At 49.5% G+C, this 144,179-nt stretch overlaps 1 protein-coding gene across 1 annotated transcript; it reads right to left on the bottom strand.

The window, feature by feature from the left end:
- Positions 1-60,136: 60,136 nt before the first annotated feature.
- Positions 60,137-135,251, bottom strand: STK33 (serine/threonine kinase 33). Its single transcript, XM_066583670.1, is given in 16 exon segments — positions 60,137-63,633; positions 65,712-65,795; positions 69,304-69,320; positions 69,323-69,454; positions 69,457-69,520; positions 69,780-69,844; positions 69,847-69,864; positions 77,488-77,600; positions 84,738-84,813; positions 86,954-87,041; positions 87,306-87,394; positions 124,566-124,704; positions 128,486-128,590; positions 128,716-128,829; positions 134,991-135,107; positions 135,202-135,251. Coding segments are annotated over 15 exon segments (1,413 nt in total). The 5' UTR covers positions 135,202-135,251; the 3' UTR covers positions 60,137-63,441.
- Positions 135,252-144,179: the final 8,928 nt, after the last annotated feature.

Below are 144,179 nucleotides of genomic sequence, written 5' to 3'. Positions count from 1 at the left end.
TCCCCTCCATAGAAGGAGTATATATATATATATATATATATATATATATATATACCTGAGAAGTGATAGAACACCTGTGGTTGTGGCAGGAACTAGATATAAAAGATCAGTTCCTACCACATTCAGAGGAAGGAAAGTTAGCTGCTAGCAAGAGAGGCTGTAGGAGTAGCCATCAGGAACTTGGAGCCTGAGGTCCGGTGTGGACCAGTTTGGGCCCATCACCCATCTGATAAAGGAGGATGGCCCGGTTGGGGGCTAGTGATGGTGACCCTGTGGGTTGTGAATCCTGGACTGTGTGATATGCTGTACACATTTCTGCGACGTAGAATAAAACTGGCAGGTGCCAGGTTTAAAGAAATCCAAGTTACTGGAGTGTCTCTACACGTGTGGTGCCCATTCCGGATGGAGAGGTCAGCAATCCAAGAGGCGAGTAATCCAAAATTGCCACAATATATATCTATATTGAGCCAAGGTAGTTCACAGAAAGGCCTGCAGATGGCATGAACGCAGGCCTTCTGTGTGCTAATCAGCAGGGACAGCTGTGTGGGTGTGTCTGGAGGAGTTCCTTGCTGAAAGCCAGAGAGGGAGGATGTGGTAGCAGCATCAAGAACTGGGAGCTTGAGGTCCGGAGCGGACCAGACTGGACCCTTCACGTGTCTGACAGGGGAGGACAATCCATAGACACCCCAGGTGGGAGATAGTAACAGGGACCCTGCCGCTTGGATACCCTGAAGTTATACTATGCTGCAGTGTGTGACGTAAATGTTTTGCTGTGTGAAATAAAGCTGGCAAAGCCAGAGTTTGAAGTGCAGAGAAGAAAAGTGGCGACCCCGTAAGCAAAAACCTCAGGTTGCCACAATTGGTGAAGAGTACGCTGGCGGGGAATGGCACACAAAGTCTGCTGCATTTAAAGGGTCAGGAGGCTGAAGGTGCAGTTGCCATGGAGCAACTAAGGTCCAAGCAGAGGTTGGGGCTCTGTGCATTGTGGATCAAAAGTGCAGTGGTTGCTATGGGAAACAACCAAAAAGAGCCATGTTAGGGTTTTCCACAAATAGACTATTGCATGCATGATTGCCCAGAGGCACAGTGGCCAGTCAAACCCCACTGGAGTGCAGGTGTAGTCCCGCGGTCTACTGTTCTGGACGGGGACCAAAGAGGTCTGTCAGTTTGTTCGGAGAAGCTACTATAGGAGGACAAGAGTCCACGGAAGCCATTCTAAAGGCTGTGGGTTCTGTGCGGTGCGGACTTTAAAGGACTGATAGATGCAAGAGGGCAAACGGTTATATTGCAAATGATAAGGTAAATATAACTAAATGTTGCATGATATGTTTGCTTTGTGGGACGGTGCAGTGAAGCTCCATACTGTGCACCAACATCTAAAGAACACGTCTGAAAACTGTATGGCTAAAATGTGTTGCTCAAAGAGTTTTCTATTGACACAGAAATCTCATGTAAAGAAGGATTGTGGAATGTTTGGTTTTGTCTGTGAAATGTCTAGAACTTGTAGAAGTATTCTCCAATCTACACAGATGATGGCAGAGTGTGAACAGGCTGTTACGGGGAGTTCAGCCACCACCCATGTGGGAGTTAGCTGAAATGTGCCCCTAGTGGTAGAGGGGAGAAATAATGAAACGAATGCATGTAGTACTAAAAGTGAAGACAAACTAGAGAGAGGTATTACCAGTGTAGTTTCCTGTGAAACTGAAGTAGTTGCTAGTAGCAACCAAATATCAGCTGGGACTACAGATAGTAAAAGTGCAAAGAAGAAAAAGAAGACTAGTTCTCTAATGACAGTAAATGTAGTCAGTGCGGACCTTGAGATCCAAGAAAGTGAACAGTTGCTGAGAGTTCAGGATCCGCTTGATCCACAAATCAAGCCACCTATAGGGATACATGGGCATCCGCAAATGAAATAAAGCATACAGATTGGATTTGTGAACCTTTTGGACTGGAAAAAAAAATCACAGCATACTCCATTTTAGTACGGATCCCGCACAGATGGCTTTCATTGATCTCAATGGAAACCGTCCAATCCGTGACCCGTCTGCAATTCAATTGCGAATGGGCCGCGGATTTCTTGGATAAGCAGAAGTTAAAGCAAAAAACTCCACTGCGCATGTGCGGTGGCGTGCTGGCCGGCACTTCCGCAGACATCCACAAGGCAAAAAATGAACATCCGGATGGGTAAGTAGAAGACCCGGAGTGTCCTCGGCCATGGGCAGGGTCAGATTCCACTGCGAGGACCTGCATGCAGAATCTGATCCGCCCGTCAACATGAGGCCTTAGGCTGTGGAAGTTAATATCCCAGATGTTGTGGGGGCTCCTGTGAGCCCCTTGTGTGTGCGGCCGAGCATTATCCTGCTGGAAGCCGCCATGAGATGAACACATGTGGCTGCAGGACGTCCTGAACATATCGCTGAGCTGTCATTGTCCCTCGTACCACTACTAGGGGAGATCGACTGTCATATGTGATGGCCCCCCGAACCATCACACCAGCAGGGAGATGGATTGTGGCGCTCACCCCGAGGTCCCCAGACAGGAATATGGCCATCGTCAGCGCCCAAACTAATCCTGAATTAATCGCTGAAGACAACCTGGTTGCTCTCCGTAGCATCCAGTTTCATCATTCACCACTGCAAACGGAGGCGACGATGGGTGTCAGAAGCCGTACATGTAATGGGGGCCGTGAGACCAAATGTCCTTCAGCCAAGTGCCTGGAAATGGTTCAGAAAGACACAGAGGTGTAACGATGGCGCCCCCTGTCTCTGGATGGCGGAAAACAAAACAGTCAGAGCTGCTGGTGCTTGTCGGACAATCAGACGCTCCTCTCTACTGGTGGTCTGTAGGGGGCGTCCTGAGCCCGGTCACCTTGTGTGCCCCCATCCACTGGTCCCAACACCCCCTAACAGTCTGGTGAGATGCTCCTCTCTACTGGTGGTCTGTAGGGGGCATCCTGAGCCCAGTCACCTTGTGTGCCCCCATCCACTGGTCCCAACACCTCCTAACAGTGTGGTCAGACGCTCCTCTCTACTGGTGGTCTGTAGGGGACGTCCTGAGCCCGGTCACCTTGTATACCCTCATCCACTAGTCCCAACACCCCCTAACAGTCTGGTCAGACACTCCTCTCTACTAGTGGTCTGTAGGGGGCATCCTGAGCCCAGTCACCTTGTGTGCCCCCATCCACTGGTCCCAACACCCCCTAACAGACTGGTCATAATGGCCCGGTGGCGAAAATTCATTGATACAACCCTCCAGATTCTCACATCCCAATAATGCACCCCATCTGGTAACGGGGTGAAATCTCTTCTCTGCGCCGTAGAGGCGTCTAGTGGTCAATAAGCTCTACAAGCGGAAGAAGAGGTCACTGCACACAAGGGGCCTCCGAGAGCCTCTTATAGGCCAAGGGGGGAACCACAAGACCGTCCATCTAATCACCACAACTCTCATCATCTACAGATCTGCCTGGGAAGGAACTGTATGCTGGGTACTGCAGCAAAAGGACAACTTCTTCTAGGGGCTGGAGGTGGCAATATAGTGGATGGCACAGGCAACAGCCACCATAATTACCACCAGGCTGGGAACAGGAGGGCGAGCTTCTGCCGCTCACAGTTTATTCACACCGAAAAATCTGAGGAGCTGACAGGACAAAACCAGGAATCAATTAAGATGACAAATGTCGACTACTTAGAATAATAGTTGATATTATCTTAATGTTCCCGAGTAAAAAGCGGCTGCAGATAGCGTCCGCCACCGTCGCCAGGGATGAGCACAATATATAAAGAGACACATCGACGCTCCCCATCTTATCTGACATCTCTGCAAATTCCAATTAAGACAACATGAACACGAAGACGGAGCATTACCAGACCGGACGGACTGACAGATCTGATGTGCAAGTCTGCGCAAAGTTCTACATCTCAGGTGTCACAGACGATCGGACGCATCTCCTGATCAGCTTCTTAGAGGCCGATAATAACACATGCAATGTTATCAAGGCCGAAATATAAGGAGGGGGCAAAAGGAGCAAATACCCCAGGGCTTCCACTATCTAGTGGCTTCCATTATATGACTTCTTCAGCAAGTGTGTGTGGGCCAGGTGGGTGTCTAGAGAGCTTGGTGGCCACGAGGTCAACAGTCCAATGGATCCTGAGTAGAGATGAGCGAACGCGTTCGTCCGAGCTTGATATTCGTGCGAATATTAGGGTGTTCGGGATGTTCGTTATTCGTGACGAACACCATGCGGTGTTCTGGTTACTTTCACTTCCTTCCCTGAGACGTTAGCGCGCTTTTCTGGCCAATTGAAAGACAGGGAAGGCATTACAACTTCCCCCTGCAACGTTTAAGCCCTATACCACCCCCCTGCTGTGAGTGGCTGGCGAGATCAGGTGTTCGCCTAATATAAAAGTCGGCCCCTCCCGCGGCTCGCCTCAGATGCGGTGTGAGTTAGATGAGGGACAGTGCTGTTTATACCGGAGCTGCTGTAGGGAAAGAATTGGTAGTTAGTGTAGGCTTCAAGACCCCCCAAAGGTCCTTATTAGGGCCACTGATAGCTGTGTGTTGGCTGCTGTTAGCAGTGGGATTTTTTTTTTCTCAAAATCGCCTCTGCAGACCGTTGCACCTGGCATTAGGGACAGAAGTGCTGCATAGGCAGGGAGAGTGTTAGGAGTGAGTGTAGCCTTCAAGAACCTCAACGGTCCTTTCTAGGGCCATATTTATCCGTGTGCAGTACTGTCCAGGCTGCTGTTGGCTGTGCTGCATTTTTTTTGGGCTTCTCAAAATCGCCTCTGCAGAGCATTGCACCCTCCATTGATACTGCAGGGAAAGAATTGTATAGGCAGGGCCACAACACAGTTATTATTCATAGAATATACGCAGTGCTGCCTGTTGGTGGGAAAAAACTGAAAACAAATCTATTTGTCCAGCCTCTGTCCGTCCTTACGGGCGGTGGAGACGTGTGAGCTGCGTGAAAAACATTGCTAAATCATACGCACCCAGCTACGCTTTACTGCTGGGTTCGCCATTTGCTTTCCTTAATTGGGAAAAAAAATACCTGCTCTCCAAGAGTTATAATAACTCTGCTACCCTCACGTTCTGTGACACATAAGCAGGGACACAGCACAGTTATTAAACTTCTCAGGTTCATTGAATATACGCAGTGCTGCCTGTTGGTGGGAAAAAACTGAAAAGAAATCTATTTGTCCAGCCTGTGTCCGTCCTTACGCCTGTGGAGACGTGTGAGCTGCGTGAAAAACATTGCTAAATCATACGCAGCCAGCTACGCTTTACTGCTGGCTTCGCCATTTGCTTTCCTTAATTGGGAAAAAAAATACCTGCTCTCCAAGAGTTATAATAACTCTGCTACCCTCACGTTCTGTGACACATAAGCAGGGACACAGCACAGTTATTAAACTTCTCATGTTCATAGAATATACGCAGTGCTGCCTGTTGGTGGGAAAAAACTGAAAACAAATCTATTTGTCCAGCCTCTGTCCGTCCTTACGCCTGTGGAGACGTGTGAGCTGCGTGAAAAACATTGCTAAATCATACGCAGCCAGCTACGCTTTACTGCTGGCTTCGCCATTTGCTTTCCTTAATTGGGAAAAAAAAATACCTGCTCTGCCACAGTTAATAACTCTGCTACCCTCACGTTCTGTGACACATAAGCAGGGACACAGCACAGTTATTAAACTTAGATAATTCATTCACTAGAGGCAGTGGGGCCTTTCGTTTTCCAAAAAGGGCAAAAATTATATTTGGCCTGCAGTCTTGCGCCAATTTATTTCCTGCCTGGGAAATCTAATCACTGGTAATACAGCATGCTGAGGGGTAGGGGTAAGCCTAGAGGACGTGGACGTGGACGTGGCCGAGGACGCGGAGGGCCAAGTGAGGGTGTGGGCACAGGCCAAGCTCCTGATCCAGGTGTGTCGCAGCTGTCTGCTGCGCGATTAGGAGAGAGGCACGTTTCTGGCGTCCCCACATTCATCGCCCAATTAATGGGTCCACGCGGGAGACGGTTATTAGAAAATGAGCAGTGTGAGCAGGTCCTGTCCTGGATGGCAGAAAGTGCTTCGAGCAACCTATCGTCTACCCGCAGTTCTGCGCCGTCCACTGCTGCCAATCCGAATCCTCTGTCTGCTGCTCCTCCTTCCTCCCAGCCTCCTCACTCCACTACAATGACACCTGCTCAGGAGCGGGAACACTCCCAGGAACTGTTCTCGGGCCCCTGCTTAGATTGGGCAGCAGCGGTTCCTCTCCCACCAGAGGAGTTTATCGTCACTGATGCCCAACCATTCGAAAGTTCCCGGGGTCCGGGGGAAGAGGCTGGGGACTTCCGCCAACTGTCTCAACAACTTTCTGTGGGTGAGGAGGACGATGACGATCAGACACAGTTGTCTTGCAGTGAGGTAGTAGTAAGGGCAGTAAGTCCCAGGGAGCAGCGCACAGAGGATTCGGAGGAAGAGCAGCAGGACGATGAGGTGACTGACCCCACCTGGTGTGCAACGCTTACTCAGGAGGACAGGTCTTCAGAGGGGGAGTCAAGGGCATCAGCAGGGCAGGTTGCAAGAGGCAGTGCAGTGGCCAGGGGTAGAGGCAGGGCCAGACCGAATAATCCACCAAGTGTTTCCCAAAGCGCCCCCTCGCGCCATGCCACCCTGCGGAGGCCGAGGTGCTCTAAGGTCTGGCAGTTTTTCACAGAGACGCCTGACGACCGACGAACAGTGGTGTGCAACCTTTGTCGCGCAAAGCTCAGCCGGGGAGCCACCACCACCAGCCTCACCACCACCAGCATGCGCAGACATATGATGGCCAAGCACCCCGCAAGGTGGGACAAAGGCCGTTCACCGCCTCCGGTTTGCACCCCTGCCTCTCCCCCTGTGCCCCAACCTGCCACTGAGATGCAACCCCCCTCTCAGGACACAGGCACTACCGCCTCATGGCCTGCACCCACACCCTCATCTCCGCTGTCCTCGGCCCCATCCAGCAGTGTAGTTCAGCGCACCGTTCAGCCGTCGCTTGCGCAAGTGTTCGAGCGCAAGCGCAAGTACGCCGCCACGCACCCGCACGCTCAAACGTTAACCGTCCGCATCGCAAAATTCATCAGCCTTGAGATGCTGCCGTATAGGGTTGTGGAAACGGAGTCCTTCAAAAGTATCATGGAGGCGGCGGCCCCGCGCTACTCAGTTCCCAGTCGCCACTACTTTTCCCGATGTGCCGTCCCAGCCCTGCACGACCACGTCTCCCGCAATATTGTACGCGCCCTCACCAACGCGGTTACTGCCACGGTCCACTTAACTACGGACACGTGGACAAGCACAGGCGGGCAGGGCCACTACATCTCCCTGACGGCACATTGGGTGAATTTAGTGGAGGCTGGGACAGAGTCAGAGCCTGGGACCGCTCACGTCCTACCCACCCCCAGAATTGCGGGCCCCAGCTCGGTGGTGGTATCTGCGGAGGTGTATGCTTCCTCCACTAAAGCACCCTCCTCCTCCTCCTCCTCCTCTGTCTCACAATCAAGATGTGTTAGCAGCAGCATGTCGCCAGCAGTCGGTGTCGCGCGGTGTGGCAGCACAGCGGTGGGCAAGCGTCAGCAGGCCGTGCTGAAACTACTCAGCTTAGGCGATAAGAGGCACACGGCCCACGAACTGCTGCAGGGTCTGACACAGCAGACCGACCGCTGGCTTGCGCCGCTGAGCCTCCAACCGGGCATGGTCGTGTGTGACAACGGCCGTAACCTGGTGGCGGCTCTGCAGCTCGGCAGCCTCACGCACGTGCCATGCCTGGCCCACGTCTTTAATTTGGTGGTTCAGCGCTTTCTGAAAAGCTACCCACGCTTGTCAGACCTGCTCGTAAAGGCGCGCCGGCTCTGCGCACATTTCCGCAAGTCCCACACGGACGCTGCCACCCTGCAACATCACTTTAAGCTGCCAGTGCACCGACTGCTGTGCGACGTGCCCACACGGTGGAACTCTACGCTCCACATGTTGGCCAGGCTCTATGAACAACGTAGAGCTATAGTCGAATACCAACTCCAACATGGGCGGCGCAGTGGGAGTCAGCCTCCTCAATTCCTTTCAGAAGAGTGGGCCTGGTTGGCAGACATCTGCCATGTCCTTGGTAATTTTGAGGAGTCTACCCAGGTGGTGAGCGGCGATGCTACAATCATTAGCGTCACCATTCCTCTGCTATGCATCTTGAGAAATTCCCTGCAAACCATAAAGGCAGCTGCTTTGCGCTCGGAAACGGGGGCGGGGGAAGACAGTATGCCGCTGGATAGTCAGGGCACCCTCCTGTCTATTTCTCAGCGCGTACAGGAGGAGGAGGAGGAGCATGAGGAGGATGAGGAGGAGGGGGAAGAGACAGCTTGGCCCGCTGCTGACGGTACACCGGCTGATTGCCTGTCATCCTTTCAGCGTGTATGGCCTGAGGAGGAGGAGGAGGAGGAGGATCCTGAAAGTGATCTTCCTAGTGAAGACAGCCATGTGTTGCGTACTGGTACCCTGGCACACATGGCTGACTTCATGTTAGGATGCCTTTCTCGTGACCCTCGCGTTGCACGCATTCTGGCCACTACGGATTACTGGGTGTACACACTGCTCGATCCACGGTATAAGGAGAACCTGCCCACTCTGATTCCCGAAGAGGAAAGGGGTTCGAGAGTGTTGCTATACCACAGGACCCTTGCGGACAAGCTGATGGTAAAATTCCCAGCCGACAGCGCTAGTGGCAGAAGGCGCAGTTCCGAGGGCCATGTTGCAGGGGATGTGCGTAGATCGAGCAGCATGTACATCCCAGGCAGTGCAACAGTCTTTAAGGGCCTGGCCAGCTTTATGGCTCCCCACCAAGACTGTGTCACCGCTCCCCAGTCACGGCTGAGTCGGCGGGAGCACTGCAAAAGGATGGTGAGGGAGTACGTAGCCGATCGCACGACCGTCCTTGGTGACGCCTCTGCCCCCTACAACTACTGGGTGTCGAAGCTGGACACGTGGCCTGAACTAGCCCTGTATGCCCTTGAGGTGCTTGCTTGTCCTGCGGCTAGCGTGTTGTCGGAGAGGGTGTTTAGTGCGGCTGGGGGAATCATCACCGATAAGCGTAGCCGCTTGTCAACCGACAGTGCCGACAGGCTAACACTCATCAAGATGAACAAAGGCTGGATTTCGCCAGACTTCTGTTCTCCACCAGCGGACAGCAGCGATACGTAAGCAATACGTAGGCTGCACCCGCGGATGGAAGCATCGTTCTCTCTCACCATCCAAAACGGGGACATTTGTGCTTCATCAATCTGTGTCTAATATTCCTCCTCCTCCTCCTGCTCCTCCTCCTGAAACCTCACGTAATCACGCTGAACGGGCAATTTTTCTTAGGGCCACAAGGCTCACTCAAATAATTTTTCAGAACAATTTTTATAAGTTTCAATTAGCTTAAAAGCGTTGGAACTTTAACTTGAACCAATTTTTCGTTACACTGGGCTGCCTCCAGGCCTAGTTACCACTTAAGCCACATTAACCAAAGCGATTAATGGGTTTCACCTGCCCTCTTGGCTGGCCATGGCCAATTTTTGGGATGTACATTAGTACTGTTGATACAGCAATTTTTGTGGGCCCTCGCCTACAGTGTAATCAAATTAATTTTTAGCCCACCTGCATTACAGCTGACGTTACCTCAGCTGTGTTGGGCAATGCAATGGGATATTTTTATGTACCGCCGGTGGGTTCCAGGGAGCCACCCATGCTGTAGGTGCACACTGAGTTTTTAATACATCTGTACACTTCTAAAGAACCCGTCTGACTGGGGCATGCAGTGTGGGCCGAAGCCCACCTGTATTACGCACGACATTACTACCTCAGCTGTGTTGGGCAATGCAATGGGATATTTCTATGTACCGCCGGTGGCTTCCTGGCACCCACCCAGGCAGTGGGTCCACAGGGAGTTAAACCTACATGTGTCCACTTGTAAAGAACCCCAGTCTGACTGGGGCATGCAGTGTGGGCCGAAACCCACCTGCATTAACCCTTTCCAGTCCACTGTGTGACCTGTGAAGACATTAGGGTTTAAGGCTGTACAGCTCCGTTGTTGGTAGACGTCCGTCGGGGTTCTCTTACTGTATATTGCCAGCCTCTCTGCTGTCGGAGCCTATCCTACGTGTCAGCTCATGCAGTACTGGCTTTAGCCAGCATATAGCGCCGTTGTATAACAGCAGAAAAAGAGTAAGCCCCCTAGGAAAACCATATACAAATTGGATTGGAAAGGGTTAAGCACAACATTACTACCTCAGCTGTGTTGGGCAATGCAATGGGATATTTCTATGTACCGCCGGTGGCTTCCTGGCACCCACCCATGCTGTAGGTGCACACGGAGTTTTTACTACATCTGTACACTTATAAAGAACCCCAGTCAGACTGGGGCATGCAGTGTGGGCCGAAGCCCACCTGCATTAAGCACGACATTACTACCTCAGCTGTGTTGGGCAATGCAATGGGATATTTCTGTGTACCGCCGGTGGGTTCCAGGGAGCCACCCATGCTGTGGGTCGACAGGGACTTCACAATAGGGAGTTGTACCTGCCTGTGTCTATGAATTAAAAAGCCCGGTCTGACTGGGGCATGCAGACACCTTGACAGAATGAATAGTGTGTGGCACATAGGTTCCCCATTGCTATGCCCACGTGTGCAGCTCCTGATGGCGGTGGCACAGGATTCTATTTCTCATTGCTTCTGTACAGCATTGTGGGCTATCGCTCCGCCACTTTTAAAGAGGGTCGCTGCCTAGCCGTGCCAACCCTCTGCAGTGTGTGCCTGCGGTCCCTCGTCATGGCAGACGCACTTCTAAATAGACATGAGGGTGGTGTGGCATGAGGGCAGCTGAAGGCTGCGCAGGGACAGTTTGGTGTGCGCTGTGGGGGGGAGGGGGGGCGGTTGGGCAGCATGTAACCCAGGAGAAGTGGCAGTGGAGTGTCATGCAGGCAGTGATTGTGCTTTGTTGGAGGTAGTGTGGTGCTTAGCAAAGGTATGCCATGCTAATGAGGGCTTTTCAGAAGTAAAAGTTGTTGGGAGGGGGGGGGCCCACTCTTGCCGGTATTGTGGCTTAATAGTGGGACCTGGGAACTTGAGATGCAGCCCAACATGTAGCCCCTCGCCTGCCCTATCCGTCACTGTGTCATTCCCATCACTTTCCTGAATTGCCCAGATTTTCACACATGAAAACCTTAGCGAGCATCGGCGAAATACAAAAATGTTCTGGTCGCCCATTGACTTCAATGGGGTTCGTTGTTCGAAACGAACCCTCGAGCATCACGGGAAGTTCGTTACGAATAACGAACACCCGAACATTTTGGTGTTCGCTCATCTCTAATCCTGAGCCCTCTTCACCCACTACAAGGGAAAAGTCCTGTAGGCCTAACCTTCCTAGAACTGACCACGGAAAGTAAATTACAATGAATCATGGGGAGTAAAGTCTAATGGGTCATAACCCTCCTAGACCCAGCAAGGGGGAAGGTCCAACCACAACAGGGAAAGTCTAATGGGTCACAATCCTTTTAGACCCAACCACAAAAAGAAAAGTCCAACTCTTCTAGGTCCAACCATAAGAGGAAAGGTCCAGTGGGTCACAACCATTGCAGGCCAAAGCGCAAGGGGGAAAGTCCAGTGGGTCATGATTTCAAAGACTCAACCACAAAAGAGAAAGCCCAATGTGACTATCCTTCTTAGAACTGATCACAAGGAGTAAATGTCATTGAATCACAAGGAGTAAATTCCACTGGGTCATAAGTCTTGTAGACTCAACCACAATCATTACCCACTGCAGCCAACAACAAGGTGGACATTCGGTGGTTCATGACTTCCTTAGATCTAACCACAAGGAGATGCCAGTGGGTCATGACCTTCTAGATCAGTGTTCCCCAACTCCAGTCCTCAGGGACCCCCAACAGGTCATGTCTTCAGGATTTCCTCAGTATTGCACAGGTCATGGAATTATTGTCGGGACCTCAGACATTGCCACAGATGTTCGTACTATAGGATATCCTGAAAACATGGCCTGTTGGTGATCCCTGAGGACTGGAGTTGAGAAACACTGTTCTAAACACAACCACAAGGAGGAAAGTCCAGTGAGTCATGAATCACCTAGACTCAACAAGGGGAAAAAAGTGTCAATAGGTTATGATCCCCCTAGACCCAAAACGGAATGTCAAATGAGTCTTGATTGACTATTTCCCAATATATGCAAAGTATTACAGAAGGTGATGAAAGAGCCAGTGAAGAGTTAAACACTAGTGGGAGGTGAAGGCAGAGAATCTGACTCTGCTGCATCTGCAGATAAATATGCTGTTCAGCTCTGCTGCGCGGTATAACCTGGGCTCTTGTACATCATGATATATACGCATCAGGCTGACAATGTGGTTGTGCTCCCTCCTCAGCGGTGCACAGGATGCACTCATACCTGCCCCATTTATTATGCAGCAACCAGCTGTTGTAATAGAAAATGTATGTTTAATTAGTTAATTATGGTAATGAGCGGCACTTGGTCTTGTCTTCTCCACTTCAGTGCTGCGGCTGCATTACTGGTGGGGAATCTTTCAGGGTTTCCTGCTCGTGACCCGCAGGATCAGATGATGGGGTCGTTACTGTCCTATAATCCGCACAGCCGACATATGGGGGCGGTGAAGACTCTTAGACGTTTCACCGTCCGCTCCCATCGCTGGCCAAGCTGGTTGAGAAGAGATGGGTGAAGAAGAATGGAAGTGTGCCATTCACAGTGATGGCAAGGCTTGGAATTACAATGGACACCCACCTAGTGCTGCTCACAGCTGAGGGTTTGTTACAATGTATCTAAACAATCCTCTGTGATATAAACGGCCTGGAGTCCAGACTGATACATCAAACGTTATTAAACACACATGAATATACAGACACACTTAAACAATATATAGAAACAATGTTTAGACAACAGGACCATAATAACGAGCGGCCTGTGCGCCTCCACCGCACCCCGAACATACAAGCTGCAAGAGCGACTCTAGATGAGCGATCAGGAAATGGGCTAATCATTAAATACAACCTGATGAGAGCAATGTAGTACTACAGGTACCAGACGAACCCTCCTTGGTATAACAGATATTACAACAAAAGTAATATGGTGTAGTACTACAGGTAGAATACAGGTAGTGCTGCTGGGGGGAGGGGGGGTATACAATCACATCTGCCCCCAAAACATACAACATGTGGAGAGAACATATCCCAAGTCAGGTCCAATCAGAAGGGAGGGGAGGGATGAAATGCCAAGAGTATCACCCGCTCCTGATCAATAGGCTTCCTTCATTCTTCCAAGGTTTGGGTCAGGCTTATGTCCTGGAGGTATAATGGCTCCATCATGTACAGAATCTTTAAAGAGCCCCCAGAGAAGTGCACAGCGCCCCCGCCAGGCCATCTGGTCTTTTTTATTTTACTGCATAAAAGGGGATATTATTACTGAGGGGTAGCATGCTTTGTCACCATTATTGAAGGGCAGCATACAGGGGCATTATTACTAAGAGGGGGCATGTGGGGGCACTATTACTGAGAGGGGCATGCAGAGACATTATTACTTAGGGCCTTGTGTGGCTCAGAGTGTTAAGGCAGTAGAATGCAGTCCTAAGCTCTTGCTCACAACCTGAAGGTTGTAAGTTCAGTCCCCCCATGGTTCAGGTAGCCAGCTCAAGCCTTCCATCCCTCTGAGGTTGTAAAATTAGTAAGGGATGAAAAATTACCCAAAAGAACTGCAGAATAAGTTGGCACTATACAAATATCACATCCCTTGCCCCTAAGGCCTCCTTAATATGAGCATGACTTTGATACAAAGTAGGCATGTCAAAAAGTCCTGCCTATTGGAACCAATGGTTTCCTACGATGATAAAATATAGGCGCCTTATTGTAATGCCAAAATTTCTATCGCATCAAAACGTTAAAGGCTCCATAGACTCCTATGGGGGTCTATGTGAGCCAGACAAAAAAGGGAGGGGGAGGGAGTTTAAACAGCAGCTAGCACTGTTAGACAATGACAGGTGCCTCTAGTGTGGCATTTAAAGTGATTAAAGTAGTTTTGTCGACGGAGCGGTTTGGGGGCCGCGGCGTCGGCTCACTGCAAACGCCGCAACCAGCCAAGAAAAATTGCGACTTGGTCATGGCTATTCTTCGTTCATGCGATCTTGAGCTCCGTTAGCTGCAATTTTTAGCGCGGCTCTCGGAGCGCCAAAATGATGCTTGAATGAAGGAGGCCTGAGGAGTAGCAGGCTTTGGCACCATTACTGGGGGGCGGCATACAGGGGCATACTAAGGGGCACTATTACTGTGAGGGGGCACAAAGGGCATGACGTAGCATAAAAGATGTGTGGCCTAATGTAACAGATATAATGCCACAGTGCGCTGAATGAGCTGCAAAAGTTGTGCCTGCTTTCATTGTTCAAAAGTTGGGAGGTCTGAATTGTGTTTCCAGGTGTGGTGACATCATCGGTCCCTCCTCAGGGGCCCGGGGCCCTCACAGTCCGCCGGAGCTCTGGAGTGTAACTTTTATTTTACAGAGTTTCCAGTAAAACTTTTGTCGCTCTGCAAGGCGTTCTGGCGAGCGGCGGTGAGTGAAGCCCTCCGCAGACAGACATGTATATTAATAGTTGGCACTTATTGAACTAAATATGAATATTCATCCTCATTTATATTTCACGGCTTCTGGCTCCTCCAGGACCGCGCTGCTTTTGACCAATTTTCATCCACATTAGAAAATGACAGCTCTCACTCCTGGGCCCTGACAGAGGTCTGCGCAATTCAGTGGAGGTCCCGGGATGAGGGAGCTCCCAGCTGTCCGCAAACACTCATTAAGACCGGCAAATATCCAGCCGAATCTCCGGGAGAATTGTTAATCACGCAACGACTCTGCTAATTAGGAAGCTGATGGGGCAGAGAGAGCACAAGGACAAACGCTGGAAACAAAGGACTGCAAACTTCAAGAAGCTCCTAATTACTTGGGCGCAGAGTTCACTCCTCAAACTTGGGAGCAAATTATATGAAGTGGCGGCCAGAATGAGAGAACGGCGCCGTCCCCGAAACTGACTGCTCGCTGCTGCAGATTTATCATTACGGGTGTCGGATGCATCAACCAGCGCACGAGGCAAAGCGGACCTGGTGCACCTGGGTATTGGTATATACGCAGCGAGCTGTAATACGGTACCAGACGCCTCCGGTACCGCTTCATACGGAGGAATGCTGGGTAACCTCCAGAGTACAGACCATAGGGATCTGCTGAAGGCCATCTTCATACATGGCGCCTCGCGGACGAGATTCCAGAAAGCTCCATCGGAGGGTTCAGAAAAAGTCCACGAAAAAACTGCAGCATTTTTGAAAAATGCAAATTGTAAATCTGCGGGTGAGCCTGCGCACGGGATGGAATACTCTGCAACGGCGCTGTGTCGTCCCTGAATTAGACACGGAATTCCAAGTGGCTAACTGTGGATTTTGCAGATTGCACCCCCACCTCTCCCCAACCCCCCCCCCCCCCCCCCCAGGCCCATGTGAGTGGACCCTTAGGTTTTGCATTTATAATCAGGAGGTCAGCTCGCTATTGGCTGTGTAAACGCGTCGCGCTCACACAGTGACATCTGTTACAGTTGGATCGGGTCCGTACAATGCGGTGCGAGGCGAGCCGTCCGCTCTTCCGGGAAGATATATTTTACCTGCATTGAGACATCGTAACAAATAGAGTTGAGCGAACGTACTCTGCTGAGCCTGATGCTCGTTCGAGTATTAGCGCACTCAATGGTGCTCATTACTCGAACGAGCACCAAGCCATGTTCAATCCCACCCCAGTTTTTTGGCACCTCCACGCCGCGACGCAGCGTGCGTCATTGGCAAATTTTTTGTCAAGAGAGAGAGAGGGGAAGAGAAGAAATAGGAGGAAGAAGAGAGAGGAGGAGAAGAGGGGGGGGAGAGAGAGAGAGAGAGAGGAGGAAGAAGAGGGGTAGAGATAGAGAGAGAGAGAGGAGAGAGGAGGAAGAAGAGAGAGGAGGAAGAAGAGGGGGAGAGAGAGAGAGAGGAGAGAGGAGGAAGAAGAGAGAGGAGGAAAAGAGGGGGAGAGAGGAGGAAGAAGAGGGGTAGAGAGAGAGAGAGAGGAGAGAGGAGGAAGAAGAGAGAGGAGGAAGAAGAGGGGGAGAGAGAGAGAGAGGAGGAAGAAGAGATAGGAGGAAGAAGAGAGAGGAGGAGAAGAGGGGGGGAGAGAGAGAGGAGAGAGGAGGAAGAAGAGAGAGGAGGAAAAGAGGGTGAGAGAGGAGAGAGAGGAGGAAGAAGAGGGGGAGAGAGAGAGAGAGAGAGAGAGAGGAGGAAGAAGAGAGAGGAGGAAAGGAGGGGGAGAGAGAGAGAGGAGAGAGGAGGAAGAAGAGAGGGGAGGAAGAAGAGGGGGAGAGAGAGAGAGAGAGAGGAGGAAGAAGAGAGAGGAGGAAAAGAGGGGGAGAGAGAGAGAGGAGGAAGAAGAGGGGGAGAGAGAGAGAGGAGGAAGAAGAGGGGGAGAGAGAGAGGAGGAAGAAGAGGGGGAGAGACCTAGGAAAAAAAAAATCTCGGCACCCGGCGTCCCACATACAAAAATGCAGGAGTCTCCCATTGTAGCAATGGGGTTCGTTACTCGAGTAGAGCTCTCAAATTTTATGAGAAGCTCGACCCGAATAACCCGGACCCGAGCATTTGGGTGCTCGCTCATCTCTAGTGACAAACTATCAGAATTGGGTCAATTTCTGTCAAGTGTAATAAATGTACAAATCCTGGCCCGACCCCCTGAATGTGCAGCCTCGCAGATCGGACTGCACTCTGTGTAGATTGGCTGCTGTAAAAGACTAGATACAACTGTAGCAAACCCTCAGCTGTGAGAAGAAATAGGTCAAGATGGCATTCTGTAATCTGGATGTAAATTAGAACGTTTCCATTCACTGACAGCAAGCAATGGTTTTGAAAATGGTGAGAAATTGAAACGCAAAGTCAGGTTGCAGGACTTTGCATTATATGTTACAGATGTAGCAAAGTTTAACTTGACTCTTAGCGCATTAACAGAACTTTCAGAGCCGCAGTTATGGCTTAACATAACTTGTCGCAGAACGTTATCACGGCCGAAGCGAACTTTGCTAAATCTGTACAACAAACATGGCCGCCGATGGGGTCATAAAGTGGCATCAATTACTATGCCAGCCACAAGCAGCAGGCAGTGTCATCAGTGGGGTGCGTTAGATGACATCAGCGGGTTGCACTAGGAGAACATACGCAAGCAGGGGCCGAGCGAGGGCAGCTATACAAGAGCTATATACCATATACCAGCCGGCCACCATCTTCATCATGGCTGAACTGAGAGAACAAGAGAAGTCTATTACGAGGCAACCCAACGCAGTCCGATAAAGATGGCGGCAGAGAATAAATCAGTGCACAGATCAGCAGACGAGCCGCAGCGGACGGACTTTTACGATTAGCGACATGGCGCTCATTTGTTACTTTGTGTTGTTATGAAGCTTCATGAATAAAAGAAACAATGCAGACAAAGCGCCAAATCCCAGATGTGGGGAGACGCGCGCAGCGCCAAAGCAGAAGGAGAGCGGCGCCGTAATCACGAGCGGACAGCCAGACTTTGTTAGCCGACACATTCCTTTTTTCTTCACTCCTTTTTTGGGAATGCCCGATAGACGGTGAAGATTTCCACGCCGGCGGACTGGTGACCTTTCCCTCTTCGCCGTTCCCTCATTTGTCATCTCCGTATAATTGAATCAATATATTTGCAGATCTAGCCAAAGACTGAATAAGGTCAGGGGCAGCCATGTGTGGCCGCGACAATCATCATGGCGCAGACGCCATCCAAGCTTCATGAGAACCAAATGAAATTCTATCAGAGTCTATTACACTTTACAATTATAGACGCGGCCAATATTAGCGGGCCAAACGAAGGCGTGCGAGAAAGCCCAGAGGTGATCGCTGCCGCGCCAATGCTTCACTTCAAGGAAAAAGCTTCATTCTCAGGTGAACGTCTTATCAACCTGAAGGAATCTTCTACTCTGCAAGGAGATGAAAGGAGAATCAAAAAGCTGATACCTGGTGGAAGAAGAGCGATGTGAGGGGGCGCGGCCACCAGCGACAGGGGGCGTGGCAGGGTGCCACATATATATATATATATATATATATATATATAGATAGGAGGGGAGAAGTGATACTGTGCAGTGAGTATGCATATACATACACCCATTGGCAGGAACATTACTCCCTAGTAAGCTCTAGTACCCTGTTGTACCGCCTCTAGCTTGGATACAAGATGTGATACAGGCAGGCATGGAGGCTCTAGTACCCTGTTGTACCGCCTCTAGCTTGGATACAAGATGTGATACAGGCAGGCATGGAGGCTCTAGTACCCTGTTGTACCGCCTCTAGCTTGGATACAAGATGTGATACGGGTGGGCATGGAGGCTCTAGTACCCTGTTGTACCGCCTCTAGCTTGGATACTAGATGTGATACAGGCAGGCATGGAGGCTCTAGTACCCTGCTGTATCATCTCTAGCTTGGATACAACATGTGATATTAACGGACATGAAGGCTCTAGTACCCTGTTGCGCCGCCTAAACTTGGATACAAGATGTGATATAGATGGGCATGAAGGCTCTAGTACCTTGTTGAGACACCTCTAGCTCCGATAAAAGATGTGATACAGGCAGGCATGGAGGCTCTAGAACCCTGCTGGGCCACCTGTAGCTTGGATACAAGATGTGATATGGGGACATGGATGCTCTAGTACTCTGTTGTACCACCTCTAGTTTGCATACAAGATGTTGTACATACAAGCATGGAGGCTCTAGTAACCTGTTGTACCGCCTCTAGCTTGGATACAAGATGTGATACGGATGGGTATGGAGGCTCTAGTACCCTGTTGGGCCATCTATAGCTTAGATACAGAGTAAAATCTCTTCTCTGCGTTGTAGAGGCGTCTAGTGGCCAACAAGCTCTACAAGCGGAAGAAGAGGTCACTACACACAAGGGGCCTCCGAGAGCCTCTTATAGGCCGAGGGGGGAATCACTTTTAGGGCCTCCGGTGACAAGACCGTCCATCTAATCACCACAACTCCCATCATCTACAGATCTGCCAGGGATGGAGCCGCAGGACGGGTTTTGTAACAAAAGGACAACTTCTGTTTTTTATCTATCTATACAGAGGATATACAGATTTGCTATCGATCCCTCCTATATGTCCTACATTTCTCCAACTTCTTCACCTCTGATCCACCTCCTGCTCAGCCGCGGCTGCATGAAGCATTGAGGAGCGGCAGCCTGAGAGATAATCTTGTCAGTCCGAGTTTTTCCTGATTCAGTAAGCCATTTTTAGTGAATTAGTTTTTCCGTAACAACAGCATGTCCCCAGTGAGGCGCACATCTTCCCCGTTCGCCCAAAGTTCCTGCCTCAATTTCTAGGCACAAATGGCGCTCACCGGGGAAATGAGTTCCCATTAAGCTTCTTGTTCCTCACGATAACATGGCTGCTATCTTGAACATTTAAGATGAAACGTGCTCCGGCGGCAGCTCCACCGCTCAGCCGCCTTATTGATTGTTGGCTTCTTCTTCAATGTCTCCTTGTAAGAAGAAAGAAGAAAAATCTGCAGTTCTGAGCAAAGTTTCAGGAGCTTCGAATGAAATTATTCTACATTTCTACTAAGTTGTCTGCAACTGGAGAGTGGGGGCAATTAATCTACTGCTAACGGGATCCACAGCGCAGCCTGCTAATGAGATCCCAGAGGAAGGAGCCAAGAGATCCGGAACAGTAGTAATCAGAAGTTCCAATCACAGTAAACTTACCTGAACAGGTCCATGTCCACACCCATAGGGGGCAGTATTATAGTAGTTATATTCTTGTACATAGGGGGCAGTATTATAGTAGTTATATTCTTGTACATAGGGGGCAGTATTATGGTAGTTATATTCTTGTACATAGGGGGCAGTATTATAGTAGTTATATTCTTGTACATAGGGGGCAGTATTATAGTAGTTATATTCTTGTACATAGGGGCAGTATTATAGTAGTTATATTCTTGTACATAGGAGGCAGTATTATAGTAGTTATATTATTGTACATAGGGGGCAGTATTATAGTAGTTATATTCTTGTATATAGGGGGCAGTATTATAGTAGTTATATTCTTGTACATAGGAGGCAGTATTATAGTAGTTATATTATTGTACATAGGGGGCAGTATTATAGTAGTTATATTCTTGTATATAGGGGGCAGTATTATAGTAGTTATATTCTTGTACATAGGGGGCAGTAGTATAGTAGTTATATTCTTGTACATAGGGGGCAGTATTATAGTAGTTATATTCTTGTACATAGGGGGTAGTAGTATAGTAGTTATATTCTTGTACATAGAGGGCAGTATTATAGTAGTTATATTCTTGTACATAGGAGGCAGTATTATAGTAGTTATATTCTTGTACATAGGGGGCAGTATTATAGTAGTTATATTCTTGTACATGGGGGCAGTATTATAGTAGGTATATGCTTGTACATAGGGGCAGTATTATAGTAGTTATATTCTTGTACATAGGGGGCAGTATTATAGTAGTTATATTCTTGTACATAGGGGGCAGTATTATAGTAGTTATATTCTTGTACACAGGGGGCAGTATTATAGTAGGTATATGCTTGTACATAGGGGCAGTATTATAGTAGTTATATTCTTGTACATAGGGGGCAGTATTATAGTAGTTATATTCTTGTACATAGGGGGCAGTATTATAGTAGTTATATCCTTGTACATAGGAGCAGTATTATAGTAGTTATATTCTTGTACATAGGGGGCAGTATTATAGTAGTTATATTCTTGTACATAGGGGGCAGTATTATAGTAGTTATATCCTTGTACATAGGAGGCAGTATTATAGTAGTTATATTCTTGTACATAGGAGGCAGTATTATAGTAGGTATATTCTTGTACATAGGGGGCAGTATTATAGTAGTTATATTCTTGTACATAGGAGCAGTATTATAGTAGTTATATTCTTGTACATAGGGGGCAGTATTATAGTAGTTATATTCTTGTACATAGGAGCAGTATTATAGTAGTTATATTCTTGTACATAGGGGGCAGTATTATAGTAGTTATATTCTTGTACATAGGGGCAGTATTATAGTAGTTATATTCTTGTACATAGGAGGCAGTATTATAGTAGTTATATTCTTGTACATAGGGGGCAGTATTATAGTAGTTATATTCTTGTACATAGGAGCAGTATTATAGTAGTTATATTCTTGTACATAGGGGGCAGTATTATAGTAGTTATATTCTTGTACATAGGAGCAGTATTATAGTAGTTATAGTCTTGTACATAGGAGCAGTATTATAATAGTTATATTCTTGTACATAGGAGCAGTATTATAGTAGGTATATTCTTGGACATAGGGGGCAGAATTATAGTAGTTATATTCTTGTACATAGGAGGTAGTATTATAGTAGTTATATTCTTGTACATAGGAGGCAGTATTATAGTAGTTATATTCTTGTACATTGGGGCAGGATTATAGTAGTTATATTCTTATACATAGGGGGCAGTATTATAGTAGTTATATTCTTGTACATTGGGGCAGGATTATAGTAGTTATATTCTTATACATAGGGGGCAGTATTATAGTAGTTATATTCTTGTACATAGGTGGCAATATTATAGTAGTTATATTCTTATACATAGGGGGCAGTATTATAGTAGTTATATTCTTGTACATGTTTGGCAGTATTATAGTAGTTATATTCTTATACATAGGGGGCAGTATTATAGTAGTTATATTCTTGTACATAGGGGTAGTATTATAGTAGTTATATTCTTGTACATGTTTGGCAGTATTATAGTAGTTATATTCTTATACATAGGGGGCAGTATTATAGTAGTTATATTCTTGTACATGTTTGGCAGTATTATAGTAGTTATATTCTTGTACATGTTTGGCAGTATTATAGTAGTTATATTCTTGTACATAGGGGGCAGTATTATAGTAGTTATATTCTTGTACATAGGGGGCAGTATTATAGTAGTTATATTCTTGTACATAGGGGCAGTATTATAGTAGTTATATTCTTGTACATAGGGGTAGTATTATAGTAGTTATATTCTTGTACATGTTTGGCAGTATTATAGTAGTTATATTCTTGTACATAGGGGGCAGTATTATAGTAGTTATATTCTTGTACATAGGTGGCAATATTATAGTAGTTATATTCTTATACATAGGGGGCAGTATTATAGTAGTTATATTCTTGTACATGTTTGGCAGTATTATAGTAGTTATATTCTTGTACATAGGGGTAGTATTATAGTAGTTATATTCTTGTACATAGGGGGCACTATTATAGTAGTTATACTCTTATACATAGGAGGCAGTATTATAGTAGTTATATTCTTGTACATAGGGGGCAGTATTATAGTAGTTATATTCTTGTACATAGGGGGCAGTATTATAGTAGTTATATTCTTGTACATAGGGGGCATTATTATAGTAGTTATATTCTTGTACATAGGGGGCATTATTATAGTAGGTATATTCCTGTACATAGGGGGCAGTATTATAGTAGTTATATTCCTGTACATAGGGGGCAGTATTATAGTAGTTATATTCTTGTACATAGGGGGCATTATTATAGTAGTTATATTCTTGTACATAGGGGGCATTATTATAGTAGGTATATTCTTGTACATAGGGGGCAGTATTATAGTAGTTATATTCTTGTACATAGGAGCAGTATAATAGTAGTTATATTCTTGTACATAGGGGGCAGTATTATAGTAGTTATATTCTTGTACATAGGGGGCAGTATTATAGTAGTTATATTCTTGTACATAGGGGGCAGTATTATAGTAGTTATATCCTTGTACATAGGGGGCAGTATTATAGTAGTTATATCCTTGTACATAGGGGGTAGTATTATAGTAGTTATACTCTTGTACAAAGGGGGCAGTAATATAGTAGTTATATTCTTGTACATAGGAGCAGTATTATAGTAGTTATATTCTTGTACATAGGAGCAGTATTATAGTAGTTATATTCTTGTACATAGGAGCAGTATTATAGTAGTTATATTCTTGTACATAGGGGGCAGTATCATAGTAGTTATATTCTTGTACATAGGAGCAGTATTATAGTAGTTATATTCTTGTACATAGGAGCAGTATTATAGTAGGTATATTCTGGTACATAGGAGGCAGTATTATAGTAGTTATATTCTTGTACATAGGGGGCAGTATCATAGTAGTTATATTCTTGTACATAGGAGCAGTATTATAGTAGTTATATTCTTGTACATAGGAGCAGTATTATAGTAGGTATATTCTGGTACATAGGAGGCAGTATTATAGTAGTTATATTCTTGTACATAGGGGGCAGTATTATTATAGTAGTTATATTCTTGTACATAGGAGCAGTATTATAGTAGTTATATTCTTGCACATAGGAGCAGTATTATAGTAGGTATATTCTGGTACATAGGAGGCAGTATTATAGTAGTTATATTCTTGTACATAGGGGGCAGTATTATAGTAGTTATATTCTTGTACATAGGAGCAGTATTATAGTAGTTATATTCTTGTACATAGGAGGCAGTATTATACTAGTTATATTCTTATACATAGGGGGCAGTATTATAGTAGTTATATTCTTGTACATAGGGGGCAGTATTATAGTAGTTATATTCTTGTACATAGGGGGCAGTATTATAGTAGTTATATTCTTGTACATAGGGGGCAGTAATATAGTAGTTATATTCTTGTACATAGGGGGCAGTATCATAGTAGTTATATTCTTGTACATAGGGAGCAGTATTATAGTAGTTATATTCTTGTACATAGGAGCAGTATTATAGTAGTTATATTCTTGTACATAGGAGCAGTATTATAGTAGTTATATTCTTGTACATAGGGGCAGTATTATAGTAGTTATATTCTTGTACATAGGGAGCAGTATTATAGTAGTTATATTCTTATACATAGGGGGCAGTATTATAGTAGTTATATTCTTGTACATAGGGAGCAGTATTATAGTAGTTATATTCTTGTACATAGGGGGCAGTATTTTAGTAGTTATATTCTTATACATAGGGGGCAGTATTATAGTAGTTATATTCTTGTACATAGGGAGCAGTATTATACTAGTTATATCCTTGTACATATGGGGCAGTATTATAGTAGTTATATTCTTATACATAGGGGGCAGTATTATAGTAGTTATATTCTTGTACATAGGAGCAGTATTATAGTAGTTATATTCTTATACATAGGGGGCAGTATTATAGTAGTTATATTCTTGTACATAGGAGCAGTATTATAGTAGTTATATCCTTGTACATAGGGGGCAGTATTATAGTAGTTCTATTCTTGTACATAGGGGGCAGTATTATAGTAGTTCTATTCTTGTACATAGGGGGCAGTATTTTAGTAGTTATATTATTGTACATAGGAGCAGTATTATAGTAGTTATATTCTTGTACATAGGAGCAGTATTATAGTAGTTATATTCTTGTACATAGGGAGCAGTATTATAGTAGTTATATTCTTATACATAGGGGGCAGTATTATAGTAGTTATATTCTTGTACATAGGGAGCAGTATTATAGTAGTTATATTCTTATACATAGGGGGCAGTATTATAGTAGTTATATTCTTGTACATAGGAGCAGTATTATAGTAGTTATATTCTTATACATAGGGGGCAGTATTATAGTAGTTATATTCTTGTACATAGGAGCAGTATTATAGTAGTTATATCCTTGTACATAGGGGGCAGTATTATAGTAGTTATATTCTTGTACATAGGGGGCAGTATTATAGTAGTTCTATTCTTGTACATAGGGGGCAGTATTTTAGTAGTTATATTATTGTACATAGGGGCAGTATTATAGTAGTTATATTCTTGTACATAGGGGGCAGTATTATAGTAGTTATATTCTTGTACATAGGGAGCAGTATTATAGTAGTTATATTCTTGTGCATAGGGAGCAGTATTATAGTAGTTATATTCTTGTACATAGGGGGCAGTATTATAGTAGTTATATTCTTGTACATAGGGGGCAGTATTATAGTAGTTATATTCTTGTACATAGGGGGCAGTATTATAGTAGTGATATTCTTGTACATAGGGGGCAGTATTATAGTAGTTATATTCTTGTACATAGGGGGCAGTATTATAGTAGTTATATTCTTGTACATAGGGGGCAGTATTATAGTAGTTATATTCTTGTACATAGGAGGCAGTATTATAGTAGTTATATTCTTGTACATAGGGGGCAGTATTATAGTAGTTATATTCCTGTACATAGGGGGCAGTATTATAGTAGTTATATTCTTGTACATAGGGGGCAGTATTATAGTAGTTATATCCTTGTACATAGGGGGCAGTATTATAGTATACTCTTGTACATAGGAGGCAGTATTATAGTAGTTATATTCTTATACATAGGGGGCAGTATTATAGTAGTTATATTCTTGTACATAGGAGGCAGTATTATAGTAGTTATATTCTTATACATAGGGGGCAGTATTATAGTAGTTATATTCTTGTACATAGGAGGCAGTATTATAGTAGTTATATTCTTATACATAGGGGGCAGTATTATAGTAGTTATATTCTTGTACATAGGGGGCAGTATTATAGTAGTTCTATTCTTGTACATAGGGAGCAGTATTATAGTAGTTATATTCTTGTACATAGGGGGCAGTATTATAGTAGTTATATTCCTGTACATAGGGGGCAGTATTATAGTAGTTATATTCTTGTACATAGGGGGCAGTATTATAGTAGTTATATCCTTGTACATAGGGGGCAGTATTATAGTATACTCTTGTACATAGGAGGCAGTATTATAGTAGTTATATTCTTGTACATAGGGGGCAGTATTATAGTAGTTATATTCTTGTACATAGGGAGCAGTATTATAGTAGTTATATTCTTGTACATAGGGGGCAGTATTATAGTAGTTATATTCTTGTACATAGGGGGCAGTATTATAGTAGTGATATTCTTGTACATAGGGGGCAGTATTATAGTAGTTATATTCCTGTACATAGGGGGCAGTATTATAGTAGTTATATTCTTGTACATAGGGGGCAGTATTATAGTAGTTATATTCTTGTACATAGTAGGCAGTATTATAGTAGTTATATTCTTGTACATAGGGAGCAGTATTATAGTAGTTATATTCTTGTACATAGGGGCAGTATTATAGTAGTTATATTCTTGTACATAGGGGGCAATATTATAGTAGTTATATTCTTGTACATAGGGGGCAGTATTATAGTAGTTATATTCTTGTACATAGGGGGCAGTATTATAGTAGTTATATTCTTGTACATAGGGGGCAGTATTATAGTAGTTATATTCTTGTACAAAGAGGGCGGTATTATAGTAGTTATATTCTTTTACATAGGTGGCAGTATTATATTAGTTATATTCTTGTACATAGGGGCAGTATTATACTAGTTATATCCTTGTACATATGGGGCAGTATTATAGTAGTTATATTCTTGTACATAGGAGGCAGTATTATAGTAGTTATATTCTTGTACATAGGAGGCAGTATTATAGTAGTTATATTCTTTTACATAGGGGGCAGTATTATAGTAGTTATATGTTTGTACATAGGGGCAATATTATAGTAGTTATATTCTTGTACATAGGAGGCAGTATTATAGTAGTTATATTCTTGTACATAGGGGGCAGTATTATAGTAGTTATATTCTTGTACATAGGGGGCAGTATTATAGTAGTTATATTCTTGTACATAGGAGGCAGTATTATAGTAGTTATATTCTTGTACATAGGGGGCAGTATTATAGTAGTTATACTCTTGTACATAGGGGGCAGTATTATAGTAGTTATATTCCTGTACATAGGGGGCAGTATTATAGTAGTTATATTCTTGTACATAGGGGGCAGTATTATAGTAGTTATATCCTTGTACATAGGGGGCAGTATTATAGTATACTCTTGTACATAGGAGGCAGTATTATAGTAGTTATATTCTTATACATAGGGGGCAGTATTATAGTAGTTATATTCTTGTACATAGGAGGCAGTATTATAGTAGTTATATTCTTATACATAGGGGGCAGTATTATAGTAGTTATATTCTTGTACATAGGAGGCAGTATTATAGTAGTTATATTCTTATACATAGGGGGCAGTATTATAGTAGTTATATTCTTGTACATAGGGGGCAGTATTATAGTAGTTCTATTCTTGTACATAGGGGGCAGTATTTTAGTAGTTATATTATTGTACATAGGGGCAGTATTATAGTAGTTATGTTCTTGTACATAGGGGGCAGTATTATAGTAGTTATATTCTTGTACATAGGGAGCAGTATTATAGTAGTTATATTCTTGTACATAGGGGGCAGTATTATAGTAGTTATATTCTTGTACATAGGGGGCAGTATTATAGTAGTGATATTCTTGTACATAGGGGGCAGTATTATAGTAGTTATATTCTTGTACATAGGGGGCAGTATTATAGTAGTTATATTCTTGTACATAGGGGGCAGTATTATAGTAGTTATATTCTTGTACATAGGAGGCAGTATTATAGTAGTTATATTCTTGTACATAGGGGGCAGTATTATAGTAGTTATATTCCTGTACATAGGGGGCAGTATTATAGTAGTTATATTCTTGTACATAGGGGGCAGTATTATAGTAGTTATATCCTTGTACATAGGGGGCAGTATTATAGTATACTCTTGTACATAGGAGGCAGTATTATAGTAGTTATATTCTTATACATAGGGGGCAGTATTATAGTAGTTATATTCTTGTACATAGGAGGCAGTATTATAGTAGTTATATTCTTATACATAGGGGGCAGTATTATAGTAGTTATATTCTTGTACATAGGAGGCAGTATTATAGTAGTTATATTCTTATACATAGGGGGCAGTATTATAGTAGTTATATTCTTGTACATAGGGGGCAGTATTATAGTAGTTATATTCTTGTACATAGGAGGCAGTATTATAGTAGTTATATTCTTATACATAGGGGGCAGTATTATAGTAGTTATATTCTTGTACATAGAGGGCAGTATTATAGTAGTTATATTCTTGTACATAGGGGGCAATATTATAGCAGTTATATTTTTGTACATAGGGGGCATTATTATAGTAGTTATATTCTTGTACATAGGGGGCAGTATTATAGTAGTTATATTCTTGTACATAGAGGGCAGTATTATAGTAGTTATATTCTTGTACATAGGAGCAGTATTATAGTAGTTATATTCTTATACATAGGGGGCAGTATTATAGTAGTTATATTCTTGCACATAGGGGGCAGTATTATAGTAGTTATATTCTTGCACATAGGGGGCAGTATTATAGTAGTGATATTCTTGTACATAGGGGCAGTATTATAGTAGTTATATTCTTGTACATAGGAGACAGTATTATAGTAGTTATATTCTTGTACATAGGGGGCAGTATTATAGTAGTTATATTCTTGTACACAGGGGCAGTATTATAGTAGTTATATTCTTGTACATAGTAGGCAGTATTATAGTAGTTATATTCTTGTACATAGGGAGCAGTATTATAGTAGTTATATTCTTGTACATAGGGGCAGTATTATAGTAGTTATATTCTTGTACATAGGGGGCAATATTATAGTAGTTATATTCTTGTACATAGGGGGCAGTATTATAGTAGTTATATTCTTGTACATAGGGGGCAGTATTATAGTAGTTATATTCTTGTACATAGGGGGCAGTATTATAGTAGTTATATTCTTGTACAAAGAGGGCGGTATTATAGTAGTTATATTCTTTTACATAGGTGGCAGTATTATATTAGTTATATTCTTGTACATAGGGGCAGTATTATACTAGTTATATCCTTGTACATATGGGGCAGTATTATAGTAGTTATATTCTTGTACATAGGAGGCAGTTTTATAGTAGTTATATTCTTGTACATAGGAGGCAGTATTATAGTAGTTATATTCTTTTACATAGGGGGCAGTATTATAGTAGTTATATTCTTGTACATTGGAGGCAGTATTATAGTAGTTATATTCTTGTACATAGGGGGCAGTATTATAGTAGTTATATTCTTGTACATAGGGGGCAGTATTATAGTAGTTATATTCTTGTACATAGGGGGCAGTATTATAGTAGTTATATTCTTGTACATAGGGGGCAGTATTATAGTAGTTATATTCTTGTACATAGGGGGCAGTATTATAGTAGTTATATACTTGTACATAGGAGGTAGTATTATAGTAGTTATATTCTTGTACATAGGGGGCAGTATTATAGTAGTTATATTCTTGTACATAGGAGGCAGTATTATAGTAGTTATATTCTTTTACATAGGGGGCAGTATTATAGTAGTTATATTCTTGTACATAGGGGGCAGTATTATAGTAGTTATACTCTTGTACATAGGGGGCAGTATTATAGTAGTTATATTCTTGTACATAGGGGGCAGTATTATAGTAGTTATATTCTTGTACATAGGGGGCAGTATTATAGTAGTTATATACTTGTACATAGGAGGTAGTATTATAGTAGTTATATTCTTGTACATAGGGGGCAGTATTATAGTAGTTATATTCTTGTACATAGGGGGCAGTATTATAGTAGTTATATTCTTGTACATAGGGGGCAGTATTATAGTAGTTATATTCTTGTACATAGGGGGCAGTATTATAGTAGTTATATTCTTGTACATAGGGGGCAGTATTATAGTAGTTATATTCTTGTACATAGGGGGCAGTATTATAGTAGTTATATTCTTGTACATAGGGGGCAGTATTATAGTAGTTATATTCTTGTACATAGGGGGCAGTATTATAGTAGTTATATTCTTGTACATAGGGGAGCAGTATTATAGTAGTTATATTCTTGTACATAGGGGCAGTATTATAGTAGTTATATTCTTGTACATAGGGGAGCAGTATTATAGTAGTTATATTCTTGTACATAGGGGAGCAGTATTATAGTAGTTATATTCTTGTACATAGGGGCAGTATTATAGTAGTTATTTTCTTGTACAGAGGGGGCAGTATTATAGTAGTTATATTCTTGTACATAGGGGGCAGTATTATAGTAGTTATATTCCTGTACATAGGGGACAGTATTATAGTAGTTATATTCTTGTACATAGGGGGCAGTATTATAGTAGTTATATTCTTGTACATAGGGGGCAGTATTATAGTAGTTATATTTTTAAATCAGGTTGTATTGTCTGTGTATAATATTTTATGCCATTAATCTGATTAAAGTGTATAGTCTTCAATCATATGCTCCATCTTGAATTGACCCCCTTTGGGTTTCCGCAGAGCAGATTACCTGCAGGTTTAATTACGTTCTGAATTGCCTCTTGTTTTTCATTGTTCTTAGTTTAATATTTTGCTTCTTAATTTGTGGTAAGTTGAATCTCATTGAAATGAAATTGTCCGTTTAATTAAGAGGGGTCTGTGGGGGTCCTGCTGGCTGATTACACTAAGGCCTGGAACTTCTCCAGAAGGTCACTTACTACATAGCTTTCTCTCCCCCCTCACTATTACCCACCTCAGGCTGCGATCCGCCTGGATCTCTCAGCACCCCGAGACGCCCCAGTGTTCGCTTCCCGGATGCATGAGTCCATTTCATCATGGTTGACACTTCCCTCCATAACATGAACGCTCTCCAGGTGGCTCAGGCAGAAAATAGCCATGAATTATAGGGGCTGGTTTGGCGGAGTGCCAGACTCAGAATTAATTGGACGCAGGAGGGTTAAATCCCGTCTTCCTGGGATGAACCTCTGCGCTGACCCAGGAAAACGCTTCTTCATTAAAAATCCCAAAATATCCTCTGAACCTGTGATGAAATCTTAAAGGGATTAATTATTATCCGCTGCCTCAGATATTGGTGGAGGTCTGATACTGTGTTCTGTGGCTAAAACAAACTTGGCAAGGAAATAAACTGATCCGGGCTGACATCATACAACAGTTCTAAGGTGCACTGATACAGCGAGAGCTGGTCGCACAGCAATAGGACGCTTTGCACCTCTGCATGTTCTCCTGTCACATTCACACAAAAATAGAACGTGTTGTAATTTTTCCCCCGTTTCGCAGCATGAGCGCTTGTTCACATGGGTGTGGAATTCTCTATTAATCTCAGTGTGGATGAAGGGATTTCCCAGTGTCGCGGATGGAGGGGTTCCCCTGCAGGGGAGATGGAGGGATTCCCCAACATCACGGATGTAGAGGTTCCCCTGCAGGGGAGATAGAGGGATTTCCTAGCAGCTCGAATGGAGGGGTTCCCCTGCAGGGGAGATAGAGGGATTCCCCACAGCGCAAATTCCTTCACTTGAATGAGCCCTCATTGTGAGAGGAAACAAAATACACACATTACAAGTAATTGGTTGTATTTTCTTGCGGCTCACCGCGCATGATTTTCTCGCTCCTGTGAACGCACCCTTTCTAGTTTTAGATCTACTTCACACAACTGTATGCACAATTGCGCACGACTCACCAGAACGGATTTGCGCAGTGAACGATGTTGGATGAGATAGATTTGTGTGCATATCGGCACGCAGTACTTTTTGCGCACGCAGGGCCAGTTCACAAGTGGTTTAAAAGCCTATTTAGCCTAATGAGGGCCGGATCTATTCTTTTCTCTGCCGTTTTGCACAACATAATGCGCATTTGCACACCCCTATAGGTAACGGAGGAGGGCACTGTGCCTGTCAGTGGTGACGGAGCAGGGCACTGTGGTTGTCGGCGGTGATGGAAGAGGGCACTGTGGTTGTCGGCGGTGATGGAAGAGGGCACTGTGGCTGTTGGCGGTGACGGAGCAGGGCACTGTGGTTGTCGGCGGTGACGGAGGAGGGCGCTGTGGTTGTCGGCGGTGATGGAAGAGGGCACTGTGGCTGTTGGCGGTGACGGAGGAGGGCACTGTGGCTATCGGCGGTGACGGAAGAGGGCACTGTGGTTGTCGGCGGTGACGGAAGAGGGCACTGTGGTTGTCGGCGGTGACGGAGGAGGGCACTGTGGCTGTCGGCGGTGACGGAGGAGGGCACTGTGGCTGTCGGCGGTGACGGAGGAGGGCACTGTGGCTGTCAGCGGTGACGGAGGAGGGCACTGTGGCTGTCAGCGGTGACGGAGGAGGGCACTGTGGCTGTCTGCGGTGACGGAGGAGGGCACTGTGGCTGTCAGCGGTGACGGAGGAGGGCACTGTGGCTGTTAGCGGTGACGGAGGAGGGCACTGTGGCTGTCAGCGGTGACGGAGGAGGGCACTGTGGCTGTCAGCGGTGATGGAGGAGGGCACTGTGGCTGTCCGCGGTGACGGAGGAGGGCACTGTGGTTGTCGGTGGTGACGGAGGAGGGCACTGTGGTTGTCGGTGGTGACGGAGGAGGGCACTGTGGTTGTCGGCGGTGACGGAGGAGGGCACTGTGGTTGTCGGCGGTGACGGAGGAGGGCACTGTGGCTGTCAGCGGTGACGGAGGAGGGCACTGTGGCTGTCCATTTTACTACCCTTGTCAGCTAAACCTCCTGCCTTACGTTCGCTGTGAATCAGTGACTGTTGTTAACGGTTATATGTCAGGAGATGCTGGAAAGACGGATATAACCGCTCTCCGGTAGATTGCATTTCACAACAGAGTTTTGGATGCAGCTTTGGCTGTGAATGGAGCATCACACATGCTGTAGCTGAAGATTGCTCTAAGTTTCTTATTGTTCTGTTTGTCATGTCCAAGTTTTCTTCTGCAGTTTTCCGGTGTCTTCTGGTGATAATTGCATAAAAGCTGACACGAGGATCATTAGTATTCGCCGCCGCTACCGCGGTTTTAGTGACCGAACTTTCAAACATTTCGTGTGTTCAGTTATCAAAATAGTGTCTCCCAGCCGTCCGCGGCCGTTCACCTTGTCACGCACCTTGGAATAAATGAGATCCGAAAAGGGAATTAATTGTCTTATGAAGGAGACGTGTCGGGGCCGCGGCGTTTGACCGGCATTAATGCCCTGATTTGAATTCCAGCAAAGGAAATCCAAGAGTTGTCTCCGAGCAAACAGAGTCGGGACCTCTGCTCCGTCCATCAATAATGGGATTTGCATCAGATATTGATTACAAGTCATTATAATCACAAAATGTTAATGAGACCAATTAATTTCTAATCTGCTGGGCCCCCAGCGTGTTTGCCTCCAGCGGGGGAGGTTACCGCCAGAATCCAGTGCAGCTTATTATCCATCAGACGGGACGCAATGTTGTCACAAATCTGATTTTATCTCTTCTTTATGTCTCATCTGCAAACTCTCCTTAGACACCTGTCTGGCCTTGTATGCAGCACCCCTGATCACAGCTGCACTAATGAGGTCCGAGGCTCGTTACTTCATGAAGAGGGGAGACAAGGGCAGGAAATGGGAGCGCCGAATAAAAACCCGCGTCCAACAATGGAGTCTATCAGCGCTGCATATTTTACAGAGTTACAAGATGTAGCAATGCAGGAAAAGCCTTAAAGATCTATAAATCCCAGTTCATTACAGAACTGTCCATACACCCCAGTTCCACTTCCTACAGGACCCTCTAAAGATCACAGATTGCTCCCACAGGAACCTCCTTAGATCCTAACGCCACCTCCCAAAGGACCCTATATAGATCCCAGTTCCCCCTCCTACAGGTTCCTCTAAAGATCCCAGACTGCTCCCAAAGGAACCTCCCTAGATCCCAACTCCACGTCCCATAGAACCCTGCACAGATCCCAAAGGACCCTCTGTAGATCCCAGACCACTCCCACAGCACACTTCAAAGATCCCAGCTCCACCTCCTACAGGACCCTCTAAAGATCACAGATTGCTCCCACAGGAACCTCCGTACATCCTAACACCACCTGTCATAGGACCCTTCATAGATCCCACAGGATCCTCTATAGATCCCAGACCACTCCCGCATGACCCTCCATAGATCCCAGCACCACCTCCTACAGGGCTCTCTATAGATCACAGACTGCTCCCACAGGAACCTCCCTAGATTTCAACTACACCTCCCATAGGACACTGCACAGATCCCAAAGGAGCTACTATAGATCACAGACCACTCCCACAGGACCCTCCATAGATCCCAGAACCACCTCCTACAGGACGCTTCATAGATCCCAACTCCACCTTCTACAGGACCCTTCATAGATCCCAGGGCCACCTTCTACAGAACCCTTCATAGATCCCAGGGCCACCTTCTACAGAACCCTTCATAGATCCCAGGGCCACCTTCTACAGAACCCTTCATAGATCCCAGCTCCACCTCCTACAGGACCCTTCATAGATCCCAGCTCCACCTCCTACAGGACCCTTCATATATCCCAGCTCCACCTCCTACAGGACCCTCTATAGATCCCAACTCCACCTCCTACAGGACCCTCTATAGATCCCAGCTCCACCTTCTACAGGACCCTCTATAGATTCCCAGCTCTACCTCCTACAGGACCCATCATAGATCCCGGCTCCTCCTCCAACAGGACCCTCTATAGATCCCAGCTTCACCTCCTACAGGACCCTCTATAGATCCTAGCTCCACTTTCTACAGGACCCTCTAAAGATCCCAGCTCCACCTTCTACAGGACCCTCTATAGATCCGAGCTACACCTCCTACAAAAACCCCCATAAATCCCAGCTACACCTCCTACAGGAGCCTCTATAGTTCACAGCCTGCTCCCACAGGTCCCTCTCTAGATCCCAGCTACAACTCCCATAGGACCCTTTATAGATCCCAGACCACTCCCCCATGACCCTCCATAGATCCCAGCTCCACCACCCACAGGAGCCTCTATAGATTACAGACACCTCCCATAATACCTTCAATGCAATCCCAGCTCAACATCCCATAGGAGCTTATATAGTTCGCAGACCCCTCCCATAGGACCCTTCATAAATCTCAGAACCACCTCCTACAAGACCCTCTATAGATCCCAGTCCCACCTCCTACAGGACTCTCTATAGATCACAGATTGCTCCCACAGGAACCTCCCTAGTTCCCAACTCCACCTCCCATAGGACCCTGCAAAGATTCCAAAGCAGCTACTATAGATCACAGACCACTCCCACAGGACCCTCCATAGATCCCAGAACCACGTCCTACAGGACCGTTCATAGATCCCAGGTCCACCTCCTACATGACCCTTCATAGATTCCAGGTCCACCTCCTACAGCACCCTTCACAGATCCCAGCTCCACCTCCAACAGGACCCTCTACAGATCCCAGCTCCTGCTCCTACAGGACCCTCTACAGATCCCAGCTCCTGCTCCTACAGGACCCTCTACAGATCCCAGCTCCTCCTCCTACAGGACCCTCTTTAGATCCCAGCTCCACCTCCTACAGGACCCTCTATAGATCCCAGCTCCACCTCCTACAGGGCCCTCTATAGATCCCAGCTCCACCTCCTACAGGACTCTCTATAGATCCCAACTCCACCTCCCATAGGACCTGGCACAGATCCCAAAGGAGCTACTATAGATCACTGACCACTCCCACAGGACCCTCTATGGATTCCAGAACCACCTCCTACAGGACCCTTCATAGATCCCAACTCCACCTTCTACAGGACCCTTCATAGATCCCAGGGCCACCTTCTACATGACCCTTCATAGATTCCAGGTCCACCTCCTACAGGACCCTCTACAGATCCCAGCTCCACCTCCAACAGGACCCTCTACAGATCCCAGCTCCACCTCCAACAGGATCCTCTACAGATCCCAGCTCCTGCTCCTACAGGACCCTCTACAGATCCCAGCTCCTCCTCCTACAGGACTCTCTTTAGATCCCAGCTCCACCTCCTACAGGACCCTCTATAGATCCCAGCTCCACCTCCTACAGGGCCCTCTATAGATCCCAGCTCCACCTCCTACAGGACTCTCTATAGATCCCAACTCCACCTCCCATAGGACCCGGCACAGATCCCAAAGGAGCTACTATAGATCACTGACCACTCCTGCAGGACCCTCTATGGATTCCAGAACCACCTCCTACAGGACCCTTCATAGATCCCAACTCCACCTTCTACAGGACCCTTCATAGATCCCAGGGCCACCTTCTACATGACCCTTCATAGATTCCAGGTCCACCTCCTACAGGACCTTCTACAGATCCCAGCTCCTCCTCCTACAGGACCCTCTTTAGATCCCAGCTCCACCTCCTACAGGACCCTCTATAGATCCCAGCTCCACCTCCTACAGGACCCTCTATAGATCCCAGCTCCACCTCCTACAGGACTCTCTATAGATTCCAACTCCACCTCCCATAGGGCTCGGCACACATCCCAAAGGAGCTACTATAGATCACTGACCACTCCCACAGGACCCTCCATGGATCCCAGAACCACCTCCTACAGGACCCTTCATAGATCCCAACTCCACCTTCTACAGCACCCTTCATAGATCCCAGGGCCACCTTCTACAGAACCCTTCATAGATCCCAGCTCCACCTCCTACAGGACCCTTCATATATCCCAGCTCCACCTCCTACAGGACCCTCTATAGATCCCAGCTCCACCTCCTACAGGACCCTCTATAGATCCCAGCTCCACCTTCTATAAGAGCCTCTATAGTTCACAGGCTGCTCCCACAGGTCCCTCCCTAGATCCCAGCTCTACCTCCCATAGGACCCTCTACAGATTCCAGTCCACTCCCACATGACCCTCCATAGACCCTAGCTCCACCACCCACAGGAGCCTCTATAGATTACAGATACCTCCCATAATACCTTCCATGCAATCCCAGCTCAACATCTCAAAGGAGCTTCTATAGATCGCAGACCCCTCCCATATGACCCTCCATGCAATTCCTGCTCAACATTCCAAAAGACCCTCTGTAGATCCACTCTCCACCACTCACAGGAGCCTCTATAGATCCTAGATCAGTCCTGCAGGACCCTCCAAAGATTTTAGCGCCACATCTCATAGGACCCTACATAGATGCCAGAATTTCCTCTCACAGGAGCCTCTATAGATTCCAGAACGTTCTGCAGGACCCTCGCTATCTCACAGTTCCTTCTCATACAGGAGCCTCTAAAGTTCCCAGACTGCTTCCGCAAGACCTTCCATGGATCCCAGCTCCATCTCTTACAGGGCCCTGCATAGATCCCAAACGAGCCTCTATAGATCACAGACTCCCTCCAACAGGACCCTCCATAGATCCAAGCTCGACCTTTCATATCACCCTGCATACATCCCATAAGAGCCTATATAGGTCACAGACCCCACCCATAGGACCCTCCATAGATCCTAGCTCCACCTCCCACAGAAGCCTCTATAGATCCCAGAATGCTCCAGCACGACCCTCTCTAGATCGCAGCTGTACCTCATACAGGAGCCTCTATAGATCACAGACACCTCCCACAAGACCCTCCATAGATACCAATTACACCTTTCATAGGACCCTTCATAGATCCAGAAGGAGCCTTTATAGATCACAGACTCCTCCCACAGGACCCTGCATAGATCCCAGCTCCAACTAGAACTTTGCATAGATCCTGCTGGAGCCTCTATAGATCCTAGACCAGTCCTGCAGGACCCTGCATAGATTCCAGCGCCACCTCCCACAGGGGCCTCTATAGATTCCAGAACGTCCTGCAGGACCCTCCGTAGATCACAGCTCCATCTCATACAGAAGCCTCTATTAATCTCAGACTGCTTCTGCAAGACCCTCCATGGATCCCAGCTCCATCTCTCATAGGACCCTGCATAGATCCCACAGGAGCCTCCATAGATCCCAGAATGTCCTGCAGGACCCTCCCTAGATTGCAGCCCCATCTCATACAGGAGGCTTTTTAGATCCCAGACTGCTTCCGCAAGACCCTACATGGATCCCAGCTCTATCTCTCATAGGACCCTGGATAAATCCCACAGGAGCCTTTATAGATCACAGATCCCTCCGCATAATCCCAGCCCCACTTCAGGTGACCAAGAAAGAAAGGCTACCTAATCTAAATATATATAAAATAGGATATATATATATGTGTGTGTATGCGCCACTATAACTCATGAATGCCTGGAGAAATTCCAACCAAACTTGGTACATAAATAACTCATCCCACGGGGACAAATTTGGTGGGGATAAGACAGCCGCACTACCCCTGGGGGGTGGGGGGGAATGCTGGAATTGCACTTGAGCAGATGGTTTTTATGTCACAGTCTTATCTAACCCAGATGACCTCCTCATCATACACTAATCTATTACACAGACCTCCTGCTCCTCAGATAATAATATTTTACACAGGCGACCTCCTCCTCTGCTCCAACTACCACAAAGCTTCCTACCAGAACTAAGCCACTATGTACCACACAGAAATGAGCCCAGCACCCACTCTTATGAAAGCTGTCCAAAAGGAAATCTGTGTTGCCCATAGTAACCAATCACAGCGCAGCTTTCATTTTATCTCAGTAGTATAACAAGTGACAGCGGAGCTGTGATTGGTTGCTATTGGCAACAAAAAATACGGGGGAAGTCAGTGAGTATTTGATTTTGAATTACACCAGTATTACACAGACCGCCTGCTCCTCAGATAATAATATCTTACACAGACCGCCTGCTCCTCAGATAATAATATCTTACACAGACAACCTCCTCCTCCTCGCCATACACCAATATATTATACAGACGACCTCCTCCTCATATACCAATATATTACACAGACGACCTCCTCCTCATATACCAATATATTACACAGACAACCTCCTCCTCCTCATATACCAATATTTTACACAGACGACCTTCTCTTCATATACTAATATATTACACAGACAACCTCCTCCTCATATACCAATATATTACACAGACAACCTCCTTCTTAAATACTAATATATTACACAGGTGACCTCCTCCTCATATACCAATATATCACACAGACGACCTCCTCCTTAAATACTAATATATTACACAGGTGACCTCCTCCTCATATACTAATATATTACACAGACGACCTCCTCCTCATATACTAATATATTACACAGACGACCTCCTCCTCATATACTAATATATTACACAGACGACCTCCTCCTCATATACTAATATATTACACAGACGACCTCCTCCTCATATACCAATATATTACATAGATGACCTCCTCCTCGTATACCAATATTTTACACAGACGACCTCCTCCTCATATACCAATATATTACACAGACAACCTCCTCCTCCTCATATACCAATATATTACACAGACAACCTCCTCCTCCTCATATACCAATATTTTACACAGACGACCTTCTCTTCATATACTAATATATTACACAGACGAACTCCTCCTCAGATAATAATATATTATACAGACGACCTCCTCCTCATATACCAATATATTACACAGTCGACCTCTTCCTCATATACTAATATATTACACAGTCGACCTCTTCCTCATATACTAATATATTACACAGTCGACCTCTTACTCATATACCAATATATTACACAGACGACCTCCTCCTCATATACCAATACAATACACAGACGACCTCCTCCTCATATACCAATACAATACACAGACGACCTCCTCCTCATATACCAATACAATACACAGTCGACCTCTTCCTCATATACTAATATATTACACAGACGACCTCCTCCTCATATACTAATATATTACACAGACGACCTCCTCCTCATATACCAATATATTACACAGTCGACCTCTTCCTCATATACTAATATATTACACAGTCGACCTCTTCCTCATATACTAATATATTACACAGTCGACCTCTTCCTCATATACTAATATATTACAGAGACGACCTCCTCCTCATATACCAATATATTACACAGTCGACCTCTTCCTCATATACCAATATATCACACAGACGACCTCCTCCTCATATACCAATATATTACACAGTCGACCTCTTCCTCATATACTAATATATCACACAGACGACCTCCTCCTCATATACCAATATATTACACAGTCGACCTCTTCCTCATATACTAATATATTACAGAGACGACCTCCTCCTCATATACCAATATATCACACAGACGACCTCCTCCTCATATACCAATATATTACACAGACGACCTCCTCCTCATATACTAATATATTACACAGACTACCTCCTCCTCATATACCAATATATCATATCAGTACACATTATATATATACATACACACATATATATATTAAAATTATTTTTGTGTCTAAACATAAAGTACTCGGGCAACACCGGGAATCAGCGAGTGGGTAATAAAGCATGACTAGGTGAGGAGAAAAACGGAAATCCAAGCAGTACAACAGTTTTGGAAGCTGGTGGTACCCAACTGTGGGATACCACGGGCCACAACTGAGCTGCAGTGATAACGGTCCTTCCTCTAAATTCTCTGCCCAACACCCAGACCTTCCGAAGGTGGCGCACCACATGTAATATTACAGTTCCTCCTGTCCATCTGGGCAGCAGATCTGCAGTAGTCACCGCCCAGGACGCAGATTTCTCCTCATTTCTTCTAATGATCTGACATTTTCCTTCCTTATTGGAATAAACTCTCCAATTACTTGGCATCGATCAGGACGGCGCCGTGTCAGAGGTGATTAGTGCCGTCACCGCTTATCATAAATATCAATGCTTTAGAATTCATCTCTTTATTACAGTCATCTGTTGAATGTGACGCGAAACCTGCAGTGGTGATATAATCTTCAGAGACATCATATGTATGATATCAGCCGCTCCTCTTATAACGCTCCAGTACTGATATAACCTCCAGAGACATCATATATGTGATATCAGCCGCTGCTCTTATAACGCTCCAGCAGTGATATTACCTCCAGAGACATCATATATGTGATATCAGCCGCTGCTCTTATAACGCTCCAGCAGTGATATTACCTCCAGAGACATCATATATGGGATATCAGCCCCTCCTTTTATAATGCTCCAGTACTGATATAACCTACAGAGACACCATATATGTGATATCAGCCCCTCCTTTTATAATGCTCCAGTACTGATATAACCCCCAGAGACATCATATATGTGATATCAGCCGCTCCTCTTATAACGCTCCAGTACTGATATAACCCCCAGAGACATCATATATGTGATATCAGCCCCTCCTCTTATAACGCTCCAGGAGTGATATTACCTCCAGAGACATCATATATGTGATATCAGCCCCTCCTTTTGTAATGCTCCAGTACTGATATAACCTACAGAGACACCATATATGTGATATCAGCCCCTCCTTTTATAATGCTCCAGTACTGATATAACCCCCAGAGACATCATATATGTGATATCAGCCCCTCCTCTTATAACGCTCCAGCAGTGATATTACCTCCAGAGACATCATATATGTGATATCAGCCCCTCCTTTTGTAATGCTCCAGTACTGATATAACCTACAGAGACACCATATATGTGATATCAGCCCATCCTTTTATAATGCTCCAGTACTGATATAACCTACAGAGACACCATATATGTGATATCAGCCGCTCCTCTTATAACGCTCCAGTACTGATATAACCCCCAGAGACATCATATATGTGATATCAGCCCCTCCTCTTATAACGCTCCAGCAGTGATATTACCTCCAGAGACATCATATATGTGATATCAGCCCCTCCTCTTATAACGCTCCAGCAGTGATATTACCTCCAGAGACATCATATATGTGATATCAGCCCCTCCTTTTGTAATGCTCCAGTACTGATATAACCTACAGAGACACTATATATGTGATATCAGCCGCTGCTCTTATAATGCTCCAGTACTGATATAACCTCCAGAGACATCATATATGTGATATCAGCAGCTCCTCTTATAACACTCCAGTACTGATATAACCTCCAGAGACATCATATATGTGATATCAGCCCCTCCTTTTATAATGCTCCAGTACTGATATAACCTACAGAGACACCATATATGTGATATCAGCCGCTCCTCTTATAACGCTCCAGTACTGATATAGCCCCCAGAGACATCATATATGTGATATCAGCCTCTCCTCTTATAACGCTCTAGTACTGATATAACCCCCAGAGACATCATATATGTGATATCAGCCCCTCCTCTTATAACGCTCCAGCAGTGATATTACCTCCAGAGACATCATATATGTGATATCAGCCCCTCCTTTTATAATACTCCAGTACTGATATAACCTACAGAGACACTATATATGTGATATCAGCCGCTGCTCTTATAATGCTCCAGTACTGATATAACCCCCAGAGACATCATATATGTGATATCAGCTGCCGCTCTTATAATGCTCCAGTACTGATATAACCCCCAGAGACATCATATATGTGATATCAGCTGCCGCTCTTATAATGCTCCAGTACTGATATAACCCCCAGAGACATCATATATGTGATATCAGCTGCCGCTCTTATAATGCTCCAGTACTGATATAACCTCCAGAGACATCATATATGTGATATCAGCCGCTGCTCTTATAATGCTCCAGTACTGATATAACCCCCAGAGACATCATATATGTGATATCAGCCGCTCCTCTTATAATGCTCCAGTACTGATATAACCCACAGACATCATACATGTGATATCAACCACTCCAGTACATATTTACTGGGACGGTTTATGTGTTTCAATTGTTCACCATTTTTAAGATCTCTGCTTGCTCTCAGTGATTAGGAACCCCACGCTTACATCCATAGTCTCAAAACCCATCCTGACCATATGCTTCTCACAGCTGAGGGTTTGTTACAGTTGTATCTAGTGATAACGATCCTCTGTGAGGTAAGCATCCCAGCAGCACAACTCTCTCTTCTGATGATTTGTTACAATGTATCGGCGCAGGCGGCCATGACGCTATTATTCCAATAGTCCTGTTACCCTTCCTATAGACTCCTCTGACAGTCACATTCATATTCCCGTCATTGACTCAGAAATCCCATTTTGGACTGAATTCGCTGTAGATTAATTTTATAGGAAGGCGGGCATCCATGTGTAAAGATTTAAATTGTGCGCCGGCATCAAGCTCGCTGCAGATGCGGAATAACTTATATTGTGACGGCCAATGCGGCCTCATAATGGGATATTGTCCTGACGGCCTGACATGACGCTGACACTAAGAACGGCTGATACTTCATATCACAAATAATAATACCCACCTGGACCGCCCGCAGCCGCCACATGGCAGGTGTCAGCCGCTATCAGGACAGGATCACCGCTGAACGGCAGCACCGAGCGGAACGGAAAATTCCCCCCGCCACGTTCCATCAAACTGCTGCAAAGTAAGCCGAAAGACTTAAAGGGAAATCCACTTCTCTCGTCTTTTCTAGAGCCTGTAGGATGAGGGTGGACTGCTAGGATGGCACGGCGGCGCTCCTCTTATAACGCTCCAGTGCTGATATAACCTCCTCCGTAAACAGGCGCAGGCTGACACAAGTACTGGGTCCCAACGCCCACTAGCATAACAGTCCTGAACAACAGGGCTGCAGGGCTACAGTCTCTTGATAACACATGGCAGCAGCGCACGGTCCCTTCCGAGGTCCTTCCTCCGGGGTCTCCCCCTGCAGCGCTGTGCATTGAGGCCCCACCTATTAGTGATGCACTAGTGCCTTCACCATGTGGGTGAAAATACCACCAGGCCTGCCAATGGGCAGCTAACTGCGTCACCTCCCACATCACAGCCAAGGCAGGGCTTCTTCCTGGCGGACCATACAGGGGGCGGGGCTAGCATCTGGAAGCATTGGCGCTACTCGGTTCTTTAGTGGAAGAGCAAGTGAGCTCCTCTCCCACCCTTAAAGCCTATTGCAATGCTTCATTTTTCCTGTTGGGGCGCTGTGGGTAAGTTGAACACTTACTGATAGACTTTCTTGCAGGTTAGATCCGATCTTATTTAACAAGATTGTCCAAAGTGGAAAACCTCTTTTCTAAAGAGCTGCCCTGTCCTGTCGCCGCCTCCAAAGGAGGGTGGTGTTGTGTATAGTAAACTTTACTAACAGGGCACAGTTGTCTTCGCCCAATAGGAGGGCACATTACACTTATATGCTGCATTAACACAAGACTTACCCATCATAACCATAAGTGGGTACATCGCCTCGATCAGGGTCGCACACAAGTAACAAATGACTAAAACATCTTCCCTGTACCCGGCTGGTTTGTGAGCAGCGGTCTTCTGCTTTATGTTCATCTCCATTTCCTAGTAGCAGGACTGCCAGTCTCTGGAAAGTCACTCCTAATGTGCGCGCCATATCAGCTTTTAATGAGACCAAACCTCACTTACATCCTGCTGCCACAGCCTTGTCTGATGTCCTCTAATGGCCCGATCCGCCACCTGCACAGGGCAACTCTGAACTTTCTCCCTTTCGCAATTCATCACATATTTGCCATCCCTTTGGTCCAGGGCCATCAGGACCCTTTCATCAGACTTCAGCCCCCAGGTTTTCAGGGCCCTTTGGTTGTTGCTTGTGTCACTTCCAAGCTTGGAGTCAGCACTGTCCAGGATGAACTCCATTAACAGCACCATCTGCTATGTCACCGGTCTGGCTGCTCCCTTGAGTTGCTGACCCCTTTATAAACACTGTGGCTGCCGCTCAGTCTGACTGTGTCGCCTCCTGCACCTCCGGCTTTGATGCAGCCCCTCAACCTTTTATATTAGGTACCTCTCTGCACCTAGAACAGTCCCCAATGTTCTGGCGATGAGTAGGGTCTAGCCCCCTCATTCTATCCTTACAGTGGTGCTGGAGCTTTGGCGCTGATGCATCATTCGTGTTGAATAGTCATTGCTGATCTCAGGAGGAGGAGCATCCTTCCTTACCCGGCTGTGGCAATGGCCCGCAGCGGGGTCTCTCATATAGCGCTACCCAGTATTAAACATCCCGACATTTGCAAACACCTGTCTGCTCCCCGTACCTGCTGTGTACCTGGTAAGGGGTGGGGCTAATAGTCACAGTATTATGTAAAGAGGGTGTGTGGTACCGCTCACCCCCCTTACACCCACCCACCACCAATTGTAGTAACACAAATCTGCTTGTGAGCAGAGATCTGATTGGTGATTGTGGAGAGGGGGGGGGGGGGGTCACAAACTTAGTTACTAGTGAATCTGATGGACTTCCTGATCAATAAACACAATATAAAATTCCCCACGCTTTTCTCCACTTTTGAGCTTTGGTTTTTTTTTTGTTGGGGGGGGGGGGGAATTATTGGGGGGATTATTTTCTTTTTGAATTGTAATTATTTCTTTATTTTTTATTTTTGCTCCTGTTCTGCAATGTGCTGCGGAGAGACTGACGGGCGACGAGCCGCGGACCTCGAATAATAAAGGAGCTAAACTAGAAGAGAAGATTATTCTCAGTGTGGCTGACTGTCACCGGCGCACAAATCATCTTTACAAATTAGCCGAGGAGCCGGCACTTTAAGGCGATGGAAGTGACATTTATAGATGTCTGGTGGCAGCGGGGGTCGGAGGCAGATGGTAAAGAAACACATTTTACCTACAAAGCCGCAGCTGGAAGTGAGTTGTAAAACAGCGCAAAAGATACAAATGGAACTTACTGCTAATTCATTAATTCACACGGAAAGTTTTCTGCGTCGCGTCACCAGCAGCGAAATATCAGACGTGTCGAAAGGTTAATGTAAAACAGCGGAGAAGAGTCTGAATACATCAGTGCGCAGGTCTAATACTGAGAGAGGAATATAGTGGAGTAAAAGTGCAGGGCCCCACAGAAATGAGGGCCCCTCAGCTTATATATGGTACACATCTAGATTTACCTACATAAACAGAAGAGTCGCTCTGTACATAAATCACTTATACTGTATTATACTCCAGCGCTGCACTCACTATTCTGCTGCTGGAGTCACTGTGTATATACATTACTTATCCTGTACTGATCCTGAGTTACATCCTGTATTATACTCCAGCGCTGCACTCACTATTCTGCTGCTGGAGTCACTGTGTATATACATTACTTATCCTGTACTGAGCCTGAGTTATATCCTGTATTATGCTCCAGAGCTGCACTCACTATTCTGCTGGTGGAGTCACTGTGTATATACATTACTTATCCTGTACTGATCCTGAGTTACATCCTGTATTATACTCCAGAGCTGCACTCACTATTCTGCTGCTGGTGGAGTCACTGTGTACATACATTACTTATCCTGTACTGATCCTGAGTTATATCCTGTATTATGCTCCAGAGCTGCACTCACTATTCTGCTGGTGGAGTCACTGTGTATATACATTACTTATCCTGTACTGATCCTGAGTTACATCCAGTATTATACTCCAGAGCTGCACTCACTATTCTGCTGGTGGAGTCACTGTGTACATACATTACTTATCCTGTACTGATCCTGAGTTACATCCAGTATTATACTCCAGAGCTGCACTCACTATTCTGCTGGTGGAGTCACTGTGTACATACATTACTTATCCTGTACTGATCCTGAGTTACATCCTGTATTATACCCCAGAGCTGCACTCACTATTCTGCTGGTGGAGTCACTGTGTACATGCATTACTTATCCTGTACTGATCCTGAGTTACATACTGTATTATACTCCAGAGCTGCACTGACTATTCTGCTGGTGGAGTCACTGTGTACATACATTACTTATCCTGTACTGATCCTGAGTTACATCCTGTATTATACCCCAGAGCTGCACTCACTATTCTGCTGGTGGAGTCACTGTGTACATACATTACTTATCCTGTACTGATCCTGAGTTACATCTTATATTATACTGCAGAGCTGCACTCATTATTCTGCTGGTGGAGTCACTGTGTACATACATTACTTATCCTGTACTGCTCCTGAGTTACATCCTGTATTATACTCCAGAGCTGCACTCACTATTCTGCTGGTGGAGTCACTGTGTATATACATTACTTATCCTGTACTGATCCTGAGTTACATCCAGTATTATACTCCAGAGCTGCACTCACTATTCTGCTGGTGGAGTCACTGTGTACATAGATTACTTATCCTGTACTGATCCTGAGTACATTCCTGTATTATACTCCAGAGCTGCACTCACTATTCTGCTGGTGGAGTCACTGTACACATACATTACTTATCCTGTACTGATCCTGAGTTACATCCTGTATTAGACTCCAGAGCTGCACTCACTATTCTGCTGGTGGAGTCACTGTATACATACATTACTTATCCTGTACTGATCCTGAGTACATTCATATATTATACTCCAGAGCTGCACTCGCTATTCTGCTGGTGGAGTCACTGTGTACATACATTACTTATCCTGTACTGATCCTGAGTTACATCCTGTATTATACTCCAGAGCTGCGCTCACTATTCTGCTGGTGGAGTCACTGTGTACATACATTACTTATCCTGTACTGCTCCTGAGTTACATCCTGTATTATACTCCAGAGCTGCACTCACTATTCTGCTGGTGGAGTCACTGTGTACACACATTACTTATCCTGTACTGACCCTGAGTTACATCCTGTATTATACCCCAGAGCTGCACTCACTATTCTGCTGGTGCAGTCACTGTGTACATACATTACTTATCCTGTACTGCTCCTGAGTTACATCCTGTATTATACCCCAGAGCTGCACTCACTATTCTGCTGGTGGAGTCACTGTGTACATACATTACTTATCCTATACTGATCCTGAGTTACATCCTGTATTATACCCCAGAGCTGCGCTCATAGTGTGTCTCTCTGGAATCCAGTGGAGATGAGTGATTTGTGTCTCCTGGTCGAGCACCTCTGTATACTTGGACAGCTGTGGGCCGTTTACACGGGACGATTATCACTCAATTCTCTGTAAACGCTCCTCACTGTGTTACACATAGAAGGTGAAGCCCCAAGTGAGAAGACCGCGATAAACGCTCTGCACCATAAGGAGGCGCCGCGGCAGATTGCGTGGCTTCGGTGCGCAGCTGCCGATGGCCTTAGATTGCATAGAAAATAGCAAAAATGACCGCTAAAATTAGATTTTTTTATTGTGCAACTCTAGACAGTCATGTTTGGGGTCGGCGACCCTTGTTCACGCTGAGTCGGCAGAGCGCAGGAGTATGTCTCCGGGTCCGCTGGGGGCTGCTGACCGGAAACATTGCATTTTCCGTAGTTGCACAATAAAAACGTTCTATTTTTTGCATCACTATTTGTGGGCGCTCCTTTTTTCTATTTCCTATATATCTACGTGTCACATGACCCACAGCATACAGAACGCCGCGCTCGCTGTACACTGCTCTCTGTTACCATATGGTGATTCGGAAACTATGGCGTCCGGTCTCCATTTTTAATTTTGGAATAATCCCAAACAAGAATTGCGCTAATTAACTGCAGACACCTCGAGGCCTGAACCGTTAAATAATGAAGGATCGGCCTAATTACGGGGAGAGACGGCGCCGCGGCTTTACTCTCATGATTAGCATAAATTAAATAGGAGATTAATTAAAGTTGTTCTCTGCCAACAAGGTGATGTCTGCGGCCCCCACCCCCACTGCAGGAAGGAGGGTACAACAGTGAACACCTGTAGAACTGTCAGTCCCATGTAACGTGTCATATCACACACCACCTGCAGGGGGCAGCCTGGAACAAAGGAATGCTGAGGATCTTAAAGACACAGTGCAGACGATCCCCGCCTTTCTTGTAATGAACAGTTTTCTCAGCACAGACATGGCGGCGTTTCGCTGGTTTATGGCGTCGGTCTGACCAGTGCAAGATGAGCGCGACCAACTAGAATACGCCGACCTCTGGGAGGACATGCTGGCCTGACGCTCCCAGCTGAGGACTCGCTATAATGTATCAGTGAAGACAATCATTTAAAAGCATTACTAATTTCTCCCAGTCCTGATAATCTGTTACAATGTATCAGTGCAGGTGCCATCTGTCAGCCTGGGTGTTACATGGGACTGCAGGTCACATCCACGACGCTGCCTGTACTTGGCGGGTTATCACTGCTATCTGTGGTGATACATAGGACTGACACGTGAAGTAACCAGTTGAGCTCTGCTACGTCTGCAGCGCTGTGATTTACAGAAGGTCCGTTTCTCTCGCACTCTGGTAGCGATGAAGCAGAGCCGGGCGGTTGGTAGAGCGCTGATACCTGCACTCACTGGAAATAGGGTGGCATATGGGCAGAGATGGTCGTGTCATAAACACAGTGGGCGCCGTATAATGAGGACGCGCTCAATCTGCAGCTCCGGCGATTGACAAATGAGAGAATCTCCTAACATCTGCGCAGAAGTAATGTCCAGGACTGGAGGGTGGCTGTACAGTGAGTGAGACGATAAACCCCAGCAATTGCTCATGTATAACACCCCCCAAAGTCCTCGGGGTCTCCAGGTCACTCTGGTCTAATGTCCAATAAATGGCTCTAGTGCCCACTATACTTCTGGTATTCCAGACTTGCTGCATCCAGGGCGGACCCCCTCCAAGGACGCTGCTAGTCAGCCTGTTGTTGGTCAGTATGCACCACCAGCTATGTATGTGGACATTTGTCAGGTGTCATCTATTGGGGTCCCCACACAGGGGTGCAGCTGTCTCACAACCAGGTACACACTGCCAGACTAAGTACTGCTGTATCCATAGCAACTGAGACTGCAGGGGTTTGTGGGGAAAAGAGGTGTGATGATGTCACCAGCATATGATCAGGGGGGCGGAGCCAAAAGCCGGTAACTGATTACATGATGGTGACATCATCACACATGCTGTAAGGCTCTGCATGTAACTCACACAGCACACACGGACTGACGGGCAAGTGGTTGTTAGCCTTTTGATATATACCGGGAGCTCCCCCTAGTGGTGGCTGTATATATCTATATGCAGTGAGCTCCCCCTAGTGGTGGCTGTATATATCTGTATAGTGAGCTTCCCCTAGTGGTGGCTGTATATAACTATATGCAGTGAGCTCCCCCTAGTGGTGGCTGTATATATCTGTATGCAGTGAGCTCCCCCTAGTGGTGGCTGTATATATCTGTATGCAGTGAGCTCCCCCTAGTGGTGGCTGTATATATCTCTATGCAGTCAGCTCCCCCTAGTGGTGGCTGTATATATCTCTATGCAGTGAACTCCCCCTAGTGGTGGCTGTATATATCTATATGCAGTGAGCTCCCCCTAGTGGTGGCTGTATATATCTCTATGCAGTCAGCTCCCCCTAGTGGTGGCTGTATATATCTGTATGCAGTGAACTCCCCCTAGTGGTGGCTATATATATCTATATGCAGTGAGCTCCCCCTAGTGGTGGCTGTATATATCTGTATGTAGTGAGCTCCCCCTAGTGGTGGCTATGTGTAGTAAGATTTCCTGTAATGCTATATTTATGCAGAGGATTTGGAGCTGTGTATCAGGAGGATCTGACCACTATACTAATATTAGAAATGTGATTTTTGATTAAATCTGGCAGGGAGATAGGCCGCACCTTGAGGAATGACATTGGCTACGTTTTATGCCGGAAATTTATACAGATTTCAAAAATCTATAGTACAGATTTGGGGATGCGCAGGCGCACCTCCACCCCACAGCCAGCACAGCGCCATGTGGCGAGGCAGAAGGGAAGGGGGTGCACATCTTAAGTTATGCCTGCACAAATGGGAAGACACCACTGCCGCACATTTAAGGGCAGCGGAGGGGAAGGGGTTGCACATCATAAGCTAGGCCTTCCCAAACAGGCAGACACGTGAGGGCGGACGTCATTGCTGCACGGATGCGATTATTGAGCTAGTGGGGAGATCCGGTATTGCCTGGGATTAAACCTTGAACCAAAGATACATTAACATGGATTGGGATGTTAAAGAAAATCTCAGTAAAACAGATTAGATAAAAAAAATACAAATTCCATACGGCCAACGTGGCGGGTAACGAGCGGGTCCCGAAATAGACTAGAGCAGACTTTGGGCTTACTCCTAGGTGTTGAATGTTGCAGTGATGAAGCCCTCTCCTCCCAGTGCAGTGGCACGCTTCACACACGAGGAGTATCCAGAATAACAAGTGTATCACCTGCAATATGACCGTTCTTCATCGATGCCCTCCTGAGGCCGCGGGTCAGCATGGGGGCGGGCGACTCCGGCTCTGTCACTACTTACAATGTTGTACTTTGTGTGAGGCCGACAAGAGGTTCTCCTCCCCCCTGAACAACCGGATTGGAAAGCAGTGACACATTGTGATACATTGTTCATACATCAGTGAGACGCAGGAGGTTGTGATACATTGTATACCTCTGCGGGAGCGGCAGAAAGTTGTGATACATTGTATACCTCTGCGGGGGCGGCAGAAAGTTGTGATACATTGTATACCTCTGCAGGAGCGGCAGAAAGTTGCGGTATGTTAGATATACAGATGTGACTGACAGCGACCGCACGCAGGACGCATCTCATAGTCATCTGGATAGTAAGGTGTGACCAGCACTGAGTGACATCACTAGAGCAGTTTATGATGTCATCAGTTACTACACATCACATCAGCCAGCAGATGCCATGTTGGTCACCGATGCACCTGGACAAGGGGGTGTTTTCCAGTATCTCGCCAGCTCTGCGTGGCATTCGGGCTCGCTGTATTCTCCCGTCAGTTCATACTGACACAATTTATATACAAGATTTCCATCACCCCGGGTGTCATCAAGGTCGGACATGTAATTATTTATCATATAGACGATCTCCAATCTCATCTAATTGTCTTCATTAGCATTCTCCGTTCGGCGCCCTGTAATCTCCATTTCTCTTACCGTCGCAGCAGCTGCCGTTTTTACACGTTGCGCAGAATATCCATAAGTTATATTTCTTATCTTTTGCATTATGCTGAACCACGAGCCGGAATCGCGCCATAATTTATGTAGATTCCTTTCTTATCCGACCCCTGCTCCCTTTAGGGCGTCCAGATGTGCAGGAATAAAACTAAGCACACAATCTGCATATATTTACATACATGCAAATCAGTGCTTATTACAAAGAACCTGCAAGCCCAACTTGGAAATGTGTCTGAGACGCAAATTGGAAGCGGAAATGTCACACAAACAACCAAAAAAGGCAGAAAACTGCGGCACGGACCGACCAAATATATAATGTATAATCAGCAGGGGATGGGGGAGGGGAGGGGGGCAGTATATACCTCACCATGCTACTGTTATGAAGGGGCCAATGATAGGAGAAAGTGGCATTTGTCATGTCTGACCACGTCATTATACCAGTGATGTCATCAGTAGGGGGCGGGGCTGTGACTACCTCTCAGACATGATATATAGGCTAGATGTCAGCAGTAATGGATGAAGTCAAAGTAGTATAAGGTGTCTGATCACATGTCTGATCACGTCATTATATCAGTGATGTCATCAGCAGGGGGCGGGGCTGTGACTACCTCTCAGACATTATATACAGGCTGGTTGTCAGCAGTAATACATGATGTCACTGTAGTATAAGGCAGGGGTCCCCAACTCCAGTCTTCAGGGACTGCCAACAGGTCGTGTTTCCAGGATTTCCTCAGTGTTGCACAGGTGATGTAATTATTGTCGGTGCCTCAGACATTGCCACAGGTGTTCTTACCATAGGATATCCTGAAAACATGGCCTGTTGGTGGTCCCTGAGGACTGGAGTTGGGGACCCCTGGTATAAGGTGTTGGATCTCGTGTCTGCTAACGTGTCATTATATCAGTGATGTCATCAGCAGGGGGTGGGGCTGTGACTACCTCATATCAATTATGTCATCAGCAGGGGGCGGGGCTGTGACTACCTCTCAGACATGATATACAGGCTGGTTGTCAGCAGTAATAGATGATTGGTATTATCTGTACTTTACATTTTGAGTTCCGGTATTCCTGATGCACGTGTGATTGATCGCTCTAATCTCTCTGTTGCCGTTTGACCACCACATTTGCGCGCCCGTGTTGCAGAATAGCCAGCGTTGTCGCTCCGTTACTTCATTCATCGACCTTTTGAAACACTTCAGGTCGTTTTTAGGAATATTGTGAGAAAAAAACTTAGAAACAAAGCAGTGCGCGGTATTAATTTAAGATAACGGCGTCTAAGCCCCCGCGCCCGGCGTCCATTATCCTGATACTACTAATCCTTTATTGTTCAAAAAAACCTCCTCCAGATTTGCAGCGCGCGGTATCGGGCAGGACGGCCGCGCCGCGCGTTTCATTTGAAGTCAATAATAACGGCTTTGCTGCATTGATTATACATAAGTCTTTGTCTCACCGTAATGAACTTTTGACGCCGCCGCTCCCCAAACTATTATTTCATCCTAATAAATAGCGGTTCTCGTCTTGCGCTCCGAGCGTCTGATTGAGGGAAGCGGGTCAGCGCTAATACCTTTTTGTTTACCCGCTCGCTCGTCATTTACGGTTTTCATCTGCTGCATTAAATCGACAAATTCTTTCAGCGGAGAATCTCCCTGGAGACTTATTATCTCCCATCCTGCACCGAAGGCTCTTTATTTCCTCGTTCACCTCTTTATAAATGACATTCCGCATTTACCGAAAATTAAAAGGAAATTTCTTAAATGGTTTCTGATAAATAAAGAAAAAAATAAAAGGAGAAAAATCTCTGGGGAACTTCACAACACAAAGAGAAGCCGCGGGAGGCACTTATAACGGCATCCACGATACATACAGTATAGCGGTTGTATGCGTCTACATAGGGGGCAGTATTATAGTAGTATTATTCATGTACATAGGAGCAGTATTATAGTAGTTATATTCTCGTACATAGGGGGCAGTATTATAGTAGTTATATTCTTGTACATAGGGGGCAGTATTATAGTAGTTATATTCTTGTACATAGGGGGCAGTATTATAGTAGTTATATTCTTGTACATAGGGGGCAGTATTATAGTAATTATATTCTTGTACATAGGAGGAGGTAGTATTATAGTAGTTATATTCTTGTACATAGGAGCAGTATTATAGTAGTTATATTCTTGTACATAGGAGCAGTATTATAGTAGTTATATTCTTGTACATAGGGGGCAGTATTATAGTGGTTATATTCTTGTACATAGGGGGCAGTATTATAGTAGTTATATTCTTGTACATAGGAGGCAGTATTATAGTAGTTATATTCTTGTACATAGGGGGCAGTATTATAGTAGTTATATTCTTGTACATAGGAGCAGTATTATAGTAGTTATAATCTTGTATATAGGGGGCAGTATTATAGTAGTTATATTCTTGTACATAGGAGGCAGTATTATAGTAGTTATATTCTAGTACATAGGAGGCAGTATTATAGTAGTTATATTCTTGTACATAGGGGCAGTATTATAGTAGTTATATTCTTGTACATAGGGGGCAGTATTATAGTAGTTATATTCTTGTACATAGAGGGCAGTATTATAGTAGTTATATTCTTGTACATAGGGGGCAGTATTATAGTAGTTATATTCTTGTATGTAGGAGGCAGTATTATAGTAGTTATATTCTTGTACATAGGGGGCAGTATTATAGTAGTTATATTCTTGTACATAGGGGGCAGTATTATAGTAGTTATATTCTTGTACATAGGGGGCAGTATTATAGTAGTTATATTCTTGTACATAGGGGACAGTATTATAGTAGTTATATTCTTGTACATAGGGGGCAGTATTATAGTAGTTATATTCTTGTACAGAGGGGGCAGTATTATAGTAGTTATATTCTTGGACATAGGGGGCAGTGTTATAGTAGTTAGATTCTTGTACATAGGAGCAGTATTATAGTAGTTATATTCTTGTACATAGGGGCAGTATTATAGTAGTTATATTCTTGTACATAGGGGGCAGTATTATAGTAGTTATATTCTTGTACATAGGGGACAGTATTATAGTAGTTATATTCCTGTACATAGGAGGCAGTATTATAGTAGTTATATTCTTGTACACAGGGGGCAGTATTATAGTAGTTATATTCTTGTACATAGGAGGCAGTATTATAGTAGTTATATTCTTGTACATAGGGGGCAGTATTATAGTAGTTATATTCTTGTACATAGGGGGCAGTATTATAGTAGTTATATTCTTGTACACAGGGGGCAGTGTTATAGTAGTTATATTCTTGTACATAGGAGGCAGTATTATAGTAGTTATATTCTTGTACATAGGGGGCAGTATTATAGTAGTTATATTCTTGTACATAGGGGGCAGTATTATAGTAGTTATATTCTTATACATAGGAGCAGTATTATAGTAGTTATATTCTTGTACATAGGGGGCAGCCTTATAGTAGTTATATTCTTGTACATAGGGGGCAGTATTATAGTAGTTATATTCTTGTTCATAGGAGGTAGTATTATAGTAGTTATATTCTTGTACATAGGGGGCAGTATTATAGTAGGTATATTCGTGTACATAGGGGGGCAGTATTATAGTAGTTATATTCTTATACATAGGGGGCAGTATTATAGTAGTTATATTCTTGTACATAGGGGGCAGTATTATAGTAGTTATATTCTTGTACATAGGGGGCAGTATTATAGTAGTTATATTCTTGTACATAGGAGGCAGTATTATAGTAGTTATATTCTTGTACATAGGGGGCAGTATTATAGTAGTTATGTTCTTGTACATAGGGGGCAGTATTATAGTAGTTATATTCTTGTACATAGGAGGCAGTATTATAGTAGTTATATTCTTGTATATAGGGGGCAGTATTATAGTAGTTATATTCTTGTACATAGAGGGCAGTATTATAGTAGTTATATTCTTGTACATAGGGGGCAGTATTATAGTAGTTATATTCTTGTACATAGGGGGCAGTATTATAGTAGTTATATTCTTGTACATAGGGAGCAGTATTATAGTAGTTATATTCTTGTACATAGAGGGCAGTATTATAGTAGTTATATTCTTGTACATAGGGGGCAGTATTCTAGTAGTTATATTCTTGTACATAGGGGGCAGTATTATAGTAGTTATATTCTTGTACATAGGGGGCAGTATTATAGTAGTTATATTCTTGTACATAGGGGGCAGTATTATAGTAGTTATATTCTTGTACATAGGGAGCAGTATTATAGTAGTTATATTCTTGTACATAGGGGGCAGTATTATAGTAGTTATATTCTTGTACATAGGGGGCAGTATTATAGTAGTTATATTCTTGTACATAGGGGGCAGTATTATAGTAGTTATATTCTTGTACATAGGGGGCAGTATTATAGTAGTTATATTCTTGTACATAGGGGGCAGTATTATAGTAGGTATATTCTTGTACATAGTGGGAAGTATTATAGTAGTTATATTCTTGTACATAGGGGGCAGTATTATAGTAGTTATACTCTTGTACATAGGGGGCAGTATTATAGTAGTTATACTCTTGTACATAGGGAGCAGTATTATAGTAGTTATATTCTTGTATATAGGGGGCAGTATTATAGTAGTTATATTCTTGTACATAGGGAGCAGTATTATAGTAGCTATATTCTTGTACATAGGGAGCAGTATTATAGTAGTTATATTCTTGTACATAGGGAGCAGTATTATAGCAGTTATATTCTTGTACATAGGAGGCAGTATTATAGTAGTTATATTCTTGTACATAGGGGGCAGTATTATAGTAGTTATATTCTTGTACATAGGGGGCAGTATTATAGTAGTTATATTCTTGTACATAGAAGGCAGTATTATAGCAGTTATATTCTTGTACATAGGGGGCAGTATTATAATAGTTATATTTTTGTACATAGGGAGCAGTATTATAGTAGTTATATTCTTGTATATAGGAGGCAGTATTCTAGTAGTTATATTCTTGCACATAGGAGGCAGTATTATAGTAGTTATATTCTTGTACATAGGGGCAGTATTATAGTAGTTATATTCTTGTACATAGGGGGCAGTATTATAGTAGTTATATTCTTGCACATAGGGGGCAGTATTATAGTAGTTATATTCTTGTACATAGGGGGCAGTATTATAGTAGTTATATTCTTGCACATAGGGGGCAGTATTATAGTAGTTATATTCTTGTACATAGGGGGCAGTATTATAGTAGTTATATTCTTGTACATAGGGGGCAGTATTATAGTAGTTATATTCTTGCACATAGGGAGCAGTATTATAGTAGTTATATTCTTGTACATAGGAGCAGTATTATAGTAGTTATATTCTTGTACATAGGAGGCAGTATTATAGTAGTTATATTCTTGTACATAAGGGGCAGTATTATAGTAGTTATATTCTTGTACATAGGGGGCAGTATTATAGTAGTTATATTCTTGCACATAGGGGGCAGTATTATAGTAGTTATATTCTTGTACATAGGGGGCAGTATTATAGTAGTTATATTCTTGTACATAGGGGCAGTATTATAGTAGTTATATTCTTGTACATAGGGGGCAGTATTATAGTAGTTATATTCTTGTACATAGGGGGCAGTATTATAGTAGTTATATTCTTGTACATAGGGGCAGTATTATAGTAGTTATATTCTTGTACATAGGAAGCAGTATTATAGTAGTTATATTCTTGTACATAGGGGGCAGTATTATAGTAGTTATATTCTTGTACATAGGGGGCAGTATTACAGTAGTTATATTCTAGTTATATTTTAGTATTCTCACTTTAGCTCCCTCCAGTGGTGGCTGCAGAGCGAATTTTGCTTTACAACCATGTACAATATGTTCTAGCTCTCACCCCTGTAGTTGTATAAGATGCACTTAGTTGTAGACGTATTCATCAGCAGATTTATAATATTGCGCTGTAGGATGTTCACAATAGAAGTTCCTGGAATTTTTGATCCTGACACATTAAGGTGAATAGCTGCGGCTTTCCGTCTGCGCAGCTTTGGCTCTGCTGTGTCTGGATGGGATGTTTATCTGTGTTGCTAATGGTTCTTGTCTTCTGGTTTACTGAGTTGTAATAAGTGAATGGACCCAGAGGGAGCGGAGGAGCTGCAGGTTTGCTTTGCTGCGGCTCCCACAAGCATTAGGTAACACCGAGTCCCGGATCCCCAGCGGAGGGCGGCTGCTCTGTCTACATGTTAAGCGTTTCCTCTCCCCGCAGGGTTCGGTCACAGTTGGCAGTTCCAGGGTCTGGGGTGTCCCCGGGGGCCGAATCCAGTGTTGCCCCATTAGCAGCTGTCGCCTGCGATTACTGCAGAGCTTGTTCCCCTCCAGGTAACCATGAAGTGCGAGCGGCGGCCGCTTGTTCCGTACAATTTACACCGTATTTAACCGTCTGTCTATCTCTGCCGCGACAATAAGGTGGAATCCGAGCTCCAAGTGCTTGTTGTCGCCCCGTGCCCGCTGCCACAACGGAATGAAAAAACGTGAAGAAACGCGTGCATTTTAAGAATTTGTTTTTGCTTTCCAACTATTGCGCGGTTTGCGGCCGCCACTGGAAATTCTTTTTTTACTTAGTAAAGTTTAATAGTTCAACACTTTTTTTTGTTTGATTAGGAAAAAACTGTATATACTGAGAGTGCGAGCCGCAGCCGCAGCGCACGGAGAGGGGCCACGGACTGCGATGTTAGGAACAAAACCAAAAACATGGCCGACCTCTCCATACTTACATTTTAGTTTTGGTACAAAAACTGTGGTATACTGCTCTTTTTAACCCCCCCCCCCCCCCGCATAAAAAACTTATTCCGCAGCGTTTTCATGTTTTTAAAAAGGGCGTGCGTTTCACGGATCAGCATAGGACAGCGTGCATGGGGCCTGATGACAGAGCTACATGGTGGTTACAGCCGTTCCCTGGACTGATACATTGTAGCGAACTATCAGGACGGGTTTATTCTGCGGATGCAATCGCAGTTCATTGTTTCAATTCACTGACTGCAAGCGCAGATGTTGCCGGTAATAGTAAGTAAACTCGGTGGCTGTTTTCCTATAGCGGCCGTCTGTAGGAGCGGATTTTGATGTGAAATTGCAAATGGCTAAATTCTGGCGCCAATTCCATCTGTATTTAGACCTGCGGAATATTGCGCCCGTGTGCCGGCGGCCTCGCTGTATTCGTTGCTGACTTTCCGCTAGGTGGCGCTCATCTTGCTGCGGGTTTCAGGCTTTGCTGTGAATTGTACCGTAAAAGCTGCGGAAATTCCACAGCAAACTCCGCCGCGGTTTACGTTCCGCCTGACGGCCGCCTTCACGCATCGCCAAAAAAACGTGCAATTACCCAGGTGGATTGTGTTGCAGAAACTCCCAACATTTACGGTAGAAACCAGAGAAACCGTGCGGGGGGCCGCAGCGCGGAGGAGAAGCTGTCTGTGAGGCAAGGGTTAAGATCCGCGACCAACACCCCCGCAGATGGGCGCTTCGGGACCCTCCGGATAGTTTCCGTTTTCAGCCTGAATTCCAGCTCTAAAAGCACAAACCTGCTGCCTTCCGGGGCGGAGCCGAAGCGGCGTTCACACCAGGCGCTTTTTCTTGCGCTTTTCCACAACTAACCCCATCGGACGCGGCGCGCATTTTGTTGATGTGGTTTTTAATTACAGGTAAAAGTTGCAAAAAATGCCAGATGTGAGAGCGGCCTCGGCGGGCAGAACCCTCTGGCGTACGCCGACCCCATCAGTGACAACGGGCGAGAGCCCCAAAAAAATGGCCACGCTGTGACTTTGTTTTCGCGCCGTACGCACCTGTGGATGGAGCCATTGGCGTCATAATTTAGCAATTTAGCGCAGCGCTGGGAGATGGCGCGATTTCATGGCCAGTGTGAAGGCGCCCCCAGAGTGCCGCATCCATGCCAAAAACCATGGCAGAAAGCTGCGGGCTTAACCGCAGTTTTTACAGTCTGAATTCGCATGGCCGCGCTCTCCGGCCGTAAACGCTGCACAATTATCACTCGCGGAATCGCAGTATTTGCCGTCGAAGCCTCAAATTCACGTGGGAAGTTTTATAATTGTTCCGTATTTCAAAATGTGGCCAAATCTGCACGATTTAGGGGCGAATTTGGCCATTGTGGAACCCCTGCGGTCTGCCGTTGCGACAGCGGCTGCGCCATGTGAGAAGGCGGCAGCTCATACAATCCGGATGCAAGGAGGACCGTCGTTCGCACCTTCCGGGCAGCGCGGCCCCTCCCTCTGGTAACGCAGCCCTGGGACTGCGGCGTACAGAACACAGCGATAAAGTCCAGCGTGCGGCGCCATTAACGAGCGGGTGGCAGCGTTGGCATGACGCAGGTGATCGCGGCTCCCCGTACGCAGCACATTAATATTGCAGCGCGTGGCGGCGATCGCTTTCTCATCCCTAATTGGCGCTCACGGGTTTCTTCCTCCTGGAGTCGCTGATTGATTTGAAGTTTAAATGAACTCATTTATTATAATTGCAAAAGTCCGGAATACAAAGTAGTTTACAACAAGGAGCGCCGGGCGAGATTGATGGCCGCCGCCAGAGAACCACCATCTGCCTCCGCCGACTCCACGGACGGCTTGTAGAATTGCCGAATGCATCAGGGGAGCAGGGCTTTATTTAGACGGCAGGGTGAAGACAAACCAGATATAACAAGATGGCGGCGGGGGCGGAGTCCTGCGATTGGATGATCGTTACCCCAGAACTCTACGGACCTTAATAAACCGCAGATGGCGGCGGCGGCGGCGGATTACCGTCACGTCCATTTCAATATTTGTGCAGAGTTTGCGGCGTTCAGACGGGCAGATCTTCGGTCTGCGTACGTCACCGTCAGCGCAGACCCAGAATCGCCTCTTACTCCGCTCACACGGCTGTTCTGTCAAAAACGGCGCTGCATGACTTGCTCAATTTTCACGGACAAGAGTGGGGCAGGTGACGAAGGCGCCCAGAAAAATCGGACGGCACTCGGGCGGCGTTCGTCTGCGGTCTTTTAATGTTTACATACAAGATTCTCGTATAACACACGGCGGTACGAAGGCGGATGAAGGGCTCATTCACCGGGCGACACCCCCTGTAGTCCGCAAAATAAGCAGCGTTTTCACTGTACGTATTTATGCCTATTCGGCGCACATGCCGGGGGGGGGGGGGAGGGGCATATACATTTACTGTTTTTTTCACGCACATTCATGGCGGCCCGACTGACGGCACGATAGTTTTTATCCACCGTCTCCAGCCCACATACGTAAAAACGCAGTGAATATTCAACCGCGTATCGGCTGCGTGTACACCTAGTCCCACAGACTTCAATGGGAGCTTTCGTCTGATTGCGGCCACGAGCGGACACACGAGCGGAAACGAGCGGACACACGAGCGGACACACGAGCGGACACACGAGCGGAAACGAGCGGACACACGAGCGGAAACGAGCGGACACACGAGGGGACACACACACACGAGCGGACACACGAGCGGACACGAGCGGACACACGAGCGGACACACGAGCGGCCACGAGCGGACACACGAGCGGGGACACGAGCGGACACACGAGCGGACACACGAGCGGACACACGAGCGGACACACGAGCGGACACACGAGCGGACACACGAGCGGACACATGAGCGGACACACGAGCGGACACACGGGCGGACACACGGGCGGACACACGAGCGGACACACGAGCGGACACACGAGCGGACACACGAGCGGACACACGAGCGGCCACGAGCGGACACACGAGCGGACACACGAGGGGACACACGAGCGGACACACGAGCGGACACACGAGCGGACACACGAGCGGGGACACGAGCGGACACACGAGCGGACACACGAGCGGACACACACACACGCGCGCTGCGGTTTTTCATTCGACTGAAAATCATGTGACAAATACTCGTCTGAACGCATCAACACGAACCGCTGGAGACGATTCTGTTCGTATGACGCGCGGGGAATATGTGTAACACAGGAGGTGAATGACCCCCAAGGGGGCGGCCGCCGGGGAACGTCCCGCAACTCTCTAAAGCAAGTTGGATCAGAGTCTGGAAAAGCTAAGAGAAATGTTTGGAGAGAACTGCGCCAAACTTATTAACGGACGGACGCTTCTCACTAAATGTGTTGTAAAGCCAGAAACCATCAGCTCTGCCCGCTGTAAATGTGCGCCAAAGTCTGCATTAATAACTGGCCACGCCCACTCCTGATAGGCCACACCCACTTTCCTAACTGGGGGCATTTGAGAAAAGTCAAATATGGCGTGCATAGTGACCTTTTTTAATCAAAAGCTTTGTTAAACTGCGCTTCAACTCATCGGTGTTTACAAGATCTCTGCTTGCTGTCAGTGGTTTGGAGCCTCATTAGATCTCTTCCTGACTTGGTCCTGCTCACAGCTGATGGCTTGTTACAATGTATCAGTGTAGGCAATCCACTGGGGGATCAAATGAAGCTGCTGGCTGTCCAGATGGTCGCTGAGGGTCCTGATTAAGGGCCTCCCCTCTAGTACAGATGGGTTTTATAAACCAAACCACCCCTTTAAGGAGGCCGTCTACCCAACATGCAGCTGGAGAGAAGGACAGACATGCTGACTGCGGCCATTGCAGCTTGTCTGACAGTCTGGCTGCTATGGATACAATGTAACAAGCACAGTGTGTTCTAGGGGTTGTCAGGCAGCGAGTCCCTAGCAACCAGTCTTCAGTTGGAGGCTGCGGGGGTGGGGCGACTCCCTCGGGAAACCTCCCATCTAAGGCCTCCCACCTGCTTAGGGATCACTAATCCCGGAGCCGCTCACACAAGAAATGACGCAGCGGCTGCGAGGACTCCATCATTTAATGGGAGGAAACAATCTGCAGAGTAACAACGCAAATCGGAATGTAGCGAGAGGGCGGGGGGGGGGGGGCGGACCGCCGATACAGCACGTTGGGGGCGCACCGCCAATAATTCCATATAACAAGAGGTCAGGGTGCACCCCTGCCACTAATTTCACGTAACGAGAGGGGGGGGGGGGGGCACCACCAGATACATGTAGTGAGGTGGGCGGGGGGCGGCGGGGGCACCACCGGATACATGTAGTGAGGTGGGCGGGGGGCGGCGGGGGCACCACCGGATACATGTAGTGAGGTGGGCAGGGGGGCACCACCGGATACATGTAGTGAGGTGGGCAGGGGGGCACCACCGGATACATGTAGTGAGGTGGGCAGGGGGGCACCACCGGATACATGTAGTGAGGTGGGCAGGGGGGCACCACCGGATACATGTAGTGAGGTGGGCAGGGGGGCACCACCGGATACATGTAGTGAGGTGGGCAGGGGGGCACCACCTGCAGCCCTTCTTGCGTTTTGTTTTTTTTTTAAACCACAGAGACTATGCGCATAAAAAGATACAAGAAGGACCAAATACGCCGTAAACACGTGAAAACGCTGCATATTTCACGGACTGAAACGGCATCCACCTGTGGGACGGACACGGCAGATTCCACCACTTCGCCCCCAACCCAGGACCGCCAGAGTGGGCAGCAGCGCCTGAAGCTCAGTAGCGCCGTCACATCCTGGACTTCCTGTCTCCTTTATGGCATTGGGCTCACGGACGGCCGACATCACCGCGTCCCGGAGATCTGCTCTTCAGGGGCCGGCGTGCGGCGGCAGGAGTCGTTTCCATTGATGCGCCACAATTTTTCGCAGTGTTCACACTTAGCGGAGAAGGAAGGAAGGCGCTCGGTCCGCTCCTCACTGTGGGGTCCCTATTATTTTGGCACAAGGACTTCCTGCGGTCCGACATTAATGTGTCTTTTTCACCCGGGAGCTGCTGGGGGGTCCGGGGGAGGCTCGCTGCCCGGCGCTGGCACTGGAGCCGATTCTTGCAGAGTCCGACTTCCCAGAGGTCCCTCTTATGGACTGGGACAGAGAATGGTCCTGACCGTCATGGGGCCGCCTTGGCTTGGACTTTGGAGAGGTCTTTCCTTCTGCGGTCTGAAGACATAAAGATACAAATACAAGAGAATATTCTCCATCCCCATGGTTACCGGCGCTAAAAAGCAACATGGACAAAAGCCAAACTAGCCGGACCAACGCTCCATCGTGTGACCACTCCTGCACTGACAGCCACGGCAGTCAAGTACAGCTTTGTTGGCTCTACACCTGGCGACACCCCACCGCCAGACCCCGTTGTCGGCTCTTCACCTGGCGACATCCCCCCACCAGACCCCGTTGGCAGCTCTACACCTGGCGACATCCCCCCACCAGACCCCGTTGGCAGCTCTACACCTGGCGACATCCCCCCACCAGACCCCGTTGGCAGCTCTACACCTGGTGACACCCCCCCCCCCCGCCAGACCCCGTTGGCAGCTCTACACCTGGCGACATCCCCCCACCAGACCCCGTTGGCAGCTCTACACCTGGCGACATCCCCCCACCAGACCCCGTTGGCGGCTCTACACCTGGCGACATCCCCCCCATCAGACCCCTTGTCAGCTCTACACCTGGTGACATCCCCCCGCGAGACCCCGTTGTCAGCTCTACACCTGGTGACATCCCCCCGCCAGACCCCGTTGGCAGCTCTACACCTGGCGACATCCCCCCACCAGACCCCGTTGGTCGGCTCTACACCTGGCGACATCCCCCCCCATCAGACCCCTTGTCAGCTCTACACCTGGTGACATCCCCCTGCCAGACCCCGTTGTCAGCTCTACACCTGGTAACATCCCCCCGCCAGATGCCGTTGTCAGCTCTACACCTGGCGACATCCCCCCACCAGACCCCGTTGGCAGCTCTACACCTGGCGACATCCCCCCACCAGACCCCGTTGGCGGCTCTACACCTGGCGACAACCCCCCACCAGACCCCGTTGTCGGCTCTTCACCTGGCGACACCCCCCCCCCCCCGCCAGACCCCGTTGGCAGCTCTACACCTGGCGACACCCCCCCCCCCCCACCAGACCCCGTTGGCAGCTCTACACCTGGCGACATCCCCCCACCAGACCCCGTTGGCGGCTCTACACCTGGCGACATCCCCCCCCCATCAGACCCCTTGTCAGCTCTACACCTGGTGACATCCCCCCACCAGACCCCGTTGTCAGCTCTACACCTGGTGACATCCCCCAGTCAGACCCCATTGTCAGCTCTACACCTGGTGACATTCCCCCACCAGACCCCGTTGTCAGCTCTACACCTGGTGACATCCCCCCATCAGACCCCGTTGTCAGCTCTACACCTGGTGACATCCCACCACCAGACCCCGTTGTCAGCTCTACACCCGGTGACATCCCCCCCACCAGACCCCGTTGTCAGCTCTACACCCGGTGACATCCCCCCACCAGACCCCGTTGTCAGCTCTACACCTGGTGACATCCCCCCACCAGACCCCGTTGTCAGCTCTACACCCGGTGACATCCCCCCACCAGACCCCATTGTCAGCTCTACACCCGGTGACATCCCCCCCCACCAGACCCCGTTGTCAGCTCTACACCTGGTGACATCCCCCCACCAGACCCCGTTGTCAGCTCTACACCTGGTGACATCCCCCCACCAGACCCCGTTGTCAGCTCTACACCTGGTGACATCCCCCCACCAGACCCCGTTGTCAGTTCTACACCCGGTGACATCCCCCCACCATCAGACCCCGTTGTTAGCTCTACACCCGGTGACATCCCCCCCCCACCAGACCCCGTTGTCAGCTCTACACCTGGTGACATCCCCCCCCACCAGACCCCGTTGTCAGCTCTACACCTGGTGACATCCCCCCCCACCAGACCCCGTTGTCAGCTCTACACCCGGTGACATCCCTCCACCAGACCCCGTTGTCGGCTCTACACCCGGTGACATCCCCCCCACCAGACCCCGTTGTCAGCTCTACACCCGGTGACATCCCCCCACCAGACCCCGTTGCCGGTTCTACACCTGGTGACATCTGATGGTTTCTGTACTGCCATCTGTGTGATCCTCTCCTTTATACCTGACGCTCCCACATCACCTGAGCGCACTGGCCTGCTGGGGGGCACATACTTCTATCACCACAGGGTACAGTTGCTGCCTTGTGTGTTTATTGCTTACAGCATTGGAAGGCTTGAGGCTCGTGTTCTTCTTCAGGACGGTTCCGTTTGGAAGAGAAGCCAACAGAAGTTTCTTCTTCCCGACCTAAAAGGATTGAAAAGATGTATGAGCAGCTGTAAGGGCAGAATAGGGGTGCGGTAGTGGCGGAGGACGCGATGGAAGGAGCAGACGGACGCGGGAGGAGGTGCAGCGGCTCTGTGTACCCTTATCAGGGGCTTGCAGTACAGTCAGTGATGGAGGAGAACACACAGCAGCCGCCATCGCTGCGGCCTGGACCTCTACAGAGGGGCTCCCACAGCGGTTTGACGGCCTCCGCCCGTCTGATGTGGATGAGGCTTTCATAGTGGAAATGGTGCTGATTGCACTGGCTGACTTGTCTACACCAGCTCCGCAGAGGCCGGCCGTAGGGATGACATATGAAAAAATCTCGTCCGCAGGGGCCGGAATTACTTCTGTACTGGAAACTGACCCACGATGTTTGCGCCCGGATGTCCACTTCTGTGATGGATTTCAAGCCTTTCAATGCCAAGCAGTGACGTCTGCAGCAGCTCACCCAGGAGCGCGCCGCAGCAAAGTCACGTGTGTGGGACACTATTATTGGCGCAGAGACGCCCTGCCAATGCGCAAAATGCGAGAGCTGATGGGTCACGTCTTGATGCAAAACTGCGATTTTCCACTTCTGAATTCCACATGTGGATTTTGACCACGGACCGGGCTAAATAAGCACGGATCTGCGCCAAAGACCACAACGGAAAGGCGCCGTTTATAGAAGCCGGGTTCACGCTGAGAATTGCGCAATGCATTGTGTGGTGTGAACACGACCTCCGGATCAGGCGGGGGTTACTGTGGATCCAACACAACGTCAGAATCCTGTTAGCGTCCCACGGAGTCCGCGCCATAGTTCACACAGCCGGATGTGCATGTGGATCGGCGGCATCTACAAAGGGCATCTTCCTAACATGTGCGGTGCGTGTGCAGCACACGTCAGGAGTCCCTACATACATGCCTGATACTGGACAACGGACACAGCTGGAAAGAACTGCGATCGCAGCTGTTAACCGTTTAAATGGCGCTGTCCGTTGTGACCGCAGCAGGTAAAATGTAGGGACTGGGACTCCCTGAAAGCCCCTCCCCCACCCCTCGACACTGTGATGAACGTTTAGGGTGCTGTGTGGATGTCATGGCAGTTGGGGCCCTCTGAAGGGCCCAAGAGCTATCATGACTGCCTAGAATAGGATACCTGTCAGAATACAGTGTGCTGCAATAGTAGAGTATTGCAGTATACTGTAAGGGCGGTCGAACTCAAAAAACTAAGTAAGATTAAAGATTTTTTTTAATTAGTACAAACATAAAATTAAAACGGTTTTAATCTTCCATATCCGCAGTCGTGGCGCCGTGCGCCTGCAGAAGGCCGCATTATTAGCAGGCAGCTGTCCACGGGCCCCGTCTCCACAAATACCGAGTGCGGCCGGATTTACACGGGCGAAATGTACAAAACATGCAGGAAAATAGACCCCATTATTAGCGAGTGGGCGGAGTTACAGGGCGATTCATCTCCGGAGCAACGCTTCAAGATACACAAACCGCAGCAGGTATATTTTTGGGGCCGTATACTCCATTATCGCCCATTTATCGCACATTCAGGTGTTTTTTTTCGCAGAATTCATCGCATCTGCAGGGAAAATAGCAAATCTGTAAATGCGATCCGAGTCTCTCAGACCGAATCCGCAAAATCATACGTACCAATAAAGACTACGGGCACAAAAGCCAGACCTCGCCCTGCGCAAGGGAGGGAGAAATAACGAGCTATGGGGGCCAAAGATGGCGGCAAATCAACCCCCCCCTCCCTCCACCCGTTTCGCTGCACCAGGTGTTTTTAAGGGTAGCAGTGAAACATGCAACTCGTCCTGCAGAAGCCAACCAGAAGCCCCCGCGGCACCGGAGATGGGGGTCACCGGGTTATGGAAGGGGAGAGAAGAAAACTAAATGGGCCGCAGCAGGAAGGGGTTAAAATGTAATACGGTGCGAAGGTGTGAGGTGGCAGCAGAACTCTCTGCCCCGATACACTGTAACGACCCTCAGCTGTGAGAAGGAGCTCTAAAAGGAAATTAAAGGTTTGCCCCGTTTTTCGTTCTGTAACAATTTGAAAAATCTTTATTTACAGAAAAACAGACAATTCGTCAGGATCCAGCACCACGAAGAACGGGGGGCACCGCAGCGGCATGGGGGCGGCGGCCAGAGCTTGTACATAATCAGAAATACATCATGGGGCCCTTCTTCCAAACACAGCGCCACCCCTGTCCGCAGCCCAAGTACGGTATCACAGTTCAGTCTCATTCACTCCAGTGGAGCTGTAATACCAGACACAACCCATGGACAGGGGTGGCGCTGTTCCTGGAGGAGCAGTCATGTGTTTGCGGTCCTGACATCCCCTTTATAGGTTCACATATTTCCTTCCTTTGGGTTACAATGTTATAAAATGAGTTTGTCCCCCCCCCCCCCCCACTAAAACACAGAAGCGCATTCGGAGAAGCCGCGGCTCCATTCTGCGTCCGTCGGCTGTAAGTCACAGGCTGACATTTACTGTCCAGTAAAACGGCCCTGAAGCCGTCGCTCAGATATACAAGGCAGAGGAGAAATATTCAATTCTTCAATAAACTGCAAATAACAATAAACCGCGGCTTTATGGGCCCATGAAGGGGAACGACTCATTAAAGGGATCTCGGCGCGGCTCTAACGCTCCAATATCTGTCAATGTTATCACGGGAAGACGGCGCCGGGCTGTAAATCAGAGGGAGGTTACTGCGGCGGACGCACCGAGGAGACGAGGAGGATGTGACGGGGATCCAGGGCATGGAGTAGAGGGTAGGGTCAGGGACCCCGGGGCACAGGGCAGGCGGTGGGATCAGGAAGCCAGGGCATGGAGTAGAGGGTAGGGTCAGGGACCCCGGGGCACAGGGCAGGCGGTGGGATCAGGAAGCCAGGGCATGGGGTAGAGGATAGGGTCAGGGACCCCGGGGCACAGGGTAGCCGGCAGGGTCAGGAAGCCAGGGCATGGGGTAGAGGGTAGGGTCAGGGACCCGGGGCACAGGGTAGGCGGCAGGGTCAGGAAGCCAGGGCATGGGGTAGAGGGTAGGGTCAGGGACCCCGGGGCACAGGGTAGGCGGCAGGGTCAGGAAGCCAGGGCATGGGGTAGAGGGTAGGGTCAGGGACCCCGGGGCACAGGGTAGGCGGCAGGGTCAGGAAGCCAGGGCATGGGGTAGAGGGTAGGGTCAGGGACCCCGGGGCACAGGGTAGGCGGCAGGGTCAGGAAGCCAGGGCATGGGGTAGAGGGTAGGGTCAGGGACCCCGGGGCACAGGGTAGGCGGCAGGGTCAGGAAGCCAGGGCATGGGGTAGAGGGTAGGGTCAGGGACCCTGGGGCACAGGGTAGGCAGGGGGAAGGATGGACAGCAGGATCAAGGAGTAGCGCAGGCGGTGGGCCCAGGACACAGTCGGGGTGGTGGGCCCAGTGTAGGCGGTGGGCTCAGGGGGCCAGGTGTGGCATACATGCTGGGGTCAGGGACCCCTCAGACAAGATGGGTAAATATATACCGGTTTGGTTGGCGTGGAGGTTTGCTGCTGCAGCTGTCTGTCTCAGACGTTCCTTGGCTGCTCGCTGGGCTGCTCCGGTCCTCGCCTGCGCCCACCATGGCAGCCCCACAGATGTAATTGGTATCTCCTTCCAGATGGTCCTCATTGTCCGGCTGTTCCTCCAGGTCTTCATCATCTCCAGCACGTTGGACGGCCTCTGGACGCTGCTGGTGTCGCCCTACCAAGACAGAAGGCATGAGATAAATAGCGCAGCGCTACGCCAACGAAGGGGCATGGAACTATCCAGGAGGCTCAATGATCTGCCATCTTCGGGACGGCGAGGTGTCGGATCACCAAATATTCCGTGACTCGGCATGTCCATAGGTGGCCCCCATGCTAGCGGGAGAACGCGCGGATTACAATGTCACGCTGTTCATATCACTCTGGAGCCGGAGGCGGATCTCTCATGTTATTGGGGATTGCAGAGGGCGACCTACTGTGATCCAGGGACTATCCAGCAGCTCGTTGGCCGTTATCCGGTCCGCGGGATCCACTCGCAGAGTTTCTGCAGGACGTCTTTGGCTGGAGGAAAAGTGGAGAAGAACAGGAAAATTTGGAGTCCTTGTAGGCTATAGAATAGAGGACAGGGAGCGGTGGCACCGAACCATGACCCGTGGGCAGAGCGTCCCGTGGGCATTGAACCAGGGGCCCCTCCATTGATAGTTCTGCTGTGTTCTCATGTGGCCCTCAGGCACCTGCAATCTCTGCCCCCGATCAGCTCCATTCAGGAACTGTGGCACAAAAATACAGCAACTGCTAAGAAAAACTTTTGAAGCATTTCCAAGATCTCTGCTTGCTGTCAGTGAATGAGTTTAACCCCATAAAAGACCTGCCTTTTTTTCATATTGTCGCATTATTCGGTTTTCGTTGATGTATGTATGATGGTATGAGGCTGGTGGTTAACCCCTTAGTGACTGCCCATATGTGTTTTTACATCTTGGGCTTCTGGGCTCTAATCCCCAGGGCTGTAAAAACACAGTCACCCTGGGGATTAAAGCCGGGGGTCTGCGTGTATAACAGCTCCCTGCCATCGGCTGCCAGAAGTAGCCAACAGCCTGGAGCCGTCCTCAGGGTCCGCGATATCCGAGCCCGGGTCACGCAATAGATAACGGCGATCGCATAAATGTAATGAAAAGGGAAATAAAGTTACATTTCCAGCTCTCTTCACGGAGCGGATCTATGGGAGGAGCGGACACTCCTCACCTCCGTCCTGCGATGACGCTCCTCACCTCCGTCCTGCGAGGACGCTCCTCACCTCCGTCCTGCGAGGACGCTCCTCACCTCCGTCCTGCGAGGACGCTCCCTCACCTCCGTCCTGCGAGGACGCTCCTCACCTCCGTCCTGCGAGGACGCTCCTCACCTCCGTCCTGCGAGGACGCTCCTCACCTCCGTCCTGCGAGGACGCTCCTCACCTCCGTCCTGCGAGGACGCTCCTCACCTCCGTCCTGCGAGGACGCTCCTCACCTCCGTCCTGCGAGGGACACTCCTCACCTCTGTCCTGTGATGACACTCCTCACCTCCGTCCTGTGAGGACACTCCTCACCTCCGTCCTGTGATGTCCTCACCTCCGTCCTGTGATGTCCTCACCTCTGTCCTGTGATGACACTCCTCACCTCCGTCCTGTGAGGACACTCCTCACCTCCGTCCTGTGAGGACACTCCTCACCTCCGTCCTGTGATGACACTCCTCATCTCTGTCCTGCGATGTCCTCACCTCTGTACTGCGATGTCCTCACCTCTGTACTGCGATGTCCTCACCTCTGTACTGCGATGTCCTCACCTCTGTACTGCGATGTCCTCACCTCTGTACTGCGATGTCCCCGCGCGGTCTGGTCCTTCCCCGACCGGACGCCGTTTTCTGTGCATGTGCGCCGGACGTAAAATGTTGGGCACGTGCAAAAGGCTGGAGAGCCCGGGAGATTTAAAATCTGCCTGCTCCCGGATAGCATGAGCTGTTGCCAGTCCCCAGTCACATGATCGCCGTTGTCCAATGGAGATGAAATTATGTACATACAGGCCCCTGGGTTTATCCACGGACCTTACACCGCCTTCTGTGCATGTGCCCGCTGCCAGAATGGTGGACGCACGCACAAACACCGCGGATTGCCGGGGTGATTTAAAATCTCCCTACTTCTGGCTACCAAACGTAACTGAAAGCCTGGAGATCTCATGGGGGGGGGGGGGGGTGAGCTCTTTATCCGTGGACCTTCTCCAGCTTTGGCATATGTGCCTGTCGGCAAAATGGCGAATGCAAGCGCAGAAGCTAGGGAGAGCCCGGGAAATTTACAGTCTCCTTACTACCGACTACCAACGGTCACCGAGAGCCTGGAGCAGTGACGGGTGGCCTGGTGGAGCGGTCCCCGGTCACATGATAAAGAGGTAGCGATCTACCTTAGGCCGGTCACACACGGCAGGATAGAAATTATGGATTCGGCATGCGTCTGATCCACGGAAATATGCGGATCCATTAACTGCATTGGATTACACAATTGCGCTGACATTAGCGGGTTGGAAGTACGTAATACACTCGCAGAAAAGAGAAAGCAGCAGGTTGTATTATACACCGGATATCCGCAAGGCAGAGCCTTGGTGACATCCCACCACCAGACCCCGTTGTCAGCTCTACACCTGGTGACATCCCCCGCCAGACCCCGTTGTCAGCTCTACACCTGGTGACATCCCCGCCAGACCCCGTTGTCAGCTCTACACCTGGTGACATCCCCCCCGCCAGACCCCGTTGTCAGCTCTACACCTGGTGACATCCCACCATCAGACCCCGTTGTCAGCTCTACACCTGATGACATCCCCCCCGCCAGACCCCGTTGTCAGCTCTACACCTGGTGACATCCCCCCGCCAGACCCCGTTGTCAGCTCTACACCTGGTGACATCCACCACCAGACCCCGTTGTCAGCTCTACACCTGGTGACATCCCCCCGCCAGACCCCGTTGTCAGCTCTACACCTGGTGACATCCCACCACCAGACCCCGTTGTCAGCTCTACACCTGGTGACATCCCCCCGCCAGACCCCGTTGTCAGCTCTACACCTGTGACATCCCCCGCCAGACCCCGTTGTCAGCTCTACACCTGGTGACATCCCCCCGCCAGACCCCGTTGTCAGCTCTACAACCTGGTGACATCCCACCATCAGACCCCGTTGTCAGCTCTACACCTGGTGACATCCCCCCCGCCAGACCCCGTTGTCAGCTCTACACCTGGTGACATCCCACCCGCCAGACCCCGTTGTCAGCTCTACACCTGGTGACATCCCACCCGCCAGACCCCGTTGTCACATCTACACCTGGTGACATCCCCCCAGACTCCGTTGTCAGCTCTACACCTGGTGACATCCCACCGCCAGACCCCGTTGTCGGCTCTACACCTGGTGACATCCCCCCGCCAGACCCCGCTGTCACATCTACACCTGGTGACATCCCCCGCCAGACCCCGTTGTTACATCTACACCTGGTGACATCCCCCCACCAGACCCCGTTGTCACATCTACACCTGGTGACATCCCCCCACCAGACCCCGTTGTCAGCTCTACACCTGGTGACATCCCCCCACCAGACCCCGTTGTCACATCTACACCTGGTGACATCCCCCCACCAGACCCCGTTGTCAAATCTACACCTGGTGACATCCCCCCACCAGACCCCGTTGTCACATCTACACCTGGTGACATCCCCCCGTCAGACCCCGCTGTCACATCTACACCTGGTGACATCCCCCGTCAGACCCCGTTGTCACATCTACACCTGGTGACATCCCCCCGTCAGACCCCGCTGTCACATCTACACCTGGTGACATCCCCCCCGCCAGACCCCGTTGTCACATCTACACCTGGTGACATCCCCCCGCCAGACCCCGTTGTCAGCTCTACACCTGGTGACATCCCCGTCAGACCCCGCTGTCACATCTACACCTGGTGACATCCCCCCGCCAGACCCGTTGTCACATCTACACCTGGTGACATCCCCCGCCAGACCCCGTTGTCACATCTACACCTGGTGACATCCCCCCGCCAGACCCCGTTGTCACATCTACACCTGGTGACATCCCCCCGCCAGACCCCGTTGTCACACCTACACCTGGTGACATCCCCCACCAGACCCCGTTGTCACACCTACACCTGGTGACATCCCCCACCAGACCCCGTTGTCACACCTACACCTGGTGACATCCCCCCACCAGACCCCGTTGTCACACCTACACCTGGTGACATCCCCCCACCAGACCCCGTTGTCACACCTACACCTGGTGACATCCCCCACCAGACCCCGTTGTCACACCTACACCTGGTGACATCCCCCCACCAGACCCCGTTGTCACACCTACACCTGGTGACATCCCCCCACCAGACCCCGTTGTCACATCTACACCTGGTGACATCCCGCCACCAGACCCCGTTGTTGGCTCTACACCTGCTGACATCCCCCCACCAGTCTCGCTGTCAGCTCTACACCTGGTGACATCCCACCACCAGACCCCGTTGTCACACCTACACCTGGTGACATCCCCCCACCAGACCCCGTTGTCACACCTACACCTGGTGACATCCCCCACCAGACCCCGTTGTCACACCTACAACCTGGTGACATCCCCCCACCAGACCCCGTTGTCACACCTACACCTGGTGACATCCCCCCACCAGACCCCGTTGTCACACCTACACCTGGTGACATCCCCCCACCAGACCCCGTTGTCACACCTACACCTGGTGACATCCCCCCACCAGACCCCGTTGTCACATCTACACCTGGTGACATCCCGCCACCAGACCCCGTTGTTGGCTCTACACCTGCTGACATCCCCCCACCAGTCTCGCTGTCAGCTCTACACCCTGGTGACATCCCACCACCAGACCCCGTTGTCACACCTACACCTGGTGACATCCCCCACCAGACCCCGTTGTCACACCTACACCTGGTGACATCCCCCCACCAGACCCCGTTGTCACACCTACACCTGGTGACATCCCCCCACCAGACCCCGTTGTCACACCTACACCTGGTGACATCCCCCCACCAGACCCCGTTGTCACACCTACACCTGGTGACATCCCCCACCAGACCCCGTTGTCACATCTACACCTGGTGACATCCCGCCACCAGACCCCGTTGTTGGCTCTACACCTGCTGACATCCCCCACCAGTCTCGCTGTCAGCTCTACACCTGGTGACATCCCACCACCAGACCCCGTTGTCACATCTACACCCGGTGACATCCCACCACCAGACCCCGTTGTCAGCTCTACACCTGGTGACATCCCCCCACCAGACCCCGTTGTCACATCTACACCTGGTGACATCCCACCATCAGACCCCGTTGTCAGCTCTACACCTGGTGACATCCCACCATCAGACCCCGTTGTCACATCTACACCTGGTGACATCCCACCATCAGACCCCGTTGTCAGCTCTACACCTGGTGACATCCCACCACCAGACCCCGTTGTCACATCTACACCTGGTGACATCCCCACGCCAGACCCCATTGGGTCCTGGAGTTTCATCAGTTGTGCCCTGAAATCCAACAGATGTTCCCCATTACAGGCCGAGCCGTGTGTCCTGTAAGTAGATTAGGGCCACAATGGGTATGTTTCTGAACACGGGAATGGGGGGATTCATTTTGGGGTGAACGTCTTCATTCCTATGTGTGCTGGACAAAAAGACACTGTTTTTAAAATGACACAATTGCTGAAAAACAGGAAAATCATAACTTTTCCTTCTGCTTTGTTAAGATTCATTCAAAAGCTGTGGGGTTAAAATCCTCCTGACGCCCCTAGAGGAGTGCGTTAAGGGGTCTCGTTTTCAAACTGTGGTCATTTGTGGGGGATCCATCATTCTGACACCCATGAGCCTTTATAATCTTGGCTGGGGCAGGAAAACAAAATGTTCCTCAAAATGTTAATAATTAAATTTGTATGTCTAAATGGTTAAAAAAAAAAAAAAAACTAAAGTTTTTCCAATCTGCTTCCAGAATAAAGTAAATGGATGGAAATATATATCTCATCACAAATGTATACAGTCTGTTTGCACATATTTCACATACTGCAGTTGAAAATGTGAAAAATGTTTGGTGAGGGGGGGGGGGGGGGGGGGGTCGCAGTGCAGTAAAACCCTGCGCTCCGGTTACAGCGACGCCAGATTTATAGAGCTTTATCGTAATCTTTCACATAACACGGCGCCGCGTTACACACTTTGGGCCATTTTTCTGACTTGTTTTGCACCATTTTTGGCTCCGTGACGTTTCTTGCTTTCAGGTTGGCGGGTTTGTTCCCAGCGTTCTCCTATTATTGTGTGACGGAAACGTGAGGTACGCAGGCTGCCTTTATCAGGCTCTCTGCTACCATCACAACTGACTGGCACCCTGCCACTGCACGGTGCCACTAGGGGTGATCGTACCACTGATGCCGCGGACACGAATAATCATTAAATCGGAGGGGGTGGAGCTACGAGCGTGGCGCTATGGCTGCCGCAGGAGGCGCCCAGCTGATGATACGCCATTTCACACTTGGGGCTCTCAGTATAACGGACAGAATAAACCGCGTTCAGGAGGAGCAGATTTTGTATATGACTTTCAGTCAGTAGTCGCGGTCCGCCACCGCAGGACCGAGGAAGGAGACGAGTGTGAAAAATAGGGCAGCCGGCTGCCCGCTACCAGCGTTAGGACGTGAGGCCCTTTTACACGGGACGATGTTCAACCCTCCGCACCGCCGATGATAGCAGGATAAGTGCATGCAGGGACTGACCGCTTACAGTGATTGGGGGTAGGGGGGGTGCGCCCCGGCTGCCCTGCCCCCATGCTGGTGCGCTCTGCGCGATACTCACCCCCGTGTAACAGCACAGAGCCTCACTGCCGGCCATCGCTGCTCCGTGTGAACGGACCCTTCGTTTATGGGGTTTTTCAGGCAGGTGACCAGTTCCCTTTAAAGTCTATGTGATTCTATAAGAGCGCAGCACGTGCGCCGCCACTCCTAGTCACTGCGAGCTCTACGCATGTAGCCGTGAGGCAGCGGCGCATCAATTGGGCCTTCTTAAGGGTGTTGAAGAAGAACAGTGAAAACGCATCAATACCAAATCCACGTGTGAAACGCTGCGGACTTCACGGACGGATAATGTGAATGAGCCCTTAGACGAGCCGCCATGACACGGGGGGGGGGGGGGGGGGTGGGGGGGTTAGATCCTGTTCATGGAGGTGAAGAGTCTGTTACAATGTATCTGTCCAGACGGCCCGCTACAGCTCAGTAGTATAATATAGACAGGATACAACTGGAACAAACCCTCAGCTGTGCAAACAACTACAGCAGGAAGGATGTATTTTAGATCTATTCACTGACAGCAAACATGGATATTGAAAACAATAAGAAATTTGAAAGACAAACTAAGGATTAAATAATAAAGGTTATTCTTTCTACAGTGGAAATTCCTACAATTTTCAAATTCACCCCATCAGCTCCTCACCATTTTCAAGATCTCTGCTTGCTGTCATTCAGTTTCTTCCAGTGGATGGATATCAGCCCTGATCTTGTGACAGACGCACACATCTCTGACAACGGTAAGTGGCCGACCCTGTGTGTCTGCACACGACCAGAAGGTTCCTACTGATTGACAGCAAGCAGAGATCCTGAACAATTAATGCAGCAGGTATATTAAGAAATTGTGTAAAGACCATTTGCTGAATCTGGAATATCCCTTTAAGTGTTATTTGTAAAGCCTGGCCATCCCCTTTAAGCAGGAGTTTCTTTGTCCTCATTCAGAGCAATAGATGGAGGCTCGGGGGCGCCGGCCGTTTTGGGCAGATCCCCTTGTTTGCACACATAATAGCGGCGGCCCCGGGTGGAGATGGAAGCGCGCGGCTCTCGCTACGGCCACTCTGACATTAGATAAGGCATAAACCGCGCCATTCTTCTAATGTAAGCGATCAATAGCTGAACCTTTCCTAAGTACACCTCCATGTCAGCCGAACAATGGCGCGCTCTGCCCCGGCGTGCCGCTGCTAAAAGGCCCTTTATTCGCCGCTCCCGCGCACGCTCTGGCCCGGGGCTTCTGGCGGCTATTAAAAGCCTTTTGTCGGCGGAGCACGCTGGTTCTGGCCTCGGAGTGGATGTAAACAAGCTCTTGGCATTCTGTGTGGGCACTTACCCGCCTCGCTCACCGACTGCCACACGGAAGACGAAAACTTCAATTCCCCTCGCTTTATGAGTTCAAAAAGTTTCTCTTCTGTGTTCCCCTTGAATGGCGGCCCCCCCGACAACCTGCCGGAAGAAGCAGACTCATGATCAGTCTGGGGATCCCTGGATCACCACAAGTCCACTGAGGCGAGGGGGGCAGCACGGACCCCCCAGTACCGGACCCCACAAAAATACGCACATAAGGCCTCTTTCACACGGCGACAGCGATTCCACCGCGAGAAAAACCGCAGCGACATTGCATCCATGTTCTGTGCGATATCACTGCGTTTTCTCGTGGCAATATTGCAATTTTGTGGCGGTCGACATAAGCCCTACTCCAAAAATAAGCCCTGGCTGCTTGAAAAAGAAAAAAAGTACAACACACAATACATCACCCAACAGGCGCTGTCCGCTCCGCCGCGCGTCTCCTCTGCAGCTCCGCCGGACTTGCTTGTAGTTTTCCCTCAGCGCTTCCCGGTCGGGGGTTCAAAATCATCACTTCCAGGAAGCACTGGCTCTGATTGGTTCTTGAGCACCGCAGCTCAGCCAATCACTGCAGCGCTTGATGAATGGCTGTGATTGGTTCATCGAATGCTGGCTCTGATTAGCTGAGCTGCAACGTTCAAGAACCAATCACAGCCAGCGCTTCCTTGAGGCGGGGTTTTGAACCTCCAAACCAGGAAGTGCTTGCTGCAAACCACAAGCAAGTCAGCCGGAGCTGCAGAGGAGACGCGGCGCCTCTCGGGTGATGAAATCCACAAAGGAGAAAAGAATCTCTGCGCTGGTTTTCTCAGGCAGTGGGGGGCGCCGGAGAGTTCACTTCCTGAAAAAATAAACAAACGCGGAGATCTGTTTCTCCTCTCTGGATTCGGTCTGTGTTCTATGCCCGATACTCTGGTCTCCTGCAGGTCCGTGCCGGATTATCAGACGCCTGCCTCTACAGGGCGGCCTGCGGGGGGCGCTGCGGCTCCGACCAGCTATACTGGCTCCCCTTTGGGGTCGTCAGTCACTCGGCGGCGGCGTGTCATCTCACAGCTGTCAGCGCCGGCGCCGTTACATAACGATCCTCATCAAAATGCAAATTCCTTTTATTTGTTTTGCAGACGAATAAAGATATTATAGACTGAATAATGAAAACCGCAATTAGTCACTTCAGGGAGCGGAGGATTGCGCCACGATTTATGCGTTGTTTTCACGCTACAATCCGGGTGTTAAAAATAATAATAATAACCAAATAAGAGCGATCCATCAGCGTGACAACGGCGAGACGGATCGCGGGGCGTAATTGGAATCGCAGGTCTGGATATAAAAGGACAGGACGCCGACTCCAAATGACACTCCACGGCGCGCAAATTATTCTTCACGCCAGGAAGTCCGACGTCCACCGTTACTGACGCCTGACAGATGAGCCTCCCGTCCGCATATTGATGTTTATGGGGTGCGGTCCGTATGGGCTGGAGGTGCGTGGCGGCTCAGCTGTCAATGATAATGCAGAACTCTATATGGGATGGATGACGCTCCATAGGAGGGGCGCAGCGCTCTACAGACAAGGGGGAGGAAACATTACCGCATGAAGAAGGGGAGGAGAAGCGCACAGCACTAGACGACAAGAGGGAGAGGAGAAGCGCGCAGCACTAGACCACAAGAGGAAAGGAGAAGCGCGCAGCACTAGACCACAAGAGGGAGAGGAGAAGCGCGCAGCACTAGACCACAAGAGGGAGAGGAGAAGCGCGCAGCACTAGACCACAAGAGGGAGAGGAGAAGCGCGCAGCACTAGACCACAAGAGGGAGAGGAGAAGCGCGCAGCACTAGACCACAAGAGGGAGAGGAGAAGCGCGCAGCACTAGACCACAAGAGGGAGAGGAGAAGCGCGCAGCACTAGACCACAAGAGGGAGAGGAGAAGCGCGCAGCACTAGACCACAAGAGGGAGAGGAGAAGCGCGCAGCACTAGACCACAAGAGGGAGAGGAGAAGCACGCAGCACTAGACGACAAGAGGGAGAAGAGAAGCGCGCAGCACTAGACCACAAGAGGAAAGGAGAAGCGCGCAGCACTAGACCACAAGAGGGAGAGGAGAAGCGCGCAGCACTAGACCACAAGAGGAAAGGAGAAGCGCGCAGCACTAGACCACAAAAGGTAAGGAGAAGCGCGCAGCACTAGACCACAAGAGGAAAGGAGAAGCACACAGCACTAGACCACAAGAGGGAGAGGAGAAGCGCACAGCACTAGACCACAAGAGGGAGAGGAGAAGCGCGCAGCACTAGACCACAAGTGGGAGAGGAGAAGCGCGCAGCACTAGACCACAAGAGGTGGAGGAGAAGCACACAGCACTAGACCACAAGAGGAAAGGAGAAGCGCGCAGCACTAGACCACAAGAGGAAAGGAGAAGCGCGCAGCACTAGACCACAAGAGGGAGAAGAGAAGCGCGCAGCACTAGACCACAAGAGGGAGAAGAAAAGCACGCAGCACTAGACCACAAGAGGGAGAAGAGAAGCGCGCAGCACTAGACCACAAGAGGGAGAAGAAAAGCACGCAGCACTAGACCACAAGAGGGAGAAGAAAAGCACGCAGCTCTAGACCACAAGAGGGAGAAGAAAAGCACGCAGCTCTAGACCACAAGAGGGAGAAGAAAAGCACGCAGCTCTAGACCACAAGAGGGAGAAGAGAAGCGCGCAGCACTAGACCACAAGAGGGGGAGGAGAAGCGCGCAGCACTAGACCACAAGAGGGAGAGGAGAAGCGCGCAGCACTAGACCACAAGAGGGAGAGGAGAAGCGCGCAGCACTAGACCACAAGAGGGAGAGGAGAAGCGCGCAGCACTAGACCACAAGAGGGAGAGGAGAAGCGCGCAGCACTAGACCACAAGAGGAAAGGAGAAGCGCGCAGCACTAGACCAGAAAAGGAAAGGAGAAGCGCGCAGCACTAGACCACAAGAGGAAAGGAGAAGCACACAGCACTAGACCACAAGAGGGAGAGGAGGAGCGCGCAGCACTAGACCACAAGAGGAAAGGAGAAGTGCACAGCACTAGACCACAAGAGGAAAGGAGAAGCGCGCAGCACTAGACCACAAGAGGAAAGGAGAAGCGCGCAGCACTAGACCACAAGAGGAAAGGAGAAGCGCGCAGCACTAGACCACAAGAGGGAGAAGAGAAGCGCGCAGCACTAGACCACAAGAGGGAGAAGAAAAGCACGCAGCACTAGACCACAAGAGGGAGAAGAAAAGCACGCAGCTCTAGACCACAAGAGGGAGAAGAAAAGCACGCAGCTCTAGACCACAAGAGGGAGAAGAGAAGCGCGCAGCACTAGACCACAAGAGGGGGAGGAGAAGCGCGCAGAACTAGACCACAAGAGGGGGAGGAGAAGCGTGCAGCACTAGACCACAATAGGGAGAAGAGAAGCGCGCAGCACTAGACCACAAGAGGGAGAGGAGAAGCGCGCAGCACTAGACCACAAGTGGGAGAGGAGAAGCGCGCAGCACTAGACCACAAGAGGTAGAGGAGAAGCACGCAGCACTAGACCACAAGAGGTAGAGGAGAAGCACGCAGCACTAGACCACAAGAGGGAGAGGAGAAGCGCGCAGCACTAGACCACAAGAGGTGGAGGAGAAGCGCGCAGCACTAGACCACAAGAGGTGGAGGAGAAGCGCGCAGCACTAGACCACAAGAGGGAGAGGAGAAGCGCGCAGCACTAGGCCACAAGAAAGGAAAAGCATGCAGCACTAGACCACAAGGGGGGAGGAGAAGAGAAGCACGCAGCACTAGACCACAAGACGAAAGGAGAAGCGCGCAGCACTAGACCACAAGAAAGGAAAAGCATGCAGCACTAGACCACAAGGGGGGAGGAGAAGAGAAGCACACAGCACTAGACCACAAGACGAAAGAAGAAGCGCGCAGCACTAGACCACAAGAGGGAGAGGAGAAGCGCGCAGCACTAGACCACAAGAGGGAGAGGAGAAGCGCGCAGCACTAGACCACAAGAGGGAGAGGAGAAGCGCGCAGCACTAGACCACAAGAGGGAGAGGAGAAGCGCGCAGCACTAGACCACAAGAGGGAGAGGAGAAGCGCGCAGCACTAGACCACAAGAGGGAGAGGAGAAGCGCGCAGCACTAGACCACAAGAGGGAGAGGAGAAGCGCGCAGCACTAGACCACAAGAGGGAGAGGAGAAGCGCGCAGCACTAGACCACAAGAGGAAAGGAGAAGCGCGCAGCACTAGACCACAAGAGGAAAGGAGAAGCGCGCAGCACTAGACCACAAGAGGAAAGGAGAAGCGCGCAGCACTAGACCACAAGAGGAAAGGAGAAGCACACAGCACTAGACCACAAGAGGGAGAGGAGAAGTGCACAGCACTAGACCACAAGAGGAGAGGAGAAGCGCGCAGCACTAGACCACAAGAGGAAAGGAGAAGCACAAAGCACTAGACCACAAGAGGGAGAGGAGAAGTGCACAGCACTAGACCACAAGAGGAGAGGAGAAGCGCGCAGCACTAGACCACAAGAGGAAAGGAGAAGTGCACAGCACTAGACCACAAGAGGGAGAGGAGAAGCGCGCAGCACTAGACTACAAGAGGGAGAGGAGAAGCGCGCAGCACTAGACCACAAGAGGAAAGGAGAAGCACACAGCACTAGACCACAAGAGGAAAGGAGAAGCGCGCAGCACTAGACCACAAGAGGAAAGGAGAAGCGCGCAGCACTAGACCACAAGAGGGAGAAGAGAAGCGCGCAGCACTAGACCACAAGAGGGAGAAGAAAAGCACGCAGCACTAGACCACAAGAGGGAGAAGAAAAGCACGCAGCTCTAGACCACAAGAGGGAGAAGAAAAGCACGCAGCTCTAGACCACAAGAGGGAGAAGAAAAGCACGCAGCTCTAGACCACAAGAGGGAGAAGAAAAGCACGCAGCTCTAGACCACAAGAGGGAGAAGAAAAGCACGCAGCTCTAGACCACAAGAGGGAGAAGAAAAGCACGCAGCTCTAGACCACAAGAGGGAGAAGAGAAGCGCGCAGCACTAGACCACAAGAGGGGGAGGAGAAGCGCGCAGCACTAGACCACAAGAGGGAGAGGAGAAGCGCGCAGCACTAGACCACAAGAGGGAGAGGAGAAGCGCGCAGCACTAGACCACAAGAGGAAAGGAGAAGCGCGCAGCACTAGACCACAAAAGGAAAGGAGAAGCGCGCAGCACTAGACCACAAGAGGAAAGGAGAAGCGCGCAGCACTAGACCACAAGAGGAAAGGAGAAGCACACAGCACTAGACCACAAGAGGGAGAGGAGAAGTGCACAGCACTAGACCACAAGAGGAGAGGAGAAGCGCGCAGCACTAGACCACAAGAGGAAAGGAGAAGTGCACAGCACTAGACCACAAGAGGGAGAGGAGAAGCGCGCAGCACTAGACTACAAGAGGGAGAGGAGAAGCGCGCAGCACTAGACCACAAGAGGAAAGGAGAAGCACACAGCACTAGACCACAAGAGGAAAGGAGAAGCGCGCAGCACTAGACCACAAGAGGAAAGGAGAAGCGCGCAGCACTAGACCACAAGAGGGAGAAGAGAAGCGCGCAGCACTAGACCACAAGAGGGAGAAGAAAAGCACGCAGCACTAGACCACAAGAGGGAGAAGAAAAGCACGCAGCTCTAGACCACAAGAGGGAGAAGAAAAGCACGCAGCTCTAGACCACAAGAGGGAGAAGAAAAGCACGCAGCTCTAGACCACAAGAGGGAGAAGAAAAGCACGCAGCTCTAGACCACAAGAGGGAGAAGAGAAGCGCGCAGCACTAGACCACAAGAGGGGGAGGAGAAGCGCGCAGCACTAGACCACAAGAGGGAGAGGAGAAGCGCGCAGCACTAGACCACAAGAGGGAGAGGAGAAGCGCGCAGCACTAGACCACAAGAGGGAGAGGAGAAGCGCGCAGCACTAGACCACAAGAGGAAAGGAGAAGCGCGCAGCACTAGACCACAAAAGGAAAGGAGAAGCGCGCAGCACTAGACCACAAGAGGAAAGGAGAAGCACGCAACACTAGACCACAAGAGGGAGAAGAAAAGCACGCAGCTCTAGACCACAAGAGGGAGAAGAAAAGCACGCAGCTCTAGACCACAAGAGGGAGAAGAGAAGCGCGCAGCACTAGACCACAAGAGGGGGAGGAGAAGCGCGCAGAACTAGACCACAAGAGGGAGAAGAGAAGCGCGCAGCACTAGACCACAAGAGGGAGAAGAGAAGCTCGCAGCACTAGACCACAAGAGGTAGAAGAGAAGCGTGCAGCACTAGACCACAATAGGGAGAAGAGAAGCGCGCAGCACTAGACCACAAGAGGGAGAGGAGAAGCGCGCAGCACTAGACCACAAGAGGGAGAGGAGAAGCGCGCAGCACTAGACCACAAGAGGGAGAGGAGAAGCGCGCAGCACTAGACCACAAGTGGGAGAGGAGAAGCGCGCAGCACTAGACCACAAGAGGTGGAGGAGAAGCACGCAGCACTAGACCACAAGAGGGAGAGGAGAAGCGCGCAGCACTAGACCACAAAAGGAAAGGAGAAGCGCGCAGCACTAGACCACAAGAGGGAGAGGAGAAGCGCGCAGCACTAGGCCACAAGAAAGGAAAAGCATGCAGCACTAGACCACAAGGGGGGAGGAGAAGAGAAGCATCCAGCAATTAACCATGAGAGGAGAAGTGCACATCCATTAACCACAAAAGGGGGAGATGAAGCGCACAGCACTTGACTGAAAAGCAGCGGGAGGGGGGAGAAGAGCACAGCTCTCAACCGAAAAAGAAGGGGGGAAAGAGACAAGCAAAGCTCCTGACAAAATAAAGAAGGGGAGCTGGCAGACCAGGGGGCACTCTCATCAAAAAATAGGTGAGAGGGTGAAGAGCACAGCTCTCAAATCCATAAAGGGGAAGAGGAGAGCGCAGCACTTGAGCAAAAAAGAGGAAAGAGGAGTGCTGCAATCAAGAGAAAGGGGAGAAAGAATGAGTGGCAGTCAAGAGAGAGTGCAGAGAAGTGCAGCAGTTGAGTGAAACAGGAGAGAGAAAGGCAGTAGAGTGCAGCAATGGGGAGAAAAGGGGCAATGAGAAGGTAGCAGTCGAGAAAGAAGGTGGAGTGGACACCGCACAGAAGTTTAGAGAAAGTTGGGAAGAGCAGCAGTCGAGTGAGAGGGCCTCTGTGCAGGGAGATCTGTAGGTGAGCAGCAGTCGAGTGAGAGGGCCTCTGTGCAGGGAGGTGAGCAGCCGGCTTACTTACAGCATGTACATGATAACCCCGATGCTCCAGATGTCGCACTGCTGACTGTAGTCGTGTGCGTTGATAACTTCGGGCGCTGCGGGTGAAGGAAAACACTAATATTAATAATACACAAATCACTTATAAATGCTTAAACACGCCGCCGCGCGCCAAACCCGCTGATGGGGTCTAATTTATTCCCCGATGAGCCCGGCAAGACAGCAGATGCTGAGATGAATTATGTACAGACTCGTTCAGGCCGCGTTTTCCCTCCCGCAGAAGTGATGACTGGAGGAATAGCGGATGATAGGTGTCTTTTTAATTGTTGGAAGTGACGGCACAGCAGCTGCGGCGCAGCAGAGAGGGGTGCAGAACAGCCTTAAATGTTTGATGCGGCGACTGCTGATACCGCACAACACATTAAGTGAGTGAACCAGGGCCAGCCGCAGCAACTGCATGGCATCACCGATGTCGGGGCGCTTCACAATACGGCAGGTCCGGAAACGCTTCACACTCTTCACATCCCTTACATGTCGTGGCCTCATGTTCCCATCATTCTGCACTCCGTACCCCATAATGACAAAGTGACAACAGAACGGGGGTAAGCTTTCTTAGAGGTGAAAACTCCCATTCTGCAGTCGCCCAAGTATTTACACCCTTGGCTATACTTGAACTTTGGGGCTCCCATTTCTCTTCATCATCTTTGAGATGTTTCTACACCTTGATTGAAAACACCTGTGGGAAATGAAGCTTATTGGACACAAAAGACCCCCGTCTATAGAAGGTCTCACCGCTCACAATGCAAATCAGAGCCAAAACCAAGCCCTGAGGAGGACAGAACTGCCTGCAGAGCTCAGAGACTGGATTGTGTGGAGGCACAGATCTGGAGAAGCTATAAAACATCCTGCTGCGCTGAAAGTTCCCAAGAGCCCAGCAGCCCCCATAATACTAACCTGGAAGACCAACCAGGACTCTTCTTAGAGCCACTGACCCCCAGACTAAAGGGAGAAGGGTCTTGTAAGAGAGGAGACCAAGAGCCCAGCGGCCCCCATAATACTTACATGGATGAACAACCAGGACTCTGCCAAGGGGCACCGACGCACCCGACTAAAGGGGAGAAGAGTCTTTTAAGAGAGGTGACCAAGAGCCCAGCGGTCACTCTGGCTGAGACAAAGATCCTGTGTGCAGATGGGAGAAAATTCCAGAAGGTCGACCATCCCTGCAGCCTCCACCAATCTGGGCTTTATGGCGGAGGGGCCCGAAAGAAGCCTCCTCTGAAGGACACATGAAAGTTACCTGGAGTTACCAAAAAGACCCGAAAGGACTGCGAGAAACAACATTCTCTGCTCTGATGACACCAAAAAGGTATTTTATGGCATCTAAGCATTCTGTCTGGTGGAAACCAGGCGCCGCTCATCACCTGCCCAATACAATCCATACAGTGAAGCCCGGTGGTGGAGGATCATGCTGGGAGAGGGAAGACCGGTCAGGATGGATGGAAACCAGGCGCCGCTCATCACCTGCCCAATACCATCCCTACAGTGAAGCCTGGTGGTGGAGCATCATGCTGGGAGAGGGGAGACCGGTCAGGGCGGATGGAAACCAGGCGCCGCTCATCACCGGCCTAATACCATCTCTAGAGTGACACCCAGTGGTGGAGCATCATGCTGGAGGAGGGGAGACCGGCCAGGGCGGATGGAAAGCGGAATGAGGCAAAGCACAGAGATATGACAGCCCGATCCAGAGCACAAAGAACCTCAGACCTTCCTACAAGACAATGACCCTAAGACCCCAGCCAAGACCACACAGGAGGGGGGACAACTCTGTGAATGTCCCTGAGGGGCCAGCCAGAGCCCTGAACCCAATGAAGCATCTCTGGAGAGACCTGACAATGGCTGTCCACAGACGGCCCCCATCCAACCTGACAGAGGGCAGAAAACCCCCAAACCCAGGGGTGCAAACCTTGTGACATCACCAAGAAGACTGGAGGCTGGAATCACTGCCAGAGGGGCTCCGACTAATACTGAGTACAGGGTGGGAATACTTATGTCACCGCGGAACGGGAGGTTTTATCTTTAAAACATGTAGATAGATCACCCCGTTCTGTTGTGTGCAGAATGATGGGGAACACAAGGACACAGCATAACATGTAAGAATGGGAGAGGGTCTGAAGACTGTCCGGACCTACTGGATGTCCCACACCAAGACATCCAATTAGTCCCAGGCGGCCGTCTTACCCATATAGATTGGGGTCCCACACCGGGACTGCAGCATGTTCTCACTGCCAACTCCACCTTTCTGTACGGCCAGACCAAAATCTGTCACCTAAGCAAGAAAAGATGCAAGTAAATTAGAGGGTTAAACTTCTCCTAAGGCTCTTGGGGGCCACAGTGGGGGCCACACAATCAGCACCCCTCTCTGGTGACCAAGATCTGCCACACACTGATTCCATGGGCAGTAAGTAGTGATTGCTCTCCCCCACCATCGTGGTGGCCAGTAGAGCCCCTGGCCAGTAATACAGGACCGCTACCTCATATTCCATTACTACACGCGGGGTTAATCTCGGAGGTCGGACAGCGGCGGACGCACCTTAATGTTCAGCCTCATCTCTTCTCCGTCCGCGGCCTCGCTGCTCCGCACTAAAATGTTCTCTAGCTTCAGATCCCGATGGACGATGTCTGAGAGAAGAAGTGCGAAGCACAAGTTATAGAGGTGATAGGCTGCGGGAAGGCTGCTTGTTCAGTGTCTGCGCCATCCGGGTCCTGGAACTGTAACCATTACACCAAGAAGTACCAACTGCCCCCATATAGGAGCACAGGGAAGTTATTACAGGGGGGTTGTGTGAACCCCAAACATTGGTGGCTGTGGGGGGGGCAGTATGCAATAAACTGCAAACATACATACTCCACTCGCCTGCCGCTGCTGCCTGCCACTCCAGGGACGTGGCCACTGCAGCCAATGGGAGGCCAGCAGTGATGTCACATGAACCTGCCTTGGGGCTACGATGAGGCACACGTGACAGGCTAACAGGAAGTCAGCAGGTTGGGCGATGTCACCGGCAGATGCTGTGATGGCGAGAATATTACTTCTATGTAGTTTTGGCCACGGGCGACCCGACTCTATACAAGAGTAATAAGCAGCTGTCTGATGACAAGCTTGTTTAGGGTTTCCAGCTACAACCAGAATAGTGAGTGCAGCTCTGGAGTATAATACAGGATGTAACTCAGGATCAGTACAGGATAAGTAATGTATGTACACACTGACTCCACCAGCAGAATAGTGAGTGCAGCTCTGGGGTATAATACAGGATGTAACTGAGGATCAGTACAGGATAAGTAATGTATGTACACAGTGACTCCACCAGCAGAATAGTGAGTGCAGCTCTGGAGTATAATACAGGATGTAACTCAGGATCAGTACAGGATAAGTAATGTATGTACACAGTGACTCTAACCAGCAGAATAGTGAGTGCAGCTCTGCAGTATAATACAGGATGTAACTCAGGAGCAGTACAGGATAAGTAATGTATGTACACAGTGACTCCACCAGCAGAATAGTGAGTGCAGCTCTGGAGTATAATACAGGATGTAACTCAGGATCAGTACAGGATAAGTAATGTATGTACACAGTGACTCCACCAGCAGAATAGTGAGTGCAGCTCTGGAGTATAATACAGGATGTAACTCAGGATCAGTACAGGATAAGTAATGTATGTACACAGTGACTTCACCAGCAGAATAATGAGTGCAGCTCTGGAGTATAATACAGGATGTAACTCAGGGTCATTACAGGATAAGTAATGTATGTACACAGTGACTCCAGCAGCAGAATAGTGAGTGCAGCTCTGGAGTATAATACAGGATGTAACTCAGGAGCAGTACAGAATAAGTAATGTATGTACACAGTGACTCCACCAGCAGAATAGTGAGTGCAGCTTTGGAGTATAATACAGGATGTAATTCAGGATCAGTACAGGATAAGTAATGTATGTACACAGTGACTCCACCAGCAGAACAGTGAGTGCAGCTCTGGAGTATAATACAGGATATAATTCAGGAGCAGTACAGGATAAGTAATGTATGTATACAGTGACTCCACCAGCAGAATAGTGAGTGCAGCTCTGGAGTATAATACAGGATGTAACTCAGGGTCAGTACAGGATAAGTAATGTGTGTACACAGTGACTCCACCAGCAGAATAGTGAGTGCAGCTTCTGGAGTTGGGTGTGTGCTGGTTAAGCTCTGCAACTTCCAGGGTGTGGTCAGAGAAGGAAGGTTTGCTGAGCTTGGATCCCAGAGAAGGTGCACTTTTCTGGGCTTTGTTGGACATGGAGTACCGCACCTCCTCCCCCCGGGGCCACTTGGGGGGAGGGAGGGAAGTGATGGCAATGGCGGCATCAGAGTCTTCCGAAAAAACTTTGCCACGGGTGCCAGAAAAGCCAGCAGTCCGCAAGAAGACAGGAGCTGCTGGAGGTAAGAAGAGACTGGGTCCGGGCCGTGGCTGCAGCAGCGTGGCTCCGTTTGTCAGCACGGCAGCTTCTGACAGCACCGGGAGTGAGATGGTTACGCGCAGCCAGACCCGCAGGAGAGCAGGTGAGCCGCAGATACCGGTAAGCACGGGAATGTGGAGTGACAAAAAGAAGGAGGAATCCGTGATTGAGCTGGCCTCCCGGCTGGCTAAAAACATCACCGACTACAACTTTGCAGGGAAAATGTTGGTGGTACAAAAAGGGAAGCTCCGTGACGCCAAAATGTTACTGGAGCAAAAAGCTTCTAAAGACAAACAGGCAGAAGCCAGGTCAGCGATAAATAAGTGCAAAGACTGCATAAAGATGTGGGAAGCGGTGAGGGCAAAGATCCTGGAGGAGAGCGGGCCCTTTAAAGAAAAAATTCTGAACGACGACCGCTTTGCTAAGATGGCGGCAAGGTGCAGTGACCATGAGTCAAGTGATGGTGAAGCCTCAGATGAAGAGTTTGAGGATGTGCAGGAGACCCTGGAGCAGCCTGTGTGCTCTCAAGACTTGGCACCAACGCCCAGAGGCACTACAAGTCCCAGAGGCAAGCTACCTGAAGAGATTGCGCTGCCTTCCACCTCAGGGGAATCTGAGGTGGAGGAAAGAACAGGGAGATTGCAGCTACAGAAGACCCCGCAGCCGGAAGCCTCTGTACATATGGAGGGCTTCATGTTTGGCGACGAGTTGCCAGAGCAGGACACAAAGATAAAGAGAAAGAAAAAGAAACCGGAGAAGCTGCAGGAAAAGCTTGTGTTCGTTCCTGGGAGCTCTGGTCTGGCTGCAAAGTCGGATCAGAGTTCTGACCCCAAAAACCCCCCTGGCTCGGGCTCTGTGGTGGGCCTGGAGCGGGAAGTTGGGGAGAAAAGGGCCCAGCTGGTCAGACCCCCTGTCCCTGTGCTAGTTGGTAACAAGGGCAAGGAGATCAGTAAGAAAGGTGCAGTAAAGGCCAGTACAGATGCAGGTCGCGGTACCGGAAAGGAGGGTGGCAGCGGTGCCACTAATGCAGCAAGTGCTGCCTGTGATGCGGAGGGGGCTGTGGACCTAAAATCTGGGGTCTCCCATAATTTGGGAGCAAGTCAGGCCGGATCCCGCGCCTCCAGTGATGCGGAGGCAAAAAAGAAAAAAAGAAAAAGTAAAAACACAAGCAAAAATCCGGAGGTTTTACCATCTACCTCTGGAGAGGCCAGGACCCATGGACCACATGATCCAACGAAAAAAGTGGTAGATCCGGGGATGAATGTGCGAGAGCGTGCGGCAGATGTAAGGGACAAGGCCGAGGGTACACGTTCCTCTGCAGTTGCTGGGCCTCCGGGCACCTCGGGTACCCCTGGCGGCCAGGAATCTGGAGGCCCAGGGGATAAGGTAGTTAGGCCAGAGGGGTCATGGGGTCCAGTCGCCCCTCCGGCGGCGACAACACCTGGTAGGAGTTATGCCAGTGTCGCCGCTGGAGGGGAGGGGTCCTCCTTGTCTCCAGGCTCTAGGGAGGGCGTTTTGCAACAGCGTCTCCTGGAGGCTTTACGGAAGGGGGAGAGTACAATCACAGTTGGAGGAAGAGAGGTGGATCTATCTCTCTGGAAAGAGAGACATGGCTTGGGTGCCTTCCGAGAGCAAAGGGGGGAGACCGTATGGTCCCTACCGACACCCGGGCAGGACGCAGGTCGTAGGAATGTGGTCCGTCTTCGTTGGAGAGGCAATGATGCATGCCCCCCGAGGGCAAGGGTAGTGGAGCTTCTGCTGAAGATGGGCTTCAGGGCGGTTGACATCTTTGCCCTGATCCATCCCTACGGCACGTCTGAGTTTGACATCAGTTTCGTTCGCCCAGAGGGCCTAGAAATCTTCTGGGGGAATTACGAGCTGGTGAAAAACGAGCCCGGTTGGCGAGACTTTGCCATCCAGGTGGTGTCTCGCCAGAACGGTATCAAGAAGGTGACCGTTTTGACTCGTAATGAGTCACTTTCTTGCTTTGACATCATGACGTGGCTCAGTAGGTACGGAGAGGTGACGGAGATGCCCCAAAAGAACAGGGATGAGCACGGCATATGGTCTGGGGCCTGGACGTTCATGGTCAAGCTGAAGCGTTCAGGTAACTCAGTGGCACACATACCATCTGCAGCCTTCCTCGGCAGGGATCGTATCTTGGCCTTTTACCAGGGGCAGCCGAAGCTCTGCCACAGGTGCGGCGACCCCTCACACTTGAGCGCCGCTTGTAAGACCTTGAAGTGCGCTCTGTGTGGGGGTCTTGGTCATCTAGCCGCCTCCTGTGCAGAGATTAGGTGTAACCTGTGTGGTGACCTCGGTCACCCATTTAGTCGCTGTCCGCGCTCCTTTGCCAATGCGGTCTCAGCACCTACGGATGGGGGTCATGATGTGGCCTCCGGGGGTGAGGGGACCAGCAGAGGTGGAGGAGCTCAGGAGCCAGGGAAGAACCGGCAAAAGACGCCTGCAGAGCAGAGGCGTCAGGAGAAACGCAGACGGAGCAGGGAGCTGACAGGAGCACCCACAGCAGGTGGGTCGATGGTGGCCCCTGTTCCAGAAGCAAATCTCGCGGCTGAGGCTTTGAGGGACAGCGATTTAGATGAGGAGGACAGGAGGATCCAGAGGGAGGAGACCAACTCTGCAGATTCCTCCCACTGTGAAAGTGTGGATGGGGAAGGCAAGAGATGGCTAGAGAAACGGCGTAAGCTAGGTGCCACGAGGAGGAAACGAAGGGGGGATTCAAGATCTTCTCCCACCCCGGGCCAAGTACTGGAAGGAAAAGCCTGCTCACCTCCAGTTGGACTCTCCAATAGGTTCCGAGCCCTCCGAGACATCTCTTCCTCCTCTTCTGAGGGGGAGGCAGAGGGCAAGGTTCCTAGGGCAAAGAAAGGGTCAACAGGGGGCGCTGAGTCTCCACCTCGTGAAGGCATAGTTCCTTCCGAGGTGGAGGCTACTCTGGAGCCTGGAAACAAGGACGACGGGGTCGGGGGATCCCTTGCTATGGACACATCTGTGTCCAAAAAAAGAGGCAAGGGGATTTCCTCTGACCCCGAGGAAGCGGGTGTGAGGAAGAAAGCCGTCTAATTTAATCACTCATGATGGCGGCACCCACTCCGCTGACTCTGGCATCAATTAACGTTGCCAGCATTAAGTCTGATACGGCTAGATTTGCGGCCTTTGATTTTCTTGGCCGCGTTGAAGCCGACATTTTATTTTTGCAGGAGACCAGGCTGTCCGATTTGGCAGCCATACATAAGGCAAAAAGGGAGTGGAGGTCAGGCCCTTCCTACTGGTCTCTTGCGGCCGAGCCGTATAGTGGAGTGGCGGTCCTTTTTACCGCAGCGGTTGAATGCCGACGAGTTATTGAATTAGAAATGGGAAGGTGCCTGATCTTAGATGTCCTCATGAAGGGACAAGAATTAAGACTTGTCAACATCTACGGTCCCCAGTCAAAAAAGGACAGGAAGAGTCTCTTTATGAGGATCAAGCCTTACCTTTTTACCAGCCGCCAAGTTGTCTTTGGAGGTGACTTTAATGCAGTCACGAGAGCCCGCGATAGGGGAGGCTCTGGAGACAGGCGGTTGACTTTTGACAGCGTCGCACTTAATAGCATAGCTAGCGAAGCTCGTCTGGTGGATGTCCACATCCGGCACACCCCAGGCCACGAGGGGTTCACCTATTATAGAGGTCAGAGCAGGTCTAGAATAGACAGGTTTTATTTGAAGGAGGAAGCCATCTCTTCACCAGTGTCCGTTGTTGAGGTGGAACTCTCCGATCACTGTCTAATATTGTTTTCTCTGAATGTTGCAGAGACCCCCCGGATGGGCAGAGGTTTTTGGAGACTGAATTCATCACTCCTGGAGGAAGCAGAGATAAGACAGTCCTTTGAGGATTTTCTGCAGAGCCAGGTACCATTACTGGATCTCTGTAGCAGTAAGTCAGAGTGGTGGGAGATGTTCAAGAGGAGGGCGGCAAGGTTCTTCCGAGAGCTCTCCAACCTCAGATGCCTGGACAGGTACCGCCTGTACAACGGCCTGAGGAGGAAACTCGAACATCTCGTTTCGACTGGAGGTAGCCGCGAGGAGATCTCCAGAGTGAAATCTTTGCTCAAGAAGTGCCAGTACGATAGACACGCATCCTTGGTTTTTGAGAGGGATTTCGGGAAGTACCGCTCGCCCGACCCTTACAGAAACTGTAGGATGTCAGTGAATAGTAAAGTGGTCACTGGACTGATCGATAGTACAGGATCCCTGAATCGATCCAGATCAGGGATTCTGGAGGTCGTCAGATCCTACTACTCGCAACTCTTGGGAAAGAGGGATCTAGATTCGGAAGTGATGTCGGCTTTCCTGGCTGAAACTGTCCCTGAGCCGGGGGTAGACACCTCTCTTGATGTTTTGACAGGAGAGATCAGAATAGAGGAAGTTAAACTGGCGATTGATGGGCTCCGGCTCAAAAAATCGCCAGGACCGGATGGACTAACATCCGAGTATTATAAGACCTTCAAGGACCTCTTGAGTCCCCTCTTGACGGAGGTATTAAATGAGTGTCTTTCCTCGGGCACTCTGCCAAAGTCAATGAGGAGGTCAGCTTTGATCCTTCTGGCAAAGGGTAAAGACTCGAGCCGTATTGAGAACTGGCGTCCCATAGCACTTCTCAATACGGACAGGAAGGTTCTGGCAAAAGTGCTGTTTAATCGGTTGGTCAAGTTTGCACCCCAGCTCCTCTCGGGGGCCCAGCATTGCTCTGTTCCAGGCCGTAGCACCTTTAGCGCTGTTCTTGGTGTCCGGGAGGCAGTGGAGCAGGGTAAGGCTGGTCACTGGGAGGGGTACTTGCTGTCCTTGGATCAGGCCAAAGCGTTTGATCGGGTTAATCACGAGTACCTCTGGTCAGTCCTTCTGAGATATGGCCTGCCAGTGGGGTTTGTTGATTGGCTGCGAACATTGTATGCAGGGGCTGAGACTTTCCCGCTGGTGAACGGTTGGCTTGGCCGCCCTTTTGAGGTGGGTTCCGGTGTCCGTCAGGGCTGTCCTCTAAGTCCCCTGTTGTATGTGTTTGCGATAGATCCCTTTCTTAGGAGGGTTGATCGTGGACCTATAGCAGGGGTCGGGATGGACCGGGCAGTGCCGGAGGCTACCCTGAGGGCAGTGGCATACGCCGATGATGTCACGCTCTTCGTATCCTCAAGGGAGGAGGCGGAGTTTGTGGTGTCGGAGGTGGATGCCTACTCAGAGGCATCCGGGTCCAGAGTCAACTGGGATAAGTGCGAAAGTCTCTGGTTAGGAAGGGGGGATCCTGTGTTTGATCTCCCGGACACTCTTCCGGTGCCCCAGACTTCAGCAAAAGTTCTTGGCATCAAATTTGGCCAGGGGGATTACCCCATGCAAAATTGGGTAGACAGGCTGGATGGTGCCACTCAGAAGGTAAACCAGTGGAAGGGTTGGTCTTTGACCCTTCGGGAAAGAGTTAGCCTGATCAAAACATACCTGCTCCCTTTATTCATCTACCTGGGCAGCGTATGCATTTTGCCAGAACCTCTCTGGACCCGGGTCTACAACTTGTTCTTCCTAATGTTGTGGGGGAATAGGTTGAACCTGATCAGGAGAGATGTTACATACCGCACGAGGAGACTAGGGGGGTTATCTATGGTCAACCCCGTGGTGTTTCTTGTAGACACCTTTTTTAAGATTAACATAGGCAACCTCTGGCAAGAAAGGGCTCCTCTGTGGGTCTACTCCTGCCGGGGATGGTTTCGGCCCTTCTTCCAGGAATGGGAGACAGGAGGGCGAGTGAAGGACCTTCGCACGCAGCATGGATATCTCCCGGCTTACGCTACCTTGGTTCTGAAGGTGATACGCCGGTGGGGTCTGGGGATGTGGGAGATCAGGACTCTGACGAGGAGGCTCCTCGACGAAAGAGTCCTGTTGACTCATTTCCAGAAGCCCCTGGCGCTCAAGGACTGCCCAAGTCGGGACCTGGAGGGAGGGTTACGTTTACTGAATTCAACCCGGGTCCCCTTGAAGTTTTGGGACTTGGCTTGGCGCTGCTTTCACGGGAGACTGTATGTAAGGGGTAACTTGAAGAGCAGGCCTCTGATTGACAGGGGTTGCCCCCGTCAGGAGTGCAGCGACGTGCTGGAAAGCATGGAGCATTTCCTGCTTCAGTGCCCCTTTAATACAGAGGTATACCAACGGGTAGGGGTCTCCATAGGCTGGCATCAGCTGGCACACCTCTCCTATGCGGAGTGGGCTTATGGAGCCTTCAGAGGCCTTGGTGGCAGGGACCGCTGCACTTTATTTCTAGTTAGCCTAGTGGTCAGGTTCCACATCTGGAGTGCACGGTGCCTGATTTCGACGGAACTGAAAGTCCTCCCCGTGGATACGGTATGTAGGAACATCCTGGGTGACCTGGTGAAGGTGCGTTCTTTGGAGTATGAGAGGCTGGGCACATCTAAAGCTTCTCTCCTATGGAGAGGGCTTGTATTTCGTTAGGGACAGTCTTTTCTTAATCTTCTAGGGGCAGAGTAGGGAGAGAATAGGGACAGGATAGGGAAAGAGGAGGGATAGGGCAGGGACAGTTTTCCATGAAGGGTCAGACTGAGGGGCAGACTAAGGACAGTCTAGGGCAAATTAGGGAGAGAATAGGGACACCTTTTTAAATTCAAGGGATAGAACATTGTGATGTCTGTGCCCGGCTTATCACCTCCAATCCCGGTGGCGGGCTGTGAGGGCACCATGAAGCTTTTTGTTTTGGTATGGGCAAAATGGAATGAAGTAGGGCTGCAGGAGAGCCGACCTTAGGCTTTCGGGTTATGTATATAGTATATATTATGTATGTTGGTTGGAGTGTATTATGCTTTTGTATATATTGTATATATTCACGTTCTGGGTGGTAGGTAGGTTGGGTGGGGAGTTGGGGGGAGAGGGATTCACGCCTCGAGCCGTAGCCTGGCACGTCCCGAACATTGAACTCTGGGCACGGACTGGTGGAGCGGGCATGGCCCCCAGGCTGCGGCAGGCACAGTGTGCTATTTCTAAAAAAAAAAAAAAACCCTGGTGTGGCTTGGCACATCCTGAACTAAGAACTCTGGGCATGGACTGGTGGAGCAGGCTTGGCCCCCAAGCTGCACTGGGGACCCAAAAAAAAAAAAAACCAAGCATATTTTTAGTTAGTTTTATGCCAGTTGGCTCAGTCTTTCTGTTTGAATTTGCTTATTTATGTCGCTATTTCAGTTATTTATGCTGTTTAAGTTATTGCTTCCATTTGTTCTGTGTGGGTACAGTGCGGCACGGCTGGACCTGGAGTTATAGTTTACAGGGTTTATGTAGTTATAGTTTCCTTAGTTTTATATTTTAGGTATATACTTGTATATTGTGTTATATGCTGAGTGTGTATGTGTGTGGGTGTGTACGGCGGGGAGGAAACCCGGATATGGACATTTTACTTTGTTTATGGATCACGGACTGTGGGGGAAGGGCCTTATATTGCTTTATATGGTTATTCTTATTGTTACAGTTTGTCTTTGTTGTGTTTTTTACTTTTATAATAAAAGATATACAGGATGTAACTCAGGATCAGTACAGGATAAGTAATGTATGTACACAGTGACTTCACCAGCAGAATAATGAGTGCAGCTCTGGAGTATAATACAGGATGTAACTCAGGGTCATTACAGGATAAGTAATGTATGTACACAGTGACTCCAGCAGCAGAATAGTGAGTGCAGCTCTGGAGTATAATACAGGATGTAACTCAGGAGCAGTACAGAATAAGTAATGTATGTACACAATGACTCCACCAGCAGAATAGTGAGCGCAGCTCTGCAGTATAATACAGGATGTAACTCAGGAGCAGTACGGGATAAGTAATGTATGTACACAGTGACTCCACCAGCAGAATAGTGAGTGCAGCTTTGGAGTATAATACAGGATGTAACTCAGGAGCAGTACAGGATAAGTAATGTATGTACACAGTGACTCCACCAGCAGAACAGTGAGTGCAGCTCTGGAGTATAATACAGGATATAATTCAGGAGCAGTACAGGATAAGTAATGTATGTATACAGTGACTCCACCAGCAGAATAGTGAGTGCAGCTCTGGAGTATAATACAGGATGTAACTCAGGGTCAGTACAGGATAAGTAATGTGTGTACACAGTGACTCCACCAGCAGAATAGTGAGTGCAGCTTCTGGAGTAGGTGTGTGCTGGTGAAGCTCTGCAACTTCCAGGGTGTGGTCAGAGAAGGAAGGTTTGCTGAGCTTGGATCCCAGAGAAGGTGCACTTTTCTGGGCTTTGTTGGATATGGAGTCCCGCACCTCCTCTCCCCGGGGCCACTCGGGGGGAGGGAGGGAAGTGAAGGCATTGCTGGCATCAGCAATGCCGAAAGAAAGTTTGCCACTGGTGACGGAGAAGCCAGCAGCACGCAGGAAAACAGGAGCTTCTGCTGGAGGTAAGAAGAGACCTGGACCTGGTCGTGGCTGCAGCAGCGTGGCACCATTTGTCAGCACGGCGGCTTCTGATAGCGCAGGGAGTGAGATTGTGACCCGCAGCCAGACCCGCAGGAGAGCAGGTGAGCCGCAGACCCTGGCAAGTATGGGTAAGTGGAGCGAAAGAAAGAAGGAGGAATCAGTGATTGAGCTGGCCTCCAGGCTGGCGAAGAGTATTAATGACTATAACTTTGCTGGAAAAATGTTGGTCATGCAAAAAGGGAAGGTGCGCGATGCCAAGCTGATCATGGAGCAAAATGCTTCTAAGGACAGAAAGGCAGAAGCCAGAAGGGCAATAAAGAAATGCAAGGACTGCATTAGAATGTGGGAAGCGGTGAGGGAGAAAATACTGGAGGAGAGCGGTCCCTTTAAGGAAAAAATAATAAATGATGACCGGTTTGCAAAGATGGCGGCAAGGTGCAGTGGCCAGGAGCAAAGCGAGTCAAGCAATGATGAAGCCTCAGATGAGGAATTGTTTGAGGATGTACAGGAGACCCTGGAGGAGCAGCCCGTATGCTCACAAGAGCTAGTACCAACACCCAGTGGCACTACAAGTTCCAGAGAGCTGTTGCCTGAGGAAATTGGACTGCCATCTACCTCAGGGGAATCAGAGGTGGAGGGAAACGCAGGAAGGCTACAAGTGCAGAAGACCCCACAGCCAGAAGCCTCTCTGCATATTGGGGGCTTCATGTTTGGCAATGAGATGCCGGAGGAGGATGTAGAGATAAAGAAAAAGAAAAAGAAACCTGTTAAGCTGCAGGAAAAGCTTGTGTTTGTCAAAGTTCCCGTGAGGACTGACCTGGCTGCAAAGTCGGATCAGAGTTCTGACCCCAAAAACCCCCCTGGCTCGGACTCTGTGGTGGGCCTGGAGCAGGGAGTTGGGGAGAAAAGGGCCCAGCTGGTCAGACCCCCTGTCCCTGTGTTAGTTGGTAACAGGAGCAAGGAGGTCAGTAAGAAAGGCGCAGTAAAGGCCAGTACAGATGCAGGTCGCGGTAACAGCAAGGAGGGTGGCAGCGGTGCCACTAATGCAGCAAGTGCTGCCTGTGATGCGGAGGGGGCTGCGGACCTAAAATCAGGGGTCTCCCATAATCTGGGAGTAAGTCAGGCCGGATCCCGCGCCTCCAGTGATGCGGAGGCAAAAAAGAAAAAAGGAAAAAGGAAAAACACAAGCAAAAGTCCGGAGGCTTTACCATCTACCTCCGGAGAGGCCAGGACCCATGGACCACATGATCCGAGGATAAAAGTGGTAGATCCGGGTATGGATGTGCGAGAGCGTGTGGTGGATGTGAGGGACAACGCCGAGAGTAAACAATTCTCTGCAGGTTCTGGGCCTTCGGGCACCTCGGGCCCCCCTGGCAGCCGGGGATCTGGGGGCCCAGGGGATAAGGTGGATAGGCCAGGGGGGTCACAGGTTCCAGTCGCCCCTCCAGCGGCGACAACAACTGGCAGGAGTTATGCCAGTGTCGCCGCTGGAGGGGAGGGGTCCTCCTTGTCTCCAGGCTCTAGGGAGGGCGCTTTGCAACAGCGTCTCCTGGAGGCTTTACGGAAGGGGGAGAGTACAATCACAGTTGGAGGAAGAGAGGTGGATCTATCTCTCTGGAAAGAGAGACATGGCTTGGGTGCCTTCCGAGAGCAAAGGGGGGAGACCGTATGGTCCCTACCGACACCCGGGCAGGACGCAGGTCGTAGGAATGTGGTCCGTCTTCGTTGGAGAGGCAATGATACATGCCCCCCGAGGGCAAGGGTAGTGGAGCTTCTGCTGAAGATGGGCTTCAGGGCAGTTGACATCTTTGCCCTGATCCATCCTTACGGCACGTCTGAGTTTGACATCAGCTTCGTTCGCCCAGAGGGCTTAGAAATCTTCTGGGGGAATTACGAGCTGGTGAAAAACGAGCCCGGCTGGCGAGACTTTGCCATCCAGGTGGTGTCTCGCCAGAACGGTATCAAGAAGGTGACCGTTTTGACTCGTAACGAGTCACTTTCTTGCTTTGACATCATGACGTGGCTCAGTAGGTACGGAGAGGTGACGGAGATGCCCCAAAAGAACAGGGATGAGCACGGCATATGGTCTGGGGCCTGGACGTTCATGGTCCAGCTGAAACGTTCAGGTAACTCAGTGGCACACATACCTTCTGCAGCCTTCCTCGGCAGGGATCGTATCTTGGCCTTTTACCAGGGGCAGCCGAAGCTCTGCCACAGGTGCGGCGACCCCTCACACTTGAGCGCCGCTTGTAAGACCTTGAAGTGCGCTCTGTGTGGGGGTCTGGGTCATCTAGCCGCCTCCTGTGCGGAGATTAGGTGTAACCTGTGTGGTGACCTCGGTCACCCATTTAGTCGCTGTCCGCGCTCCTTTGCCAATGCGGTCTCAGCACCTACGGATGGGGGTCATGATGTGGCCTCCGGGGGTGAGGGGGCCAGCAGAGGTGGAGGAGCTCAGGAGCCAGGGAAGAACCGGCAAAAGACGCCTGCGGAGCAGAGGCGTCAGGAGAAACGCAGACGGAGCAGGGAGCTGACAGGAGCACCCACAGCAGGTGGATCAATGGTGGCCCCTGTTCCAGAAGCAAATCTCGCGGCTGAGGCTTTAAGGGACAGCGATTTAGATGAGGAGGACAGGAGGATCCAGAGGGAGGAGACCAACTCTGCAGATTCCTCTCACTGCGAAAGTGTGGATGAGGAAGGCAAGAGGTGGCTAGAGAAACGGCGTAAGCTAGGTGCCACGAGGAGGAAACGAAGGGGGGATTCAAGATCTTCTCCCACCCCGGGCCAAGTACTGGAAGGAAAAGCCTGCTCACCTCCAGTTGGACTCTCCAATAGGTTCCGAGCCCTCCGAGACATCTCTTCCTCCTCTTCTGAGGGGGAGGCGGAGGGCAAGGTTCCTAGGGCAAAGGAAGGGTCAACAGGGGGCGCTGAGTCTCCACCTCGTGAAGGCATAGTTCCTTCCGGGGTGGAGGCTACTCTGGAACCTGGAAACAAGGACGACGGGGTCAGGGGATCCCCTGCTATGGACACATCTGTGTCCAAAAAAAGAAGCAAGGGGCTTTCCTCTGACCCCGAGGAAGCGGGTGTGAGGAAGAAAGCCGTCTAATTTAATCACTCATGATGGCGGCACCCACTCCGCTGACTCTGGCATCAATTAACGTTGCCAGCGTTAAGTCGGATACGGCTAGATTTGCGGCCTTTGATTTTCTCGGCCGCGTTGAAGCCGACATTTTATTTTTGCAGGAGACCAGGCTGTCTGATTTGGCAGCCATACATAAGGCAAAAAGGGAGTGGAGGTCAGGCCCTTCCTACTGGTCTCTTGCGGCCGAGCCGTATAGTGGAGTGGCGGTACTTTTTACCGCAGCGGTTGAATGCCGACGAGTTATTGAATTAGAAATGGGAAGGTGCCTGATCTTAGATGTCCTCATGAAGGGACAAGAATTAAGACTTGTCAACATCTATGGTCCCCAGTCAAAAAAGGACAGGAAGAGTCTCTTTATGAGGATCAAGCCCTACCTTTTTACCAGCCGCCAAGTTGTCTTTGGAGGTGACTTGAATGCAGTCACAAGAGCCCGCGATAGGGGAGGCTCTGGAGACAGGCGGTTGACTTTTGACAGCGTCGCACTTAATAGTATAGCTAGCGAGGCTCGCCTGGTGGATGTCCACATCCGGCACACCCCAGGCCATGAGGGGTTCACCTATTATAGAGGTCAGAGCAGGTCTAGAATAGACAGGTTTTATTTGAAGGAGGAAGCCATCTCTTCACCAGTGTCCGTTGTTGAGGTGGAATTCTCCGACCACTGTCTGATTTTGTTTTCTCTGAATGTTGCAGAGACCCCCCGGATGGGCAGAGGTTTTTGGAGACTGAATTCATCACTCCTGGAGGAAGCAGAGATAAGACAGTCCTTTGAGGATTTTCTGCAGAGCCAGGTACCATTACTGGATCTCTGTAGCAGTAAGTCAGAGTGGTGGGAGATGTTCAAGAGGAGGGCGGCAAGGTTCTTCCGAGAGCTCTCCAACCTCAGGTGCCTGGACAGGTACCGCCTGTACAATGGCCTGAGGAGGAAACTCGAACATCTCGTTTCGACTGGAGGTAGCCGCGAGGAGATCTCCAGAGTGAAATCTTTGCTCAAGAAGTGCCAGTACGATAGACACGCATCCTTGGTTTTTGAGAGGGATTTCGGGAAGTACCGCTCGCCCGACCCTTACAGAAACTGTAGGATGTCAGTGAATAGTAAAGTGGTCACTGGACTGATTGATATTACAGGATCCCTGAATCGATCCAGATCAGGGATTCTGGAGGTCGTCAGATCCTACTACTCGCAACTCTTGGGAAAGAGGGATCTAGATTCGAAAGTGATGTCGGCTTTCCTGGCTGAAACTGTCCCCGAGCCGGGGGTAGACACCTCTCGATGTTTTGACAGGAGAGATCAGAATAGAGGAAGTTAAACTGGCGATTGATGGGCTCCGGCTCAAAAAAATCGCCAGGACCGGATGGACTAACATCCGAGTATTATAAGACCTTCAAGGACCTCTTGAGTCCCCTCTTGACGGAGGTATTAAATGAGTGTCTTTCCTCGGGCACTCTGCCAAAGTCAATGAAGAGGTCAGCTTTGATCCTTCTGTCAAAGGGTAAAGACTCGAGCCGTATTGAGAACTGGCGTCCCATAGCACTTCTCAATACGGACAGGAAGGTTCTGGCAAAAGTGCTGTTTAATCGGTTGGTCAAGTTTGCACCCCGGCTCCTCTTGGGGGCCCAGCATTGCTCTGTTCCAGGCCGTAGCACCTTTAGCGCTGTTCTCGGTGTCCGGGAGGCAGTGGAGCAGGGTAGGGCTGGTCACTGGGAGGGGTACTTGCTGTCCTTGGATCAGGCCAAAGCGTTTGATCGGGTTAATCACGAGTACCTCTGGTCAGTCCTTCTGAGATACGGCCTGCCAGTGGGGTTTGTTGATTGGCTGCGAACATTGTATGCAGGGGCTGAGACTTTCCCGCTGGTGAACGGTTGGCTTGGCCGCCCTTTTGAGGTGGGTTCCGGTGTCCGTCAGGGCTGTCCTCTAAGTCCCCTTTTGTATGTGTTTGCGATAGATCCCTTTCTTAGGAGGGTTGATCGTGGACCTATAGCAGGGGTCGGGATGGACCGGGCGGTGCCGGAGGCTACCCTGAGGGCAGTGGCATACGCCGATGATGTCACGCTCTTCGTATCCTCAAGGGAGGAGGCGGAGTTTGTGGTGTCGGAGGTGGATGCCTACTCAGAGGCATCCGGGTCCAGAGTCAACTGGGATAAGTGCGAAAGTCTCTGGTTAGGAAGGGGGGATCCTGTGTTTGATCTCCCGGACACTCTTCCGGTGCCCCAGACTTCAGCAAAAGTTCTTGGCATCAAATTTGGCCAGGGGGATTACCCCATGCAAAATTGGGTAGACAGGCTGGATGGTGCCACTCAGAAGGTAAACCAGTGGAAGGGTTGGTCTTTGACCCTTCGGGAAAGAGTTAGCCTGATCAAAACATACCTGCTCCCTTTATTCATCTACCTGGGCAGCGTATGCATTTTGCCAGAACCTCTCTGGACCCGGGTCTACAACCTGTTCTTCCTAATGTTGTGGGGGAATAGGTTGAACCTGATCAGGAGAGATGTTACATACCGCACGAGGAGACTAGGGGGGTTATCTATGGTCAACCCCGTGGTGTTTCTTGTAGACACCTTTTTTAAGATCAACATAGGCAACCTCTGGCAAGAAAGGGCTCCTCTGTGGGTCTACTCCTGCCGGGGATGGTTTCGGCCCTTCTTCCAGGAATGGGAGACAGGAGGGCGAGTGAAGGACCTTCGCACGCAGCATGGATATCTCCCGGCTTACGCTACCTTGGTTCTGAAGGTGATACGCCGGTGGGGTCTGGGGATGTGGGAGATCAGGACTCTGACGAGGAGGCTCCTCGACGAAAGAGTCCTGTTGACCCATTTCCAGAAGCCCCTGGCGCTCAAGGACTGCCCAAGTCGGGACCTGGAGGGAGGGTTACGTTTACTGAATTCAACCCGGGTCCCCGTGAAGTTTTGGGACTTGGCTTGGCGCTGCTTTCACGGGAGACTGTATGTAAGGGGTAACTTGAAGAGCAGGCCTCTGATTGACAGGGGTTGCCCCCGTCGGGAGTGCAGCGACGTGCTGGAAAGCATGGAGCATTTCCTGCTTCAGTGCCCCTTTAATACAGAGGTATACCAACGGGTAGGGGTCTCCATAGGCTGGCGTCAGCTGGCACACCTCTCCTATGCGGAGTGGGCTTATGGAGCCTTCAGAGGTCTTGGTGGCAGGGACCGCTGCACTTTATTTCTAGTTAGCCTAGTGGTCAGGTTCCACATCTGGAGTGCACGGTGTTTAATCTCGACGGAACTGAAAGTCCTCCCCGTGGATACGGTATGTAGGAACATCCTGGGTGACCTGGTGAAGGTGCGTTCTTTGGAGTATGAGAGGCTGGGCACATCTAAGGCTTCTCTCCTATGGAGAGGGCTTGTATTTCGTTAGGGACAGTTTGTTTTTCTTAATCTTCTAGGGGCAGAGTAGGGAGAGAATAGGGACAGGATAGGGAGAGAGGAGGGATAGGGCAGGGACAGGTTTCCATGAAGGGTCAGACTGAGGGGCAGACTAAGGACAGTCTAGGGCAAATTAGGGAGAGAATAGGGAGACCTGTTTTTAAATTCAAGGGATAGTACATTGTGATGTCTGTGCCCGGCTTATCACCTCCAATCCCGGTGGGGGGCTGTGAGGGCACCATAAAGCTTTTTGTTTTGATTTGGGCAAAATGAAATGAAGTAGGGCTGCAGGAGAGCCGACCTTAGGCTTTCGGGTTATGTATATAGTATATATTATGTATGTTGGTATTGGAGTGTATTATGGTTTTGTATATATTGTATATATTCACGTTTTGGGTGGTAGGTAGGTTGGGTGGGGAGTTGGGGGGAGTGGGATTCACGCCTTGAGCCGTAGCCTGGCACGTCTCGAACATTGAACTCTGGGCACGGACTGGTGGAGCGGGCATGGCCCCCAGGCTGCGGCGGGCACTGTGTGGTATTTATTTAAAAAAAACAAAAAAAAAAACCCTGGTGTGGCTTGGCACGTCCTGAACTAAGAACTCTGGGCACGGACTGATGGAGCAGGCTTGGCCCCCAAGCTGCACTGGGGACCCAAAAAAAAAAAAAAAAATTTTTAGTTAGTTTTATGCCAGTTGGCTCAGTCTTTCTGTTTGAATTTGCTTATTTCTGTTGTTATTTCAGTTATTTATGCTGTTTATGTTCTTGCTTCCATTTGTTCTGTGTGGGTGCAGTGCGGCACGGCTGGACCTGGAGTTATAGTTTACAGGGTTTTATGTAGTTATAGTTTCCTTAGTTTTATATTTTAGGTATATACTGGTATATTGTGTTATAGTTGTATATAGTGTTATATGTTGAGTGTGTATGTGTGTGGGTGTGTACGTCGGGGAGGAAACCCGGATATGGACATTTTACTTTGTTTATGGATCACGGACTGTGGGGGAAGGGCCTTATATTGCTTTATATGATTATTATTGTTACAGTTTGTCTTTGTTGTGTTTTTTACTTTTATAATAAAAGATATACAGGATGTAACTCAGGATCAGTACAGGATAAGTAATGTATGTACACAGTGACTCCACCAGCAGAATAGTGAGTGCAGCTCTGGAGTATAATACAGGATGTAACTCAGGATCAGTACAGGATAAGTAATGTATGTACACAGTGACTCCACCAGCAGAATAGTGAGTGCAGCTCTGGGGTATAATACAGGATGTAACTCAGGGTCAGTACAGGATAAGTAATGTATGTACACAGTGACTCCACCAGCAGAATAGTGAGTGCAGCTCTGGGGTATAATACAGGATGTAACTCAGGGTCAGTACAGGATAAGTAATGTATGTACACAGTGACTCCACCAGCAGAATAGTGAGTGCAGCTCTGCAGTATAATACAGGATGTAACTCAGGATCAGTACGGGATAAGTAATGTATGTACACAGTGACTCCACCAGCAGAATAGTGAGTGCAGCTCTGGGGTATAATACAGGATGTAACTCAGGGTCAGTACAGGATAAGTAATGTATGTACACAGTGACTCCACCAGCAGAGCAGTGAGTGCAGCTCTGGGGTATAATACAGGATGTAACTCAGGGTCAGTACAGGATAAGTAATGTATGTACACAGTGACTCCACCAGCAGAATAGTGAGTGCAGCTCTGGGGTATAATACAGGATATAACTCAGGATCAGTACAGGATAAGTAATGTATGTACACAGTGACTCCACCAGCAGAATAGTGAGTGCAGCTCTGGGGTATAATACAGGATGTAACTCAGGGTCAGTACAGGATAAGTAATGTATGTACACAGTGACTCCACCAGCAGAAGAATAGTGAGTGCAGCTCTGCAGTATAATACAGGATGTAACTCAGGATCAGTACGGGATAAGTAATGTATGTACACAGTGACTCCACCAGCAGAATAGTGAGTGCAGCTCTGGGGTATAATACAGGATATAACTCAGGATCAGTACAGGATAAGTAATGTATGTACACAGTGACTCCACCAGCAGAATAGTGAGTGCAGCTCTGCAGTATAATACAGGATGTAACTCAGGGTCAGTACAGGATAAGTAATGTATGTACACAGTGACTCCACCACCAGCAGAATAGTGAGTGCAGCTCTGCAGTATAATACAGGATGTAACTCAGGATCAGTACGGGATAAGTAATGTATGTACACAGTGACTCCACCAGCAGAATAGTGAGTGCAGCTCTGGGGTATAATACAGGATGTAACTCAGGATCAGTACAGGATAAGTAATGTATGTACACAGTGACTCCACCAGCAGAATAGTGAGTGCAGCTCTGGGGTATAATACAGGATGTAACTCAGGATCAGTACAGGATAAGTAATGTATATACACAGTGACTCCACCAGCAGAATAGTGAGTGCAGCTCTGGGGTATAATACAGGATGTAACTCAGGATCAGTACAGGATAAGTAATGTATATACACAGTGACTCCACCAGCAGAATAGTGAGTGCAGCTCAGGAGTATAATACAGGATGTAACTCAGCAACAGTACAGGATAAGTAATGTATGTACATAGTGACTCCACCAGCAGAATAGTGAGTGCAGCTCTGGGGTATAATACAGGATGTAACTCAGGAGCAGTACAGGATAAGTAATGTATGTACACAGTGACTCCACCAGCAGCAGAATAGTGAGTGCAGCTCAGGAGTATAATACAGGATGTAACTCAGGAGCAGTACAGGATAAGTAATGTATGTACACAGTGACTCCACCAGCAGAATAGTGAGTGCAGCTCTGGGGTATAATACAGGATGTAACTCAGGATCAGTACAGGATAAGTAATGTATATACACAGTGACTCCACCAGCAGAATAGTGAGTGCAGCTCAGGGGTATAATACAGGATGTAACTCAGGATCAGTACAGAATAAGTAATGTATGTACACAGTGACTCCAGCAGCAGAATAGTGAGTGCAGCTCAGGAGTATAATACAGGATGTAACTCAGGAGCAGTACAGGATAAGTAATGTATGTACACAGTGACTCCACCAGTAGGATAGTGAGTGCAGCTCTGGAGTATAATACAGGATGTAACTCAGGAGCAGTACAGGATAAGTAATGTATGTACACAGTGACTCCACCAGCAGAATAGTGAGTGCAGCTCTGGGGTATAATACAGGATGTAACTCAGGGTCAGTACAGGATAAGTAATGTATGTACACAGTGACTCCAGCAGCAGAATAGTGAGTGCAGCTCTGGGGTATAATACAGGATGTAACTCAGGGTCAGTACAGGATAAGTAATGTATGTACACAGTGACTCCACCAGCAGAATAGTGAGTGCAGCTCTGGAGTATAATACAGGATGTAACTCAGGAGCAGTACAGGATAAGTATTGTATGTACACAGTGACTCCACCAGCAGAATAGTGAGTGCAGCTCTGGGGTATAATACAGGATGTAACTCAGGGTCAGTACAGGATAAGTAATGTATGTACACAGTGGCTCCACCAGCAGAATAGTGAGTGCAGCTCTGGGGTATAATACAGGATGTAACTCAGGAGCAGTACAGGATAAGTAATGTATGTACACAGTGACTCCACCAGCAGAATAGTGAGTGCAGCTCTGGAGTATAATACAAGATGTAACTCAGGAGCAGTACAGGATGAGTAATGTATGTACACAGTGACTCCACCAGCAGAATAGTGAGTGCAGCTCTGGGGTATAATACAAGATGTAACTCAGGAGCAGTGCAGGATAAGTATTGTATGTACACAGTGACTCCACCAGCAGAATAGTGAGTGCAGCTCTGGAGTATAATACAGGATGTAATTCAAGGTCAGTACAGGATAAGTAATGTATGTACACAGTGACTCCACCAGCAGAATAGTGAATGCAGCTCTGGAGTATAATACAGGATGTAACTCAGGATCAGTACAGGATAAGTAATGTATGTATAAAGTGACTCCCCCAGCAGAATAGTGAGTGCAGCTCTGAGGTATAATATAAGATGTAACTCAGGAGCAATACAGGATAAGTAATGTATGTACACAGAGATTCCACCAGCAAAATAGTGAGTGCAGCTCTGGAGTATAATACAGGATGTAACTCAGGAGCAGTACAGGATAAGTAATGTATGTACACAGTGACTCCACCAGCAGAATAGTGAGTGCAACTCTGGAGTAAGGTTGTGTTCTGAAGAGCTCTGCAGGATCCAGGGTGTGGTCTGCTTCCCAGGTGGAGACCTTGTTGAGAGCCCAGGAACAGTGCACATTTCTGGGCTTTGTTTGGTATGCAGTCGCGCACCTCCTCCCTCCGATCTCGGTCGGAGGGAGGGAGGACAGAGATGGCCGCAACGACCTCCGCAGTGGCATCGGTGGCTTCTGCAGCTCCAAGATGTTCCGCAGCAGCAGCGGCAAAATATAAGAAGCCAAGGACTGCAGGTGAGCCGGAGAAAAGGACGGTTCTAAGTCGTGGCAGCGGTGACACGGGCTCCAGTCGCAGGCGCAGTAACGCGGGCCAGTCCATCAGTGCGGCTGCATCCGACAGCGCAGGCAGCGAGATGGTGACGCGTAGCCAGGCCCGGAGGAAGACAGGTAAGCCACAGAAGCTGGCAAAGCCAGAAAAGTGGAGTGATAGGCCAGAGGGAGAGTCTGTAGTAGAGCTGGCCTCCCGGCTGGCAAGAAGCATGGCCGAGTATGAGACTGCAGGAAAGCAGATTGTTATGCAGATGGAAAAACTGCGGTCTGCCAGGCTGCAAAGAGACCAAGCCACCTCTAAAGGCAAAAAGGCGGAAGTCTCTAAAGTGATACAGAAGTGCAAAGAGTGCATTAAAGTGTGGAAAGATGTGAGAGAGCGGATCTTGGAGGAGAGCGGTCCCTTTAAAGAAAAGATCATGAACGATGATCGCTTTGCGAAGATGGCTGCAGGACGCAGTAACTCACAGCAGACTGATCAGTCCAGTGATCACGACGACAGCTCGGATGAGGACAACTACAAGGATGTACAGGAGAGTCTGGGAGAGCAGCCTGCGTGTTCGGCTGAACAAGCCCTAACCCAAGGCAGCACTACAAGCACCAGCAATCTCCAGCCAGAGCAGATTGGGCTACCAACAACCTCTGAGGAGTCTGATCTGGAGGAAGGAAATCATAAGGTGGGGGCTTTGGTGTCGCAACTGCTGGAATCCCCTCCTCATATGGGGGGTCTTCATTTTGGCAAAGACATTCCCAAAGTGGACACAAAAATCAAGGATAAAAAAGGAAAACAAAGGAAGCCCCAGGAAAAATTTGTCTATGTGACGGGGGACGCTGGTCCGGCTGCAAAGCCAGAAAGAGGCACCTCTGACCTGGGACCCTGTGGTAAAGATGAGAAGGCTGAAGGCTATGGCGGTGATGGTGCCAGTAAGGCCAGTGATGCGGAGGGAGCAGCGGGATCAGCATCTGAGGTCTCCTGTGTGACAGCTCGGTCTGCGGGGGTCTCTCGGTCCCAGGCACCCAGTGATGCGGAGGGAGCAGCGGGATCAGCATCTGAGGTCTCCTGTGTGATAGGTCAGTCTGCGGGGGTCTCTCGGTCCCAGGCACCCAGTGATGCGGAGGGGGCTCTGGGATCAGCATCTGAGGTCTCCTGTGTGACAGCTCGGTCTGCGGGGGTCTCTCGGTCCCAGGCACCCAGTGATGCGGAGGCTTCTGGCAAAGGTAAAAAGAAAGGCAAAAGCAAAAGCAAAACTAAAAACATCTCTGCTATAACACAGAGTGCTGACCGTGGGGGGAACATTGCGGTAGTTGCAGCTGCACAAGCTGGGCCAGCAATGTTGCCCCCTAGGTCTGCTAAGGCCCGCTTGGACCCTGGTCGTGACCCAAAATCTGGTCCGGATGGTGAGGGTGCGTGCGAGAGAGGTACTAGTGGTAATAAGAAGATTCCCAGTTCAGCCCAGGTCTCTGATACTACTAAGAGCTCAGAGACCCAGGGAGCTCTTGGCACCCCTAATATAGTGGCACCTGCTGCACAAGCAGGTACAGTTTGTTCAGGGGGGTCAGGAAGTGTCACAGGTTCCAGTCGCCCCTCCAGCGGCGACAACACCTGGTAGGAGTTATGCCAGTGTCGCCGCTGGAGGGAGTGGGTCCTCCTTGTCTCCAGGCTCTAGGGAGGGCGTTTTGCAACAGCGCCTCTTGGAGGCTCTACGGAAAGGGGAGAGTTCAATTACAGTTGGAGGAAGAGAGGTGGACCTATCTCTCTGGAAAGAGAGACATGGCTTGGGTGCCTTCCGAGAGCAAAGGGGGGAGACCGTATGGTCCCTACCAACACCCGGGCAGGATGCAGGTCGTAGGAATGTGGTCCGTCTTCGTTGGAGGGGCAATGATGCATGTCCTCCAAGGGGGAAGGTAGTGGAGCTCCTACTGAAGATGGGCTTTAGGGCGGTTGACATCTTTGCCCTGATCCATCCCTACGGCACGTCTGAGTTTGACATCAGCTTCGTTCGCCCAGAGGGTCTAGAACTTTTCTGGGGGAACTATGAGCTGATGAAAAACGAGCCCGCCTGGCGGGACTTTGCCATCCAGGTGGTGTCTCGCCAGAACGATATCAAGAAAGTGACCGTTTTGACTCGTAACGAGTCACTTTCTTGCTTTGACATCATGACGTGGCTCAGTAGGTACGGAGAGGTGACGGAGATGCCCAGAAAGAACCGGGATGAGCACGGCATATGGTCCGGGGCCTGGACGTTTATGGTCAAGCTGAAGCGTTCAGGAAACTCAGTGGCACACATACCATCTGCAGCCTTCCTCGGCAGGGATCGTATCTTGGCCTTTTACCAGGGGCAGCCGAAGCTCTGCCACAGGTGCGGCGACCCCTCACACTTAAGCGCTGCTTGTAAGATCTTGAAGTGCGCTCTGTGTGGGGGTCTGGGTCATCTTGCCGCCTCCTGTACAGAGATTAGGTGTAACCTGTGTGGTGATCTCGGTCACCCATTTAGCCGCTGTCCACGCTCCTTTGCCAATGCGGTCTCTGCCCCTACGGATGGGGGTCATGAGGTGGCCTCCGGGGGTGAGGGGACCAGCAGAGGTGAGGGAGCTCAGGAGCCAGGGAAGAACCGGCAAAAGACGGCTGCTCAGCAGAGGCGTCAGGAGAAGCGCAGACGGAGCAGGGAGCTGACAGGAGCGCCCACAGCAGGTGGGTCGATGGTGGCCCCTGTTCCAGAAGCAAATCTCGCGGCTGAGGCTTTGAGGGACAGCGAGTTAGATGAAGAGGACAGGAGGATCCAGAGGGAGGAGACCAACTCTGCAGATTCCTCCCACTATGAAAGTGTGGATGAGGAAGGCAAGAGGTGGTTAGAAAAAAGGCGTAAGCTACGTGCCACGAGGAGGAAGCGAAGGGGGGATTCAAGATCTTCTCCCACCCCGGGCCAAGTACTGGAAGGGGAAGCCTGCTCACCTCCAGTTGGACACTCCAATAGGTTCCGAGCCCTTCAAGACATCTCTTCCTCCTCTGAGGGGGAAGGAAAGGGCAAGGTTCCTGGGGCAAAGAAAGGGTCAACAGGGGGCGCTGAGTCTCCTCCTCATGGAGGCATAGTTCCTACAGGGGAGGAGGCGACTCTAGAGCCTGGAAACAAGGACGACGGGGTCGGGGGATCCCCTGCTATGGACACATCTGTGTCCAAAAAAAGAAGCAAGGGGCTTTCCTCTGACCCCGAAGAAGCGGGTGTGAGGAAGAAAGCCATCTAATTTAATCACTCATGATGGCGGCACCCACTCCGCTGACTCTGGCATCAATTAACGTTGCCAGCATTAAGTCGGATACGGCTAGATTTGCGGCCTTTGATTTTCTCAGCCGAGTTGAAGCTGACATTTTATTTTTGCAGGAGACCAGGCTGTCTGATTTGGCAGCGATACATAAGGCAAAAAGGGAGTGGAGGTCAGGCCCTTCCTACTGGTCTCTTGCGGCCGAGCCGTATAGCGGAGTGGCGGTCCTTTTTACCGCAGCGGTTGAATGCCGACGAGTTATTGAATTAGAAATGGGAAGGTGCCTGATCTTAGATGTCCTCATGAAGGGACAAGAATTGAGACTTGTAAACATCTATGGTCCCCAGTCAAAAAAGGACAGGAAGAGTCTCTTTATGAGGATCAAGCCCTACCTTTTTACCAGCCGCCAAGTTGTCTTTGGAGGTGACTTTAATGCAGTCACAAGAGCCCGCGATAGGGGAGGCTCTGGAGACAGGCGGTTGACTTTTGACAGCGTCGCACTTAAAAGCATAGCTAGCGAGGCTCGCCTGGTGGATGTCCACATCCGGCACACCCCAGGCCACGAGGGGTTCACCTATTATAGAGGTCAGAGCAGGTCAAGAATAGACAGGTTTTTTTTGAAGGAGGAAGCCATCTCTTCACCAGTGTCCGTTGTTGAGGTGGAATTCTCCGACCACTGTCTGATTTTGTTTTCTCTGAATGTTGCAGAGACCCCCCGGATGGGCAGAGGTTATTGGAGACTGAATTCATCACTCCTGGAGGAAGCAGAGATAAGACAGTCCTTTGAGGATTTTCTGCAGAGCCAGGTACCATTACTGGATCTCTGTAGCAGTAAGTCAGAGTGGTGGGAGATGTTCAAGAGGAGGGCAGCGAGGTTCTTCCGAGAGCTCTCCAACCTCAGATGCCTGGACAGGTACCGCCTGTACAACGGCCTGAGGAGGAAACTCGAACATCTCGTTTCGACTGGAGGTAGCCGCGAGGAGATCTCCAGAGTGAAATCTTTGCTCAAGAAGTGCCAGTACGATAGACACGCATCCTTGGTTTTTGAGAGGGATTTCGGGAAGTACCGCTCGCCCGACCCTTACAGAAACTGTAGGATGTCAGTGAATAGTAAAGTGGTCACTGGACTGATCGATAGTACAGGATCCCTGAATCGATCCAGATCAGGGATTCTGGAGGTCGTCAGATCCTACTACTCGCAACTCTTGGGAAAGAGGGATCTAGATTCGGAAGTGATGTCGGCTTTCCTGGCTGAAACTGTCCCTGAGCCGGGGGTAGACACCTCTCTTGATGTTTTGACAGGAGAGATCAGAATAGAGGAAGTTAAACTGGCGATTGATGGGCTCCGGCTCAAAAAATCGCCAGGACCGGACGGACTAACATCCGAGTATTATAAGACCTTCAAGGACCTCTTGAGTCCCCTCTTGACGGAGGTATTAAACGAGTGTCTTTCCTCGGGCACTCTGCCAAAGTCAATGAGGAGGTCAGCTTTGATCCTTCTGTCAAAGGGTAAAGACTCGAGCCGTATTGAGAACTGGCGTCCCATAGCACTTCTCAATACGGACAGGAAGGTTCTGGCAAAAGTGCTGTTTAATCGGTTGGTCAAGTTTGCACCCCGGCTCCTCTCGGGCGCCCAGCATTGCTCTGTTCCAGGCCGTAGCACCTTTAGCGCTGTTCTTGGTGTCCGGGAGGCAGTGGAGCAGGGTAGGGCTGGTCACTGGGAGGGGTACTTGCTGTCCTTGGATCAGGCCAAAGCGTTTGATCGGGTTAACCACGAGTACCTCTGGTCAGTCCTTCTGAGATACGGCCTGCCAGTGGGGTTTGTTGATTGGCTGCGAACATTGTATGCAGGGGCTGAGACTTTCCCGCTGGTGAACGGTTGGCTTGGCCGCCCTTTCGAGGTGGGGTCCGGTGTCCGCCAGGGCTGTCCTCTAAGTCCCCTGTTGTATGTGTTTGCGATAGATCCCTTCCTCAGGAGGGTTGATCGTGGACCTATAGCAGGGGTCGGGATGGACCGGGCGGTGCCGGAGGCTACCCTGAGGGCAGTGGCATACGCCGATGATGTCACGCTCTTCGTATCCTCAAGGGAGGAGGCGGAGTTTGTGGTGTCGGAGGTGGATGGCTACTCAGAGGCATCTGGGTCCAGGATCAACTGGGATAAGTGCGAAAGTCTCTGGTTAGGAAGGGGAGATCCTGTGTTTGATCTCCCGGACACTCTTCCGGTGCCCCAGACTTCAGCAAAAGTTCTTGGCATCAAATTTGGCCAGGGGGATTACCCCATGCAAAATTGGGTAGACAGGCTAGACGGTGCCACTCACAAGGTTAATCAGTGGAAGGGTTGGTCTTTAACCCTTCGGGAAAGAGTTAGCCTGATCAAAACATACCTGCTCCCTTTATTCATCTACCTGGGCAGCGTATGCATTTTGCCAGAGCCTCTCTGGACCCGGGTCTACAACCTGTTCTTCCTAATGTTGTGGGGGAATAGGTTGAACCTGATCAGGAGAGATGTTACATACCGCACGAGGAGACTAGGGGGGTTGTCTATGGTCAACCCCGTGGTGTTTCTTGTAGACACCTTTTTTAAGATCAACATAGGCAACCTCTGGCAAGAGAGGGCTCCTCCGTGGGTCTACTCCTGCCGGGGATGGTTTCGGCCTTTCTTCCAGGAATGGGAGACAGGAGGGCGAGTGAAGGACCTTCGCACGCAGCACGGACATCTCCCGGCTTACGCTACCTTGGTTCTGAAGGTGATACGCCGGTGGGGTCTGGGGATGTGGGAGATCAGGACTCTGACGAGGAGGCTCCTCGACGAAAGAGTCCTGTTGACCCATTTCCAGAAGCCCCTGGCGCTCAAGGACTGCCCAAGTCGGGACCTGGAGGGAGGGTTACGTTTACTGAATTCAACCCGGGTCCCCTTGAAGTTTTGGGACTTGGCTTGGCGCTGCTTTCACGGGAGACTGTATGTAAGGGGTAACTTGAAGAGCAGGCCTCTGATTGACAGGGGTTGCCCCCGTCAGGAGTGCAGCGATGTGCTGGAAAGCATGGAGCATTTCCTGCTTCAGTGCCCCTTTAATACAGAGGTTTACCAACGGGTAGGGGTCTCCATAGGCTGGCGTCAGCTGGCACACCTCTCCTATGCGGAGTGGGCTTATGGAGCCTTCAGAGGTCTTGGTGGCAGGGACTGCTGCACTTTATTTCTAGTTAGCCTAGTGGTCAGGTTCCACATCTGGAGTGCACGGTGTTTAATCTCGACGGAGCTGAAAGTCCTCCCCGTGGATACGGTATGTAGGAACATCCTGGGTGACCTGGTGAAGGTGCGTTCTTTGGAGTATGAGAGGCTGGGCACATCTAAGGCTTCTCTCCTATGGAGAGGGCTTGTATTTCGTTAGGGACAGTCTTTTCTTAATTTACTAGGGGCAGAGTAGGGAGAGAATAGGGACAGGATAGGGAGAGAGGAGGGATAGGGCAGGGAAAGTTTTCCATGAAGGGTCAGACTGAGGGGCAGACTAAGGACAGTCTAGGGCAAATTAGGGAAAGAATAGGGAGACCTTTTTAAAAAAAAAGAGAAGGGAAAGGGCATTGCTGTGTCTGTGCCTGGTTTATCATCTCCAATCCCGGTGGTGGGCTGTGAGTGCACCATGAAGCCTTTTGTTTTGGTTTGGGCAAAATGAAAAGAAGTAGGGCTGCAGGTGAGCCGACCTTAGGCTTTCGGGTTGTATGAATATTGTATAGTATGTATATTGGTGTATGTCGGTGTATAGTTTATTATGGTTTTGTATATATTGTATATATTCACATTTTGGGTGGTAGGTAGGTTGGGTGGGGAGTTGGGGGGAGTGGGGTTCACGCCTTGAGCCGTAGCCTGGCACGTCCCAAACAAACTCTGGGCACGGACTGGTGGAGTGGGCATGGCCCCCAGGCTGCGGCAGGGAAAAGTGTGGTATGATGTATATTTAAACAAAAAAAAAAAAAAAAAAACAAAAAAAAAAAAAAAAAAACCCCGGTGTGGCTTGGCACGTCCTGAACTTTGAACTCTGGGCACGGACTGGTGGAGCAGGCATGGCCCGCAAGCTGCACTGGGGACCCAAAAAAAATAATTTTTGTTTGGTTATATGCCGGTTGGCTCAGTCTTTATGTTAGGATGGTTTGGTTATATGCCGGTTGGCTCAGTCTTTATGTTAGGATGGTTTGGTTATATGCCGGTTGGCTCAGTCTCTATGTTAGGATGGTTTGGTTATATGCCGGTTGGCTCAGTCTCTATGTTAGGATGGTTTGGTTATATGCCGGTTGGCTCAGTCTTTATGTTAGGATGGTTTGGTTATATGCCGGTTGGCTCAGTCTTTATGTTAGGATGGTTTGGTTATATGCCGGTTGGCTCAGTCTCTATGTTAGGATGGTTTGGTTATATGCCGGTTGGCTCAGTCTCTATGTTAGGATGGTTTGGTTATATGCCGGTTGGCTCAGTCTTTATGTTAGGATGGTTTGGTTATATGCCGGTTGGCTCAGTCTTTATGTTAGGATGGTTTGGTTATATGCCGGTTGGCTCAGTCTTTATGTTAGTTTGGTTTGGTTAGTTATTTCTGTTATTGTTTAACGCTATTTCATTTCATTTGTGTGGTTTCAGGGGGTTCGGCTGGACCTGTAGTTCTAGTTTTTTGTAGTGATATGCTCTTTTAAGTATTTTTGTTATATATTGAGTATGAATGGCTGTGTGAGTGTACAGCGGGGGAGGGGGAATGGGTATAAAGTGACTTTTCTTTTGTTGATGGGTCATGGACCAGGGGGGAAGGGCCTCATCTTGTTGTATACAGTTGTGTTATTGTTCATGTTTGGTTGTGTTTTATACTTTTCTAATAAAAGATCTACAGGATGTAACTCAGGAGCAGTACAGGAATATTAATGTATGTACACAGTGACTCCACCAGCAGAATAGTGAGCGCAGCTCTGGAGTATAATACAGGATGTAACTCAGGATCAGTACAGGATAAGTAATGTATGTGCACAGTGACTCCACCAGCAGAATAGTGAGCGCAGCTCTGGAGTATAATACAGGATGTAACTCAGGATCAGTACAGGATAAGTAATGTATGTGCACAGTGACTCCACCAGCAGAATAGTGAGCGCAGCTCTGGAGTATAATACAGGATGTAACTCAGGATCAGTACAGGATAAGTAATGTATGTACACAGTGACTCCAGCAGCAGAATAGTGAGTGCAGCTCTGGAGTATAATACAGGATGTAACTCAGGATCAGTACAGGATAAGTAATGTATATACACAGTGACTCCACCAGCAGAATAGTGAGTGCAGCTCTGGAGTATAATACAGGATGTAACTCAGGAGCAGTACAGGATAAGTAATGTATGTATACAGTGAGTCCACCAGCAGAATAGTGAGTGCAGCTCTGGAGTAAGGTGTGGTTTGTTGGAGCTCCTCAGAGAACCAGGGTGTGGTTGCAGTCCCAGCTGGAAGCCTGTTTTGGATCCCAGGATCAGTGCACTCATCTGGGCTTCTTGTTCTATGGAGTCCCGCAATTCCCCCCCCCCCCCCCCGGCTTCGGTCGGAGGGGGGGAGTGCTGAGAAGGCAGCGACAACACCATCAGCGGCACTAGCGGCATACGTGGTTTCAGCAGCAACAAGCAGGAAAGCCGGAGCAGCTAGTAAACCTGCGAAGAGAGAGGGTCCGGGTCGCAGGCGCAGTGACATGGCCCAGCAGGTTGGTGCAGCTGCATCTGACAGTGCCGGAAGCGAAATGATGACCCGCAGTCAAACTCGCAGCCAAACGCTCAGCAAAGGAGGTAAGCCGCAGTGGAGTGATCGCAGGAAAGGGGAGTCTGTTGTAGAGGTGGCCTCCCATCTGGCCACCAGCATGGCAGACTATGAGTGTGCGGGGAGAGAAATCCTCCTGCAGAAGGAGAAGCTGCGGTCGGCCAGGTCGCTAAAGGACCAGACCGCCGCTAAAGGCAAGAAAGATGCAATAAGCAAGACTATACAGGACTGTAAAGATTGCATACAAAGGTGCAAGGAAGAGAGGGACAGGATTCTGGAGCAAAGTGGTCCCTTTAGGGAAAAGTTACTTAACGGTGATAGATTTTCCAAAATGGCGTCAGGACACAGCGGTCACAAGAAGGCTGATCACTCCAGCGATGGAGACAGCAGTGGTGACTGTTCTGAGGAGGACACCTTCCAGGACAGTCTGAGGGAGCAGCCTGTCTGCTCAGGAGAGCAGACCCAGAGTGGCACTACAACCACCAGCAGCCTCCGGCCGGAGCAGGTTGCGCTGCCTCTAACCTCCGGGGATTCGGATCCGGAGGAAGATAAAAGCGATGGGGGCGCTTTAATAATGCAGCAGATAAGGCTGTTGGAATCCCCCCCTAATATGAGCAGCCTTAAGTTTGGTGATGATTTACCAGAGGAGGATGTCAAGATCAAGGCGAAAAAAGGAAAAAAAAAGAATTTGGTGCAGGAGAAATTTGTGTATGTGACGGGGGGCGCTGGTTTGGCTGCAAAGTCGGATCAGGGCACCCCCACCCTGAGAACCCCGGTTTCTGACTCTACAGTGGGTTTTGAACAAGGGAACAGGGATAAAGGAGTTAAACTGGCCGGGTCCTCTGTCCCTGTTTCAGTTAGTGCAGTGACAGAAACAGCCAGCAGGGCGGCCAGCACAGGACAAGGCAAGGTGGCAAAGGATTATGGCAGTGGTAGAACTGCCAGCGCCAGTAAGGCCAGTGATGCGGAGGGTGCTGCGGGGTCGGGATCGGGGGTCCCCCGTGCGACAGGTCGGTCTGCAGGGGTCCCTCAGTCTAGGTCCCAGTCTAGGTCCCAGGCACCCAGTGATGTGGAGGCTGCTGGCAAAAGTAAAGGAAAAGGCAAAAATAAAAATACTAAAAGCGCCGGAATGCAGAGTGCTGACCATGGGGGGGTCATTACGGTGGTTGCAGCTGCGCAAGATGGGGCAGCAGTGCCACCCCCAAGGTCTACCAAGGCAAAAACAAACCCTGCTTCTAACCCCAAGTCTGGTCCAGAGGGTCTTGGTATGAAAGGTCTTGGTATGAAAGGAGTGGATGTGTCTGGTGCGGCCCGTGTGTCTGATGCTCCGACGCACTCGGAGGCACGGGCTGCAGCTAGTGTTCTCAGCACAGGGGAACCTACTGTAAATAGAGGCACAGGTTCTGGGGATAGTCAGGGCACATCACAGGTTCCAGTCGCCCCTCCGGCGGCGACCACAGCTGGTAGGAGTTATGCCAGTGTCGCTGCTGGAGGGGAAGGGTCCTCCTTGTCTCCAGGCTCTAGAGAGGGCATATTGCAACAGCGCCTCCTGGGGGCTCTACGGAAGGGGGAGAGTTCAATCACAGTTGGAGGAAGAGAGGTGAACCTGTCTCTTTGGACAGAGAGACACGGCTTAGGGGCCTTCCGAGAGCAAAGGGGGGAGACCGTATGGTCCCTACCAACACCCAGGCAGGACGCAGGTCGTAGGAATGTGGTCCGTCTTCGTTGGAGAGGCAATGATACATGCCCCCCGAGGGCAAGGGTAGTGGAGCTTCTGCTGAAGATGGGCTTCAGGGCGGTTGACATCTTTGCCCTGATCCATCCCTACGGCACGTCTGAGTTTGACATCAGCTTCGTTCGCCCAGAGGGGCTAGAACTCTTCTGGGGGAATTACGAGCTGGTGAAAAGCGAGCCCGGCTGGCGAGACTTTGCCATCCAGGTGGTGTCTCGCCAGAACGAAGTCAAGAAGGTGACCGTTTTGACTCGTAACGAGTCACTTTCTTGTTTTGATATTATGACGTGGCTCGGTCGATACGGAGAGGTGACAGACATGCCCAGAAAGAACAGGGATGAGCACGGCATATGGTCTGGGGCCTGGACGTTTATGGTCAAGCTGAAGCGTTCAGGTAACTCAGTGGCACACATTCCATCTGCAGCCTTCCTCGGCAGGGATCGTATCTTGGCCTTTTACCAGGGGCAGCCGAAGCTCTGCCACAGGTGCGGCGACCCCTCACACTTGAGCGCCGCTTGTAAGACCTTGAAGTGCGCTCTGTGTGGGGGTCTGGGTCATCTAGCCGCCTCCTGTGCGGAGATTAGGTGTAACCTGTGTGGTGATCTCGGTCACCCATTCAGTCGCTGTCCACGCTCCTTTGCCAATGCGGTCTCAGCCCCTACGGATGGGGGCCATGGTGCGGCCTCCGGGGGTGAGGGGACTAGCAGAGGTGTAGGAGCTAAGGAGCCAGGGAAGAACCAGCAAAAGACGCCTTCTGAGCAGAGGCGTCAGGACAAACGCAGACGGAGCAGGGAGCTGACAGGAGCGCCCACAGCAGGTGGGTCAATGGTGGCCCCTGTTCCTGAAGCAAATTTTGCGGCTGAGGCCTTGAGGGACAGCGAGTTAGATGAAGAGGACAGGAGGATCCAGAGGGAGGACGGAAAGACCAACTCTTCAGATTCCTCCCACTATGAGAGTGTGGATGAGGAAGGAAAGAGGTGGCTAGAGAAACGGCGTAAGCTACGTGCCACTAGGAGAAAGCGAAGGGGGGATTCAAGATCTTCTCCCACCCCGGGCCAAGTACTGAAAGGAGAAGCCTGCTCGCCTCCAGTTGGACTCTCCAATAGGTACCGGGCCCTTCAAGACATCTCTTCCTCCTCTGAGGGGGAAGCAAAGGGCAAGGTGCCTGGGGCAAAGAAAGGGTCAACGGGGGGCGCTGAGTCTCCTCCTCGTGGAGGCTTACTTCCTTCCGGGGAGGGGGCTACTCTGGAGCCTGGAAACAAGGACGATGGGGTCAGCGGATCCCTTGCTATGGACACATCTATGTCCAAAAAAAGAAGCAAGGGGCTTTCCTCTGACCCCGAAGAAGCGGGTGTGAGGAAGAAAGCCGTCTAATTTAATCACTCATGATGGCGGCACCCACTCCGCTGACTCTGGCATCAATTAACGTTGCCAGCATTAAGTCTGATACGGCTAGATTTGCGGCCTTTGATTTTCTCAGCCGAGTTGAAGCTGACATTTTATTTTTGCAGGAGACCAGGCTGTCTGATTTGGCAGCCATACATAAGGCAAAAAGGGAGTGGAGGTCAGGCCCTTCCTACTGGTCTCTTGCGGCCGAGCCGTATAGCGGAGTGGCGGTCCTTTTTACCGCAGCGGTTGAATGCCGACGAGTTATTGAATTAGAAATGGGAAGGTGCCTGATCTTAGATGTCCTCATGAAGGGACAAGAATTGAGACTTGTAAACATCTATGGTCCCCAGTCAAAAAAGGACAGGAAGAGTCTCTTTATGAGGATCAAGCCCTACCTTTTTACCAGCCGCCAAGTTGTCTTTGGAGGTGACTTTAATGCAGTCACGAGAGCCCGCGATAGGGGAGGCTCTGGAGACAGGCGGTTGACTTTTGACAGCGTCGCACTTAATAGTATAGCTAGCGAGGCTCGCCTGGTGGATGTCCACATCCGGCACACCCCAGGCCACGAGGGGTTCACCTATTATAGAGGTCAGAGCAGGTCTAGAATAGACAGGTTTTATTTGAAGGAGGAAGCCATCTCTTCACCAGTGTCCGTTGTTGAGGTGGAATTCTCCGACCACTGTCTAATATTGTTTTCTCTGAATGTTGCAGAGACCCCCCGGATGGGTAGAGGCTTATGGAGGCTGAATTCATCACTCCTGGAGGAAGCAGAGATAAGACAGTCCTTTGAGGATTTTCTGCAGAGCCAGGTACCATTACTGGATCTCTGTAGCAGTAAGTCAGAGTGGTGGGAGATGTTCAAGAGGAGGGCGGCAAGGTTCTTCCGAGAGCTCTCCAACCTCAGATGCCTGGACAGGTACCGCCTGTACAACGGCCTGAGGAGGAAACTCGAACATCTCGTTTCGACTGGAGGTAGCCGCGAGGAGATCTCCAGAGTGAAATCTTTACTCAAGACGTGCCAGTATGACAGACACGCATCCTTGGTTTTTGAGAGGGATTTCGGGAAGTACCGCTCGCCCGACCCTTACAGAAACTGTAGGATGTCAGTGAATAGTAAAGTGGTCACTGGACTGATTGACAGTACGGGGTCCCTGAATCGATCCAGATCAGGGATCCTGGAGGTCGTCAGATCCTACTACTCGCAACTCTTGGGAAAGAGGGATCTAGATTCGGAAGTGATGTCGGCTTTCCTGGCTGAAGCTGTCCCTGGGCCAGGGGTAGACACCTCTCTTGGCGTTTTGACAGAAGAGATCAGAGAAGAGGAAGTTAGACTGGCGATTGATGGGCTCCGGCCCAAAAAGTCGCCAGGTCCGGATAGATTAACATCCGAGTATTATAAGACCTTCAAGGACCTCTTGAGTCCCCTCTTGACGGAGGTATTAAATGAGTGTCTTTCCTCGGGCACTCTGCCAAAGTCAATGAGGAGGTCGGCCTTGATCATTCTGTCAAAAGGTAAAGACTCGAGCCGTATTGAGAACTGGCGTCCCATAGCGCTTCTCAATACGGACAGGAAGGTTCTGGCAAAAGTGCTGTTTAATCGGCTGGTCAAGTTTGCACCCCGGCTCCTCTCGTGGGCCCAGCATTGCTCTGTTCCAGGCCGTAGCACCTTTAGCGCTGTTCTCGGTGTCCGAGAGGCAGTGGAGCAGGGTAGGGCTGGTCACTGGGAGGGGTACTTGCTGTTCTTGGATCAGGCCAAAGCGTTTGATCGGGTTAATCACGAGTACCTCTGGTCAGTCCTTCTGAGATACGGCCTGCCAGTGGGGTTTGTTGATTGGCTGCGAACATTGTATGCAGGGGCTGAGACTTTCCCGCTGGTGAACGGTTGGCTTGGCCGCCCTTTTGAGGTGGGGTCCGGCGTCCGTCAGGGCTGTCCTCTAAGTCCTCTGTTGTATGCGTTTGCGATAGATCCCTTCCTTAGGAGGGTTGATTGTGGACCTATAGCGGGGGTCGGGATGGACCGGGCGGTGCCGGAGGCTACCCTGAGGGCAGTGGCATACGCCGATGATGTCACGCTCTTCGTGTCCTCGAGAGAGAGAGAGAGAGAGAGAGGAGGCGGAGTTTGTGGTGTCGGAGGTGGACCGCTACTCGGAAGCTTCCGGGTCTATGGTCAACTGGGATAAGTGTGAAAGTCTCTGGTTAGGAAGGGGGGATCCTACGTTTGATCTCCCGGACACCCTTCCGGTGCCCCAAACTTCCGCAAAAGTACTTGGCATCAAATTCGGCTAGGAGGATTACCCCATGCAAAATTGGGTGGACAGGCTGGATGGTGCAACTCACAAGGTAAACCAGTGGAAGGGTTGGTCTTTGACCCTTCGGGAAAGAGTTAGCCTGATCAAAACATATCTGCTCCCTTTATTCATGTACCTGGGCAGCGTATGTGTTTTGCCAGAGCCTCTCTGGACTCGGGTCTACAACCTGTTCTTCCTAATGTTGTGGGGGAACAGGTTGAACCTGATCAGGAGAGATGTTACATACCGCACGAGGAGACTAGGGGGGTTGTCTATGGTCAACCCCGTGGTGTTTCTTGTAGACACTTTTTTTAAGATCAACATAGGCAACCTCTGGCAAGAGAGGGCTCCTCCGTGGGTCTACTCCTGCCGGGGATGGCTTCAGCCTTTCTTCCAGGAATGGGAGACAGGAGGGCGAGTGAAGGACCTTCGCACGCAGCACGGATATCTCCCGGCTTACGCTACCTTGGTTCTGAAGGTGATACGCCGGTGGGGTCTGGGGATGTGGGAGATCAGGACTCTGACGAGGAGGCTCCTCGACGAAAGAGTCCTGTTGACCCGTTTCCTGAAGCCCCTGGCGCTCAAGGACTGCCCAAGTCGGGACCTGGAGGGAGGGTTACGTTTACTGAATTCAACCCGGGTCCCCTTGAAGTTTTGGGACTTGGCTTGGCGCTGCTTTCACGGGAGACTGTATGTAAGGGGCAACTTGAAGAGCAGGCCTCTGATTGACAGGGGTTGCCCCCGTCAGGAGTGCAGCGACGTGCTGGAAAGCATGGAGCATTTCCTGCTTCAGTGCCCCTTTAATACAGAGGTATACCAACGGGTAGGGGTCTCCATAGGCTGGCGTCAGCTGGCACACCTCTCCTATGCGGAGTGGGCTTATGGAGCCTTCAGAGGCCTTGGTGGCAGGGACCGCTGCACTCTATTTCTAGTTAGCCTAGTGGTCAGGTTCCACATCTGGAGTGCACGGTGTTTAATCTCGAGGGAGCTGAAAGTCCTCCCCGTGGATACGGTATGTAGGAACATCCTGGGTGACCATTTGTATTGATTTTAAGCTATTTAACTACTTTAGTTCCCAGAAAACCCCTTTAATCTATGTAAACCTATAAATGGGGAAACTGCTGTAACGACGTCCGTACGCACTGCTGGGTGATGAATGTGCGCTCATAAATAAAACAACCCACGAATACACACCATGACAAAGTAGTACAACTACAAAAGCACTTTCGGTGCATCACCCCACAGCTACCAGCAGAGGGAGCCAGAGTAGCGCCTATGAGACACCTCTGCAGATTGCACTTCAGCGAAGCCATAAACACAATGAAAAGAACTTGTAAAATGTATAAACTACCCAATCTGAGATCAGAGAGCCGTGTTGTCTGCAGATTCCACTGATAAACCTTGCATCACTCAGCAGCTGGGCTGCGTACCTTTCTTGTGCAGATAGGCGATGGCGGAAGCTAAGCTGTGAATGACGTGTCTCGTCTCACTCTCGGACAAGGGCTTCCTCCGCTGCAGGATCTCCCGCAGCTCTCCGCCTTCACACAGCTCCATGACCAGGTACATCCTCTGAAAAGTGAGCACAACATGTTGGTCTGTCTACATGCCCAGGTGCAGGAAAGGTGACGAGCAGAATGTAAAGAAATAAGATTGTAACCATCTGGAGATCAGAAGGGAAGGAGACCTGCTACCATGTCACTCAGAACTCCTTTAGAAATTGCTGGCAGCAACACATCTCACAAAAGTTGTGGCGGGGCCGTGTCCACAGGTGTGTGTGGAGGGGGGGGGGGGGGGGGGGGGCGTGTCCACCAGTGTGGGGCGGGGCTGTGTCCAGTGGTGGGGGGGGCGTGTCCTTCAGTGTGTGTGAGGGGGGGGGCGTGTCCTTCAGTGTGTGTGTGTGTGTGTGTGGAGGGGGGCGTGTCCACCAGTGTGGGGCGGGGCTATGTCCAGTGGTGGGGGCGTGTCCTTCAGTGTGTGAGGAGGGGGCGTGTCCACCAGTGTGGGGCGGGGCTGTCCAGTGGTGGGGGCGTGTCCTTCAGTGTGTGTGGAGGGGGCGTGTCCACCAGTGTGGGGCGGGGCTATGTCCAGTGGGGGGGCGTGTCCTTTAGTGTGTGTGAGGAGGGGGGGGGCCGTGTCCACCGATGTGGGGCAGGGCTGTGTCCAGTGGTGTGGGGGGGGAGCGTGTCCGCCGGTGTGGGGTGGGGGTGGGGGGGACACAGTGTCCACCGGTGTGTGTGTGGGGGGGGGGGGACCGTGTCCGCCAGTGTGCGTGGGGAGGGGGGGGGGAGGGGACCGTGTCTGCCAGTGTGTGTGTGGGGGGGGGGGGGGGCGTGTCCGCCAGTGTTTAGGGGGGGGTGTCCGCCAGTGTTTGGGGGGGAGGGGGCGTGTCCGCCGGTGGGGGGGCGTGTCCGCCGGTGTGTAGCATCTGCTCTTCTGTAAAGTGAGGAGACTGCTTGCTGGAGTTTTGGGACAGGAATGTTGTCCCCTTCTTGTCTGATGGAGGATTCTAGCTGCTCCGCAGTCCTCGGTTGTCTTTATCAGATCTTTCATTCCATATTGGTGGAAGGTCCAGACTGCAGGTGACCAGTGCCGCCCCAAGACTCTTCTCCTGGAAGCCATGCTGATGCAGTATGTGGTTCAGCATTGTCTTCCCTGAACGATACGTTGTCTGGATGGAGCGTGTGCGGTTCTACAGCCTCCATATACTGTCAGCACTGATGGCGCCTGTCAGGATGTGTGCGCCGCCCGTGCCATAGGCACTAATGCCACCCCAATGCCATCAGAGATAACAAGCTGGATGGCTCCGCTCCTCTGAAGTCCGCAGGGGGTTTCCAAAAAGAATCCCGTTTTGCCTCAGTCCATGTAAAAGAGTTTTGGCCCAGAGAAGACGCCGGCGTCTCTGGATTGTGTGGGTATACGGTGTATCTGTGATCGTACGGTGAGCTGCTAGTATTCCTGCGCCCTGCAGTGATCGCTCTTACAGAGTCATGCCTGTTATTACTGCAGCGCCCCCTGAGGGCCGCAGATCTCCAGCAGCCAGTATTGGCCGGCGCTCTTCTCTCTTGCGCATGTTCTGTCACTCAAAGTCTTTACAATTTTATGTTGAGGAACATTTTTCTGACATTATTCACAATTTTTAGCTGCAGTTTTGCACAAATTGGTGAATCTCTGACCACCTTTGCTTCTGAGAGACTCGGCCTCTCTAACATGCGCTCTATATACAGTCAGGTTACTTCATTAGTACCACTTACTTTTCCAGCCTGTTGTCCCCCCTGGCCCAACTTTTGTGAGATGTGTTGCTGCCATCAATTTCTTAATGAGTTTTTGTTAATGGAGCCGTGCCCCGCCCCCTCCCCACCCCCTCCCCCTCTGATATGTTCTACTGTGAGTAAAATCTGGTTAGATGGGATTTCTAGATTATTACAATCTTTATTTACATTTTACAGCGTCCCCACTTTTTGGGGATTGGGGTCTTATTATTTATTTTGAGGTGCTGTTAATCCCGGCTGCCTCCCGGATGAGGGCTGTAAGTACATACAGAAGCCGGCAGGAACAATAAACAGGGACTAAAGGACTTACAAACTGATGCAGAGGGATGGAGGACGCTGACTGCAGGCGCTTACAGACCGCTGGGAAGGAGATACTACAGGAGATACCTGAAGGGACAGGTTGTATATAGGAGAATATTGTGAGCTGTCTGTAGTTAGCCCACAAGCTGCATGATCTAGTGCAATGCATTATGGGTTTTCCCACCATTAGGTCTGTGTGCCTGCCCAGAGGGGATGCAGTAGCATGCAGAAGGGTTGTGTAGGCAGTTCTGGTGCAACTGGAATATAAGAGACTCTGCTGTAAAGTCAGAATTGTGAATGCAGCTCTGGAGGTGAATAAACGTTTTCGGTCGTGTCTTCTGTTACATTTTGCAGTTGCTGATTGGTGTAATCATGTTCGAAAGTTGCTACTTTCACCTCTTTTTTCCAGCTCTGCTTCCCCTTAGTCCATCTAGACCAGCGGTTCCCAAACTGTGCTTCGAGGAGCCCTTAGGGCCTCCGCGAGTGACAGTCAGGGGCTCCGACCGAGGGTCTCCGTGGTGGCAAACCTATGGCACAGATGCCAACGGCTGCTCACCACTGTAGTGATTACTGGCAGGGGTGCCGCAGCTCCCCGCCGGTAATCATGCAGTGACGCTGATCCCAATGCATACTATGACGTCAGTGTGCACCCGGGATCCTCCTCCCCTGAGTCCTCTCCTCCTAGGTTCTGCAGGAGAAGATAAGGAATGGACTGTTCTGAGGCACAATGCTGTCAGTGTGTACCCGGGATCAGCACCGAGCAAAGGAAGAGCAGCGCTGACTGCAAGGAGGAGGTAAGTACATAGCCCTAAACCTATTATTACTGGGGCTACTGTGGGGGTTAATATTACTAAGGGCGTTAATAATATTGGGGGTTAAAATTATTACTGTGGGATTAATACTACTGAAGGGGTCACTATTACTACTAAGACCACTGTGGGGGTCACTATTACTACAGGGGCTAATATAGGGGACACCATTACTACTGAGACCACTGTGGGGGTGGGAGTGGGGGGGGGGGTCACTATTACTACTGAGCCCACTGTGGGGAGGGGGGGCTGTCACTACTACCACTGAGACCACTGTAGGGGGGGGGGAGGGGGGGTCAATATTACCACTGAGACCACTGTGAGGGGGGGGGGGGTCACTATTACTACTGAGACCATTGTGGGGGGGAAGGTGGGGGTCACTATTACTACTAAGACCACTGTGGGGGTCACTATTACTACAGGGGCTAATATAGGGGACACCATTACTACTGAGACCACTGTGGGGGTGGGAGTGGGGGGGGGGGGTCACTATTACTACTGAGCCCACTGTGGGGAGGGGGGGGCTGTCACTACTACCACTGAGACCACTGTAGGGGGGGAGGGGGTCACTATTACCACTGAGACCACTGTGGGGTGGGGGGGTCACTATTACTACTGAGACCATTGTGGAGGGGAAGGTGGGGGTCACTATTACTACTAAGACCATTTTTTATAAAAATGGAGGTAAAAATAATAAGTTGTGATAAGCCACGCCCCTGACCCCTCCCTTGACCACACCCTCTGTCTCACTTTGGGGCTCCAAGAGAAATTTTTCCTTCAAAAAGGGCTCCAAGGCTGAAAAAATTTGGGAACCGCTGATGTAGATTGTTATAAAGAAGGGTTATTCAGTCCGGCCTGATTCTGATGATGTGACATCGGTGGTCCCGCCCCTCCTGATCGATTACAGGGCGACCCTGCCCTAGTGTGTAGTGTAGAATATAAAGTAATACTCCAGCTCTCGGGGTCACTTACCTTGGGCGTCTCAAACACTTCCTCCAGGTGGATGATGTGCTGGTGATTTACTCTCTTTAAGATGGAAACCTCCCGTTCCAGCAGTTTGACGGCGGAGCTCCCGGCCTACGGTATGAAGTATGGGTCAGGGCTATACAAAAGGGAGGGTGCAGGACATGCTGGCAGATGTGAGGGCCGGCCGCTGCGATAATTACCACTGTCTAGTATGGAGTAACAGGACAAGGTCTCACCTTTTCTTTATTGACCTTCTTAATCGCCCACTTCTTGCCGGTCTCCCGATGGGTGGCTTCAATGACGACTCCGAAGCTTCCTTGTCCCAACTTCTTACCAAACATATAGATTTGCTGATATACAAGTGAACACAGAATTACAGCGTAGATCTGAGACCATCATACCGTAATAACGTATATAATCTACAGTGGAGTCACTGAGTACCTACAGTAACCCATTAGAGACCAAGCGCCGTAAATTTATGGCGCTTGGTCTTGGGCTTTAATCTAGGAGGATGGCAAGAGTATGGTGCCGGATTACATCTGCTGCTTAATCACAGCCGGCGCTCGATCATTCACAGCCATTCAGTGAATGACATCACTGAATGGCTGTGATTGGTTTATTGAGCGTCAGCTGTGATTGGCTGGTGCTCGATCCAATCACAGCGCTTAGTTACACAGCACTAATGGCGGGGGAATTCAAAACCGAGCAGGGAGATTGACAGCGGGGAGATGTCTGAAGCAGCTTGCCGCACCACCGGGGACACAGGTGCCGCCTGGAAGGGGAGTATTGCCATTTTTTACCTAGTATATACTCGAGTCAATAAGTTTCACCAGATTTTTGTGGTAAAACTAACTGATTTGGCTAATACTCCAGTATATACGGTGTATATAAAAAGGAAAGGACCCATCACTGACACGAAGCAAAACCGTCACATATGTACCCTGTAATCTGAAACTATACAAATTGTATATCAAAACATCCGAAGCGCAACATCCGTACATACATTACTTATCCTGTACTGCTCCTGAGTACATTAAGGTATTATACTCCAGAGCTGCACTCAGTATTCTGCTGGTGGAGTCACTGTGTACTTACATTACTTATCCTGTACTGCTCCTGAGTTACATCCTGTATTATACTGCAGAGCTGCACTCACTATTCTGCTGGTGGGGTCACTGTGTACATACATTACTTATCCTGTACTGCTGCTGAGTTACATCCTGTATTATACCCCAGAGCTGCACTCACTATTCTGCTGCTGGAGTCACTGTGTACATACATTACTTATCCTGTACTGACCCTGAGTTACATCTTGTATTATACTCCAGAGCTGCACTCACTATTCTGCTGGTGGAGTCACTGTGTACATACATTACTTATCCTGTACTGACCCTGAGTTACATCCTGTATTATACCCCAGAGCTGCACTCACTATTCTGCTGGTGGAGTCACTGTGTACATACATTACTTATCCTGTACTGATCCTGAGTTACTGACTGTATTATACTCCAGAGCTGCACTCACTATTCTGCTGGTGGAGTCACTGTGTACATACATTACTTATCCTGTACTGCTCCTGAGTTACATCCTGTATTATACTCCAGAGCTGCACTCACTATTCTGCTGGTGGAGTCACTGTATACATACATTACTTATGCTGTATTATAGTCCAGAGCTGCACTCACTATTCTGCTGGTGGAGTCACTGTGTACATACATTACTTATCCTGTACTGATCCTGAGTTACTGACTGTATTATACTCCAGAGCTGCACTCACTGTTCTGCTGGTGGAGTCACTGTGTACATACATTACTTATCCTGTACTGCTCCTGAGTTACATCCTGTATTCTACTCCAGAGCTGGACTCACTATTCTGCTGGTGGAGTCACTGTGTACATACATTACTTATCCTGTACTGATCCTGAGTTACATCCTGTATTATACCCCAGAGCTGCACTCACTATTTCGCTGGTGGAGTCACTGTGTACATACATTTCTTATCCTGTATTATACCCCAGAGCTGCACTCACTATTCTGCTGGTGGGGTCACTGTGTACATACATTACTTATCCTGTACTGACCCTGGGTTACATCCTGTATTATACTCCAGAGCTGCACTCACTATTCCGCTGGTGGAGTCACTGTGTACATACATTACTTATCCTGTACTGCTCCTGAGTTACATCCTGTATTATACCCCAGAGCTGCACTCACTATTCTGCTGGTGGGGTCACTGTGTACATACATTACTTATCCTGTACTGATCCTGAGTTACATCCTGTATTATACTCCAGAGCTGCACTCACTATTCTGCTGGTGGAGTCACTGTGTACATATATTACTTATCCTGTACTGACCCTGAGTTACATCCTGCATTATACCCCAGAGCTGCACTCACTATTCTGCTGGTGGTGTCACTGTGTACATACATTACTTATCCTGTACTGATCCTGAGTTACATCCTGTATTATACTCCAGAGCTGCACTCACTATTCTGCTGGTGGAGTCACTGTGTACATATATTACTTATCCTGTACTGACCCTGAGTTACATCCTGCATTATACCCCAGAGCTGCACTCACTATTCTGCTGGTGGAGTCACTGTGTACATACATTACTTATCCTGTACTGCTCCTGAGTTACATCCTGTATTATACTGCAGAGCTGCACTCACTATTCTGCTGGTGGAGTCACTGTGTACATACATTACTTATCCTGTACTGATCCTGAGTTACATCCTGTATTATACCCCAGAGCTGCACTCACTATTCTGCTGGTGGAGTCACTGTGTACATACATTACTTATCCTGTACTGCTCCTGAGTTACATCCTGTATTATACTGCAGAGCTGCACTCACTATTCTGCTGGTGGAGTCACTGTGTACATACATTACTTATCCTGTACTGACCCTGAGTTACATCCTGTATTATACTCCAGAGCTGCGCTCACTATTCTCCTGATGCATGCGAGTAAAGATGAGATGCCCTGTTGGCTGGTGAGGTGTTGTATCCGCATGGTCCTCGTCAGACTACAGGCCACCACAGCCGCCCCTGCATTCAGTGTGCGGGCTCAGACAGCGTCAGTGCGGGATCTGGACTCCTGCGGCCTGTAAAGTGATTGCCGGACTCGATGAATCCTATGTAACCGCTGAGAATCACAGACCCCAAGTACTCGACCATCAGGGCAGTGACCTCCACCGTCTGCAAGGTCATTACGCCATTAATCTCCAGACGCTAATTAACACTGCAGAATGAGGCGGAGATCACCTGATGCGAGGGGTGAGGAGCGGACAGGACTGACGAGGAGGCTCACAATCACCATTGTCCTCAGCTATGTTAACGATCACTCACTGCTTCCTAAATTACAGGGGTTGTCACAATTAGGTCAGTGTTGTGATGTCAGGCGGCCAACTGCACAGACCGGTGGCCATGGGTCTTCTGTACACACAATGTGGTGGTGGCTGACTTGTGGCAATGGGGTGTGGGGGGGGGGGGGGGTGAGCCCATACTGACAAGGGCGCACACAGGATTTTACGACTATATGCCATATGACAGTATGACAACTACAGTCCTGGGTATAATAGATGATGGGAGAGATCTCTGTACTGACCCCTTATATATTATACATAGTTATTAGAGCGCCCCCTTGTTACAGTCCTGGGTATAATAGATGATGGGAGAGATCTCTGTACTGACCCCTGATATATCTATACATAGTTATTAGAGCGCCCCCTTGTTACAGTCCTGGGTATAATAGATGATGGGAGAGATCTCTCTACTGACCCCTGATATATCTATACATAGTTATTAGAGCGCCCCCTTGTTACAGTCCTGGGTATAATAGATGATGGGAGAGATCTCTGTACTGCTCCCTGATATATCTATACATAGTTATCAGAGCGCCCCCTTGTTACAGTCCTGGGTATAACAGATGATGGGAGAGATCTCTGCATTGACCCCTGATATATTATACATAGTTATTAGAGCGCCCCCTTGTTACAGTCCTGGGTATAATAGATGATGGGAGAGATCTCTCTACTGACCCCTGATATATCTATACATAGTTATTAGAGCGCCCCCTTGTTACAGTCCTGGGTATAATAGATGATGGGAGAGATCTCTGTACTGCTCCCTGATATATCTATACATAGTTATCAGAGCGCCCCCTTGTTACAGTCCTAGGTATAATAGATGATGGGAGAGATCTCTGTACTGTTCTCTGATATATTACACATAGTTATTAGAGTGCCCCCATGTTACAGTCCTGGGTATAATAGATGATGGGAGAGATCTCTGTACTGACCCCTGATATATCTATACATAGTTATTAGAGCGCCCCCTTGTTACAGTCCTGGGTATAATAGATGATGGGAGAGATCTCTGTACTGACCCTGATATATTATACATAGTTATCAGAGCGCCCCCTTGTTACAGTCCTGGGTATAATAGATGATGGGAGAGATCTCTGTACTGACCCCTGATATATCTATACATAGTTATTAGAGCGCCCCCTTGTTACAGTCCTGGGTATAATAGATGATGGGAGAGATCTCTGTACTGACCCCTGGTATATCTATACATAGTTATTAGAGCGCCCCCTTGTTACAGTCCTGGGTGTAATAGATGATGGGAGAGACCTCTGTACTGACCCCTGATATATCTATACATAGTTATTAGAGCGCCCCCTTGTTACAGTCCTGGGTATAATAGATGATGGGAGAGATCTCTGTACTGACCCCTGATATATTATACATAGTTATTAGAGCGCCCCCTTGTTACAGACCTGATATAATAGATGATGGCAGAGATCTCTGTACTGACCCCTGATATATCTATACATAGTTATTAGAGCGCCCCCTTGTTACAGTCCTGGGTATAACAGATGATGATAGAGATCTCTGTACTGACCCCTGATATATCTATACATAGTTATTAGAGCGCCCCCTTGTTACAGTCCTGGGTATAATAGATGATGGGAGAGATCTCTGTACTGACCCCTGATATATTCTACATAATTATTAAGTCGCCCCTCAGTCGTCTTTTTTTCTAAACTAAATTACCACGATTATGATAACCTCTCTGGGTATTGTAGTCCGCCCATCCCATTTATTACTTTAGTTGCTCCTTTTAAACCGGCTCAAGCTCTGATTGCACCTTGGGCATCCGTTATGGGGCCTAGAGAAGAGGCTGGAGAAGAGAGAAGAGCAAGGAGTAGAGGCCTGGGCAGAGAAAGAAAGTGAAAGAAGGGAAGAAAGACGCCACTGTGAGAGAAGAAGTGGCCAGAATAGAAGACAGAACAGGGAGAAGAAGAAAAAAAACAAGTTGACAAAGAGGCGAGAGAAGAGTCCAGAACAGACGACAGGTCAGAGAAAGAAGGAACAATGAGACGCCAGAGAGAAGATGGAGAAGAAAAGGCCGGATCATGAAGAGGTGATCAAGACAGCAGACAGGACAGAGCAAGAAGAGTCCAGAGCAGAAGAAGGGTAAGAGAAGGGAGAGGAGGTGGCCGGGACAGAGACTGTAAGAGGATGGTTAGAGGGAGAACAAGAGTCAGAAGAGAAAGCAAGACAGAGCACAGACACAGCGCACAGACACAGCGCACAGACACAGCGCACAGACACAGCGCACAGACACAGCGCACAGACACAGCGCACAGACACAGCGCACAGACACAGCGCACAGACACAGCGCACAGACACAGCGCACAGAGCACAGCGCACAGAGCACAGAGCAAAGACACAGAGCACAGGCACAGAGCACAGAGCAAAGGCACAGAGCAAAGGCACAGAGCACAGACACAGCGCACAGACACAGCGCACAGACACAGCGCACAGACACAGCGCACAGACACAGCGCACAGACACAGCGCACAGACACAGCGCACAGACACAGCGCACAGACACAGCGCACAGACACAGCGCACAGACACAGCGCACAGACACAGCGCACAGACACAGCGCACAGACACAGCGCACAGAGCACAGCGCACAGAGCACAGAGCAAAGACACAGAGCACAGGCACAGAGCACAGAGCAAAGGCACAGAGCAAAGGCACAGAGCACAGAGCAAAGACAGCGCACAGAGCACACCAGCAGATAATCGCTCCAACCTCAGCGACAGCTTTGAGCGATTACTTTGCTTAAAACATAATTGGTATTTAAGTAACTTCTCAGCTCCTTAACTGTCAATTATGTATGTAAATGTATGTAAATGAGGCCTCACTGAGCAGCCAATAGCCTGAGGGTCTTATCTGGGAGCTCAGATCCTTTGTTCTTCACGGGGAAACAATGCTATCAGCACTGGAGAACAACTGATAATACTGATGGCTAAAATCAAGGGAGCTTCATTTTAAGGATCAGCGTAAAGAGCCTGAAATGCGCGAGGGGGGAGGGGCGCCCATTTACACGCACCGATTATCGCTGAAACAATCGATAATCGTCCAGTGGGCCTTAAGAGAAGGAGCTGCTTAGAGAGAAGAATAAGAAGAGGAGGCCGAGATAGGAGACAATACCTGGATGGCGGCTTCATCGTCCATCCGTGTGTGCGGCACTTTGTTCTCTGGGCTGTTGTTTCGAGTCCACGGAGCCACCATCTTCCTTCTGGCATCTCCTCCGTCTGAGCTCAGCATCTGAGGGACAAAGAAGTCAAAATAAGAACCTCCTGTATGCCGAAGAGACGTCCCCGGGCCCCGGAGCCCAATGCTACAGGGGTGCAGCGGTCACCGGATGGAATCCGTAGACAGTCCTGTCTGCTCCTGCTCCGTCTCTCCAGGTCACTTCCCACTACTGTCATTTTGGAGAGGTCTTTTTCATGGTAACAGGTGGGCGTCCTGCTGAACAAAGCTCCGCCCACTGCGTTGTCTGAGAACCGCTCACCTTCTCGCATTCCTCTCAGCCCATTACTTCCAATACAACATTCATGGACATTCCACAGCAAGACTTTCCCAGATACACAATCAATCAGTAACCCGACCCCTGCGCTAGATAATGACCAGCAGACACAGCAGTCCTCAGCTGCTCCTCCTGTCAGCAGGGTGATAAACTACTCTAAACCTGCTAAGTGCAACTTTGAGGAGTCTGGGGGACACCAGAAATATTCTACTCAACTTTCCAGACTCAGAATATAATCAAGTTTAGGCCGGCTTCACACGGTTCATGGTTTCCAACGGGTTCCTTCACAGGAGATGTTTTGTAGCCTGAAAGCACCCACTGGAAACCATCAGCTTCCCATCCATGCGTGCTGTAGCAACGCTGCAGCTCTACGAAGTCTTGCAATTTTGTAGCCCATGTGAAACAGGCCTAATGGTGCAGAAGTAGAAACCTCTCACTGCCACCTCCTGGATTTCTCCTGTGCTGCATCCATGCTGTGTAATGCTCTACCCCATCCCATCACTGCCACCTCCTGGATTTCTCCTGTTCTGCACCCATGCTGTGTAATGCTCTACCCCGTCCCATCACTGCCACCTCCTGGATATATTCTGTGCTGCACCTATACTGTCTAATGCTCTACCCTGTCCCATCACTGCCACCTCCTGGATTTCTCCTGTGCTGCACCTATACCGTGTAATGCTCTACCCTGTCCCATCACTGCCACCTCCTGGATTTCTCCTGTGCTGCACCTATACTGTGTAATGCTCTACCCCCGTCCCATCACTGCCACCTCCTGGATTTCTCCTGTGCTGCACCCATGCTGTGTAATGCTCTACCCTGTCCCATCACTGCCACCTCCTGGATTTCTCCTGTGCTGCACCTATACTGTGTAATGCTCTACCCTGTCCCATCACTGCCACCTCCTGGATATATTCTGTGCTGCACCTATACTGTCTAATGCTCTACCCTGTCCCATCACTGCCACCTCCTGGATTTCTCCTATGCTGCACCTATACTGTGTAATGCTCTACCCTGTCCCATCACTGCCACCACCTGGATTTCTCCTGTGCTGCACCCATGCTGTGTAATGCTCTACCCTGTCCCATCACTGCCACCTCCTGGATTTCTCCTGTGCTGCACCCATGCTGTGCAATGCTCTACCCTGTCCCATCACTGCCACCTCCTGGATTTCTCCTGTGCTGCACCTATACTGTGTAATGCTCTACCCTGTCCCATCACTGCCACCTCCTGGATTTCTCCTGTGCTGCACCTATACTGTGTAATGCTCTACCCTGTCCCATCACTGCCACCTCCTGGATTTCTCCTGTGCTGCACCCATGCTGTGTAATGCTCTACCCCGTCCCATCACTGCCACCTCCTGGATTTATCCTGTGCTGCACCTATACTGTGTAATGCTCTACCCCGTCCCATCACTGCCACCTCCTGGATTTCTCCTGTGCTGCACCTATACTGTGTAATGCTCTACCCCGTCCCATCACTGCCACCTCCTGGAGTTCTCCTGTGCTGCACCTATACCGTGTAATGCTCTACCCTGTCCCATCACTGCCACCTCCTGGATTTCTCCTGTGAGGCACCCATGCTGTGTAATGCTCTACCCCGTCCCATCACTGCGACCTCCTGGATTTCTCCTGTGCTGCATCCATTCTGTGTAATGCTCTACCCTGTCCCATCACTGCCACCTCCTGGATTTATCCTGTGCTGCACACATGCTGTGTAATGCTCTACTCCGTCCCATCACTGCCACCTCCTGGATATATTCTGTGCTGCACCTATACTGTGTAATGCTCTACCCTGTCCCATCACTGCCACCTCCTGGATTTCTCCTGTGCTGCACCCATGCTGTGTAATGCTCTACTTCATCCCATCACTGCCACCTCCTGGATTTATCCTGTGCTGCACCCATGCTGTGTAATGCTCTACTCCGTCCCATCACTGCCACCTCCTGGATTTCTCCTGTGCTGCACCTATACTGTGTAATGCTCTACCCCGTCCCATCACTGCCACCTCCTGGATTTCTCCTGTGCTGCACCTATACTGTGTAATGCTCTACCCTGTCCCATCACTGCCACCTCCTGGATTTCTCCTGTGCTGCACCTATACTGTGTAATGCTCTACCCTGTCCCATCACTGCCACCTCCTGGATTTCTCCTGTGCTGCACCCATGCTGTGTAATGCTCTACCCCGTCCCATCACTGCCACCTCCTGGATTTATCCTGTGCTGCACCTATACTGTGTAATGCTCTACCCCGTCCCATCACTGCCACCTCCTGGATTTCTCCTGTGCTGCACCTATACTGTGTAATGCTCTACCCCGTCCCATCACTGCCACCTCCTGGAGTTCTCCTGTGCTGCACCTATACCGTGTAATGCTCTACCCTGTCCCATCACTGCCACCTCCTGGATTTCTCCTGTGAGGCACCCATGCTGTGTAATGCTCTACCCCATCCCATCACTGCGACCTCCTGGATTTCTCCTGTGCTGCATCCATTCTGTGTAATGCTCTACCCTGTCCCATCACTGCCACCTCCTGGATTTATCCTGTGCTGCACACATGCTGTGTAATGCTCTACTCCGTCCCATCACTGCCACCTCCTGGATTTCTCCTGTGCTGCACCTATACTGTGTAATGCTCTACCCCGTCCCATCACTGCCACCTCCTGGATTTCTCCTGTGCTGCACCTATACTGTGTAATGCTCTACCCCGTCCCATCACTGCCACCTCCTGGATTTCTCCTGTGCTGCACCTATACTGTGTAATGCTCTACCCCGTCCCATCACTGCCACCTCCTGGATTTCTCCTGTGCTGCACCTATACTGTGTAATGCTCTACCCCGTCCCATCACTGCCACCTCCTGGATTTCTCCTGTGCTGCACCTATACTGTGTAATGCTCTACCCTGTCCCATCACTGCCACCTCCTGGATTTCTCCTGTGCTGCACCCATGCTGTGTAATGCTCTACCCTGTCCCATCACTGCCACCTCCTGGATTTCTCCTGTGCTGCACCCATGCTGTGTAATGCTCTACCCCATCCCATCACTGCCACCTCCTGGATTTATCCTGTGCTGCACCTATACTGTGTAATGCTCTACCCTGTCCCATCACTGCCACCTCCTGGATTTCTCCTGTGATCCACCCATGCTGTGTAATGCTCTACTTCATCCCATCACTGCCACCTCCTGGATTTCTCCTGTGCTGCACCTATACTGTGTAATGCTCTACCCCGTCCCATCACTGCCACCTCCTGGATTTCTCCTGTGCTGCACCTATACTGTGTAATGCTCTACCCCGTCCCATCACTGCCACCTCCTGGATTTCTCCTGTGCTGCACCTATACTGTCTAATGCTCTACCCCGTCCCATCACTGCCACCTCCTGATTTCTCCTGTGCTGCACCTATACCGTGTAATGCTCTACCCCATCCCATCACTGCCACCTCCTGGATTTATCCTGTGCTGCACCCATGCTGTGTAATGCTCTACTCCGTCCCATCACTGCCACCTCCTGGATATATTCTGTGCTGCACCTATACTGTCTAATGCTCTACCCCGTCCCATCACTGCCACCTCCTGGATATATTCTGTGCTGCACCTATACTGTGTAATGCTCTACCCCGTCCCATCACTGCCACCTCCTGGATTTCTCCTGTGCTGCACCTATACTGTGTAATGCTCTACTCCGTCCCATCACTGCCACCTCCTGGATTTCTCCTGTGCTGCACCTATACTGTGTAATGCTCTACATTGTTATATGCTCCTCCTGTATCACAAACTCGTATATAACTATAAAACATGATTAGAGGCGGCAGTTTGCGGTCATGAAGTCCTAGCCCCGGCGCACCGGCCTTCTCCTCTGCTTCTCTAAGACTTTTGTTTGTACTTTACAGAATTCACATTAAGTAACTATAAGAATGTTCATAAAAAGCAATATATAAACGCCATCTGTCCGCCAGGGCCGCCGCAGGAGGGAGAAGCACTGTCATTTAATAGACATGGCACCTGACTGGGCTCCATTAAATGAGACACAAGTCCCACACATCACCCCCGGAGAGAAGCGTTACCCGGGGTCGTTAGGCAGCCGAATGTGTGACTTACATTACGGCGTCTGGAGCGAGGGTTTTACTGAATATATATACTTATACATAGCGGCGGGTCTGTGTGTGGGCGCACTCCACCGTATATGTGATCCTCCATACATCACTGACTGACTCCAAATTATTCACTTATTTTCTACTGATCCCATGTTACACCATGTCGTATACTCCAGAGCTGCACTCATAATTCTGCCAAATTTATTCTCCGGGTACTGGAACCTCCACTCCCAGTTGTCCTATGCCAGTGCACATATGGAATATGCCCGGGTGTGGGGTGCTGTAGGGAGGGCCATATTAACACATTAGTGGACCCAATGCAAATATCCCCACAAAGTAATAAAGCGCCCTCTGTGCCCCTAGAAAGAGCGCCCTCTGTGCCCCCACAAAATTATAGAGACAGCTCCATGCCCACACACAGTAACAGAACTCCCCTCTGTATGTCACCAGCTGCTGCTATTGGTCAGCACTGAACCTCTGCAGGACAAACCCCTTCCTCACACTGCTGTCCAACACAACGCGGCTCCAAGCAGAGCCCGACTCGGCCCCCCTCGTCTCCTGGGCTCCGAAGCCCGACTCGGCCCCCCTCGTCTCCTGGGCCCAGAAGCCCGACTCGGCCCCCCTCGTCTCCTGGGCTCAGAGCCCGATTACCCCCCTCCTCTTCTGTGCTCAGAGCCCGATTACCCCCCTCGTCTCCTGGGCTCACAGCCCGGCTCCACCCCTCGTCTCCTGTGCTCACAGCCCGGCTCCACCCCTCGTCTCCTGTGCTCACAGCCCGGCTCCACCCCTCGTCTCCTGTGCTCAGAGCACGTGCTGGAGAAGGGTGGGGGGGTTGTTGGGCTCTCCCCGGGCTGTACCACTATACATTTCATCTCTACCTGCATGTAGTGGAGAGAGGTGCAGCTGCTGGAGGGTCCGATGCCGTTGCTCTATATGTTGCGGAAGCTCACCTAAGCTCTTAGCAGCAGCCTGTAGGACGGTAGATGCAGCTCTGGATGTGACTGGAGTACAGGACAGAATGTAATTCAGGTTAGTGATCGATTTCTCCTCTACCATAAGCTGCTCGGCGGTCTGAATCCAAGAACACCGTCCCCAGCAGCTCCCATATATGACGGTTTGGCCTCCAGCAGAAGATGCTGCCATGATGATGCAGCGCCTTGTAGACTGTCAGCTCTTCTGCTCAGTACAGATCCCCCGCATTGTGCAATAACACAATGCATCTGATCCCGTGCTATCCCAGTCTCCCCAGCAGGGGGCGCTCCAGCTCCACATTCTCTTCAGTGGGAATTAATGTGATTTAATTCCAATAAAAGTGACTGGATAGCAGCCCTAAATCTGGCGTCCGCTGACGGCGAGCAGCGAGCGCGCATTTTATTACGCTTTACCTCAGTAATCAGAACATTAATAGATAAAATGTAACAGTGTATCAAAGGGCGAAGAAACCGCGGAGCGACAAACTACTACCCCCATCTGTGAGAAGAGCAAGGATACTCGGAGGACTAGAACATGTATGAACAGCGCTATATGCTGGTAGATTATAATACAACGCTTACCCATCACCTGCACTGACCGCTGCGGAATGTGGGAGCGACTACAGTCATAAGTCATAAGTCTTATAACGCTCCAGTACGGATATAACCTCCAGAGACATCATATATGTGATATCTTATAATGCTCCAGTACTGATATAATCCCCACAGACATCATATATGTGATATCAGCTGCCCCTCTTATAACGCTCCAGTACTGATATAACCTCCAGACATTATATATGTGATATCAGCCCCTCCTCTTATAACGCTCCAGTACTGATATAACCTCCAGAGACATCATATATGTGACATCAGCCCCTCCTCTTATAACGCTCCAGTACTGATATAACCTCCAGAGACATCATATATGTGATATCAGCCGCTCCTCTTATAACGCTCCAGTACTGATATAATCCCCACAGACATCATATATGTGATATCAGCCGCTTCTCTCATAACGCTCCGGTACTGATATAACCTCCAGAGACATCATATATGTGATATCAGCCCCTCCTCTTATAACGCACTGGTACTGATATAACTTCCAGACATCATATATGTGATATCAGCCGCTGCTCTTATAACGCTCCAGTACAGATATAACCTCCAGAGACATCATATATGTGATATCAGCCGCTCCTCTTATAACGCTCCAGTACTGATATAATCCCCACAGACATCATATATGTGATATCAGCCGCTCCTCTTATAACGCTCCGGTACTGATATAACCTCCAGACATCATATATGTGATATCAGCCGCTGCTCTTATAACGCTCCGGTACTGATATAACCTCCAGAGACATCATATATGTGATATCAGCCGCTGCTCTTATAACGCTCCAGTACTGATATAACCTCCAGACATCATGTATGTGATATCTGATGCCCTTCTTATAACGCTTCAGCACTGACAAGTATGTAACGTTAAGGATTTCAGAGGGGTGACATCGTATCATACAGGTGACTTTATAACATATTGCGCAGCGCAGTACCGAGATGGTTCGCTCCAAGGACCGATTTATGTGATGACAATCTAGGTTCCAAATTAACCTGTCAGTAAGATTTTAGGAGGTCGATATGAAGAGGAGCTATAAACAGACTTACAGCAGAAGTGCTGCTAACAGAGAGCACTAGCAGGCACATACAAGCTTCCCTTCTGGGCTGGCAGACACCTCCGGGACGATGCCGGCTACGGGTCCAGACCCGGATGTCTGCTGTTATTAGTGGATGCAGGGAGCCGACATGAACAATGGCGCCTAATCTACACAAACATATGTACTAACAACGGTCGGCTCCAGCGGCCGCGCAGCAGCGAAGGCAAACACCGTCCGCACGGCCGCCATTGTCTGCGTAATCCTGCGTACACGACCGCAGAGCAGCCGGCTCGTGTCTACAGATCACGGCATTAGTGCTTACACTAGCCACCGCCACATCAGAGCAAGGCGCCCAAAGCGGCAGCGCAGTACCCGGCGCACCCCGGCAGCGCAGGACCCGGCGCACGGCGCACCCCGGCAGCGCAGGACCCGGCCCACGGCGCACCCCGGCAGCGCAGGACCCGGCCCACGGCGCACCCCGGCAGCGCAGGACCCGGCCCACGGCGCACCCCGGCAGCGCAGGACCCGGCCCACGGCGCACCCCGGCAACGCAGGACCCGGCTGACATGTACAGACCGCGGACAGGATACATAACCCCAACACACAGCAGGACTATAAGATCCCTGTAATGTAAGGAGCTGTAAGACCTGCTGACATGTACGGACCGCAGACAGGATACAGATCCCCAACACACAGCAGGACTATAAGATCCCTGTAATGTAAGGATCTGTAAGACCTGCTGACATGTACAGACCACAGACAGGATACATAACCCCAACACACAGCAGGACTATAAGATCCCTGTAATGTAAGGAGCTGTAAGACCTGCTGACATGTACGGACCGCAGACAGGATACATAACCCCAACACAGAGCAGGACTATAAGATCCCTGTAATGTAAGGAGCTGTAAGACCTGCTGACATGTACGGACCGCAGACAGGATACATAACCCCAACACACAGCAGGGCTATAAGATCCCTGTAATGTAAGGAGCTGTAAGACCTGCTGACATGTACGGACCGCAGACAGGATACATAACCCCAACACACAGCAGGACTATAAGATCCCTGTAATGTAAGAAGCTGTAAGACCTGCTGACATGTATGGACCGCGGACAGGATACGGATCCCCAACACACAGCAGGACTATAAGATCCCTGTAATGTAAGGAGCTGTAAGACCTGCTGACATGTACGGACCGCAGACAGGATACATAACCCCAACCCACAGCAGGACTATAAGATCCCTGTAATGTAAGGAGCTGTAAGACCTGCTGACATGTACGGACCACCGACAAGATACATAACCCCAACACACAGCAGGACTATAAGATCCCTGTAATGTAAGGAGCTGTAACACCTGCTGACATGTACGGACCGCAGACAGGATACATAACCCCAACACACAGCAGGACTATAAGATCCCTGTAATGTAAGGAGCTGTAAGACCTGCTGACATGTACGGACCGCAGACAGGATACATAACCCCAACACACAACAGGACTATAAGATCCCTGTAATGTAAGGAGCTGTAAGACCTGCTGACATGTACGGACCACAGACAGGATACATAACCCCAACACACAGCAGGACTATAAGATCCCTGTAATGTAAGGAGCTGTAAGACCTGCTGACATGTATGGACCGCGGACAGGATACATTACCCCAACACACAGCAGGACTATAAGATCCCTGTAATGTAAGGAGCTGTTAGACCTGCTGACACGTACGGACCGCGGACGGGATATATAACCCCAACACAGCAGGACTATAAGATCCCTGTAATGTAAGGAGCTGTAACACCTGCTGACATGTACGGACCGCAGACAGGATACATAACCCCAACACACAACAGGACTATAAGATCCCTGTAATGTAAGGAGCTGTAAGACCTGCTGACATGTACGGACCACAGACAGTATACATATATATATATATATATATATATATACACACACAGCAGGACTATAAGATCCCTGTAATGTAAGGAGCTGTAACACCTGCTGACATGTACGGACCGCAGACAGGATACATAACCCCAACACACAGCAGGACTATAAGATCCCTGTAATGTAAGGAGCTGTAAGACCTGCTC

The sequence above is a fragment of the Eleutherodactylus coqui genome, chromosome 11, assembly GCF_035609145.1.
Source record: "Eleutherodactylus coqui strain aEleCoq1 chromosome 11, aEleCoq1.hap1, whole genome shotgun sequence".
In the NCBI taxonomy this organism is placed as follows: domain Eukaryota; kingdom Metazoa; phylum Chordata; class Amphibia; order Anura; family Eleutherodactylidae; genus Eleutherodactylus; species Eleutherodactylus coqui.
Note: the sequence above shows the minus strand (reverse complement) of the source record. Positions and strands in the feature narration are given on the sequence as shown.